The sequence below is a fragment of the Eupeodes corollae genome, chromosome 3 (genome assembly GCF_945859685.1).
Source record: "Eupeodes corollae chromosome 3, idEupCoro1.1, whole genome shotgun sequence".
NCBI lineage: Eukaryota > Metazoa > Arthropoda > Insecta > Diptera > Syrphidae > Eupeodes > Eupeodes corollae.
In genome coordinates, this window is record NC_079149.1 from 40,688,943 (window position 1) to 40,833,121 (window position 144,179).

General features: G+C 33.5%; 1 long non-coding RNA gene across 1 annotated transcript; it reads left to right on the forward strand.

Moving 5' to 3' along the window:
* Positions 1–306: 306 nt before the first annotated feature.
* Positions 307–89,522, forward strand: LOC129952253 (uncharacterized). Its single transcript, XR_008782286.1, has 3 exons — positions 307–416; positions 505–650; positions 89,388–89,522. It is a non-coding gene; the product is annotated as an uncharacterized LOC129952253 (long non-coding RNA).
* The last annotated feature ends 54,657 nt before the right edge of the window (positions 89,523–144,179 follow it).

Consider the following 144,179-nt stretch of genomic DNA (forward strand, 5'->3'; position numbering starts at 1 on the left):
AAATTTTTTTAATCTTGTTAAATACTTCGAAAACTCACTTTACATTTATTTCAAAAAATATATATATATGAACAAAGTAAAGGTCAAACTTTCTTTCAAAACTTATAAATGATCCTGTTAAATCTCTTAAAGTAAAAAGAGACTCGATATTCAAAATAAAATAAGAAGCGGTGATAAAATACATCCTTGTGGTATGCCATAGTTCAATGAAAGTGTCTTAAATGTCTAATTTCCTTTACTCCTCTACAATAATATAATTTACTTCTATATCTTTTTAGAAATAAGAAAACGCTACTGTCATCTCTAAATTACCTACGAAGACTTCAAATTACCTTTTTCTTAAATGATGATGCAAATATGAGTCCGCCAAATGACGTCTGTGAAAGTTAAAATCAAAACAAATCAGTGTCGAAAAGGTAATTTATATAACATTCTTGTGTTTCTCGTTATAAAAGATTTATAAATCAACAGTTTCTATTATTTTCAACCCTTATCTTTTTACAGCCTTATCTGTCATCAGTCTCAAGCCACGAAGCCACTTTCATTTGATCCAGTCATGCAGTGTATATTTTGTTTAAGTGCGTGGCATTTTTCTTCATCGTTCCATGATGATGACATTACTTTATTTATCCCCCTATACAATTCTTCTGGTAAGTACCTAAAATTCCATTATTTGTTTTCTCGAAAAGAGTTAGGCTAATGTCTTATATACCGTTCCGGCAAGAAGCATATCCATTTTATTTTCTATAAGCATCAGCATCACGTCCGTCGTCGTCACCTTCGTCTTTTAAAATTGTCATAAATCAGGAAATGTCTTTAGGGGACTAAGGCAATTCTTGGCCCAGAATTGGAGTTAAAGTTAGAATTAGAATATCACTCCAAAAGATATCGCACACATGAGAAATTGAGTAAATAAAAGGTAATTTGTAAGCTCACATGTGTGTGGCGTGTGGCAACCTAAATTTCTGACATAACTTTTTGTTCTTAGTGACACTTTTTTCGGTTCTTTTTTTGTTCTGTTGGTTTCTTATCAAGGTCCTGATCAATCTTACCGTAAGTACCTCTCATAAGACCAACAAAATAAAATCTTTGGAAAACCAAACGCAAAAAATGGTAACAACAAGAAAATAGTATATCGTAGAAGAAGTAAAACTTTCACATACTTGTGTAAGATTTTTGTGCAAAAATTATATAATTAAGTCACGTAGGCCAGTGCTAAACAAATAGCACATCTCGCCTCCATCTTAAACGTGCAATAAGATATACCTATAGTAGGTTACCTATTCCTCTATATGTCTTTTATACCCGGCACCATCTCGCTTCTTTAGGTGGTGGCATTGGAACAACATATCTTTGGTGCTGCTCTCGTATTCCGGGGCTCCGGTGTTAGGAATAACTTTGTTTCGGAAGGTATGTGTTTTTTTTTTGTGTGTCTTGTTTCTGCCCCCAGATATGTTCGGTTGAACTCACAGTGCACAGAAGATTTATTACCCAAAAATTTAATGTAGGTACCTAGTTCCTTGTACCTTACCAACCAACATCTCTTAAGTTGTTCATTGTGAAACTTTTGTAGTAGATTTTGGGGCAGTAATATTCTTTTTACCCAAAGTGAGGTGCTTTTTTACGGCACACAGTTCCACGACTTTTTTCTTTCTTGAGTTACAATATTGAACCTAAAAATAGCTTAAAAAACAACACGAAAAAAGCCTTACTATTATGAGTGACAGAGACTTTATTTAACTTTGGTATTTTAATAGCTTGTTCATAATACCAACGCGACAGCGGAAGTTGGAGAAACTGTCAACAATGACATTCAAAGCTAACTAAATTTAACTGTTATGTTAATTTGGAAAATAGAATGATTTAGAAGCTCCTTTTTGAATTCTATAAAAATAGAAATACCAATTTTACTTATACTTACATTTTGACATACTGATATCATATAGTAAATGAGGGAAATAAATTAAGTGAACTTAATTAGATTGATTGATGTTATGAGTAATTTTATATAAGACAAACAAAAACTGGAATGCAACCCACACTGATAACTTCCCATTTCGTCTGTCAATTTGACTTGCTTCAATTTGTACCAATATTGTGTTCTCTTCCTTGTAGGTGTTTTTTCTTGTAAAAAAAATGTCAATTAGTTTTTCTTCAAAATTGATCTGAATGTTGGCAGCAATGTTTTTTATAAGACAAAATTGGTTTAAAGCCAATATTTAAAATTTTTGAAAAGATATTTCAGTCGAAACTTAATTTTTCCAACTTTTAGTAATGTTTGTTAGGTTTTTATTTTTTAATAAAAAAACTATTGGACTTTTCTCAACATTTCACCAAATGTCAAAAACTTTATTTTTCGTTACATAAAATTAGTTTGGAGATAAAATCGTGTTTTGTTCGTAAAATATTTGAGTTGACATTTTTTTTCAGTTTTTGATTCATAAAATAACTTTTAAAATAAAGTTTGGTATCAGGTTACAATATCGAGCCCTTTCCGCCGATTTATCGTAAGCGCCAAAATAAATTTTATTTTAAACGACAAATCAAAAACTTACTGCTGGTCCTTGAAACAACTTGTACCCATAGTCGGTATTGGCAATTATTAACTTTTCTTAAGTTAAGGCATTACAATAGCCTTCAAGTCTCTATGAGTCACTAGCAAATTTTAATGATTAAGTTGTCTTTTTAATGAAAATGTTGCTTACGATAAAATGGCGGAAAGGGCTCCATATATAATATAAGATTTAATTCAAGTCGCTAGAGTTATTGGTTCTTGAAATATTTTGGGTTACACAAAAAGTTTTATTTTTTTTAAATTGCTATGGTTAAAAAAACCACCCACGCAATTTTGTTGAAAGCCCTTTCTGCAACTTTCTGCTTTATTATCTGTATAACAAAATTTATTTGAAGTAGATATCTTTACTGGTTCTTGAGGTATGAAAGACGAACAAAGCTTCCAAACGTACGACTGTACGCCACGCACGCACAGGCATCTCTCTAAAAATCTTTTATTTCGACTCTAAGGACCTTGAAACGTCGATAAATTTCAAAATCTTCAATATGACAAATCGGACCGATTACAATAACTTCCTATGTTAAAAAACTGAAATTTTATCTTCGTTTTCATAGATACATCCAGGATACATATGACGCCAATTTTATTTCATTGCGTCTTCAACTTCTGCTAACTGTGGTTATTTTGCATACTTCTTAATTAGAATGACTGGGTTTGAATCAATATTTTTTTTTAAGGAGTTGGAATCGTGTGAACATGCAAATTGGCCACATGATTGGTATTGCCGAAGAAACAGGCAACAATTTGCTTTGATTTGCTTCTTCCGCGATCAACTTTTGTTAGATTTGGCTCATCTTAGAAGACCCATACAGTCGATTGCTGTTTTTTTTCAGGCTCCTACGCATAGGTCCATGATTCGTCACCTGTGTAGATATTATACAAAGAATTTGATGCTTCTTTTTGTAGTACCTGTGGCATGATGGTTAGTGTGTTGGACTGTCATGCCAGAGGTCTAGGGTTCGATCCCTGCCTGTGCCATCTAAAGTATTTTCACTGGTACTGCCTCTTGCGAGGAATTGACAAATTCTCCAAGAGTAACTCTTGTCATGAAAAAGTGCTTTCTCAAATTAGCCGTTCGGATTCGGCATATAAACAGTAGGTCCCATCCATTCCTGACAACATTACTCGCACACAGGAATGGTTGAGAGTTGTAAGTCACTAGGCCCTAGTTCGCAAAGAACTGTTGCGCCACCCAATTTATTTTATTTGATGCTCCTTGACCGTTCTTTTTCACTATTTCCTTACACCAATCGACACGAGCCTTCTTTTGAGCTTTTGTCACATTATGTGGGGTCCAACCCGAACAAATCTTTTTCACGGCCAACTATTGATGTAATATTTCATTGATGCTAATCATACTAAAGCCTAAAGACGTCTCTATTTCACGATATGTAACATGTCTATCCAGTTTTATCAGTTCATGCACAGCACCGATATTTTGTGGCACAACTACCGATTTTGGACGACCTTCTCGGAATTCGTCCTGGAGCGAACGACGACCATGATTGAATTCGTTATACCAGTTTTTTAAAGTGCTATCTTGTCTTGATAATCCACGTCGAAAGTTATGAGAATCAATCGCACAAAAATGTTCGATTTAATAGCATTTTTGCGCGAGATGAATTTTTTAAGTGACTGTCAGTCAACAACACAAATCACACTTAAATGAAACAAGTTCTGTAGAAGGTTATGGTTAAAAATGTTGAACTTTCCGTTGAAAATGTCAGATGGAACCTGGCAACACTTACTGTTACCTAGGCTAGAGATATAAGTAGCAACCCGTAGTAGACTATAAGCTCAAACAACTAAGGAATTGCAGACAGTTTAGATATTGAACTATAGTTTATCACCAAATTTTTTGCGCCTGATCTGTAATTGGTTCCAAGACTTCCCAGTAGAAAGCAATTTATTGATATCATTTTGAGTTGGAAAAACGAGAACAGACATTGTTTTTAAATATAAGATGGAATTCCATCAGGTCCAGGGGTTACGCTGGATTTTAGTTTTGTTAGACCTTTCTGAATCAAAAAGATTTAGTGTTGAAATATTGGCATTATAGATGGAATCACTACACTCAATAGAAAAAACTGGTACCGGTGATCAGATTTCCCGGTTAATGTATCCAGAAAAAGTGTTTTTAGGTTCCTACCAGGCGTCCTGGCAAATTTTACCAAGAGATTTTTCGAAGAATTCCTGATAAAATACACCAGATATCTGATAGAATATAACGGGTGAATTTTTTTTCCTGGTAAATATTTAACCGGGAATAAACCCATTATTCTGGTAGAATATACCATTAATATTTTTTTCTGGTAAAAATGTACCAGTATTCTGGTAAAATATAACACAAATGTTTTTTCCTGCTAAAAATGTAACTCAAAATGCAGTTGAATTTTGGTAGAATATTAAGAACGCATAAAATATAGCTTATAATCCTAACGACAACATTTACATCAACATCGTCTCTAATATGTCCAAGAAAAAGGGAATAAAGATTTTTCTCTTAACTAAATTAGCGCAAGGTGTACTGTACTAAAATTTGATGGTGAAATGCTCCAGAAGACTGGTTTTATCTAAGAGGAAAAAATATACCAGAAAATAAATTTCCTTGTTCTATTTACCAGATTCCAGATAATCTTCATTTTACCAGGAAAAAAGATACTTTCTACCAGGACGCTGGTAACATTTACCAGAAAATTTTCTGTCAAAAATTTACAAGGAAACCAGATTTCTGGTAAATAAAACCAGATTTCTTTTTACCAGGAAACCTGAAGTTAATTACCACGAAATGTGGAGTATTTTACTACTTTTTTGGCTGGTATTTTTTTACAGATTTGATTAATAATTATTTGTTTATTTATTCATCAATATGAGATTTAAAATTCTACATTTTGACTACTAGATAAATTGACACAGTGGGTTACAGGTTATACTCTGTGTACATCTTCTCGAAAGAAACAACGTATCCGAAGTTGTCGCGATGAAGCATTAAAATTATGGTATGATAAAATATCACTTATAAACATCACAGATAACATTTTACGTCTATTTTCAAGTGATTGAATAGCTAAAAGTTGGCATCTAGTTTTGTATGATGGAGTTTCGATGTTTCACCGAAATTTTTGAATAGTGAATCTTGTAAATTTTTATTTGGACCATTTCAATTCTTTTAGATTGAATGTTATAAAAAGGGTTCCAAAACACACAACAGTATTCCAAGATTGGTCTTACATATGAGGTAAAAAGCTATTTGAGAGCAAAAGGGTCTTTAAAGTCTATGCTATTGCGTTTGATAAAACCGAGCATGGAATTTGCTTTGGTTACACTAAATTTAATGTGCTTAACAAAGTTAAGTTTAGGGTCAAAAACAACACCAAGATCTTTCTTCTTCCTTACTGTTTCTAGAACTTGATTTTCAATATTGTATTGAAAGATGATTTCAGAAAAGTTGCGGCAAAAAGAAAAACATTAACTTTTAGCGCTATTTAAATACAATTGGTTTTTCGTGCACCATTGGGATAGTTTCGAAATATCGTCTTGTAAGAGATGACAGTCATTAATAGATTTTATGAAACGAAGAAATTTTAAGTCATCGGCGAAAAGAAGTTGACTAGAATTAAGGAAAATACTAGGTAAGTCATTTATAAAAATTAGGAAAAGGAGGGGTCCAAGATGGCTACCTTGGGGCACACCAGATGAAACCAAAATTGGTTTGGAGAGATCTTCGTCAATGCAAACAAATTGAACTCGACCCTTAAGATAAAATTCCAACCATTTCAAAAACATAGAATGAATCCAAAGTTTTTTAATTTCTTAATCAAAATAGAGTGACTTACTTTATCAAAGGCCTTTGAAAAATCGGTATAAATTACATCAATTGGACATCAAATTTTCTTCGAGATTATTTAAAATGAAATTGAAGAAAATGGAAAGATTAGTCGTTGTTGTAACGGTGAAATGTGTTCCTTAACTAAAAATCTTAGTTTTTCATATATCAATTTCTCAAAAAGTTTTGGAATACATGACAATTTTCAAATTGGACGGTAGTTGCTGCTTGGACCCTAATTGTGAATAAGGTTTAAAAATGATTTCTTCCATGATGGAAAAAATTCGCCGTTCATTAAAGAGCTATTAAAAATTAGGAAAAGCGGTTCAGCTAGAGAAGCAGCACATTTTTTAAGAATGTCATCATTTAAACTCAAGAAACCATCTTCGGAAATATTTAAAACAACCAATATCTGTCTTACATTCAAAAGACAAATATTCGGCTGTCCATGCTGAACTTACACTCGAATTAGCGTAACTATAGATTCAAAATAGTGTGCGAAGGAATCACAAATACTTGATGCATTTGAAAATGTTGACACAAGGTAATTCATACACCTGGGAATACCAATCAATTTCTTTTACTCTTGATGTAGGACCAGAATGACTTACTATTTTTTTTGGTTAGATTCAATTGATAAAATATAATTTTGAAATAAAAATTTGTTAAGAACATCAAATTCTTGTTCCAATTGGATATAAATATTTTATAGTTCATCTTTATTTTCTGCTATCCGTAAACGTTTATAAGCCTTAATTAATTAAATCAGTATAAACAGATTCAAAAATTGAGAAACAATTTTACACGAACTTTGTGAATCATTTGAAATTTGGCCATTAACATGTTTTTGGTGAAAAATATATCCTTTCGATACTGACAAAAAACTGCATATCTCTTTCTTTGATTTAATTAAATTTCATAAAGCTTTGTTTTTACATTTTTTTAATAAAGTACCCGTTTATTAGATTCAAATGGCTTCCAAGACTAATTAAGTTGTTTATTAAATCTAGAGCTAGAAATAATTGTCATAGTTGAAAAATCTTTGACTTTAAGAGAAACCCTCATGAGATGGCTTACTATACATAAATATTTGGCATCAAATCAGTACTTACTAATAAACCTGTCAAGACTGCATAGTTACATTACAAAATTAAATGGCTATAATACTTCCTGTTTACAGGAATTTAAATTTTCTTCTAAACAACAAATACCAATACCTAAACGTCCTTCACTATTCCAACCTTCCGTCACTCGGTACATAAACTTCCAGTCGTTTCAAAAAGTTGAAGAAGACTTTAATTCTCATAAGCATTAGTCCTAAGTACCTCAATCATTATACTGATAATATTTATAGGTTATAACATTGAAACCAGCATCTCCCAAAGAACGCATTTTTTGACTTTAAACACATGCAATAGCGGAACGAAATACCAAACACTAAAATAAGTAATTAAAACGTACGTGACTTTTAAGAAATAGAGTATATTACTTTCAGCACGTACGCATTCCTAGTTTCTAGTTATTAAGTTATAAAAACTGAGTCGTCTGCGACGCTCAGATCAGATCTTAAGTTACCCCCAAAGTAAACAGACGATTTCGAATAAAGAACATCCCATTGGGATTAATCTTTTTTAAAAAGTGTTTTACTATAACAGCACTTATAATTGGCGCAGTCGGTAGGATATCAATGTATATTTCATGATATCCGCAAATAACAACCTAAAAAACGTTTTAAATAAATCGTGATTTACCCGTGAAAAGGGATTAATAAAAGTCAAATCGATTATAAACTGTTTTAAAACCGTTCGTTAAGTTCATTTATATTTAAACAAGTGAAATTATTATCGTACAAAGATCCTACAAAAAGGATACGCGAGATAATAAACTTAAAAACAATATATTCAAAGTGAACAAACACATAAGTTATTAGAACACTTACAAAATTCTAAACCACTTCAGTTAATTCTATTGACTCACCCCAATGAATATGGTAATGTCAAGAAACCTATAGAAGGAAGAATAACTGCAAAAGCCAAATGAAAAAATCAGTAAACGCTTTAAAGAAATTCACCAGAAAGAACAGCAGCAGCAAACCATATCCCAGATTTTCAGACGAAGAAGAATCATCAGAACCAGAGACAGCATCGTATATTAAGAGTGAGAATAATTCTTTAAGTAATTCTATAGAAACATTGTCTAGAATTAAGTTAGATACAGAAATGGCTAATAAATTAACCTTAACACTAGACCCTCTCAAATACATAGAGAAACTCAGTACTTTTGACGGACGACGTGAAGACTTGTATACTTTCTTCGCGAATGTAGACGGAATAATTCCGACACTAGAGAAATATGACGACGAAAGTCAACTTATGTGCATCAATATATTAAAATCCAAAATGATAGGTAGGGCCAAAAGATGCATAGAAATACATGCGCATTTAAAAAACTGGTCTCAGATTAAAAAATTATTAATAGATAACTTTGGTGGATTCGAGTCATCATTGCAATTATATGATAGATTACGTCAAACAACATACAAAGGTAGTGTTATACAATTTTATAACGATATCCAAAAGAATTTATGTGAACTTAATCAAAAATCTCTTCAAGAGAATAAAGTTAGTGATATAGAAAATAATAACTCTACAGCATTAATCATCTTCAAAGAAAAAGTTCCGGTTCATATGAGAACTGTACTTTTCGCTTTAAAACCAAAGACTTTGCAGGAAGCTCTACATGAACTCACCCAAGCAGGCTTTGTTACAGACAAATTTGAAGAACCTATTAAGAAATCACATGAACTAAATAAGCAACTACCAAGACAGACAAATTGCACTCCGCAGAGACAAAATAACCCACACATTTCTAACCAAAATCATTTTACACCCAGAAACCCTATACATATACGACCACCTTTCAGTTATAACACACCCAATCCTAACTATAAAGGAAACAACTACAATCCAAACTATAAACCTCCTTCACGGAACTATAAACCAACACCAATGGAAGTAGACCCTACATCTAGCCAACTCAGAAGAGCACAAGTGAACCACAACAAAGAAACTAGTGAGGATTTTCAGGATACAGCCTCGGAAACATACAATCAAGCAGAGGAAATTTGCCCTTTATTAAATTAGAAAAAAATAAAAATATTTTAAGGTTATTAATAGACACGGGAGCAACTAACAGTCTATTAAATTCAGAAAAAGCTCCAAAAAATTTAATTAGAAAAATACAACCTCCAGTCGAAATTAAAACAGTGGGAAACCCAATATTTATTACAGAAGAAATAGTTATACCAAAAGAGAAATTTATAATACCAGTCAATGAAGATTGTATTTTCCAATTATACAATTTCAACAGAAACTTTGATGGGATAATAGGAAATAATATATTATACCCAAATAACGCTTCAATAGATTTCAAATCTAAAATAATAAAGATAAACCAACAAGAAATTCCAATCTTTTTCTCGCGAGAAGAAGAACAAGAATACCAAAAAGAAATAAATTCTTTAGAAACTTTAGAACCTCAAGTTATTGATCACGTCGAGAATTTGGACGATAAAAGAATTGATCACTTGAATAAAGAAGAAAAAAAGGAATTAATAAAAATATTAAAACAACACAAGGAAGTATTTTATAAAAAAGGAAACGACTTAACTTTCACGAATCATGTTAAACATTGTATACCCACTACAAATGAAGAACCTATATTCACACGCATATACAGATACCCTGAAATGCATAAAAAAGAAGTGAATAAACAAATCAATGAATTACTTAAACAAAAAATAATACAACCTAGCACTTCACCATATAACGCACCTATATGGATCGTCCCAAAGAAAGAGGACAAAGACGGAAATAAAGAATGGAGAATGGTTATAGATTACAGGAAATTAAATAATTCCACAAAAGAAGACAAACATCCTATTCCTTTAATTGACGATATTTTGGATAAGTTAGGAAAAGCAAATTATTTTAGCACTCTTGATCTAACCAAAGGATTTCATCAAATAGAAGTTAATGAAAAAGACAGAGAAAAAACTGCCTTTTCGACTTTATCAGGTCATTACGAATGGCTCCGCATGCCATTTGGGCTAAAAAATGCACCTGCAACTTTTCAACGTATGATGAACGAAGTCTTAAAAGACTACGTTGGCAAAATATGTTACGTCTACTTAGACGATATAATCGTATTTTCAACATCACTCGAAGAACATGTAGATTCATTACAAAAAATATTTACCCAATTATCTAAAGTTAACCTAAAAGTTTCATTAAACAAATGTGATTTCATGAAAAAAGAAAGCGAATTCCTTGGCCATATTATTACCAAAGACGGCATTAAACCTAATCCAAATAAAATTATCGCAATTCAGAAATTTCCCATTCCCAAAACAATAAAAGAAATTCAATCATTCCTAGGTCTCACAGGTTATTACAGAAAATTTATACAAGATTATGCCAAAATAATCAAACCAATGACCCTTTGCTTAAAGAAAGATACAAAAATTGATATAACTAACAAAGAGTATAAAGAAGCTTTCGAAAAACTCAAACTAACTATGTCAGATGATCTAATGAATAGACATCCAGACTTTTCAAAAGAATTCCTACTAACCACAGACGCTTCAAACTTCGCTATAGGAGCAGTATTAAGTCAAAATCATGGTCCTTTATGCTTCGCATCAAGAACTCTAAACCGCCATGAATGTAATTATAGCACGATAGAGAAAGAACTATTAGCTATCGTTTGGGCAACCAAACAATTTCGCCATTACCTTTACGGTAGAAGATTCAAAATTCTCACAGATCATAGACCACTAGCCTGGTTACAAAATCTGAAAGAACCTAACTCAAAACTTCAGAGATGGAAAATAAAACTCGAAGAATTTGATTTTAAAATCGACTACATACAAGGAAAAGAAAATAAAGTAGCAGACGCTCTGTCTCGAATAAAAATAGACGAAGTAAACGCAATGGAATTAATCTCAACAAAACATTCTAACGAATCAGACAGTAGTAATTTAATCTATCTAACAGAAAAACCTTTAAATACCTTCCTTAGACAAATAATTATTGAACTCAGCGAGTCTGAAAAAACTGAGATAACATTCCCCTTCAATAAAAGAAGAATAAAAATAATAAAAAATAACTTTGAAGATAAAGACTTTGAACACATAATATCAGAAATCGATGTAAATCGACAAAATGCTATATATTGTAGTGACGATAAACTATTCCTTAGATTTCAAAATTATTGGAAAACTCACAATAATAATCAAGATTTACTCAGAACACATACAATACTCGAAGACGTATTTGAAAAACTAGATATAGAAGAAATAATCCAAAAAACCCATTTGGAATATAATCACGTAGGCATTGAAAAATTATACCTAGAACTCAAAAGAAAATATTATTACCCAAATATAAAGAATATAATCACACAAATAATAAACAATTGTGAAACATGTAATTTAAAAATAGAACGCAACCCCATTAAACTTCCTTTCGAAAAAACAGAGACTCCTTCTGGACCACATATCCACTATCATATCGACATATGGATACTTCCCAATCAAAACAAATATCTAACATGTATAGATAAATTCAGCAAGTTTGCTTCAATAGAAAAATTAAAAACAAAAAATCAAAAAGATATTCTTAACGCTCTTGAAAAAATATTTAGTTACACTAAAGCACCTAACAAAGTTACATTGGATAATGATCCTTCATTCCAAACATTTTCTATCAAGAATTACTTTCAAGAAAATGGAATAACAATTCACTTTTCAACTCTTTATAGGCATACTGGAAATTCAGACATAGAACGTCTTCACAGTACACTCAATGAACACATCAGACTCTTACAAAAAACAGAAAATATATTTGACCTGGTAACCAAATCATTAAATATTTATAACAAAACTATTCACCTAACTACACGAGAAAAACCTATAGACATCCATTTAGGAAAAACTGACAATGAAATAATATTCAAAAGAATCGAAGATACAAAAAATAAAATTCTGAAAAGAAAAAATATCAATCGAAAAGATCATAATATTAACCCTAATTACACAAAAATCAACAACCCAGAAAAATTTGATAAAACTAAAACAAAACATAAAAAAGTTAAAGTTATTGATATATCAAATAAAAAAATAATTATTAAACCACATCTTAGACAACAAAAACTACACAAAGATCAGTTTAGAAAAGAAAAGAAATTTGCAAAAATCGAACATGAGGTTAGCGCAAGTATTAGCAACGTTTCTCTTCATAATCACGCAAGTGACTAGTAGTAATATTAGAATTACAAAAATAAATACCGAATTTATTGCACTAGAATTAGATACAGTCCAACTTATTGAAGAATACGATATTCTTTTACACATAATTAACATAACAGAATGCAAAACACTGGTAAACAATTTAAAAGAACAATACATTTTATTAACAAATCCAGACATCACTCAAAAGGAAGAAATAGATACTTTAGAAGTTAAACTAGAAACAATTATTCCCCACCATATAATACATAAACGAGGACTAATAAACATAGTAGGGAAAGGATTAAAAATAATTTTTGGAACAATGGATGACGATGACAAAACAGATATAGAAAATAGACTACAAACATTAGAAGAAAACAGTATAAAAGTAATACAAAATAACAATAAACAAATAAATATTAACACTCAGTTTAACGATCAGTTCAAACAAATTCAAGGAACATTTAAACAAAGCTTAAAAACTCTAAATAAATACAGAACCATAGAAAACGACATAAACTCTTTGCGTATAGAATTAGAATTCAACAAGAATTTAGACAAAGTCCAAAAAATAGTAGAAAAAATAGATGACATCATCATGACCAGTAGGACGGGAATACTTACACAAGACATACTTACTCTGAGAGAGATCTTTGAATATAATATTAATATTGAAAAATTGAAAGAAATACGATTAACTCTAGCCACATATAATGATAATTTGTTAATTATATTAAACATCCCAAATTTCAGTAATCAAATTTTCAATAAAATCAATGTACAAACCTTTCCAATAAATAATAAAATTATAAAACTAAAAAATGAAGAAATATTAGAACACAATAAAAATGTTTTTGAAATAACAAAAGAAAAGAATAACTTAAAAGAAATACAAGACGAATGTATAACAAATCTATTCAAAGAAAATAAATTATTAAATTGCAAAATTCAATCCTTTAATCAAAAGAATATCATTGTAAATAAGGGACAATATATAATATTAAAAAACTTAGAAAAACAAAAAATTAACCAAACTTGTAATAATCTAGAATATACTCTTGAAGGAAATTATATAATAGAATTAGATGATTGTAACATCGAAATAAATAATAAAACATACAATAGAAAACTATATAAAAATAACTATAAATTAATACCTTTATTAAATTATAATTTTACCCCAGAGTATAATCAAGAATTAAAATTTAAAGATATTGTAAACATTGATGCTCTAGAAGTAAGAATATCAAAGAAACATTTAGTATATAGCATAACAATCATTGTAATGTTTGTAATAATAATTATACTAGGAACACTGTACTTTTGGAAAAAATCAAAAAATACCATAACAAATATAAATCTTCCAAACGTCGAGTTTCAGCCGTTAAAAGATTCTAAAGAGGGAGGGGTTATAACATTGAAACCAGCATCTCCCAAAGAACGCATTTTTTGACTTTAAACACATGCAATAGCGGAACGAAATACCAAACACTAAAATAAGTAATTAAAACGTACGTGACTTTTAAGAAATAGAGTATATTACTTTCAGCACGTACGCATTCCTAGTTTCTAGTTATTAAGTTATAAAAACTGAGTCGTCTGCGACGCTCAGATCAGATCTTAAGTTACCCCCAAAGTAAACAGACGATTTCGAATAAAGAACATCCCATTGGGATTAATCTTTTTTAAAAAGTGTTTTACTATAACAGCACTTATAATTTATATGTACGTAATATTTATTACATAACTTTCGACACATTATTCAAGTTCGGTGTAATATCGGAGTATCCACTTACACAACTGTAAATCTTTCTTAAATTAATCATTTGTTCAGTCAATTATTTTTAAATTTATGTTCGGCGTCCAAAACAAACAAAAAAATCTACTACTAGTCATTCTTTTATTTAGTCTTATGGGTAAGCACATAATTTATTCTCATTCATCTATGTTCTCATTACAAAGAAAAATAAATTTGGCCAGTGTTGGATTAGCATTGAATTTTCATCTCAGGCCTTTAAGTCTTTTGTAACTTGATCTTTGCGAATTTGAATCTACACTGCTTGATTTTTCATTTCAGTTGACAGAAAATTATAGTACTACCTTATTTCTGACGAAACACAAGGTCCTCTTCATAAGACCTGCCATTCCCCGAAATGTTACCAGTTTTAAGTTGATCAAAGTTAATTCATTATTAACTGATACAAAAAATTAAAATCGAGCTGATTTTTTTCAATACTGAAATCAGAAGTGCTCGTAAGGCTCAACACTTCACTAAACTGGCCCTGATCCAATCCATCAACTGAAACAATCGATAAACAAAACAGTGCTCCTATCACCAAGCAATCTAGACGAAGAAAAATAAAATTACTTGTTATAGTTTTACATTTCTCGATCTATACCCGAACTCCACAGTTGACCCGTGAGACCCCAGACTCGATCTAATCACCTGGTAAGAGTGACTCCACAGTTACCGCTGAGCTTTTTTTAAAAGAACACAGTCCGCCATAACATAGAAATAGCTTTTATTTCTAACTTCTAGAAAAGGTCGGCCTCTCAAACGGATGATTGAACTTATTGCGCTGCGATGACATTAATGATGGGGTACCCCAAACCCAAAGCCCAGGGGACTAACTTTTTATGTTCATCATGATGGGTGTTTCATCATCGTCTTTGGCCGTTTGGCGTCGCTGTTGCTGTCGTAGTCATCGTAGTCGTGGTCTTCGTGAAATGAAATCGGCTTCCAAATGGCCTTGCGATATTTCGTAACACTGTGATTGACCGCAATCATTCTTCATCGTTTATTATAGTTCTTCTTCTTTATTTCCTGTCGATTTTTTTTTTTTCATTTTTGTTTGTGCTGACTTTTTGTTTTTCTGTATCTTTAGATATTTTTGCTGTTGTTGTTTTTGTTATTTTTGTGTATGGGTTGATTTTTGCGTGCGTATGGTGTTATTTTCGAATGATGCATTGCCATTCATGGCGACCATGACGACGACAACGACGACGGACGGTGAACGAACTAAACGTAGAGAAGGAGTTTCCAAAATGTCATGTTGTGTTTATGGCCACCTCATCAATTTTAATGATTTCAACACAAAAAATACCTGAAAGTATATTATTTTTGTGTTCTTTTTAAGTCATCTATAGAGGTATAAGGACTTACATATATTGGGCGGAGACAAGATGGTCCATCTAAAAGTACTTAGGATGTGTCTATCAGGATTTGTTATACTGATTTTTTAAAGGCACAACAATCCGGAGGCAATCCGTTGACGTATTATTTATTTATATAGAGGTCGGGCTATGGTCATCAATTTCTTCCTTTTATTTTTTGGGATTTTGTTGGTTTTTGTTTTGTCGCTGAGTTAGCTTTAGGATATTTTTGTTTTATTTTACTTTGGCATTAGATGGACTTGTATTGGTTTCATAGATGTTTTTTTTTTCTTCTTAATCAATGGAAATAAAAGGACTATGTCCTTAAAGGTTTGCTTTGAGTTTGAACAGAGTTGATAAGAACAAAAAAAAACGTTAAGCACAAAGGTATGTTAAATAAAGCTTCTTTTGAACACATCTTGTACGCAGAAGGTTTTCAAGTGCTTTAAGCGTTGCTTACATTTCTGCATTTATTTCTTATCAGATTCATAGGGTCTTTTTATCGGATTTCATAAAAAGAGAACCTTATAACACCTGCTCTTTAAACAAATTTGTGGGTGAAATTTAAACTACGATTCTTAGATTTCGACAGATGATTGCAGCCTTATTATGTAACAATACATCTGATATGCTCTAAGGCCCCATTTATAAGGTCTTTCTTGTAGCATCAATATAGCGACTTAACTGGGGTTTAAAATAATAATTCGATTGTTATTCAAAAGCTGATGTTTTTTTCATCAAACATTTGGTCTTTTGATGTGAATGTGCAATTTAAATAGGCTCCTAATGTGAGAATAAAAACTTAAAAAGTTTGTTTTTTTAGCCACAAGTCAATTTTCTACCGATAGACAAACAAATCAATTACCGTTGGTTAGATTCGAAACAATTCAGAACTTTTTTAACTACACAAAATTATTTCATAGATTAAGTTCTCAAATAATTTTGAGAAGAAAACTGGAACAAAACATTGAATACTGTGAATAACTTTCGAAAGCAATATCTTAGATTTAAAAATCATACTTCAATGGATTGTTTCCCATTGCAAGTTATTGTAATTGGTCTGATTTCCCGAATGAAAAACTTTGAGATTTCTGGGCCTTTCAAGGTACCTAATTTCTAAATCCGATTTTATCAGAGAGACGACTCCACACGTGAACACGTATGTTCGAATGTCCGTCTAATGGGTACACCATTTTTTGTCGGCTATATTTTAAGAATCAGTAGAGATATTATGTTCAATTTAATTTTTAATAATCATCGAATATTTTACAAATAAAATTTAATTTCATTGAAGATAATTTTATTTCGAAAAAATAGGATTTTGACATCTATTAAATTATTTTTAAAAAAATCGAAAACAACTTCTAACAATTGGTAAACAATTATTTTCTCCAATACCTTGAGAAAGATTCACACTGATAACTTAACATTTGTGTCTGTCTGTCGATTTACAAAATATTAAAAACACCTTTTTGTGTTAGATAACATATTTTGAAGTCAAAACCTTTGATTTTTCTTAAGATACTTGAATGGAAAACCATTTCTATCAATTTTTAATTATTATTGTATATTTTTTAGAAAATTACAAGAAAGTTTACAACAATATCAAATATTTTAGAAAAAAAAGTTTACGTGATGGTTTTTATTCCTCATAAGAAAGAGGCTGGGGTGCGATTTGTCTTGCTTAAACTTACTTACTTATTTAAGGTGGCGCTACAGTCCTGTATGAACTAGCGCCTCACTCAACAAACTTTTCCATCTAGTTTGATCCCTAGCTAGATGTCTCCAGTTTCGCGCTCCAAGTTGGGTGAGTTCACTTTTCACGCCACCTGATCCGCGGTCTTCCTGAAATGGCTGTCCTGTGGATGTGGATTCGAAGACTTGGCTTGCTTAAAACTGTAAAAAAAATATTTCAAACAATATTTAGTATGAGATAAATAATTTGAAGTGAAATAGTTTCTTAAAAGTTCTTGTTGTTTTTTTAGATTTTAATTTTATTTTATTTTTGATTTGAAAACAACAAATATTACAGGCTTTTATTCAAGCGAACACAAAAACTACTAACATATATCTTGAAATATATATTAGTTTGATATAGTTAAGCTTATTGGTAACTTTTTAGGTTTAATCATTGATATTTAGATATATACAAAAGTGAAGAGCAGTAAAAGAGGCTTTCAATATCAACAGTGAACGGGCTTTTAGTTTAGCTAAAACAAAATTATATTAGACTGAACATTACATTAGAGGTCCACGAATGAATTTCTATACCCAACAGCTTCAGAAAAAAAACGGATAAGAAGTTTCCAACCATCGTCACCATTGAAAACTCCAAGACAGTCATCAAACGAAAGGAAGCTGTTATTGAAATAGAAACGCCGGAACTCTTGTAAGATCGGACATAACGCTAGGAAGTGGAAAACATTTTCAATTTGATTGAGGTTACATAATGTACAGTTAGAATTTATATCATTTCTGTGAGGTCTATAGTTAAGCTCAAGCATCTCCGTGCGAACTTTAAATATCAGACTTATCTCAACAAAAGTGAACTCGGTTCGAAAATAATTTGCTTCCCCCAACGATAAATTAAGTTTACTGTATAATGATCTAGATTCGGACTCCCTTGCCCGATTGAGAAATGTCTAAAAAATGTTTTCATCTATAACAGAAATACAATCGTAAAGTTCATTCCTCCACGAATCTAGATTATCCAAATCTTGATTGTAAAACCTAGATATTTGAAGTTCTTCACTACTTCTATATTGGAACCGCTCAAGTTCCAAGAACGGTCATTACGTGCACTGCGATTATGGTGTCTGAATATCATGATCTTAGGCTTCGCAGTATTTATTTGAAGGGCCCACATATCACAATATTGTTTTAACTTGTTAATTTGGAGTTGAAGCGTCACAGGATTATCAGTTTAAATAACAAGGTCATCCGTATAAAGGAGCACCTTGATAACTAGATCACCAAAAACAACACCACCTGGTATATTATCTTCAATGTCATTTATAAAGAGCTAGAAAACCAAGGGACTCAAAATGCAACCCTGTGGGACACCTGTTTCTGAACTAAATTTTACCCACAGCAGTCGTATTTGAGAGAAGTTGCTCAAAAATTTTTATAAATGTTGTTGATAAACCGATACATGAAAGTTTAAATAATAATGAGCTTCGGTGGAAGGTATCGAAGGCTGCTTTAAAATCAACGAAAAAGGCATAAAGATTTGTTTTCTTCTCTAAAAAGCGTCTAGCAACACTAGTGAGAGCAAAGATTTGGTCCACTGTGGAAAGATTAGCACGAAACCCAGCTTGGAAACAGCTTATTTTATTATTTCTTTCAGATCAACTAGCAATTTTTTAAGTAAAGAATTTGAGTGAATAGCTTCCGCAGTGAACTAAGGACAGAAATTCCCCTGTAGTTTTCAGGAAGGTTTGGGTCACCCTTTTTAAAAATTGCAGATATGGATGAAGACCTTAAAGAATTTGGAATATCTTCCTTATCAAAAATTCTGTTAAACAAAACTAAAATATGTTCAAGAAATTGTGAGCTGGCATTTTTGTAAAACTCAGCTGGGATGCCATCTAAACCCTGAGCTTTGCTGTCTTTCATTTTATTTAATGCAATAAGCACTTCATGCATGGAGAATGGAGCATCTATATCTTCAATTTGATTTGGATCCACCAGTAGAAGTGTTTCGAAATACGATGCCATTTGATCGGCACTAATGCAAATAACAGGCAACTTATTGCGCCCACTTAAAATACGCACATTAGCTCAAAACATTCTAGGATCTCTGCTCTGTACAAGATTTAATGTAGAGTTGTTGAGAAGAAGTTGTTTTTTACGGCTGAATAGATTTTTAAATGCTTTATTTGACTGCAAATACAAGGATTTGAAAGCCAAATTATTCATTTTCCTAAAAAGTTTCAAAACTTGAAAGATTTTTCTCTACTTCTCCTACATTCCTTGAAAATCAAATATTCGAACTGACATTTATTTTTTTCTCAGTTTCTTTGATTTATAAGAAATGGTTACTTCATTTTTTTTCTCCAAAAATATACATACATATTTTGTTATGACTTTACTTGAGCGACAAAGCTCATTTTTGGCTTAATGGGTACGTAAATAAGCAGAATTGTCGATATTTTAGTGAATACCCAGAAAAATTCACAGTTTGGTGCGGTTTATGAACTGGTAGCATCATTGGACCGTACTTCTTATGAGTTGATGCGAATCGTAACGTAACTGTGAATGGTGAGCGCTGAGATGCTATCCAACTTTTTTTGCCCAAAATGCAAGAGCTTGACTTACATGACACGTGGTTTAATCAAGACGGTGGCCACATAACACACCACGCACAACAATGGGCTCATTGAGAGGCAAGTTAGATGAACATCACATTCGGGACCGGTTAATTGGCCGTCTAGGTCGTGCGATTTAACGCCTTTAGACTGTTTTTCGTGGGAGTATGTTGAAGCTCATGTCTATACAGACAAGCCCGGGTCAATTGACCCATTGGAAGACAACATTGAAGCATTTATTCGTGAGATACCGGCCAAAATGTTGGAAAGAGTATACCAAACTTATTCTAAGGAAATGGACCATTTGAGGCCCTTAGTCAAGGTCAATATTTGCATGAAATAATCTTCAAACATTAAATAATATGGACCATACTATCGATTTAAATAAAAATTTCATGTTTATTTCCGAATTGTATGTGTTTTTTTTTTAAACTTTCCTAAAGCTTTTAAGAAATCATTCTTTATAATATAATATGTAATTCAAGTTGATAACCTTATTGGTCTTGAGATATTTTGGGTTGACCAAACATTTTTTAAGTGTCCTTTCTGCATCTTTTTGCATTATTAGCAGCACAACAAAATTTATTTTAAGTCGATATCTCTCTATAAATCTTTTATTAAGACTCTAAGGACCTTGAGATGTCGAAAAATACCAACATTTTCATATCGATAAATCGGACTGACTACAATAACTTCCTATGGGAAGTTTTAAAGATGATTGAATTTTTCTGAGAAAATTATGCTATTTTAACAACAATATTTCTTATGGAATAGAATAATTTTGAAGTCAATACCTTTATTTATTCTCGATGTATTTGGGTCGAAAATCAAGTCTTACAAATTTTTTGTAGCATATTTTTATTTTTTATAGAAAAGATGTCAGTTGCATTTTCATACTAAAAAAAATACATCAAATATTAAAAAAACATTGTCTTTTTAAGAAAATAAATTAGGTTGAAGCCAATACATTTATTTGTTTTCATGATATTCAAATCAAAAGTTAATATTTACGAACTTTTAGTGATAATTTCAGAGACGATTTTTTTAACTCCGAATTTTGTCAGTAAAAAAGTCAAGGAAAGAAATATTTTGTTGCAGTTTTTTGATTTAAAAAAAAACCGTCAGTTCCAAACTTATACCAGTTTTTTTATCACGTCCCAATGTGTAACCCAAAATCTAATTGCAGCTTATTTTGTATTTCATTAAATTGCTATTCTACTTTTTGATGTTATTATCTGTTAAACAAAATTTAGTTGAAGTCGATATTTCAGCAGGTTGAAGACAATCCCAAGCAATCGATTCCACATGGCGCTCATAACCTCGGCCTTTCGCATATCAGAAGTTGAAACAATTTACATTATTCCAGTGTAGTACATTTGAACAGACTTCAACTTATTCATGATCTCATAGTTAGCGGAAACGGAAATAAACAACTTCGGTGAGTTGACATAATTTCGCTCTAAAAAATCACTTTCAGTGACGAGGAGGTAAACAATATTTATCATCAATCAAAACTATTAAATATTTGACAATCAAAATTCTATCGATGTCGTCCATCAAATTTCAATGCACTCAGAGAAAGTCATAGCTTTAAGTGGATTATTTTCCTTGAAAACGATGTTAGCAAAGTCATTAACTTCATTATATTTACTTTTTTACTTTTAGGAAGTCGTTGATTTTAATACCTCCTAGAGAAAAAACTCTCCTTTCCTTTCCTATAACGTTACTTTTTTTACGAATTCATTCGACTCACTGTGACTGCATTAAAATTATGTCATTGTTTTAACTTTTTTTTTGCAACAATATAATAATTATACGTCATCGAGTCGTTCAGCATCAACATCCCTGTTCAAATGGTAGCCCATCAAAATCAAACCATTGGACCACATTAAATTTTATGAACGTAGTTTCCAATACTAATTGATTGATGAGTGGTCGCTGCCGGTTCATTTTACGATGATGACGATGTTGCACCATCATCACACAACAAACACGACCGCCGCGCCACGCCTCTATCCGCCGCTAACCCTTATGAAATCCGCGTTTGCCTCGAAAAACAATACGAGGAAGCTGATGTGTACTGCTGTAGCTGTGGTATAGGGTTAAATTGATGTCGAAGGTAGGTATAGTTCATGAATTTCATATTTTGACATAAGGCTTGCGATGCCATCGTATTGAGTACGGTTGACACATTAAAAAGCATATCCCAGAGAAAAGAGTCAGAGAAGCGGCTTAATACGATAAATATGGAGAATGGTCTGGATCGTATATAAGTACTTTTAATTTTCCAACACCCGGCCATTCAGCAGGACCAAATTATACCACCTTCACATCAACCGTGGTGTTAATGGTAACTCCTGTTTCGCTTTGTTGTATTGAAACAATGGTCAAATTCGAAAAGAGGCCCAAAATAAATGGTTGTGTGTTGGTTTAGCAAATATTAAGTCGAATAACCGCAAAAGCTCAGAATTTGATATTTAATATTGGATAAAAATGGTAAAAGAGTTATCTGTCATCATTATTTTCACCCGTGTCATCACGTTTTATTCCATCCGTTATATTTCGTTTGATTATTGTTTGTTATAGTCATTTCCAAATTCATTTGAAGCACATTGATGTTAATAAATTTAAGAATAAATTAATAACTGCTATTCAAACTTTCAACACTTTTCAGTTAAATGATTATCTAACACAAAATTGATGCTGATGTGATGGAAGAATTATAATTTTGCTATATTTTAACAACTGTGTATAATTCTTGGTAATGCTTTTGATTCGTTGGAAATACATTTATATTAAAGTGTTTTATTGGTAGTTTAATTGAGAAGATGGTCTAAATCGGACCTATGTTATGTAACAACTGTAAAGTTCATTGAGTTAGATTTTGAAAATGACACGTCATTAAAATTAATAGTAAACATAAAGATTCGCGTTTATTTTATATGGGGTAATGGCTAAAAGTCCGTGGAAAGTTATACTTAACTTATTATGGATACTTGGAAAATTAAATATCTAATATATAATAGGTGTAAAATTATGAAACAAACGTTTCGACCTACATTTTAATTTAAAAGGTTAGTTTGAAAAAAAGGTTATATTCAATAATGCAGAGAAGATAACTTTTGCATGTTTATGTTTAATGAGCTTTATACATTAAATAAAACCGTTTAAAAAATTTTTGTTTTAATACGACTTTATACTTAAAGTGGGTAAATATTGACGTATATCCAACCCATCACACATCACTCTTTAACTTTTCAAACCTACTTAGTAAAAGAGTGTATACATTTCCTAAATCCATATTTTATGTCTCTTACCCATACATAACCACATTTTCTAAAACAAAACACAGTTTAAAATTGTACGCTGTTACGAGAATCGTGTCTTTTGAATTTATTCGATTTGAAAACTACTTCATTCTATGGCGTTATTTTGGGAACATTGAGAAATTTCGGCCTGTTATCTTTGTATGCCTCGTAAAGCAAAAACTTTCATTTGAAAAATCATAATTGAAAGCTCTACACCTTTTATCCGATCTGAGTGACAGGAAAAAAGGACGTTGCTTTTGTTTGGCCAACAAACAAAAGCAACGTCCATTGTATCTTTGCTGATTGCATGCTTTCGCTTTGAATGCTACGTTGAAACACAGAATGGTCGCATTTGGTGCTTAAAAAATATAGTTGATAAGCCTGTCCAGACCCCTCTTTACCACCTGGGCCCAGGGCCCCGCAATCACCAGGGGCCCCCACATTGCTGAAACATCACTTAACCTCTATTGGTCTATTTTCAAGAAAAAAATATTTCGATACAATTTTAGATGCATAATGAATGATCAAAATTTGTACTTTCCTTGCTGAACAACAACCTTTGCTGAACAATTTAAATCACATTTAGTGCGAAATTATATTACGTATGTGGATCCGAAAAAAGGAAGAAATCTAAACAACAGAAAAAAAACTGACATCGTATTTCACTTCAATTGCAATAGAAACGTCTGCAAGTAATACTTTATTCCCTACACTTATCTACACCTTACTGAAAAGGGGGCTTACATAGTCAAAAAATGGTTTCACATTATGATTTCATGAATAAAATTCGGCATTACCAATAACCATAGAATCTATTACAATTTCCCATAGTAATTGCATATTTTAGACATATAGACTTTCCATTTAATTTTCCAGCCATAAGGTGCCGTGGATTTAACGGACTGTGGACACAAACATGAAATCTCAATTAATGCAGGTACAATGTGAAATTATAATACAAGGAACATTTTTGTTTATGATTAACAACCATCATTTTATTCGTATGTGTTCAGACTTATTGTGAGTTTCAATTTTATAGATTTCCGTCCAGAAAATACGAGTATGTCAAATTAAATATAAAATTTTTATTTTTTTCGGAAATCCAACAAAGTAAAGCTCGCAATAGGGGTTATTATTTAATTCGGAATTAGCTATTCTATTATGATTTAGGAATTTCTAATGATACACCAATTTATGATGTTAGTTTGTATGGAAATTCAGAACAGAGTTGCTCTTAATAAAACAAAGCAACGTATAGTTACGATCTTTTAATTATTACTTATTCATTGTATATTTTCAAAATCCAGTTTTAGACAGAAATTTCAATGCGCTTTGATGCCTAGTGTCCAAACTTAGCTTCATTCGTAAAAAGAAATAAAAAATGTTCAAACACACATTTTTATTTCATTAGTCAGTTTCTTTAGAAATATTTATACATTTATTTTTATTTAAAAAGAACGAGCTGCATGACAATAAGTCGTCATCTTCCCAAGTTGAAGAAATTTCGTCTGCCACATCTTCTAAAAATTCCGGAGGTGAATTAAAAAGCCAGGGACAGAACCCTAATCATGACACTGCAGCAACTCGGTTTGTTGTTGTTGTAAGGTTTTTAGTTTCGAGAGGGCTTCCATTTCGCGTGCTAATGAGATCATCGGATCTCCCAATAATGGGAATTGTTTGGGATGCATTGAGTTGCTTAGCGAGTTTGACCGGTTTTTCGCAGATCATTTAAGCAAATTTGGAAATCCAGGAAGTGGTCTTGCGTTTTTTCAGCAAATATCTGTAATGAATTTATTCATCTCATGGGAAAACAGGTTTTGAAAATTATTGTAAAAGAACTCAAAATGGCAAAACATTTTTCAATTAGCGTTAATGTTGATCAACTAACATTTATTATTCGCTACCTAAACCGAGCCTGTTGGTTTTTGGACTTTATTACAATTAACGAATCTGATCTGATCGGAAACCATACTAAAGTTTTTGGAGGATCATGACATTTTGATAACAGATTGATAACAGATTTCAGATTCCAAAGCTACGACAACGCGGCAAATATGTCAGAAAGGTTTTCTGGTCTGCAAGCAAGAATAAAGTAAAATGTAAATTTGCCACTTTTGCAGGGCACTCAATAAACTTGGTAGGAGTGCATGCGGCTGGGTATGTCTTAGAAGCAACCAAATTCTTTGACATTATTCAAAAATTGTAAAACTTATTTTCGGTATCTTCTCATCGATGGAGTGTGTTGACTGCACATTTAGGTCCAAAAAAAGTTTTAAAAAGTCTTTCTAAAACAAGATGGTCGGTGCCGAGCTGATGCACTAAAAGCCTTATATAAAGGTCATCAAGACATTGAAGAAGCTTTGATGTCTATAGCGAACGATTGAGGACAGGCTCGAGAGGCCAGAGAGGAAGCATTTAGTCTTTGCAAAAAAATGTCCAAGCTTGAATTTACCATACTTACAGAACTTTGGAACTCTGTATTGCAAAGAATTAATAAAACAAGTACCTAACTTCAAAACCAAAATATTACCTTGGATGTTGCAATAAATTAGCTGAGTGCAATAGATGAATCTATAATTGGGCTCAGGGACAATTTTGATAACTTTGATTTATTAGCTAGACAAAAAACCCAGATTCCGAATATAAGGACCTTTCTGAAAGGATGAGGTGCAGAAGCTCACGCCATCCTTTTTTTGACGGCTCTGGACCCTCAGTAATTCTGACTGGGAAAGAAAGATTCAAAATTGAAACCCTTATTCCCATTATCGACAAACTAAGCGTTCATTTGAAACAGACGAAGATAGGCCAACGTTTTGACTTTTTTTTCGATTAAAAAATCTGAATTCAGAAGACTTAAAGAGAACTGCAAATCTTTTGCTAAATTTTACACCGGAGATGTGAATATAGATGAACTACATACTGAATGCCTGTGTTTAAAAGACTACTTGAAAATTAGTAGACACGAAAATGAAAAAACTGACAACATTCTAGAGCTTTATAATTTTTTAAAAACTAATGAAATTGAATATGAATTTTCAAATGTTGAAATTACACTAAGAATTTTCTTCAGTATGATGTTGACCAATTGCAGTGTGGAACGTTCCTTCTCTAAATTAAAAAGAATCAAAAACGAACTTAGAGCTACAATGATTCAAGAAAGATTGACATGTTTGTCGCTGATATCAAGAAAGCGATATCCTCAGAGGCATAGATTTTAAAGATGTAATCAATAATTTTGCTATTCTCAAATGAAGAAAATGACCCCTTCATTAAATTTTGTATATTTTATTTTGAATTTTTATATGAAATATTTATTTTTTGTTTTTATTTTTACTTTGTGTATGTGTATGTTTTAAATTCTTCAATAACTAATTATCTTTTTAATGAATTAAAAAAAAATGTATTTATTTCAAAAACAAAAAGAATAAATATCAATTCAAAGCTATGTAATTTTGTCTGTATACCTTTATTATATACCATAACATTTTTATATAATCATAAATGGGGCCCATTTTGAAAAAGTGCCCAGGGCCCCAAAAGGGTAAAGACGGCCCTTAGCCTGTCTATCTAATCCCTTATGTGTCATTGTCATTGGGTTCGTAAGGGTCATGACCACCACCCTTGGAGAGGATTTGTTTGTATTTTTGTAGGAATTCCCTTCAATTCAAAACTAATCGTATTGTGTCAATGGATATGAACCCTGTTATATTTTAAATCATTTATTTTTTGTATATGAAAACAAAACTTTTATTTTACTTTCTACACTTTTTTTGCAAAAAGTACCACTTTTAACCAAGGGTTAGACCAAGAACATAATATGAATCTGTAATTCAGCCCTATTCCAAAAACTAAGCACGAATTCATCACATTTTGACCAATGCTTGATCCAGGAGGGGGTCATTTGAGCCATAAAGCTTATGCAGTTAAGTTGTGTAAGTAAAGATTTGTTAGTAATTTAACAACATTCACCAAAAAGTGGTCTGTTGTCAAAAACAATTAAAATTTCTGTAACTTGATTAATGTTTTAAATTATTTTCATAAAATTTATTTCCAAGAAAAAGAGCAAAGATTCAGGTTTTTAAGAGAAACCTTGAATAAGAGATCTTCAATTTTATATTAAGTTCTTTTAAATTCCTCATACAAGCCTTCAATTACATCTTATTTTTTGTATGCATATAAATATTGAACATCGAAGTGATTTTTACTTTCGACACATAGGAGATTTGTATATAGCAAGTATTGCATTAGTAAAAGATTTCGAATCAAACATGACATAACGGTGTTAGAAAAGTCATCAAATGTGGGTCCCCCATTACATCTGTCTGTCTGTCTGTACTGGCCCCTTAAACATAAACCACTGGTCCTATTGAAACTGAGCCGATTAGCTTAAGGCGTTTTTTTCATGCTTCAAAACAAAAATAACAGCAGTCCCCATACAATTTTGTTGGTGTTAATTCGAAAATTCGAAGGAACTAATATATTTTGTTAGAACTTTTTCTATTTTTTATTTATATTCGGCTTCTTTTTACAAAAAAAACATATTTTGGTATTGCTCCAGAAAGTTAACCCTCATAAAGTTGTTATTTTGTTTTCAAATTTTCTCAAGAACTTAATCAGATTTAAATAATCTTGTCTGTCAATACAAGCTCTTTTCGATGGTTAAATTTTCAAATTTATGATGATTTTTGATGTACAAAAATGTCATTATTATTTTTTTTTATGGCATTAAAATTTTTGAGAACATTTTTTTTGCAGGTATTTTTTTAAAATTGATTTTCTGTTGAACAAAGCTTTTAAGGTCGTAACAAATTAAAGAAATCTACATTTTGAAGTTAATTTTGCTTAGAAGTTCTAGAACTGAGATTTAAACATGAATTTCAAGAATATAAATGTCCCAAAAAGATCAAAAGTGACACTTTTGTTAAAGTAATGACTAATTGAAAAATACGATGCACGTTTCATATCTATTAATATAAAAGCTTCGAATCTCTTGAGAACTGAAGTGAAAAGAGATTCCGAAAGGTGTACTTTGTGACTGCCACACAAAAGTTACTTCCCAGCTTATTTGTTTACCTTAGTTTGTTTTTATTTTATATTCATGGAAATTATATACTTAAATGCACTTATTTCCTTAAATTCAAGAAGCAAAAAAGTTTCTCTCTACAATTTTAAAGTTTTTTGACTCCTTTAAGATGAAGCATGAGCTCCAATCTACGAGTAAGCAGACTGGTAGCGATAGTAATAATAGACTCCCGAAAACTGATTCCGAAAAAACTACGTCAAAAAAAAAGCAGAAAATTCTTGATATCAGATACTTTCTCATTTTCTGGGTTAAATGGCAACAGAAAAGAATATATTTTTACCTTGCTGAACAATAGCGTTCTAAAATAATTTAATAACTAAAGTTGTCACTTTAGCCCTTGAAATGTGTACATTTAAGGTTAAGATGCACATTATGTTATTTTAATTTTGTTGGACTTCTTTAAAGAACATTTTTAAGCGTTAAGTAAAAACTCGTCTATATTTTAAGTGCGAGACCACCCCTGATTAAAAATCTGGATCCGCCCTTGGGTGCTACGTTCTTCAGAACGAAATATTATTAAGTTTGCAAGCAAATTTTTGTTTTCATTTCTTTAAAAGGTAAGCCTTTGGTGAGTCCCTTTTTGATTATATTCTTGGTACTAACCTCTTAGTAAGTAATGTTGGTAATGAACCAACCTTCATAACTAAAACTCGACAAGAAGTCTTAGACATAACTCTTTTCTCAGATAGTATACACCATATGATCTTAGACTGGAAAGTATCCAAAGAACACTCGTTCTCTGATCATAGATATATCCAGTTCAATATAAATGTGGATGATAACCCGAGTCCATTGACTTTTCGAAACTATCGGAAAACTGACTGGGCTTCATACAGGAACTTATTACAGAGTTTACTGGAACCTGGACTATCTAGTCCTTCCTCTAACGCTAACGAACTTGACAACAAAGTCAATGACCTTACCTCAGCTATGAACAGATCACTAGAAATTGCTTGTCCACTTATGCACATAAGAGGAAAGAGGAAACCACAATGGTGGGCCTCAGAGCTTGACTCGCTCAGGAAGGAATGCAGGAAACTTTTCAACCGGGCCAAAGCTGCAAGACTAGCCTCTCATTGGGACTCCTACCAAGAATCCCTAAGAATCTACAAGAAGGCACTAAGGAAATCCAAGCGATCTTCTTGGCGATCCTTCTGTGGCATGATAGAGGAAACGTCTGAAGCCTCTTACGGAAAATTCTTTCAACTAATCCAGCTATGCCAAGCTTGAAAAATACAGATGGCTCCTGGACAAATTCAAGTAATGATTCGTTGAACTTACTATTGGACACTCACTTTGCTGGTAGTTCTCTTACCAAGTTCAAGTTCAAATAGAACATATCCACAAGGTCTGATCATAAAGGATAAGCTACAATGGGCTCTCAACAGCTTCAAACAATTTAAAGCTGCAGGACCAGATGGAATAATACCAGCCAAATTACAAAAAGCTTCTAATATAATTGCACCAATCCTTGAGGCAATTTTTAACAGCTGTCTTTACCTGGTCCATGTTCCCTCGGCATGAAGAGAAGTTAAAGTTGTTTTTATATCTAAAGCAGGTAAATGCTCCTAAGTCAATCCTAAAGATCTACGACCTATAAGTCTATCATCATTCCTTCTTAAGACCTTAGAAAGATTAATTGATATCCATTTAAGGGCAATTATCGATACAAGCCTTCTGTCTTTGTCTGAACATTCGGTGGAAACAGCGTTACACACTTTGGTACGCACCATCGAATATTGCCTCCATCATAAAGAGTTCACTATGGTTGCTTTCCTTGACATCGAAGGTTCCTTTAACAACGTGGACACATCTGCAATCACATCTGCACTGACATCTCTAAATGTAGAGAGTTCGCTTCGGGAGTTAATTCATTTAATGCTTACTAGCAGAATAATTAACTCAAAACTGGGCAACTCTTCTAGTAGACGATTCGTTAGTAGAGGGACACCGCAAGGTGGCGTTCTATTCCCTCTCCTCTGGAACCTAGTGGTGAATGAAATCCTCACTAGTCTGGATGCGGAGGGTTTCAGAGTGATAGCCTATGCGGACGACGTTGCTATAGCAGTTTCAGGAAAGCATCTTAATATCCTAAAAGAACTCTTACAAAATGCCTTGAACAGACTAATACTTTGGGCTGATCGGTGTGGACTGGGTGTTAACCCACACAAAACCGATCTGGTCTTATTTTCGAGGAGATACAAAATTCCATTTGTCAACCCTCCTTATATTAAAGGAATCCAATTAAAATTCTCAGACGAGGCTAAATTCCTGGGTCTTGTCTTAGACAAAGGAAACGCAACTTATAGGAAAGATTCAAAAAAGATATTGTAACTCTCTTTTCTTAGCAAAAAGCTATTATTATTAAATGGGGCTTACAACCCAGAATCACGCATTGGCTGTACACATCGGTAATCAGACAGATTTTAACGTACGGTGTGGCAGTATGGTGGACTGCTTTAGAGAAAGGTATAAACAGGGATAAGTTAAATAAAGTCCAACGTTCAGCCTGCCTATGTATAAGCGGATCGCTTCGCACGACCCCGTCTACGGCACTGGACACCTTGCTCCACCTTACACCTCTTGACATATTTAGCAAACAAATAGCTGGAAGCTCTGCTATTCGCCTCAATGCTTCGTCGCAGTGGACTAACAACAACATTGGCCACTCCGTAATTCTAAGGTACTTAGAATCAATTCCAAAGCACACAGACCAGACTACACCATCCCCCAACTACAATTCGACGGAAACTTCCAGATTTCTATACCTACCAGATCTTCTTGGAGGATGAGTCAATCGATTTTTACACAGATGGGTCAAAAACAAAAGAAGGGGTTGGTGGAGGTGTGTACTCTGAACGACTGAAATTAAGTCTCTCATTCCTCCTTCCCAATCATTGTAGCGTGTTCCAGGCGGAACTTTTGGCGATTAAAGAAGTCTTGTCTTGTCTCAAAGAAAACGTGATATCAACATCTGATATCCGTATTTTCTCTGACAGCCAGGCCGCTATCAAATCTCTGGACTCTGTCTCTACAAACTCTATAACAGTCCATAACTGTCGATCATCCCTAATGGAGATGGCGTAACAGTTTAATATTCACCTTTGCTGGGTGCCGGGCCATAAAGACATTCCAGGTAACTGTAAGGCAGATGAACTCGCCAGGAACGGTACAGTACAGCCCATTCTATGTGGTTAATGTGAACAAATTAAATATCTATTCATTGTAAACTCTTTTGATTCTTATTTTATACAAACAATCTAACACATCACCGAAGTTTTATTAGTTTTAAATCATTTTAAAACACATTACTTTAAGAAAGGCTTCTACTATTCATGGGATTTTTTTATCGTGTAGAGTTTTATCTCTCAACGCATAACATTAAAAACTTGCTTCTGGGGAAAAATCTAATTGAAGGATTTTGGGGAATCTTAGACACGCTGCCCAATCTTAATTGCCGCATTGATCCAAGTTATAAAAATTAAGGATCTAATTATTTCCATCTTTTTGTCTTTAAGCTATTATTTCTGAACTATTAATAATGTTTCAAATGTCATACTGCAAATAATGTTCGTATCCTTATGAACAAAAATCGTGATTTCTATGGCTACACCCTTTTATTCAGAGAAATCAAAAAAATTAAATAGTCCTTCATCAGTAACAAAATAAAAATAAAATAAAATACAAATTAATGGACGACAATATACTTTGAATACATATTCCTACAAATATAAAGGATATATGCATATCAACCTCAAAAGGACCATCAAGGAAACTCACTTACCCTTTAGCTCTGAACCACACACATGCATACGTATACACATCCCACATAGCTAGAATTTGAAAGTGACATTCAAATAGCTACGTTTATTATATGTAAATTTATCCTTTTTATACCTATTCTTTGTACCATCAATAGTTCCTTTGTTCCTTTTTTCGGCCGCAAACAGACTGAATTCAAATTGTAAAATGTTTTCACTCTGACTCTCAAGAAACCCCTATACTCTCTATCGTCTTCTTTGATTAGCCTTTTATATTTATTTTGGCTCCAAAATGGTTATGAGCCGGACGGAAGGGACAATTCTTATTTTTTTTTTGTCTAGGGTATACCTTACCCTATGTACTCGTATAAATATAGCCGTATGCAGATACAAACGGTTTACTCCTTTGAAAGGAAAACCATGAGAAAATTTCTTCAAACCAATTTCCGGAAAGACTTTTTGAGGCAATATTCCGATAACCTATATTCGAACTTTGTGTGTATATCTCTACAACATCAGGTCTCAAAGAGTAGACGAATATAAAAGTCCAATCTATCAGAAGTAACCATTTCAATTTGGCAATGACATTTAATAAATGTTTATATGACCGGAATGTCTAATTGTCATATCGAACCAAATTCACCATCATTTTGTGAATACAGAACCAGCTTGACGCTGATGTCATATACCTACAATTTCTATCGATATTCTATAAGGTCCTTTTTTACATTCCTTTAGATTGAATGCCATGCCCTGTATTTGCTTGAAAAATCAAAAGAAACGAAACGTTTTGGAATTTCCCATACATCCAACCTAAAAGGCAAAAGAGATTGTGATGAGTGGTGTGGTGCAATTTCCCTCCACCGCTCCGCTCCGCTCAGCTCAGCTCCAATGACGATGGATGGCAATGTTGAAGGCGATATTGATGGTGACTGTGAGAGAGGAAGTGTAAATATAGGTTAGCTGAGCTAAAACCTTTTCAAAGCCATCCCTCTCAAACTCAAATCTATTATTCTATAATAGAGGTTGATTTTACATAAATTTCGAAAAGAATTTCTCTCACGCAATCTGCATATATACTCGTATACTTATACATACTATACTCCTATACATTTATATTCATCTGATCGAAGGAAATGCAGTCAACTGGAAACAGGGACTGTTCCAAAAACCTAATTTTCTTATGACTACGAGTATTATATGTGGCGCCCAACGTGGGGTTTGAGCAATCAGGATTTCCTTCGAACTTTTGTATATAGCTCCTCTCGTAGCTTGCCCTATATATATTCGATGAACGTTTTCAAATCGTGTTAAGGCAAATAAACAGAGTAAGGTACTTTTGTGTGTACCGCCTCATCTAAGTATATAGAAACTGTAGGAAGTTTAGGCCCCAATAAACTCACCCGACCGACATCTGGATCCTGGAGAATGGGCTATCAGAGGCGATACACATGGTCTTGTATTGAACTGACCAAGTGGAAAGCTAAAGATAGAAAATGAGTTCATATTTTATTGAACCGAGTTTTAGGATAACTGTAATGGAGCAAATCATTTTATGACCGTGCACAAAGTACGATAACACAAAAACAACAACGAAAATTCCATTGAATTCTTTGAATGAAATTCCTACATATAAACATTCCATGGACCACAACACTCTTATGAGGTTTATATTTTTTTTCTTCTTTCAAAGAAGAGAAGAAAATTCAGCTTTTGATGTCAAATGTTCAATTTGGTGTTGATTTTGGAATTCTGAACGGCAGCATAGTGTTTGTTATAAACTGAAAGTGTAGCAGTTCATTTAATTTTTGCAGAGTCTAGTCAATATTGCAGTAGAAATAAATAATTTTAAAAATAATTAAGATATCATAATAGCTGAAGAATATTGGTGTGACCTGATGAAGAGAGAGGGGGGGAAGGGGTAGTCAATTTATCAACAAAAAAACTTGCTGATTAATAGAGAAACTTAAATAATCTTTAAAAACAAAGATTATTCACGTTTTGAAGAAAGTCTCCAAAATTGGAGACTTCAACAATGCTCTATAATTGAGATGTCATTCTTCTTGCATTTGCCTTTTTGAGTCTTTTTGTCGTCTTAAATCATTAATCCTTAGGATATAACTTCAGAAAACATGTATTAAAACCATCATTCGTCTTCTATATCTTATACATAAATATATCAATCCTAAAAGCTTTTCTAGAAAAACTCGAATCACCTTGGGTTTTAATATATATTACTTTTTCTCTTCTGTGTTATAAAGCTTCGTAATCCCCATGGTTGCTGTAAAACACATCAGTAAAACACAAACAGTGTTGAAATAAATTGATTCTTGTATGAACTGTGTTCCTGTGTGAATGCCAGAGATAATACCAAACTAACTTTGATGTTTTATTCTCTATTTGAATTTTGTGGATGCGCTCAACATGCGGCTGCACCACCTGATAAAAACCTTATTCAAACAATAAGTTTTACCTTCATTTGTATAGGTTAGGTATGTTCTTCCTTTTGATATCGCTTGCAAAACGAAAATTCTAAACCACAATTAAAAAAGTTTCTATTGGAGTTTTTTTTTATTTGTTCTTGTTTTTGATACTATGTCAAATTTAAATTGGAGGTTTACGCGTTTGCCATGATTTGACCAATATGAACAAAAGTAAGTGACTTTTTGCTTGAATGATTAAAAACGGCTTATTCAACAACAATAAACTATACGAGTATATTGTGAGGTTGTGTAGCGAATTGCAGTTGGTCGGTTGAGTTTCAAATTGTTTGTTCATGTTCTGTAGGTACCCACAGATTTAGATTTGGAATACCACAAAGTTTGTTCCGTGGAGTAGAGTTAAAACGATGAAGGAAAAGTTTAGTTTGGAATACTTTTAGGAGCGTTTTGAGTAGAAAAAGTGTAGGTTATATGTAGTTATTTTGTGTAGTATGAAACTATGCTTCATCAAATTTAGATGATTCAAATCGTCTATAGTCTGCGGGAATGCACGTTTCAAAGGTGATGAATTTTAATGAAAGATTGTTAAAGGTTATGTAACATGTTGGTAGTTTATGGCAACTCTGATTTATGCAATATAGTGTCTTCTGAGATACAATGTGTGTTTGATTGCAAATATATGTAATATTGTAGGTACATCTTACATCTACTAATATCTCCAGTAAAATAAGACGAAAAAGGGATCAACCCCCCTTGTAAGCTGTAAATTTGTGTATACCTTCGTTTGGGTGGAATTTCCAATCGAAATCCACCATCTATTCATTTCTTTCATAAAACAATATCTAAAGGGAAGAACCTTACAGAGAAATGTCTAGTTTAAGCATACCTATCAATGTGCAGAATAACAATGGAGAATGCACGCTGCTCCATCAGGGTCCAAAATGTCTCACCAATGTTTTTCACGTCATAAAAAGTTTTGGACAAGGTGATGCCCTGTCATGCGGCTTCTTTAACATCGGTCTGGAAATAATCATCAACGCTAGAGGCACATAAATGGAGACCTCAGCCAAATGTGTAACTCTCTTCAACAAAATGGGGAGGGGCTGGCTTAAGGATTAATGCCAGTAAGACTAAGTTAATGCACACCTGCCGAAACCAACAACAAAAGGTTATTGTGAAACAAGTGGCAGTAGAAGAGGTCACCAAGTTCAACTATTTGGGAAGCTATTTTGCACTCGGTGGTGGAACGGACCTGGATGTCACCAAGAGAATAAATAAAGCTCGTAGTGAATTCGGAATGCTTTTTAAAGTGTGGAACTGCAAGGAAATAGGGCTCCGTACCAAGTTAAAGTTTTTTGAATCCAACGTAAAATCCGTGCTGCAATATGTCTGCGAAACGTGGAAGTACTCTGCTGACATCTCGAGAAGGTTGCAAGAGGCGCAGGATTGGCCATACATTGACAACATAGCAAAGCAGTGCTTTCAATGGAATCCTCAAGGTAGAAGGCTGGCTGTAAGGCCAAGAGCAACATGGAGATCATATGTCATGAAGGAAGCTCGGTGCAAAAATTTGGTGATGTACTCCCAGCTGAGGGATCGTGCTAGGAATAGAGAGAGATGGAAGGAACTGGTTGCGCTCTATGCTCCAGGAGGAGTTAAAGTGCTGCTACTAGCAGCCGGAAACGAAGAAGAAGAAGAGGCACAAAATTACAAAGGTTTTACTAATTACTCAGAAACGCCGCCGATGATATTACCTGTGACAGAAGCGGAGAAGATGGGTTTACTATTCAAAGAGCTCAAAACCAAGTATATGATGGCATCAAAAGAGGACTTTTAACGACGACGTTTTGGACAAAATGTCACCATGAACAACTGTAGCTTTATGGTAATTAAGGAATTTTTTTACCTAGGCACCGTCAAATAACATAACCAGCGCTAAAATCAAAAGAAGAACAACTCATACAAACCGGCGCTTCTTTAGACTATGAAAACAATTTAGTAGTAAAGTCCTGTTTTGAACAACTAAAGTCACGCTCTATAAGGCACTTATCATGCGCTTCTAATTTATGGTGCTTGAACCTTGTCAAGGCAAGATGAAAACGTTTTAAAATGCTTCGGAAAAAAATTCTTCCGGTAATTCTTTGTCCCATGTCTACATAGATGTAGAGTGAAGAAACAGCTGTACAGGCTGTAAGGGTTGTGCAGCTACACCGACCTAGTCAAAAAATAAAATTCCAACAACCACCGAGGCCCGGAAAGTCTTCAAATTCAATCCCACGGAACGGTGCAGTAAGCAGAAAGACCGCTTCTCAGGTGCTGCATGCAGATGTAAGAACTTGGCCTTTGAAACTTTAAACAGCTAGATGGGGACCAAGCTAACTGGAGTCGTTGAGGCCAAGGTCTTCCCTAGACTATATCGCCTCCACTTTTGGTTTAAACTATTAACTATCACTAAACTTGCATGTTTTTCGTCTTTCGTTATCAATTGTATAGAAAGTCAAAGTCAAGTAGACGCTATCTACACGGATTGTAATAAGGCAATTGATTCTGTATGCCACAACATACTGCTTCGTAAGCTACATAACTTTGGGATTCACTCCTAATCTCCTTCTGTGGATTTCATCTTTTTTAACTAATAGAGTGCAAAAAGTAAAACTTCACAATCAAACCTGATAATTGCAAAAACATTAAGTTCAGCCAATGTCTCATATATGTTGATAATGTTGAATTATTTTTAAAAGTGAATTCCATTTGTGATTCCTTTAATCTCCAAATAGACCTCGATCATTTATCAAACTGATGTTTGGTTAACTGTCTTAAACTTAATGTTTCATTTTATAAGTTTATATTCCTCCAAAAAGTTTAGAGTCCGTTTAAAGCGAACTCTCCTTAGCATTAGATTTTGTTATCAGTTTGTCCTGCGCTGACACCAATATTTTACTTCTACGTGATTTTAACGCACCAAATATTGACTGGATTCCATCGAAAGACGAATCTTGCCTTAAAGCCTCTCTCTCTTCTTCACAATAAGAACTATCTTTCTGGATGAAATACTCTTTGGACATTTTTCTTGACTTAATAAATAACTTTACTGAACACAGTAATTTCTTTGTTTGCTTATATAATTTTGACTTCAGAAGAGATAAGTTCCAGTTGTTGTCTGAAGAGTTAACCATTTCTGGAATTACTGATACCTTAGCATTTTCTAATATTGACGTAGCAGTTTCAATTTTGTATAAGATCCTTAAACATTGTTAAGAAAAAAATCTACCCTTTAAGAAATCAAGAAATACAATCTTAAGCCACCCTTGGTACACGAAAAAATTGCGTTTACTTCGTAACAAAAAAATAAGGCATGGAAAACTTATTTCGAAACTACTCAACTTCTCTGTTTATGTTGAATTCTTTAATGAACTTCAGGCTCTTTCTAATTTTGTATACACTAGTTATGTAACTGATATGGGCAACTTTTTGACAGAGAATTCTAAAAAATTTTTGAAACTTGTAAATTTAAAGAAAAAAGAAGATATCTTTAGTTAACTTCATTTACAAGAACCTTTTGTTAGATAAAACTGTTGATATCTGTAACGCTTTAGCAACAAATTTCTGTGAGTCATTTGTTATTGGCAATCAAGAAGTTGATTAAGTATATTTTTCATAATCTTCACTCCTTTTCGCAAACTAGCTGTAGTCACATCCCTGTGCTAAAGAGTACGGTCCTTGATCTTCTATCTGCGTTGAATGATGACTGCTAAGCCGGTCCCGACGGTATTCCCCCAATAGTACTAAAAAAGTGTAGTAATGCTTTAGTTAAAACCCTTACGTTCTTATTCAAACTTTCTCTAAAAACAGGCAAATTTTCCAGTACATTCAAGAAGTCATTTCTAACACCAATTTTCATGAAAGGTATCAAGGCGGATATAACAAACTACAGGTCCATTGCAAAGCATTTACATTTCTAAAGTGTTTGAACAAGTTGTTTGTAAAAGTAAGGTTATGAAGTTGACTGTGTATACACTGACTTTTTAAAGCTTTTGACCAACTTAGCCATGGAATTATTTTATTTAAACTTAAGGCTCTTAGTTTTCCACTATTTTGCTAAGCTGGGATCAAATCATACCTTGAAAAAAGATCCTATGAGGTAGAATTTAGAAATTTTGAACCTTTTGTTGCTCAATATAGTAATCCTCAGGAAAGCCATCTTGGCCCTTTTCTATTCATCCTGTCTATAAACGACGTATCGGTCTACGCTCAAGTGAACTTCTCATTTTTGCTGACGACACATGAAGATTTTTAAAATAATAAAGTCCACCAATGTTTGTATTCTATTACAAGGCGACGTTGATAGTTTCACATTTTGGTGTGGAAAAAATAGCCTTTCACTCAACCTTTAAAATGCCGACGATAATTTTTACTAAAAAACTAATCAGTAGTGTATTTGACTATTTTATATCACAGCGATAACTCTGTCGCGTCTCCGCATTTAAAGATTTAAGTATTTATTTCTGTTCCAACTTAGAGTTTACACATCACATTAATTTTAGTGTCAATAAGGCAAGTTCTATGCTTAGTTTCATAAAACGCTGGGCAAAAAAGTTCAATGATTCCTATGTTACTCTTTCTTTGTACAATTTCCATGTTCGTCCTCATCTTGAATATGCATCGCAAGTATTGACTCCTTTGACCTAAAGGGTCTTCCTTGGGAAGATCCTTATGATCTGCCTCTCTATGAACATCGTATTCAGCTTCTTCAATTGCAATCTCTCCATCAAAGGCGTGTTAGTAATGATTTAATATTTCTTCATCAACACATTAACGAAATTGATGCACCTTATTTGCTATCTTGTGTACATTTCAATTACCGAGGTAAAACTCATCACCTACGTTCTTTTCATTTTATACATATTGACTTCCATAGAACTAACAATGCACTTATGATGAGCCTTTGATCGTAGTTTGAAGCTTGCTATAAGCTTACTACTTTCTAAAAATTCTGAAGTGTAAAAAGTTCTGAAGTGTAAATGTCAACTTATGAGTTTGTGTATTCTCTTGATAGTATTAATCTTCAGAGAACTGCTACAGTAAAGGATTTGGATGTCTCCTTTGATCCCAAGTTTACAAACATTTTCGGATAGAATTGAGAAAGTCCAGAACCGTTTCACAAAATAAGTGTTTTGTAAAATGAGCTGGAATTTTTGTCCAGATTCTTAAGCTCGACGTAATCTTCTGGGTCTGAAATCTCTCAAATTTCCAACAATTATCCATGATATCATATTTGTGCGAGATATTTTATGTTACCATATAAAGTGTCCTTACCTTCTATCGTTAATTTGTGTTTATGCCCCGATTAGACTATTGAGAGAAATATACCTCCTTTTTCAACCTAACCATAGGACAAATGATGGAATGAATGAAACAGTTTCAAGGTCAATTGGGGAATTTAACGAAGTAATTAGTCATATTGACATAGCATAGCCTAGAAACAAATTCAAAAGCGATTTGTATTACCTATTTTTAAGAAATTAATCATGAATTGTAAATTATTTATTTTTTGTACATATATACCTTTGCAATTATTCTTTTTTGCATCTGTTGAGCCTATAGCTTGTAGATTAAATGATAAAAGAAACAAATAAAATTAAAAAAAAAGTAAAAGAAGCGTTTCGAAAAATAAATGTTATTTTATTCTCAAGTGACCGAAGACATAATCAACTCTCAAATAAGCTATTTTATAGCCTTTATTTCTCCTTTCAAGCTGAAATGTCTCAAAATACGATTTTTGGACAACTTAAAAATTAAAAAATAATAACCCTCACCTTAATGTTGCTCATTTGCGCTCATGGCCCAAAAGTGCTTCATCTCCATTTTTCGTTTAATATTCTTCTTAAAATTCTCAGAAATGTGACTTATGAATTTTTTCACTATCAACGAAATCATTCCAATCCACAACTGAATACAAACTTTACAGTGCATTATCATTGTCATTATCCTTTTACATTATTTCTTGGAAATTGTGTGCTAAGGGCGGAAAAATTCTCACACACAACCCGATTCAACACAGCTTACCTCACAAAACCACAGCACTTCAGTTGCATTGGGCCCAAAAAATTAAGTCCAAGGAATTTTTGCTTTAATTTTTTTTTCTTCTTTTTACTGTTATTATCGTAAAAAGGACGATCTGAGAATTTAACCCACAAAGGAAAAAAAAGAAGCAGGAAAAAGCTTATCCCACCACACATCTGCTTATAGTTTACATAAGAATTTAAAACCAGAAAATATTTTGCCATTGTTCTTAAATTTATTTTATATAACTAAATTTATTTAGATATTTATTTCAAAAGTATGTATATATTTAAGGCTATCAGAGTTTTCACATATTGAAACCCTAGAGGAAAGTGGAATTATATGTTATGGCTTTTTAAGTAAAATAAAGAAATAAAGAATTCCCATTGAATATGGAGTACAAATTCTTTTTTTTAAATAGTTTACTTGGTTAGCTTAGAAGTAGAGCTCAAGTTTTTCAAATCATTGACGGTTTCAAATTATATTATTGGCCTAGAGTAGCTATATACAGGTCCGGCAAAAAGATCTCCCATATTTTAAAAGGCAATGACAAATAAATAAACAATTTAACAGACAAATTTTATTAAATTTTTTTAAATTAAATACTATGCCGTTTAACATTAAATTAAATAATTACTTAGTTTTAAACATTACCATTTTTCTATAAGCAGCTTGCAATATAAACGTCTAAAAATACGGGAGGTTGTTTTGCCGGACCCTGTAGAAATAACTTTCGAAATGACTTAAGACTTCGTTCTTGCGAAAATTGCTTTAAATCAAATACAGAAAAAGTTCGTATACTGCATAAATTGAAGCCTTAGATGTCAGATAATTAATTAGGCAGGAAAAATAAGTTGCACTCTACATGTAGAAAACAACCTAATAATCTATGTCTGCAGAAAAAATATTCAGAGTTATCAAAGGAAGTTATTGCTCAGGTAACCTTGTTGAAGAACACTAATATTCTCGAAAATATGACACAGCTTAAAGCGATCTCAAAAAAGAGTGGGGCATCATTAATGAAATTTTTTCAAGGAATGATTCACCCAGTATTATTAACTATATGGACCAAGAAATTAATTCTTCTTTAGATATGTCTAACATATTTAACAATTTTTTCACAAGGGTTGCCCTCGATACGCTTAAGAATGTTGGCTTTACAACCTTAACCAAAAGTTTCTGTCCAAGACATTGTTTTAATAAAGAAAATGGGTCTTAACGCAGCTATATAAAATTATCAATTCCCTGGATAGCCCAAATTCTGCAAACCAAAACAATTTCTGATCAATTTTTTGAAAAGTATCGCTTTTAATGTAGTTGATGTATTGGCTCATGTATTTAATAATTGTGTTTATAGTGAAATTTTTCAAAACAGCTTAACAATGGCTGAGGTTATACCAATTTTTAGGAATGGTGATTCTAAAAATCTTAATATTTATAGACCAATACTCTGCTTCCTGTTTTTTTCTAAACTTTTTGAAAAAGAGATGAAAGTCAGAATTGTACCGTATTTGGATTAAGTTAACTTTTTGACTAGAAATCAGTTTGGGTTCAGATCGGGCAGATCAACGGAAGACGGACTTCTTTAATTTTGCAGCCAGATCTATACCAGTCTTAACAGTAGAACAGCTGCTATCTATATTGATATAACCAAGGCATTTGAAACAGTTACGAATTGATGATCTTTTGCTAATTAAACTTGAAGAACTTGGGTTTAGAGGATTCATTATCAAATGGCTTTGTTCATATTATAAGGGTAAAAGACAAAGAGTTAAAATAAGATATTCGTTTAGTGGATCTTTAGATATAGCCATTGGCGTTCCCCAAGACCCATTTTATTCTTAATATATATAAATTCCTCTAGTAGTACCCGTGGCATGATGGTTAGTGCGTTGGACTGTCATGGGTTCAATCCCTGTCTGTGAGACCTTAATTTAAAATAAAAAAAAAATAATTTTCGCGGGTACTGCCTCTTGCGAGGAATTGACAAAACCTTCAAGAGTAATTCTTGTCGTGAAAAGTGCTTTCTCAAATTAGCCTTTCGGATTCGGCCTAATATTGTAGGTCCCTTCCATTCTTGGCAACAGTACTCGCACACAGGAATGGTTGAGAGTTGTAAGTCACTAGACTCTGGTTCACAACGCACTGTTGCGCCACCCAATTTAATATTTTATATATATAAATTCTCTCTTCTACCTCGACTTGAAGGGTTCTGTAATAAGTTTAGCTGATGACATATTGGTTGTTCATATTCGAATAATTCCATTATAGAATTAATAGCTTATATTAAGTATTATTTCGAGGTTCTTAGGCATTGGTTCGGTATGCTTAGCTAATGCTCTTTAATGAATCCAATTTTTCTCTTTCCTCCCCTAAATTCATACTCCATAGCTGGGATTGTAAGAAGTTTGGAGTTAGCAAAAATGTATGCACTTTATCCAACAGTGACCTGAGTTTCAATATAAGTTTTAACGGCTCTTCAAATGCTTTATAATCGAACATGTATCTGAGTATAAGGACCTCGGTTTATTGATTGATAATAAATTTAATTGGAATGTTCATGGTTCAAAATTGAAAAAGTATCTTTTGTCTATGACTTTTATTATGTACCATTTTAGAAAATTCGGTTTATTATAGTTTGGTTCAATCGAAGTTGCAATATGGGCTTATTTGTTGGAGAGGTTCGTTTAACTATAATATGCAACCTTTATTGGTTGTACGGAAACATATTCTTAGGATTATCTGGAACAAAAAACGACGTGAGCATAGTTTTGAACTTTTCTTAAGATCAAAGATTCTTCCACTTAAGCACCTTTATTTTTATAAAGTCTTAAGCAATTTTTTCTTTAGAACTGGTAACTTTCTTAAACAGAGCTTAACTTCTTACAGGCTTCGAAGTCAGTTAAATTTTCTTGTTCAAGCACCACCTAACAAAAATCGTTGCTTTCTAAGAATTTCTAACAAGCTTCCTTTTGAGATTCGTAGTATCCGTTCATCACTATATTGGTCTATATGGGTGAGTTTACAACAGTTAGATAAACAATATTTTTAGTTTTTCTATTTTGAGCTGGAATAAATAAACAGTTTGGTGGTACCGACTCTGGAATAGGCAACATAAAGTTGGCCACACCACAAACGTGAAGTGTTTGCCCTTGGGCCTTATTTATGAACATCGCAAATGATAAACGCAAAGATATTGTAATCTTTTGAATTCAAATATCATATCATTTGGAATCAGAGGAATTCTCGGTATCAAGCACACTTCTCCTTTTGATTTACCAGTTGAGATTGTAGCTTAAACCAAATTTGGCAATAATTTTTTCATTGCCAATCTGGTGCCACTACACAGTTTTGGTGGATTAATGTTTCGCAATAATATAATCAAAGAACCAATTTTCAGATTCAAGCAATTCGGTGATATAGCAGTCAATGAATTCAATTGGATAATTCATAGCCTCATCTTGATTCAAAACACTATCAATTGATTTATGTGTCGTGACTACTCCTGGCAGTTTCGATTGAATTCGAAAATTAATGGCATTGATATGATTGTTTTTCGGTGCTAAAATGATGCGTTCTCTCAACCAATCATGATTTCTGTAATTCTGAAGAATATTCGGAAAACACATTAAGTCAACTCATCTATAGATTGCGCAATTGTACAAAAATTGTTGGTAAAGTGCCATCACCAATTTCTAACAATTGTTTTGATAACTCATGGGCAGTTGCATCATTATGTAGTTGAATACGATTATTAATGTTCAGGCTCAATTTTCGTACATATCTCCAAAGAACTGATAACTTCAAACAGGCGTTTATTTCATCAGTAGGAAATGACCGAGGAATGACAGGCAATGTTTGACGAAAGTCCCCTGACAGCAATATCAGAGCACCAGCAAAACAGCTGTTGATTACCGCGTAAATCTTATATTGTTCGATTAAATGCTTCTATTGATTTTTTATTCGCCATTGTGCACTCATCCCAATCCCATAGAATAATTGACTTTAATCGCAGAACTTTTTCTATAGCAGAATTTCTCGAAATATTGCAAGTTGGAGTTTCAATCACCCGTACATTCAATGTCAATTTTAATGCGGAGTGTGCATTAGACCACCTTTTAATAATGTAGCAGCAATTTCCGAAGATGCAAGTGCCGATGCAATTTTCTGTTCCGCTCGATTAGTCGCTAAATCAGGATTTTTTTAAGTATAAGTACAAATTGTTTGTATATGGGAGTATAAAAAGATGTTTTTTAAATTTTCTCTACGTACAAACCTTCTCTGAACTTGAACAAATAATTCAAGACCAAAATTAGCCAAATCAGTAAAGGCATTGTTGAGTTATAACATTGCAACGAAGTGGCATTGATTTTTATATATATAGATTTGTCCTCATAGATACTTTAAGGTTATGAATTTTTAGTAAAAAAATAAAAATAAAAATGTCAACTACATCACCCCAATTGTCAATTGTGGAACATATGTATATTTTTTTAATTTGTTAATTTATATGCATGCATCCGCTACTAGTCTTCTACTAAAGGATGCATCCTTTATTTTTTCCACTAATTAATTTGTATAATCACTCTGTCAATAATGTTATACTTATTATATCTACACTTATTTTACAAATTGTGATTTACTTTTATTTATTTCATTATTTACTAGAAATGTTATATTATTTATCTTAGAAATACAAAATCAAAATCTAAACTTGTTTCGTCATTCCACAGGGGTACGGTTGCAAGTAACTACTAATAGACCTTTTTCCATTAAAATAACACGTAATTGTAAAAATACATATTGAACTTTTAAATTACAGTCTATGTCGTTTATTTTTTAATTTAAAGCCTCACACATGAAAGGACTAAGCATTTCAGAAATTGACGAAAATAATAATTAGTTATGTTTTTGTGTAATGATTACAAAAGTAATTTAAGAAGTGTAAGAATTTTGTTTGTAATTATTCATTCTCAACTCGCTCTTTTCTTATTTTACAAATAATATGATTGTTTATAATATGAAAACAAATTTTTGGAACAAAAGTTTAAAAGACCTTCCTTTTAAGGACATTAAAAAGACAAAATTAATCTAAAAACAAGTATATTGTTTGAAATTCTGCATTTAATAGCTACACCTATTTTGTTAGTCATTGGACCTCATCTTAAATAATTGGAAGAAATGCATTACAAAAAAGAAAAAGAAAAACGAAAGATATTTCTAGATTTAGATTTGATTTTTTATACTCCTACATTTGACCTTTTTGACTTTATAAGTTTTTTTTTTTTTTTCATTTTAGTAAAATCGCTAAGGATGTTCTTCCATGATACCTACACGTAACGTGTTTTAATTTATTTTCAATTTTTTCTTCTCTTGTATTTCATTTAAACGTATCAATGTTTAATTTCGTGTTCATCAGTTTCGTAGACTGTGTTCCATAAGACACAACTTTAGTCTTTAATAAATTCACTGGATTGAAATTAATTTATTGTCATTGTAGGGGCGTTGGTCGGTAGATAGGTTGGTGGGTTGGTGGAGAAAACCAAAAAATAAAACTAAGGACAACGAAGATAACTGCAACAACTGTCACTACAGAAATTCCTTACCTACCTACTTATACCATCCCCTTTTTTACTGAGTGAACACCTCACATAGAAGAGCATACATACATACATACATTTATACGATGACGACGTTAGAATTAAGAAAGAAAAATCGTGCTGTAAAAGTTATACAATTTAATGATACTTTCTGTCCTGTCTTGTCCTGGTTGTCCTGCGGCAACGACGATGGCAGCTCCCATACAACTCGCTGTAAAAAGCTGTAAAGTAATTGTGTATATGATATGCAGCATGGAAACAGGACCAGAACCAGGAGTAGCCGAAGCACTAGCGAATAGTTTACTTCCCTGTACAATGTATAGCATTAGTTGACTATGAGGTTTTACTTCTTTTTTTTCATTTCTTATTTCACAGTTTTGTCACACACCCGCACTCCCCATAATAAAACTATAACTATCATCAAAAAAAGGAAAGTCTGTGATTTGTACAATCATACAATGGCTAAATTTTTTCCAGGACATGCACTTTTCTCTCTGTATGTATGATGTAAGGTATCTACAGTTCTATAAAATATGTATATAAAATTGTACATAAATTCTCTTCTTGAGGTCATCATGAAAATTCACAACGAACGCCATAAATCGCGACGTTGTCGTCGGTGTTGGCCATGCCTTCACTGCCTTCTTTCGCTGCTAACTTTTTTTTGTATTTAATGGCAAACGCTCTATCTGGTCTTTTGACACAGGAATGCATTTAAAGTTTCTTTTCAAGGCCTCAAAAGAAAAATAGGAGGGAATTTTAAATTTCCATTTAAACTTATAAATTGAATGGGAACTGGGTAAACAGAGCAGCGTTGCCACATTTGCTTATTTAAATAATGCCATACGATCAAGGAAACACAAGCACAATGGTACATTTTCAATATTTAGGCACATTCTAGCCTTGAAACAGAAGAGCAACTAAGTTCAATCTAAAAAAAACAACAAATTGTGCACTTGGGCGTATACTTACTATTTTAATTTGATTAATTTTTAAAGTATCTTTTTTGCAATGGTCTTTTCTTTTTTTGGTGATTTTTGAAACTAAGTTTTCACACCATTTAAAAAGGCCTTCAACAATTAGTACCATATAAAATACGCCTCCGTTATTTTTAGAGCTTTACTGATGGCGTGTTGGTGGTGATGGTGAACTTAATTTTTAAGGATTCCATGCTCTTTGCTCACATATTTTCCACTCAGTATACTTAATTTTTTTTGTCAAGTCACAGTCGGATCTTCATATCCTCTTACGACTCGAGGAGTGGTGGTGGTGGTGCTTTTGCTTTTTGGTCCTTTTCCACAAATAGATTGCAGAGCTAAAGTGTTGTATATGAAAATGCACTGCAAGACTAAAAGATGGGCCAAGGAGGATTGGACGTAAATTTTGACTTGCGACATATAGGAACTATATGGCAAGTTTTGCATTCGTGCAAAATTTCGAGCTCGAGATTTTAATCAAACATGATATTACGATGGTAGACAAGTCGAAAAAAGTGGGTCCCGCGATTCCGTCCGGTCGGTTTTGTCTGTCTGTCCACGCTCCTACAGCCTAAACCATTGGGTCGATTGAGTTCAAACTTGGAAGTTAAGGTTTTGAGCAGATTCGCGTTAGGCGTTTTTTTAATTTTTTTTTTAAGATCAAAACTAACAGTTGCCACCATACAATATTTTTGGCAAAAAACGAAAATTCGAATTTTCTCAAAAACAAACCGATAGATTTTCTTTAAATTTTCTCTAAAATTTTATTTTTTAACTTGGCTTCTTTTAATAAGAAAAACAAATTTTTGTATTGCTCAGAAAAGGTACCGCTCATAGAACTGTTATTTTGTTTTTTAATTTTCTCAGTAATTTATAAACCGATTTCAATAATTTTTTTTCTGAATAAGCTCTTATATTGCTTTAACAATATTTGATTATCAAAAGTGCAATTTTTTATTGTTTGGATTTTTAAAAAAATATTGAATTTTATTTTTTCAAAATTCGATATCTGAAAAACCGGTCAACATTTTTTTACAAAATTCAAACGTATAGCGTATATTAACAATCTCTAAACAACTGCGTACCAAAAATATTTTTAGAACAAAATTGAAAAATTTTATATATAAAAAATTAATTTAAAAAAAAACCGCTCTAACGATTTTCATAAAAAAAATTTGAAAAATAAAATGTTTTTTTATTTATAAAATGGCATTTAAATTTTTGAAGACAAACTTATTTTTCGGGCGAAATTTTGAATATTAAAATAATTTTTTTTTAATATTTTAACTGTGCATGAGCCCGAAAGAGCGCATTATTTTTACAAAATTGTAATTACATTCCTAGCTTTTATCTAAATTAGTGCATTTGGTACATATGTATGTATTTATGTATTTTTATAACTGAAATTATTGTAAATACCAACAATGGCCGCCCATGTAGCGCAACTGTATCAGATTAACGAATATGATATATTTAATCAACAATCTATTTTAAAGAGTCTATTAAGAAGTAATATCTTGGTAACTTTGTATATGTGATTTTAAAATATTATTTTTTACGAATAAGGTTGTTTCACACATGATTTACTTGCCTTCGCCTATATAAAAGAATAAATATTTAGTACAAGTTAAAGAAACGGGCCAGAAAGAGTATATGTATTTTCTATTAGAATCACTTTTTCAACGTATACACATTATACCTATTTATAAAGGCATTACGTACAACTTCTACAACTACTGCTGACGTGTCACTTCATAACTAAAATCCAAAACGCACAAAAGCCTGACTGTAAACAACAAATGAATAGCAATTTCTTGTACCTGTTCGTATGCTTGTTATTTTTTTAAACTTTAACAAAATAAATAAACTGACCGTAAAAACTCCATGTTTGCGCTGAAAACTTGTAGTAAAGAAGGAATGTAGTATGTAACTTCTAGCCACCAATAACATTCCTTCATTATCATCATAAACATGTCCTTATATATCTATCTGCATAAAGCTAAGCACACCAATGAACTATTCTTTATTCGTTTTAGACATCTACCTGCTACCTAACTACACAACCAATAGGCGATCGCTTTACAATTTAAACATTCATGGTCTGCCTCTTTCTTATCTTATTTATTTTCCATCCTGATTCTTCTAATATGAAATTACAATAAAGCTCTATCTAAAGGAAAAAAGCTTTGAATCGCATCGTAGCCTTATACATACGTACATAATACAAACCATTTTTCATATACAAAGATCGTACCGAAGTAAAAGCAGGCTTATGAATGTAAATAAAACAAATATCGGTAAAAGATCCTAAAGAGCTGACGTAAGCATGCAAAAGTTTGTTTCATCCCCTTATTAGATACAATATTAAGCCATTTTGTTTTTTATATAATGTGCATTGATATAAATAAAACAAAAACAAATTCATCAACCTTCATATGGAAGCTCTTTATGTGAAAATGTATACAAGGATAGACTCAAGTAGAATGAAGGAAATTGTGTAGACTTTTTGGGTCGAAAATTAATTATCTCCCTTATTCTGCTGGCTGCTTATGGGAATGGAAATAATATTTTTCTCTCGCTCCCGCTGAATTTCTCCACTTTCGATACTAAAGCCACGCCAACGACTATGCATCTGGTCGCCCTAAAAGTTTCTGCTCACAATTGTACATAATGGCATTTATATCTTTGAAGACAAACTTAATTTACAGGTATATTTTTAAATCTTATATAAGTACCTACTTTTTTAAACATACTCTTAGCATACAGGAGCAAGTTCGTGCGACCCAGTCGTGCATTTTATTTCTATTACACTTTGGGGGTGTTACATTTTATAAGTTAAGAAATTAATTTAAACTCACTATTTTTAAAAGTCTGTGTGATTTTATTTTTCGGTTTTTTCGCTTTCATTATGAAAAAATAAGAAAATTAATTCTGAAAGGCTTGACAAAAAAATGAGATACTTAAAGAAAGGTTTTTTTATATCTAGAATGTTATCTATGTGAAATTTTAATGAGCTTGACTTCATTTCGAACCAAAAAAATATTGGAGTAATTTTGTACCCTCAAGTTGTATCTCAAGTAATCTTTAAAAACTTAAATTGTCATTTTACAAAAAGATAATAAGTCGAGGGAATTTCATTTCTGCTAGATGGATTCTCAAGTAAAATAGTGGGGGTATTTTATTTAAAGTTATTAGTCGCTTAGATTTTGTGCAGCACATATGCACTGTGCACATTGTGCACACATATTACACTTTCTGATGTACTGCATTACATAGGGTATAGTTGTAATTATTTTGCCAGCACTCTTGAGAGAAGCACCCTATAGTGTAATTGATGTTGCTTAAAGGGGGAAAGATTTTCATCTTGTGTCCTGGTGGTTTGTTCCTCTGTTACTTGTTTTGGTTTTTTGTTTTTTCTTATGTATGGAAAAGAATATTGTTTGTTGATATACAACCAACTTGTTAAATTTCAAAACCCCTGTGTGTTTGAACAGAAACAAAAAGAGGGTGAATGTAGGTACTTATGATTAACAAGGATCAGCATGGTTGAGCAAAAAAGTCACTTCATATCTGCTAAGCAGGAAATATTAAAAAGTGACAACGACCTTTTTATGGCAATCTTCAACCATTGCGGAAGTAATATCTGATGTGAGATTTACGCTGTAAGTGTTTAAGCTAGTTATTGTGGGAAAAAAGAAGTTGAATGACTTAAACACTTAAAGTTTTGAAAAAAACATTTTAAACCTTAAAGTATTTTATTTTACACTACTATAAGCTTATTAGGTGATAAAAATGATGAAGAACAGATTTAAATATTTCAAAAACGGAAAAAATTTTGTTTCCTTAGTTTTTGGCATCAAAAATAAGAATAAAAATAGGTATTAATTGTCTCAGTTTTTTTACTATAAACTAAGAAATAAATACAAATTAATCTGAAGATTAATAGGCTTTTCAACAATCATTCATGGATTTTCCGAGCCCAAAACGGGACGGTTCCAGTTATTAACGTAGTAGATTTTCATCGTTTTTCAGAGAATTATATCAATTTCAATGTTGCTGAAGTGTATCGTTCCAGTTTTTGTAATATCGTATTTTTTATACATGTGTTTTTCAAAGTAAACCCTCTTATTGGAAAACCCATCAAAGATCAAATATATAAGGATTATAATTCTTTAGCCATAAGTTTCATCAACAAAAAAGGAAGGCGAATCACTCCTTTTACTTAATCATTTCACTATCGGGCTCAACAGTTTTGCATTATCACAAAAGAGCAATTAATTACATTGTGACGTTCTGTTTTGGATAGAAGTCAACAAATGCCTTATCGGGTCCTTAATTCTATATAAAATTTTATCCTAAGCTAAATTTTTCAACACCCATAACCCGCCCCTTAAAAGTAAGGTATGTCTGTATGTAATGTATAGGTAGGGTTTGAATATAGTTTATTACATAGAAATGTAAAGTACCTCTAGCGTTTACTTCTGGGTCTGGCTGGTACATCGAGCTAAAAATAAAATTAATTACTCAAATGGAAATTAATGTTCTGGGGTTTGCGTAAATCTTCTAAAGACAAAAACAAACAAATTTTCTTCATTCTCTTCCCCGACCTCTCCCTCTCTCCTTTTTCTCTTTCTCTCTCATTGCTATTCATTTGCTTTATTTTCTTTTCTTATTTTTTTTTGTTTGTTATTTCAAAATCTCGATGCTCTAATGACGATGATGGTTCTGTGCGCAAAAAAGGACCCCATAGACCACTTCAAAGAAAAGCCGCCTTAAATTCCAATGCCAACCACTATGTCAGAAGCGAATATACAAAACAACGTGTTGTCGTTGACAACAATAGCTATTCAGTACACAACAACAACTACTATTTCTATTCTACACACATCTCTATATATACTCTCCTTACTCACCTTTAACGAGGAACTGACTTCAAGAGCCTTTTTAAGTTCTATATTGCCATTGCCATCCCATATACGACTCGACTCGACTTTATTCGAGGCTAGAATACACATAGAGTAGAAAGCTTCGCAGTCTGACTGAACTAACTTGACTCCTATAAAAGGAATAAGGACTAAGCGAAGCTTCACTCGAAATCCATTGGATGATGATGATTGTGTATGGTTGAATGCATGTGGTACAAAGGTAGGTATGTACATACATACATACTCGTCCTCGTATAGACAGAGTAGGAGTATAGAGGGCTTTTTATTTGTTTATTCAGTGTTTTTCTTTTTTATTTCTAGGCAAATTTGTTTTATAGAGCACAACCACCATTCACTTGTTAGAGGAACTGAAAACCTTGCTCTCAGGATAACAAACAGTGGGGTATTCAAGTTAAAAAATCAAAAATGAACTTTTTTACGGCTCTGACATTTTTTTTAACTCAGCAAGAGTTAAAATTTAAAGCTAGATTCAAAATTTTGGTCGAATGAAAGGTTGCATTTTGAATCACTTTTTAAACAGTCACCTTTTGACACGAAAAAATAACAAAAAAAAAATCATACACATTTCAACCACCTAAAAACTGATACACTTTCTTGAACAAACTTCTCGACCAAATGTTGAAAATTTTGTAGATGTGCGAGCAAGTTAGTGATGTGAAGAATATAAACCGTTTGCCTCTCTCAGGAACAACTGCTGCTGTAGCTGGTGATGCTGATAAGGTTTATTGATTCCCCATTGAAGTTTTTAATAATGTATTCTCATGCTACCGTAATAAGCACAGAGACTTAGGGAACACCGTTTTTTCGTTGATTATCTTCTTTTGGACTACATCAAAATGGTCCCACCTTTGATTTTCAAATCATCTCCAGTTATAAGGAACATTTGTCCTCATACTCTGCGTTGATAAGAAGGATTTTCACAATTGAGGATAGGGAAATAAGAAAATTGTGTATTAAACAATTTGTCAGCGTTGTTTTGGCTGCGTGATTGCAGCTTAATTTTTTAAAATGAGGATTTTCAACTATTAAGATGAATGCATTGACGATATCGTTTTTCATTGTTATACCAGAACAATCATTTTACTAGCCATCCAACAGAAACGTCTGCATCGTGAATTTTCAGGCTCAAGTAAACTTTTATCAATTAACATGTCCATTTTAACTGACCACCACAAAAGTAAGGGATTCAATCTCTAGATGGTCTGATGTTGATTTTGTTTCAGTATAAATTAATCCTCTTAAAATATCTGTTAACCTTGTGTGCATTCTACATACTGCCCTCACAACCTTGTGACATTCTAAATAATATAAACCGACAATCTGATCTTATATTCCCAACTGCCCCAGAGAACTCATTAATTACTCTCTGCCCCCAAATCCTTTCAGCTATTGATAATTATCACCCTCCCAAAATCATACCTAGAAATAACACCCACAGCCAATTTTCCCAAATCAACTATTATATCATTCACCGAATCCTTCGGTAAGTCCATTCTTAGCCGACTACATTCCTCCATCAGCAATTGAAAACAAATTTGGTCAACTTAGCAATAAATTCACTCCAAGCCCTGAAGGTCTTCCTGCTATTGTACTTAAGTGTACCTCTTCTTTTTAAACTCCTCTGTCTAAAATGTTTCACTTTTTCTCATTTTAAAGAACATTTTGTAAATTATCTGTTATAACTCCAACTCACAAGAAGAGACCGAAAAATGAGTTAAATATTTATCGGCCAATGCTTAAACTTTCCTAAAATCCAAACATTTATAAACACATTTTATACGAACTTCTCAACTTCAATTATAGACTACTCCAACACAGCAAGGTTACTAAAAAAATATATCGATCACCACAAAAGCTTGTAGAGTTTGCTTCATTCACGTTAAAAGCCTTAAAAAAAAATTAAATTTATATCATCTCCACTGAATTCAGCAAAGCGTTTAAAAAATGTTCTCAAAATCTTATTATCCATAAGACCAACTATGCATTAGGTTTCCTTAATAGAGTTCTAAAGAATTTTCTAACCATTTTGTGAACTGGGCGCTTTGCATGACGTTTGGCCGACTTTCACTTCATTTTGTCTCCATATCAAGAAATGCACATGTCAAGAAATCAAACCATCCAACGAAGATTTCTTTATTTTTCATTTCAAAGCCTTCCTTCGTAAAATCCTTTGATCTTACCCCCTTGTCTTTACCACCTCCATCTGTCAAACCTCAATTCATCAAGAGCGTAGAGAAATTGCTGACATACTTTTTATACTTCTGCGTTTCTCTGACTAAGTTTCTCTAAGTCGTCTACAAGTCGATTTCTTTCAACACTACCACCCGTAACCTGATAAAATTCCGCCTCTTCTATTTACCAAAACACCACATTTCCTATGAAACCTCTCACCCCTATGCTTCTGTTAGTCAATATTTAAATTATACTTAAAGCTTCAGTTTAGTGGAATAAATGAGCCCCCACTAAACATGGAGAAAATATCAATTGATTTCTCTTTACAAACTCGCTTATTAGTATTTCAAATATCTTAAAAACAGCTTAGACTCCACCTTTTTTGCATATATTTTGAACTTTTCAAAATAACAGTTTGTTTTATGAAAAATATCAGCAATTTTAAAATCAGTATTATTTCAAAATGTCAAGTAAGGGTCATATCGAAACAATTGCTAACTTTTTTTTAAATATCACTTATTATAAATTTTAAAAATTGACAATGATCATATTAGTGCCATCAATTTTGTTGTTGAAATGTCACTATTTTCCCCAATAAACATTCCCACTGTTAACCACTTTATGAGAAACAACGAAACAAGGACGTTAGCGAGGCAACGAGCTCTTCCCATTTATTTATTTATTTTTTTCAACCTTAACACTAAAATTTACTGCTAAAGCGAATGAGTCGATACACAACCAACGTGTGTAGTATGGTTACCTATATTTTTTCCATTTACATATAAATTTTTATTTTTCCTAGAAATACCATTTATCAATTGGAATTATCAGTGGATTTAGTTTAGTAAAAGACATATTAGATTGAAAGTAAATTTTGAGGTTAACTTGCATTTAGCTTTATATGGAGACCAAAAAAGAAGAAAGTGTATATGTGCGATTCATTTATTTAACCAATTCTAAATCTTTCACAAATTGATTTTGTATTTAAATAAGTGAAGGTTTTATTTTTTAAACGGATTTAACCTGAAATTTCCGTCTTAGCCGCAAGTAATTCCTACAATTCTGTACTTACTGTCTACTGATCTCCAATTTTAAGGAAGTATCTTAGAGTACTTGGGGGATTAGTAAGAACGCTAACAATTTTGAGAAAACTTAAAATATTCAGACGTAAATGGTTATTTTTGAAGTACTTTTCAAACACTTGCAAGAAGCATTGCTCTTTTATAAGACGAAGGTAATGGAACATTATTAAAGCAAACCTTCATTCTTCAAAACTCTTTGAGTGTGAATATTTCTCAAACCACAAAACAAATAAATAGCAACTTGTCAAAACAAAATTGCATGAATTTAATGTTGAATTAAATTCAAGAAAGAAATATTAATTTTAAGAAATCTAATTCAAGAAAACTAACCAAAGTCAACAATTTCTTAAAAGATTTAAACCATTTTTTGTACCATTCTTCTCTCATTAATTCTATTAAAATTTTATCAAGTCCTGGAATTTTTTTTCTTCTCTTAAGTCCTTAAATTCAGTTTTGTATTCTTCTTCTTTTCTATCTACTTACTTAAGTTTTTTTTTTTAATTAAAAAAATGCAATTCAATTTAATTTTAAAGTCTCTTCTTTTTTTTGTTCTTTACTTTCTTTGTAAATTTTGTCCATTTAATTGAAATAAGAAAATTTTCTATTAAGGAAATGTCCTTTTATTTTACACTTCCGCGACAGGACAACTTGTGCATAGCACAACCGGGCAGCCCAGAGGAGAGAGTGAGCGCCATTCAAGCCTCCAACATAAAAGTAAAACGTCAACATCAAAATACCATACTATCCGAAGAAAAACTATGTAGTGGAATAATGTGAACCATCAACAATGTTGGGCACAACAACAACAAAATAAAGAACAATGAACACACTATGTCCTTTATGTTCAATGTTCATGCAGCAAATTTACCCTCATACTTCACAACCCTCGCCTCGTTTAGTCCTTCTTTGGCGCTTGTCAAAAAAGAAGACAAAAGCAATTACAAGGAAAAAGAGTGTCGTCGTAGGCCAGCAAGCCAGACTCTCTGCACAGGACCTCTGCCCTTTGTCCCATAGCCTATGTTAAGGCTTGATGACAAACACATTATTCACTTGTGCGAAAGCTTCAAAAGTCAACAAAGGAATAAAAATGTCGCCATCTTTCCAGCACTCTTCGCTACTCATTATTTAAAAAATATTTGGACAACATTCTATTGAACAACTTAACCGAACCGAACCAAACGGTACTAAACCATACCATACCATACTATAACGACCTATGTACGTACCATCCCCAAGATGGCCATCAAAGAATAAGAGGATGATAGAATTTTCCACCCATCCGTCCGTCGTAGAGTCGTCTTTGTCTTCGTCGTCGTAGTTCTTGGTATGACCCATAGAAATTTTTGCCAAGCATTATTTGTTTGTACTTAAATTAAAAGCACTCGAAAACACTAAACAAGATAATGGAAGCGAAGTGAAAATGGGAAATAGAAAATGGAAGTTAGACAATAAACGAGCCCCAAGAAGAAAGTGCACAACAATGCACCACCTTCCTTAGCTGGCTCAATGGCTAGTTTGGTAGTGGGAACCTACCTCCCAGCATCAAAATGAAAGAACTGTACAAGTTTTTGAAAGCCTCCAGGCATCATAAGCTGCACTGTGTTTTAATGTTCCCGGTGTCCATTTACCGCGCTGCGTCGCGTCTTGTCTCGTCGCTAGCTGGCGTTGTTGGCTAAAAGAAAAGATGTCCACTAAGAACATGAAGAATATGGTCGTAAGGAATTAGTTCTTCCTTCTTCTTGTCCTGAGAGAGGAGCAATTCGCCAAATGGAAAAAGTTTCTCATTAGTGCTGGCGTCCAATTAGGGTAATTATTATTAAAACCGTATAATTTTTTCCCTAAGATAAAGCCTCGCTTTCCATAAAAGACTATGTGCTGCCTTAACCAAGTAAATGCAGCAGCAAAGTTGCCCTGCCAAATGTCCTTCGTCAGTTTATGGCACAAGTGAGCAGCAGATTCCGAAGCAGAGGCAGCGGCGAGGCGGCCGGCGTAAAAAGTGATGGTGTCGTACTTTATATATACATATACTTTTTTCTATAAAAATGACTATCCCGATCCCGAGATTCCGTTAATACATATACACGAATACAGTCAGCTGAGCTAAACTTCGAAAACTGTTGGAATAATGATGATAAGTTTCTGTGATTTGTTTCGCTAGCAATCACAAGCAGCAGAGCATTAAGGACATCATCTCATAGGAATGTAAAGTGGTACATAGTTATGTTGGACGTAGTCGTTGTTGAAGTAAAGTAGTTATTTAAATACTTCCTCACAATACTTGTGTGTCTATATGTTTTACTAGTGTAGTAGTGCACCCAGTGACACTCTTGTATACCACTCTACAGATCTATAGATACTTTTCGAAAACTGATTGTTTTGGTTAATTTTGTCAAATGGCTTTGGAATGTCTTATATACGAGACGAATAGCAAAAGTGTTTCTTTTGGCAGCCATTATTCACTTTAAAATATAAAAAATCGTTATCCTTACGATGCGATGGAACGATTAGCTATAACTTTAAATGTTCCATGCAACCGCGCAATGAAACTTTATTCACAATGGCTACCCGAACAATTCCAGAATTCACTTAATATTCTGACAAAAACAAAAGCATTCGTTGGATGATGGCCTTCAAACAATAATGTTCTGGCGGGGTATTATTTTTAAGTGTTATTGTTGGAGCAAACAGAAGGAATTTTTAAGGATATCATGAGAATTTTATGGATTTAATCGAGTTTCTTTTCAATTGTGAAAGGACAAATAAATAACTTTTCTTCAAAATGAAAAAAAAAGTTAACTACCCGCACTTTGGGTAGCAAAAAACCTTTGATGGATAAGTTAAGCATTTCCTTGAGAATGGCTCAATCGATTCATTAAGCTGTTAGGTGTGAGAGTATGAAATGAGTATAAAATTGGAAGAAAAAGGATATTGATAGGTAATGTCAAATTAGGGAACATTCTTTGAAAGTGCATTACATTTAAACTTCAAGTTTCAAAAATATTGTGCAAAACCAATAAAACCAACATATTCTAAAGATATTAGTTGAAAAGTGATGAACAAGCAAAGTGTGTTTATTTTTTTATTACGCTCATTGTAAGCTTTTAATATAAAAGGAGTCTATATTTTTTTTAAATTGTATATTTACTTTTATTATGTTTAGGCTTGGGTCCGAAGACCCACACATTAGTTTTTAATGAACAAACAACTGAAAACGATTTTTAGAGATTGTTTCTATTAGGGGAAGGACTGGTATGGAAGTCAAAGGTGGTATGCAAGTTCTTAGCTATGCGCAGCATTTTTTTGATAGGTTCGAAATGGCGAAAGAATGGATCCTGTCTGACGTTCTTTTCTAAAATTTGTACTGATACAATTTTTTGAGAGTGGGAGTTATGACGCCAAGGTATGAGTAGAGGTCTAACAAAGGTGGTGTATAGGGATTTATGGCAGAAGCACAAACATGCTTCATCTTCGGCTTCGTCTGCGTTACGATAGGCCTGCTTCCAGGTTACTTTGAATGACATTTCTAAAATAATTAATAAGAATCCCTCCAAAATCAAAGGTATTTTGTTTGTTGACTTATTTTACAGCTGTGAAGCTGTCAGACAAAGCAAATGTGCAGCAAATTTGAACTAGAGCTTCCGTTTGCAAGCCGAAGCTAACGCGTGTTTGTGTTTCAGTCATTGGTTACAAAGGGGTTCGAAAATTGCTTAGAACAACGTTTGATGACACCAAGGCTTTGGCCTTGTTAATAACATAATCAAAATACTTTCAAAAATTGAACTGAGTATCGCAAATAACTCCTTGTTGGCGAATAAAACAGACAGAATAAATGGTAATATCGTGCAGACTCTAAGTTCGCGAGGGAATGTGTGACCGCTTACGGTTGAATGTTATGATTTATGAATGTTTAGAAACATTGAGTTCCCAGAAATTTTTTTATTTGAAATAAGTCAAGATTATCTTGCAGTAAGACAGAAACAGGAAAGGTAGAAATAACTTTGGTTGTTTTTATGGCAGAGACAGTTGAATTATCGATGATATTAAACGTCGATGATAGTTAAGACAAATAACAAGGGACCAAGGTGGTTCCCTTAAGTTTGCATAATGGGATCGGAGATTTAGATTCAGAAAAAAATTCTGTATTGGCAGTTCTATAACCATTAAATAAAAAGAATGGAAACTAAGGGATTTAAGTTTATGTAAATAATAATTAAGTGACTATTATTGTCAAATGTTTTACTAAGTATGTAGTGATAACGTCCATTTGAATTGCTTTCTCTTATTTATTAACAGAGTTGGACAAAAACTCAGTAAAATTGATTGTAGTGGATTTGCCTTTTAAGAAGCTATGTTTATTATTAAACAGTACAAAATATAAAACAAATCTTTCTTCCTGTTGACTTCCTACGCTTGCTGAACAGTTAACTCCGGAAATAATTGGATACTAAACCCAAGTATTGGTGAATATGCTTATCTGTATTTCAGCAGATTATTTGAATTAAATTTGCTGTTTTGCATTACAGGGTCGAATCGGTTCTCGTCGTATTGATAATTATTCTGTGTTTCAATTCAGTGAATTTTATTTCTCATCTTTATCTGTTTTGGTTTTAGACATTTTTTTATTTGCAATGACTTCACAATTCAGAGTAGATTATTGTAATATTCGTGGACTAAGGACAAGTTTTTCATACAGGCCAGCTGTTTGGCATTAAGTGAAAACCAAGTAGGTGAGGATTCCGATCCTGCTGAATTTTTTATTCATGGGTATAGCTTGGTGTTTCTAATCTTTTCCCACCATGGCCTCGCCATATACATTAGGAATGATGTTGCTTATCAGCTCTTACCACAATATGGTCTTTGCACCAATTCCTTTTTTAATTATATGTGGTTTAAATTCTCCGTAAATAAGCAAATTCACTACTGCTTCCTTTATCGATGCCCAAATTTAGACAGAGTCTCAACTTCTCGTGAATTTGATGCTTTGTCTGATTCCATCCAAAGAATTGTTTCGTCCTATCCTCGCACTGAAATTGTTGTTACGGACGCTTCCAATGTACACAATTCTTCATGGCTTCAACATTCAGGCCAGACAACACCCGATGGAGTGTGCAAAAATCTTCGCTGAGCCCACCTGAATATCGGACGTTGAAGGTCGAGCAGAAAACACTCTTGACTCGGTCTGAATAATTAATTCAGGATCTTTAACTGGTCACTATGCTTCCTCGATAGTGGCGTTGATGCCAGCGCTGATATGATCACAAGTTTAATTCTCCTGGGAATGAGAACTTTTATACCGAACAGGTTTAAAAGTATCAGACCCAAGGAAAACGCTTTGTTTGATGCGAGCTGTAAAGAGGTTATTAGGGCCAAAGAGGTAAGTTTCCGTTGCTATAAAGCCAACCGTTTTAAGGAAAGCCGGAAAAAGTTCAAACAACCCAGGAAGGCTTGCAACTCTCAGGTCTTCCGAGCGGACGGAAACCGGCATTTGTCCAGCCTATTCCCAAAAAAGGCGAATCTTCCTCACCCTCTAACTACCGACCGATTGCACTTACGTCTCTTCTTTCCAAGGTCATGGAAACGCTGATTAATTATCAGCTCAAGAAATATCTTGAAGACCGAAAGCTTCTTAATCAAAGCAAATCTTTACATCGTTTTGGAGAAAGTAAGATTATTGCACTTGATATTTTAAAAGCATTTGATAAGGTTTGGCATCAGGCTCTCTAATATTGAATGGATTCAAGTCTGAAAACCATAAAATAAATGGTGGAGTGCCCCAGGGCTCTGTTTTATCTCCAACACTCTTTCTCATTTTTATTAATGAACTCCTGTCTGCAACATCTAATTCAATACATTATTTAGCAGACGATAGTACTCTAAGCTTTTCATATTCGTTTTCAGACTCACATCCCTCTTATTCGGATGTGGAACTGCAACGATAAAATATGATAAGCTCATTAAATTCCGACCTAAACAGCATTTTTCAATGGGGATAAAAAAACCGCTTGGAATTTAATGCTTTGAAAACCCAATATTGTCTTGTATCGTTAAAGCAAGATATACCCCTTTTGCCATTATCCATGGATGGCACTTGCATCAATGAGGCTGAACACCTCGATATCTTCGGTATGTGTGTCACCAACCACCTCTTGGAGAATGATCACAAACGCGATTTCGCCAAAAATGCCGCAAAGTGTTTGGGTTTCCTTAGGCGATGCAAGAAATATTTCACCTCTTCTGATCTGGCTGTTATCTACAAGACTTACATATATACGTCCAAAGCTTGCGTATAACTACCATCTCTGGACTGGTGCTCCTGCAACTTACTTAAGCCTCTTGAATAGTTTTAAATGTAGAGCATTTAAATTGATAGGTGATAATATCATCATAAGTTCATTTACTTCGCTTGAACATCGTCGTAAGCTGTCTTGTCTGACCCATTTTTTCCGTTATTTTATGCTCTAGTGAAATATCCAGTTGCATTTCTCCCCTTAAACAATTCAACCGTAATAATCGCGCTTCTTCGAATGCTCATCAGCAGTGGCGAGGCGTCATATTGTTCAAGTCGTGCATGAACGACTAGCTTACAGGCGACATTATTTTAATTTCTATCTAATTAACCCACACCTCATAATCATACTGTTCCTTCATTCCTTATAGTTATATCTAATGTATACGTACATATTTTCCATTTTCCAACTCGCGCGTTCCTTCTGTAAACTACCCAAATAAAAAAAACGAACTAGCTACCTGCTACTGTTTTGTTTTACTCAACCGATCTGTACAGTGTATCTACCCAAGTCGTTCATACGATTTGGCAACGAAATGAGCCCATAGAAAGCATAAAAGAAAAGAAAAAACAATTCGCTCGTTGTAGGGAGCATTTCGTGCAAATCTGTTTTGAACGAGTAGAGCTTTTTTTAATATATAGAATGATGGAAATAAGGAAAACGGATAGCTAGGGCGTAGGTAAGTAGTTTATTTATTTATTTGGGTACATATTCCAACATTTTATTTTTTTATTTTTTCGAATATGAGAAATGAGACGCGCGTCGTTCCTAGGGACGATTTCGTTCAGATCAGTTTTGAACGAGGAAAGCTTCTTTTTACTGTGGAATGAAGGAAATGAGGAAAACGGCTAGCTGGGGCATAGATGATCTGGTTTCAGTTTTCCCTGAAATATACAAATTATGTGAACTTGTACTTACATTCCCTTTAACAACCTCGTCTGTTGAATGGTCGTTTTCAACCCTTAAAAGAATAAAAACCTATTCTGCAACAACTATGGGCCAAAATAGATTATCAAATCTTTCAATGCTTACAATTGAACAGTAAACAGCTAAAAGTACTAACGTAAAATGTCTATTGTTATTAACCTTAACAAAATACTAAACATTCAAATATATTTAATCATCACATACCTATTTATTATTAACATACAAATTAAACCACATTATAATGTACTTTTATATAAAAAAAGACTTGTTTGACTTCTTGGCATCGCAAATAAGAATTTTGAAACTGAACGACTACATTTTTTAGGCACGCGTCGCCGCTGCTCATCAGTATACCCTCGAGCCCAACTTTGCCCGTACTGTCAAATACGTTCTTTAGCCGTACTAAGCGAATGTGAAATACTTTACCACACTCTGTCTTTCCTAGTCATGGCAATATTCAGGAACTCAAAAGCAATGTTCACCGACATCTACTTTTAAACCCTCTCTCCTCTTTCTAGTGCTCATACTGTGCCTCTGCATAATAAGGTCAGAAATATTCCCTTGAGTGTGTGCTTATTATAAAAAAAAACTTGTTTTCAGTAGTTAAATCAAAACATTGTATCGGTTCATTTCTACTTATTTCGATCTTAGTGTTTCTCATGTGGCTTTGATTAGTCACTTTGGAAAAGACGAGCTCCTTGAGACTCAACTTCTTCGGGTAGTTGTGATCATTTTTAAGAGTGGCACCTTAAAATTCCTGATCCTTAAATAATTCCTTAATATTTTCTTGAACAAAATTCTAGCGTATTATATATATCGTTTTTGCTTTAACTTTTGTACTGCAAAATTTGTGCGAAATTTGTTCGCTCTAATTTTTGTTTGTTTAAAAGTTTGTTTTCTCATCGTGCTAAAATATTTCATTGCATCGCCGTTGGAAGAATACTGAAGTCTGCTGAGCCTTTATTTGGTTTAGAATTATAGAAATTCTCCTGAAAACTTTTGGAAGTCATGAATATTGGAGAATATTGTAAAATTTTTACTGTAAGTAACTGAAATAAGTCCCTTAAATGGGAGACATTCTAAGTGGTTTCTTTTTAAGTCGTAGGTTATTTTGATTCTGTCAGCTGTTTTCTGTTTTCCGTTATTATACTTCTAATTACCAAAAAATGTGTCGTTTTGAGCCTAAAACAAGGTTGTAAAATAAATATTAAAAAAAATAACGTTTTTTTTCTACGAGAAGAGTCAAGTAAATGCAAAAAGCTCGTACGATAATGTGACTGCTGTAGACAAGAGTGTAAGATTCAACTCAAAGGCATCAATTTGCAAGACGCAATCCATATCAATATCTCATTATTTTGTATAGGAAGTAGCTCTTAGCCCCTTTTTTAATTTCCCCCAAAATTGTATAATAAGATATGTGTCACGTCGATTATTTTGCGAACAAAAAAAATCATATTGCCTCGAAAACAATTAAACATTTGTATGTGACATTTGTTCGCTCTAACGAAAACCTGCTTATTAAAACAACTAACAACTGATACAAAATTTGTTTCGGCTAAATCACATCCAGAACAGAGAAATATATTGATTTCAAACTTTTTCTCCCATAAAACGTTGTTATTCATATTTTGTAATTTTTTTTAGACATGTTGACAGATGGCCAAGAATGGTAGTCCCTTTTTCATATATTTTTTGAACCCATTTTTTTTTTAAACTATAAACTAAAATATTATTTAAAACACGAAAATAAATTAACCTACATAAGAACATTTGTTTGCAAGACATGTTTTCAATTTTAAAAGAAACTTCTTGGACATTTAAAACCTCTTCCATGGAACTCCCACATCTTTTTTCTATTTTTTTTGTAGGTGTTCATCCACTTTAACGAACGAATATTATACAATGATACAACAAAACCTTATCGATTTGCTCCGAAATTGGATTACCACTTTGCTATAAACCAATAATTGCCATCATCCAATGGACCATATAACCCGAAGATCTTTAGTTAACAAAAATTATAAATAAATCTTGTCCTTAAAAAGTAACTAACGCACCAACACAACATTAATATATTTATTTATGATCTTGGCATATTCCAATTCCAACACCATCACATCACATCATAGCCCCCACATATTGGTGTACCTTTTGTCCTTTTGTAGTCCAATAAATAAGGCAACCTCACATAAACAACAACAACAACTAAAAGAAGGAAAAAAATCTGAAAGTTCCAATTTTATCAGAGAATGCATTACTTTTACTTCACACCGATGGTGATGGTGATGGTGATGGCATTGCCACAGATAAAACACTCCCCTTTTAGCCTCCTTATACATATATAATATGTAAAGATAGTTAACGTTTTTAATAATTCATGAGCAAGAAAGAGAAGTAGCAAGTTACTCAAAGCCATTGAATACATGAATGTTAATATTTTTCTTGTTGTGTCGTCCTGTTGGTTGTTTTTTTTTTTTATTTTTATTTCTTTCATTTGCCTCACTTTACGTATACCCTTTTTTGTCCTTTATATCCTTCTATATTCTATACGCTTTCAGACTTAAAGGATGCAAAGTCCTTTTTGGTCCAGATATACCCAATGTAAAAAAACTGTGTACCAGGTAAGTTATGAACTTAATACCAACGGTACACATAAGATTACTTCTTTGGATGCGTTCTTTTCAGTTTAGAGAGTATCTATCCTCGTTTACCGCAACACTTATGATGATGAGGCATGAGGATGACTCTGCTCGACTCGAAGTATGATGGCGAAAGGCAAGGCATCTCTCGCCCTATCTAGAAAACTAAAAAGTTAATCCTTTGGGATGTTGTAACATAGTTGATCAGGTTAAGAGGAAAATTAAACAAGGACACCCCATCGCATCGCCTCGCCTCGCTCCGCCGGCCGGCCGCATTAGACCGACAAATAAAACAACAACAATAGAAAACCAACATAAACTACAAGCTTAATTCTAAAGGAAAAAAATATGGATCAGAGGATAGACCTAGAGATGAGGGTTGGAGGTGGTAGTGGAGCTACTCAGAACTACAGAATAAAGTTACGTGATATGAAAAGTAATGGAGCGGTCCTGCTTTTCGAAATGCTACCATTATGCAAATTAAATGCAGGACCTGTGCAATAAAACAAACATTAAACATAATTTCAAAATAGAAAACAGCTTCGTGTTGTATGTTGCCGTAAACGGGGCTTTTTCGGAAGTGTTCGCTTGCTTCTCGTACTATATACTCTTCTACTATAAACCCATACCCAACTTTTGCCCCTTTTAGAATAAATATAAGGTGTACGTATAGATTAAAACGAATAATTTGCTATTCGGGTTAATAAAATCTACATAAAGATAGAGATGCCGGATGGTGTGCTTTTCGGGTCCTAATAGGCTTTGAAATTACATTATATAGGTACCTACTACTTGTTGGCATGAATTGGAAGTTTAAACAGGTAGTTAAAAAGCATGGTATTGGCAATGGGAAGGTATTTAGGTAAATTTCGTGGATTAATTAGGACAAAATTAACACAGAGACATTGTACAACTGATGTTGGTGGTTGGTTGTAGTTTTGTACGGTATTGGAAATCCTATTATCAAGAAGTAGTATAGTAGGTATCAAATCCTTGTGAACAAATGTAAGAAATTCAGTAGATTAGTGTTATAAGCGACAAAAATTTAATTTAAACTTATAGATTATAGCTTTTATGGGTTTTTGGATGTGCACTGGAAATAGATTTAAGGGGAAAAGAGGAATAAATATACTTTTATGGGCTTTTCTTATTTTAAATGGTTTTGTGGGTCTTAAGAGTTCTTCAAAATCTTAAATTCCACTGAAATTACACAGGAATTTTGAAAAGTAAGGTGAATTTTAAGGTTTAAGTCAATAGATTTTTAGTAAAGTTAAAGAAAAATAATTTAAATTGATAACATTACCAATGAAGAAAAAATATTTTGGTCTGATATTGGACAAAATATTAAGTTGGAACCTAATATTCAGGAAGGAGTTAAAAAAGCTACAGTACAGTTTTCAACCTCATTAGCATCGCAATGGGAATTTTCTTTTGGCCTAAGTGTGTAGATTCTAAATCCACAGCCACCTTAAATTAACCTAACCTTACATCAACCGATGTGGATAAATAGAGTAGCTTAACCCATCAGGATGACAAACCTTACTTTTAAGTTTTAACATAGCTCTAAAAGCTAAAATTACAAAAATAAATTTTTTAGAGGTTTTATGACAGTTTAAGTAAGAACGAAACCTTCACATAAACTATGGTACACAACAATGTTCAAGTGGTTGCTTTATCTAGCTTTTACATAAAACATTCTGTCCCTCTGATTTTCTAAGACCTGTTTGATAGTTTCAGCATGCTGCTCAGATATTGTTTGAATGATTTTGGCCTTACCGCATTATGCTTAGAATAGTTTTCAGATTGTAGGTATATCAACTATTATAGTCAATATAGAGTTTCCCGGGAAAATTCTCATATAGATAAAAATTGAAACAGTACTGAAGAAATCGTTATTAAGAAGTAAAAAAGCTTCAAAAAATCACACGAGTGCTAAGGTTTTATATCGAAAATGTTTGTTTTTAGCCTGTAACTTTTGAAATGTTAGTTTTGCAGCTATTCTTCTGAGATGTTTTATTTTTACGAGAAAGCGTTTAGAAGTTTTTGAGGTTTCGGAAAATGTCATACGTCGAAAATATCGAATTCGGACATATTTTGCTTAAACGGTAGATTGCATATAGAAGCGTTTGAGGTAATAATCGTATTTTTATTGTTTGCCTATCAGAAAACATAATTGTTTTTCTAACATTATTATGTTTTTGTTTATAATACTGGTAAAGTTAGAAACAATTAATTTTTTCCTATCTCAAAATGAAATGCTGTTAAAAAATATTTTAAGTCATATTAGTTATAAACGATAGTTCGACTCTCTCAACTTAAGCAGCACATAACAAAGTATGTCAATTGTTTATATATACAAATCTACTTTTTTATTAAGTGACAAATCTACTTTTATTCAAAACTACTTTTTTTATTAAGTTAAACTGGTTCGAAAAATATTCAACTTTATAAAATTTGGTCCAATTCCCAAAAATGATCTCTCTTATTTTTTTCGTAAATGACAACATTTTCGACTTGAAGTTAATATGTGTTTTAAAATTCTCAATATATTATTTCTAAAACATATAGTTCTAGAGCCTCAAAATGTAAAATTTGAACTTTAAGTACTAAATATGTTAATATGTAAGAAAATAAATTCAGAAAACCTTGAATATTTTTTTGCTGGCTTGGGATGTCTGCAAACCTTTGACAGTGCCTTAGTTATGATTTTCTGAACTTTTTTACCAATATTCATATACTTAAACCTAAGTTTTAATATCAGAATTTAATTTATTTATACTACAATCAATTCTAGGTCTTAAAATTGAATGTTTAATGAGCTAAAATAAAAAAAGGAGGCATAAGTCTGAATAAACCTTATTATCTTGTTTCCTTATGCAAGTGATATAGTGACTTACAACTTTAAACCATTCCTATGTGCGAGTATTATTCTCAGGGATAGAGAGGACCTAAAGATTTAAACTGAATCTGAACTTCTTATTTAAGAAAGCCCTTTTGATGAGAGAATTTGGAGAATTTTTCGATTCCTCCCAAGAGGCAGTACCAGTGGAAAACTTTAGAGGGCATATGTAGGCATCGAACCCAAGACTTCTGGCATGACGGGTAACGTCTTTATAATATACACTGTTCGATTTTGTTGGACTTTTTTTCAATTGAGGACCTTGGACCTAAAGGGGAGTAAGTCTTTCAAATGGGGTGGCGCAACAGTCCGTTGTGAACCAGGGCCTAGTGACTTACAACCCTCAACCATTCCTGTGTGCGAGTACTGTTGTCAGGAAAGGAAGGGACCTACAATTTAACGGCTAGTTTGAGAAAGCACTTTTTCATGACAAGAATTACTCTTGAAGGATTTGTCAATTCCTCGCAAGAGGCAGTACCCGCGAAAATTAATTTTTTTAAATTAAGATGGCACAGGCAGGGATTGAACCCAAGACCCCTTGTATGACAGTCCAACGCACTTTTTTTTTTTTTTTTTTTAATTCATTTTTTATTAATTCATTCTTAAACCTATCTTAAAGCTAGACAAAAATTCATAAAACTAGCCTAATTATCCATAACTTACAACTAACTTAATGGTCCCATACGGACACTCTAAGTTAAACTATAACACTTAAAACTAATGCCTTTCGGCCCTAAGTCCAACGCACTAACCATCATGCCACGGGTACGGAGTAAGTCTTTGTCAACTTATTTTCAAAAATCAAAATAAAACTCTTCGACATATCTTCTATTTCATGAATGTTTTAAAAGTGACGCAGTCATATTTTATGAAGTATTGTTATTATTTTGATAATATACCAATTTATTTTTGTAGAGGTATTTGGTGTCTTAAAGCCTTCGTGATCGTTACCAAACAGCGGTTGAAGTGTCTCACACATTATAATCAATGAGCGCGACCAATGTGAATGCTCAAACAGTGGGGCGGCCGGCGTTTAGTGGAGAGGGGTCTGGTCGTATACCAAGACTTTTCACTGATAAGTCCAGGTTTTGTCTACATTCACTAGATGGACTTAGAAGAGTGTGGAGAAGATCTGGTGGAAGATACAATTCAACTACAGTTGCCCCGTGGGAACATTTATAGAGAGGTAAGTCATGATGTGGGCAGGAATTTCCGTACACGAAATTAATGCATCACCAACATTTTGTAAGGATATGTGGTTTCCTTCGCATCATTTATTGGTGAACATTTCTTGCTAGTGCAAGACAATGCGAGACCTTACGTTGCCAAATGCGTTACGGACTACTTAAAAGAAGTAGAAATCGTTGGATATGAATCCCATCGAACACATTTGGAATCTTTGCAGAATTTTGTGCTGCCCTTCCTTAGAGTCACTAAGTGGGCTGAGATTTGATCAGATTGAGGAGTGGGATAGTATGGACGACGTGATCGTAAAAAAAGCTTTGATACATATTAGGGTAAGCAATACGAACTACCCAGTGAATAATAACTCATTTATTTAATTTTTTATTTAAATGGTTGTCACATTTTTTATTATATACATAAATAAATAATATTACTATTAACATAAAAAAGAGGCTGGGATGCGAACCACACTGATAACTTCCCATCCCGTCTGTTGATTTGTCTTGCTTAAAAGTTTGTCTATATGTACTCGTATCAATTTTTACCAAATTTGAGTACTATTTTATGTAGATTTAATTTTTTATGAAAAAACAGACTGTTGGATTTTTATATAAAAATTACTGACTACCGAAAACAATAATTTTTGTGAAATAAATTAAGTTTGAAGCCACTATTTCTAATTTTTGTAAAGATATTTGATTCGAAAACCAATTTTTACCAACTTTTATCATTTTTTTTTAGGTTTTTATTTTTTGTAAAAAAACTGTCAATTCGATTTTTCTCAAGAATTTTCAAAATGTTAAAAACAATATTTCTTATAAGTTAAAATAAGTTTTAAGCCTAAATTTTAAGTTTTTGAAAAGAAATTTGAGTCGATAAGCAATTTTTACTAACATTGAGTAATGTTTTTTATAGAATTTTATTTTTTATAAAAAAAAAAACTGTCAATTCGATTTTTCTCAAAATTTTATGAGATGTCAAAAACATTATTTTTCGTTGCACTAAATTGTTTTGAAGATGAAATCATATTTTAGTCGTAAAATTTTGGAGGTAAAAATTTTTTTTTTTTTTCAGTTAGATGGATTTTTTTCAAAAGATGTAGTTCTTTGATATCACGTTGCATTAAAATTTAATTCAAGTCTCTAGCGTTTTTTGTTCGTAAGATATTTAGGGTTAACCAAAATGTTCACCTTTTTTTCAAACTGCTATGGTAAAAAAAACACCCACGCAATTTTCTTGAGAGCCCTTTCTGCATCTTTCTGCCTTATTATTTGTATAACAAAATTTATTTGAAGTCGGTATCTCTTCTGGTTCTTGAGCTATGGACGACTAAAACACACGCACGCACAGACATCTTTCTAAAAATCTTTTATTTCGACTCTAGGGACCTTGAAACGTCGAGAAATGTCAAAATTTTCAATTTGACAAATCGGACCCATTACAATAACTTCCTATGGGAAGTTAATATTTGAAATTATTGCAAAATTTAAAAGTGCGCCACTTTTGTAACTCAGTGTATATTAAACAAAAGGCAAAAAAATGATTCCAACCAACAATTTCCACTAAATAGACCCTCTCTATGGATGCATTGACTTCTATATAATAACGTGTGGTTTTTTCTAGTCCCAGATGCTAGTTATTAACGAAGTTGTCAAGATAGATGGGCACTTTGTCAAGCTTTTAAGTAAGAACAGCTGTCAGTATCAAAGTAACCCATGAGTTAAAAAGAAACCACAAAATGGCCTATCCTTTACTTTGTTTCACAAATGCATTAGGGCCAAACCTTCAATATTTATTTATATGATGAGTAACATCAATTACAAAAACTTTGTATTAATTTATTATTGCAAGTTAAAAGTTTTAGAGAGTTTTCAAAAGTTTACTACAAAAATAACATTAATTTGTGGCTTGCACGAATTCTTACTTAACGTTTGTATAAAATGGCGCGATTCTGTATTGTTTTGAAAAACTATTTCGAAATAACCTGCATATTCACATCACCTAAAATTATTATCCTTAACCTTAAAACTCATAACTATAGCTTGCTTTGCTTTTGTTCATAAGTTGATAAAAGATTTTAAAACAATAAACAAACATTTGCGCAAGCTGGTAATTTTTTCTTTCGTTAAGTGAATAAATTTTGATAAAAACTGTGGTGATGAACAAAGAAAATAATAACCAGCAGCCATTAATTTTGCCTTGAGTTGTTTGTATACCGATAAATATACGATTAAGCACAAGGATGTTGTTTGGTGTTATTGCAGCTGTTGCATATGTTATGATAATGGAATGGCGGTTGTTTGCATTTGCCTTTGCCTTTGCTTTTGATTTTGCCTTACGCTGCTTTTGTGAAGCCTCGGGTCAAAACTTACATTACATCGCTAAACTTTCTCCTACAGATATACAGATGCATTAACAGGCAAAGCATCATACAAACACACAAACTTGTAATATTGAGATTATATTCCACGTTCTTGTATCATGTTGACAGATTTATGAACCTTCAATGTGAAAGCAGTCAGTCTTGTCCTCCAAGCCGACCACCGTCACGCCACGCTGCTCCCCACCGAATGACCACTAAAACCAAAATTTTACGAACAGTGATCTGTTGCGAAATAATACCCCAGCCATCATAGCAATAGCGCTATTCCCTTTCCCAAAATCATGTATGCTGTATAGCAGAGTAGCAGCAGGTCCTTGCACAGTTTAGCTATAATTTAGAACATTTAACTTTTTAGATTGATGTCGGACTGGGGCTGGGGTGACGCACTTTGTCAATGCCACAAATTGAATTCAGATCCAGATGGCTGTGGGCTCGAAATTCAATGGACGGTGGCCAAATGCACGAAAGGTCGGTTACACTCAGTAGACCAAAGATGACGAGTCTTGTGATGCTATAGAAACTACCACCATATAGCGTACAATACAAAGTCCCATGTAAACTGGCCTCATTATCACGCTGGAATGCTCTCGTTCACAAATGTACGGAAGGCCGACGACGACAATGACGAACGACTGTCGACGACGACGATGTCGATGTCGACAAACGCCTAAAGGACACTACTTTTCCGACCGTACTTTTCCACCCCACTTCATATAGAATTGCGTTTCTGCCCCAAATGTGCTTGTAAATTGATTGATTATTATGTGAAACGTGGGCAAATTGTGTCCAAAGGGCCTACCGGAGTGAGAAGAAGGTGTTTTACAGCTTCCTGTGCCATTGCCGGTCGTTCGGTTGTCGGTAGGTCGGTCGGTCGCAGGGGCAGTGGGCTATAGAATTTTTCCGTGCAACCAGCATTCCAGCCCTAGAACTAATATATACGTTTACCTCTCCCTAACCTATAGCCATTCGTCTTTTTTGAATGAATTTTCTGGTCCAGTGTGTTGATGGATTTTGTTTGAATTTCGTGAATACAGCACAGGAAACAGCTGCCGGAAATCCATTAGGTACTTGTTTTCGAGTTTTCATTTTTTGGTCAAGAGAAAGAGAGAGCAAAGCCATCGCCAATGCCAGCGCCAGTGCCTGCCGACCCGTTTTGGCCGGCTATAGTCGTCCGTGCGTTCAGAATTCAGGGTTCAGGTTTCTGGATACTGAATACTGGATACTAACTAGTAACCGGGATATACCATAGCTTACTGTAAAGGATCTATACACTGTATGTATAGAAACAACAAAAAAGCATAGATGTTGGTTTTAATTTGTCGGCGGCTTCGAACTCGAACATCATGTTGTGATGTGAAGCTTCTATACACAACACACTTCTTATGAGTGTTTGTCGATTTTTGTGTTCTAATGGGTTTATGTGTGCATAACTATATACATATAAACACAAATTCAATATACCTATATATGTATCAACAGTATTTTGCCAGGATAGCTATATGTACACATATATTAAACAATTGAAGTGTACAGGACTACGAGTATACTTTGGACCAAAATTCCAGGGTAAAACCAATTACAACTTTGTTAGAGAATACACTCTTTTGGATATTGCTTCGTAATTAAGAAATATGACTGCAGGGCCGACCAAACCTATACCTTCTATTAGGTTAGGGCGATACACAGGGGCCGGGTGAGTGGAAGTTTAACTTTTCGGGGTGATATAAAACTTTTCGATTTGCTGTGTATTTTGTGTGTATATATTTGTGTGCATGTATAAAGATGATGTATGGTGTATATGTTTGTGTGTTATACTACTCGAACTTAGTTAACACCATTTTGCTGGTCATTTTGATTAAATTGTTTCCCATCATATCCTGATTCGCATCGTCATCTTGTAGCTAGATATATACGAATATAGCAGAATAAGGATATTTTAGTGGGAGCGACAGGCAGCAGACACTTTTTTAATGGAAACGTAGTGACAGCTAAATAGACTGACATAACAAGAATGATGAGAAATTTGTACAATTTGCATGCAAATTTGAATTTATGTCAATATATGTACGAGTAAACGAAAATATAGTTACCTAAAACGTAAGGCAATTTGTGTTTGATGATCAATATTTAATGAATACAAATAGACAAAGTTTTGTTTGTTATTATAGTAATGTGCTGTTATTATTACTTCCGCTCAAAATAACAACATATAATATTTGGTTAAATAAATCAAACCGTCACTATAATTGAGAGATGAGAAGAGCTAAGCTATGTTTATAGGTATTCATTACTTTGTTATGACTTTCCATAACGGAGAAAGGAAACAAGGAGAAGGTCTTTGATGAAAATTTTAAGGAAACTGCATGTCCAAATAAATTTTGATTGGTATGTTAATGCGTTGCATGGACTCGGGAACGATTCAACCGATTTGGGGGTTAGTCTTAAAACTAAACTGAGATCATTCATACATACATCCTAGGCACTCAGTGGTAAGAAGAGTTTAGTTCTTGCTTTGGAATTGAAATCCTGAGGCTTACTGTGACTGCCATTGTTAAGGGAAAAACTAAAACAATCAAGTTACATTTCTACTTTAAGAAAAGTGTATACAGAATAATAAATTGTGTCAACCTTGTGTGTTTCTTCTATTTGGGTCTATAAGCTGCTTTTTAAATCTTTTAGATTTTATACAGTTCCTCCCTTAGAAATATCATACAAATTTATAGTACATAATACATTGTTTGAAAAAAGATACAAAAATATTTAATTTTTTTTTTGTGTATATAAACGTTTAAAAAAACAAACTGTTCTTTGACTAATTTTAATGCTTTTACAATTGTAGCAATGAATTTAATAGTATTTTTGAATTGGACTTTAATTTTTGTAACGTCGGAATGAGGTGATTTTAAACGAGTTAAACTATAATGTGTGATTTTAGTTCTGTCTTAGACCAAGTTGATTTTTTCTTAACATTGTTCTAAGGTTTTGGATGTTCAAAATGTATACAATTATGGCCAATATTTAAAAAATATGCCTAATTTTTATGTTTTCCTAATTCAAAAAAAATTGTAACAATTTTTTTCAAAAATACGAAATATTTTTTCGAAATTGTTGAATTAAGAAACCAATCCAGGTTTTTTACCAAACGGATTGTACCTTGGTTGTTCATATTCAATTCAGCTACGCAAGACCTCTTAGGTGATACTAGTTCCGCCACAAGTCGTTGAAGCCACACCGTATCTCTTACAGCTTGAGATGCAGCCACATATTCAGAATCGGTGGTTGACAACGTCACGCACTTTTGTCTCTGTGATGCCCAGGAAACAGGTCCACCTCCATATATTAAAATGAAGCCAGAGGTAGATCTCCTTGTGATTGCATCACCAGCCTAATCGGCATCACTGAAACATATTAAAGATGAATTGTTAGGTTTTTCTTAAAAACTATACCCTTTTGCTTGAGTATCCTTTTGAATGCATTCACATGCATTTGAGAGGGTGCTTCTAAATACCGGGATACAACTCTACCGCTGAATACATGAGACAACCAACTGCTTCTTTATATGGATATTTTATTTCCCTTTGAGATAGATCGCTTTCACATCCAAGACTTTCAGTTGGTGTTGAAATTGGTTTGCTGTCACTTTTTAACACTGGTTCTGCATAAATTGTTTGGCTGACATGAATCTCCCCACTTGACCCCCGTAATAATTTCATACCTAAGAACCACTCAGCAATAAGCCCATCATCAATATAGATTGTCAATAAAAGAAGAATATCACAGCAAATTGTTTCCAATGAAGACACAGGGATCCATTTTAGAAACTCTTAAGTTGAATTTTTTCAGCACCTAAGTGATCTTTTAATTCCAACACCTGGAAGCTTACTTTAAGCCGTAAAGGCTTTTCCGAAGCTTACACACTCTACCAGAACTATAATGGAATCCAAGAGGTTGGTGCATGTAGATGTCTTCATTCAAATTGACATTTAAAAATGATGTCTTAACATGGAAGTGATTAAAAGATAACTTTTCGCAAGCTGCAATCCCTAAAACTGTTCGAATTAAAACAAATTTTTCCACAGGACTGAAAGTTTCAATATAGTGGACAACATATTCCTGTGTAAAACCGCGAATCACTGGCCGTGCCTTGTACTTCTTTCGCACATGCGCGTCCAGATCCTTGATCTTAAATACCCTCTTCTTATCGATGACCTTTCTATTCGTTGGTTGTGGAACTAAGTCCCAAGTGTGGTTTTTAAGAAGACTTTTCATTTCGTCTGCCATAGCTGCTTTCCAGTGACGCGCATCCTCACAAGACACTGCTTCCTTGTGACTTTCTAGGTCACCTTACACAAGAACAGCATGTTTTCCTGCAAAATTAAGCATACCTGAACTCTTCCAGTCCTTTGTGCTACGAAGTTTATTTGTATATGAAACATCAACCAGAGCAGCATCCAAATCCACTGATTCAAAAACCTCATCTTCTAGGCTTACTTCTTGGGATCCGGTTCAAATGAGCTGTTTGTACTCTTACACCGCTATCACCAGCCTCATCGTGCAAACCATTAACGTAATCATTATGAATGTTATCGTTATGCGTTTCATCTTGACTCGTATCATGCATATTATTATGCTTATAATCATGCATATCACCATCCAAATCATTATCTGAGTCTTCATTCAATCCTTTGGATTTCAGGTTAGTTTCTACAGACGTTGGAAACTCAAATTTCAAAACTTTTTCTTCAAATTCATAATTATTACATTTTTAATTATTAATTTTCATTTTATTACGGCCAAGACACTATTTTGACTTAGTCTTTCTTCCACTGTTTCATTGGACAGTCTTTTATACAAAGTGTCCCGAAAATTATGCTCCAAACTGTCATTTAATGCACAATGGAGAATTATTGTGACGAAATACAAATTTATTTAACAAAACTGATGTATTTTTATTTGGTTAAAAACCATTTCTGTGCGGGTTCTAAACAGTATAACTTTCGATTTAAGATTATCTTTTGCAATATTCATACCGTTTAAGAAAGTTTTAAATAAAGACAAAAGAAAGAAATGATATAAACAAATAATAGTAAATCGTAAAAATTTTTCTTTGCATACTACTTTAAAGATTAAAGCGCAAAATAAATTTGATCAAAATTTGTCTTACAAAATTAGGAATGTCCATCAAAGTCAAATCTACGCTTAAGTCAAAAATCCAAATCAAATCAAATGGAGTGGCGCAACAGTCCGTTGTGAACCAGGGCCTAGTGACTTACAACTCGCAACCATTCCTGTGTGCGAGTACTGTTGTCAGGAATGGAAGGGACCTACAATTTTGGGCCGAATCCGAACGGCTAGTTTGAGAAAGCACTTTTTCATGACAAGAATTACTCTTGAAGGATTTGTCAATTCCTAGCAAGAGGCAGTACCCGCGAAAATTATTTTTTTTAAATTAAGGTGGCACAGGCAGGGATTGAACCCAGACCCTTTGCATGACAGTCCAACGCACTAACCATCATGCTACGGGTACTACAAGTCAAAAATCCATATTTGCAAAAAATAGGTCCCATTTCACGAACACTGAGTAAAAATTTTGAACTTTGAGTTTTTGCAATTCATGTAATCTGATTTATACTCAATACGAGTACGTCCACAGGTTTTTATAAAAGCCCACCTCTGTCTATCAACTCCTACTCTCATCTCCCGTGGTGAACATCAAGTGCCTAGTACTTCAACTGGAAATTGGGTTCCAATCTTAGTGAACTACTTATAGGACTTCTATTACATATTTGAAGCCTAGGCCTGTAAGAAGCGCTTATGGAGATTCTCGAACTTGGAGTTAGATAAAGGTACTCTTCCTTCAGGTTGAAGATCGTGCGCCGAAGAATTATGGGAGGCCCTAGACTGCTATAAAGCAGACATCACCGCCATCCAAAAAATACGATGGGATGGGTCGGCAAATAGGGGATGAAAAACTGCGATATTTACTATGGTGACTGCTACCAAGAAAACCAACAGTGCTTATTTCGATGGTGCTCTGTCATTTGAGCTAGACTTAGGCAACAAATCTTCTTATCAACAAGCGCCTCATGACCGTTCGCATCTAGGTTTAATTGGGCAACATTAGCCTAATGCAGAAAAGAATGATGACATCACCAAATATACATATGTTCTTTGAGCTCTTAGACAAAACATATGAGCAGTGTTCTAGCTACGATATTAAAACTGTCCTGGACGATTTTAATGCCAAGCTAGGAAGGCAAGATATCTTTGGTGGAATAATCGGGAAAAACGACGCTAGACACGCTTCCAGCATCATGGATGTCGGAACTTTCCGACGAGCTTACATCGACTGGGACCACTACCTCGCTGTAGCCAAGGTAGCACTTCGGGTTTCCAGACCCAATTCAAAACAGGGAGATGCTGGTAGAAGATGCAAGGTTGAACGGCTACAATCGCAAGAGGTCGCTAAATCATTCTCCGACGGAGTTACAAGTAACCTCTATCGAAGTTCTCTGCCGCTAACACAATGTATAGAGAACTAGTGGCAACATTGCGAAAATGCAATCAGAGAAGCCACCAGTAGAGCAAAATTGTCAAGCAGCCACCAAGAAAGAATCTCTGGTTTAAGAAGTAATGTCGGCAGGCAGATAGAGCCAAACAACAGGCACGCAAAGCGTCGCTGCATAGAGAACAAGTTCGAAAGTTTTATGAGCAGGTGAAACGAAATTTACAGGTACATAAACCTCGAAGCGAAAGCTGCAAAGTCGAAAAATAAAACATCATAGTGGAACAACTTCTGCATACTGTATAACGGCTACGACGAACCGAATTCCGCTGTCAAGCAGGAGTTCTATCAACATAGACAACGAAAGCCAACAATTCCGTCCTCCCGCCTTAGTCGAAGTAAAAATTGCCATATCTAAGCTGAAGTCTAACAAAGCCGGTGGAGCTAATGGCTGGAGATAATTTAAGCCTTAAGTCGTTATGGAAAACTATTAACTGAACTTAATTTTAATTTTTTTTAACGAACTTCTATAGTAGTTTTTTGTTGTTGAAAATATTGCTAACAATTAAATTGCAGAAAGGGGTTGAGAAGGTAGGACGACTTATTAAATATCAAGGTCAAATTCATAATGCCAAATACGGCATAGGATTGTTTTTTTTTTGACTTATTTATATGTAAAACCCAAAAACCATATCATATTCTTGTAGACATTAAAAGTATATACTCCTAAAGATCATAACATTCAATAAGTTTATACAAACGACACAAGTTGTATATCAAGTTCCTTTTGGAGAAAATATTCAAACAAACTATGTGTATGTCAATTTTAGTTACTTAACTCCATAATATCTTGCTAAAATCACTTCTAATGGATGTGTGATATGCCCAAATGGGTTGAAATGATATTAATCTAGTCAACAACCGATTGTCCAAATTGCTTCAAAGATATGACCATCTTATAACGACCCCACACGTACATATCTTTCCCTCTAACTCTATCTATCTATCTGTATAATCCCCAATTTTGCCCCTTCCATAAGGAGCTCTAGCTAACTTAAATCAATGATGCATGACATCGAACCAACACACATGCATACTAACAAGGATATTCCTTTTCGTCCAGGTCACATTCAACATCACACACACGCGTCTCACATATGTATCCCTTAAATAGAAAATAATTCAATACCATTAGGATAACAACGTAAAGTTATATCGTGCTTGATATTGAAATAATTGGGTTACATTGCAACACGACTGACCCACAACTATATAGCCGTTATGTATGTTTGTAAGGAGAAGTAGTTAACGTAGTCATATTGTATCTATATATGTACCTCTAAATAAAGTCAAACATGCTACTATACTCGTATGTATTAGGAACCGTTTGTATTCTGTTGTGTAACCCCGTTCAAATCCATGCTTACGAGCAAATATGCAATGGTGCTCCTCCTGTTTGATTCAAAGCTCGAAATCTTAGCCTTTATTGTAGTCGGGTCGTGGACTTTATAAATCAAAGGAAATGACCTCCCTTCTTACGCATAATAAAATTGTTATGCACCACGTAACACTCTATGTGAAACTTATTCTTCTATACACTGATATTTGTCCTGATCTACGAGTTGTGTATGTAATAGAGGGGTTGATTATTATACCTACACACAGAACGAACGCAACGTTTTTATGGGCGGATGAGGCGGTCAATAATAATAATACTCGTCCTAGAAGAAAAAGACACTGTTCGGTCTATATAATATCGAATTGAATGGTAGCGCTGTTGCTTCTTCATTTTTGAAGCGTTTTTCTCTCTAAGCATAACAAACTAGGGTAAAATGTAAAAGTGTCAGATATGTTTTTGTATAAGCGAGTAAAATTTTGTCATCAATAAAAGAGCACAAAGTAATATTTGTCCGTAAAGTTTGTCGTTACTCCTTTGATTTTATTTTACAGGGTGTTCTTCGGATTTAAAATTTAAGTTTTATGGTTGATAGAGTCTAAGTAAATCCAATTTGGTGGAAAAAGTGGAGGCTTTGTGAATGTCTTCTATTTAATAAAGAAGATATTTTCAAGAAAGCATTCCTAAGTCTAGCTTTTATTTATCATTTTGAAAACAACTTGATTAAGTTGTAAGGATTTTTATCATGACGAAAACTATTATTTAGATCTCACTATAAAACAACAAGCTTCAATAGTAGGTTCTAAAAAAACGTTTTGAATGTTTTAAAATTCACCGCATATTTCAGTGGATTGGTCACAATATTTGAATCCGTAAGATATAGAATGGTAATCGAGGGCAACAATCTCTATTTAATCTCATCACAGTATTCAAAAACAACGAATATTTTCTAGTATCAATCAATAAAAAACTGTATCCTCGAAAACGCAATCACGGTTACGAAAGTTTTCACTGACATACTCTGCAGGTGATGAATAATAAGATCTCGTTGGTCAATTATGATCGAAAAATAAAACGATCATTAAACTTTTCTTGGAATGTTACGTTACACCGTCTTCGTGATAAAAATAATTTTGTTTACATCAATATCTTTCAATTATGGTCTTTCAAAAATATAAAAACACTGGTCAGCAAATGTACATACCTAAAAATTTAATTATGATTTTCTCAAGGTTTTTGATTTCTATTATTTTACTTCAAAATCAATCTATGACGTAAGGATCTTAAGATACATCTGAAATAATTAAAAAACTTATATAAGGCCTTTCGAAGCTACGTTAATTCATGACAAATTTTTTGTTTTCCCAATAAAATTTGTGAATGTTTTCTAAATTTACAATCACTCACTTGAATATAACGTTTAAAAATATTTAGTTTCTAATTTGTTTTTCACATAATCCCCATTAATTGGTAGTCTTCACCAACTAAACATAAAATCTAAAAGAACGCTGAAGCATAAATGCTAAAGTTCTTGACTAAAAAACGCTAAAAGATTAAATCATAGCCTTAAGTTTTAATATCCAATTTTTGAAAAGTTTAAAGCATCGTACGATATTTCGAGGTAAGATTTAAATTATTAAGGATAAGGTGATGTGTAAACATTAAAAAAAACTTAATTTTGTTTACCAGTGTTCCCCTACCCACGGAGATATTATTTTGGTAATGGGAGACCTCAATGCTAAGGTTGCCAGTAACAACAACGATGATAATGGTGAGAGGTTCATGGACTTCTGCAACGCCAATAGTGGTACAATGTTTGAATACAAACTGTGTCATAAAATAAGCTGGGTGCCGACGGATAGGCAAGCCTCTTCCAACCACATTGACAACTTCGCGATTAGTCAACGCTTTAGAAGCAGTCTCTTAAATGTCGAAAACAAAAGAGTCACTGACATGGGACTTGCCCGTAACCACCACTTAATAATAGCTTCCCTATGATTTCGTACAGCTATAGTTCGAAGATCCAAAGGAATAACACCAGCCCCCAAATTCAACATCCCCAGACTAAATGATTCCACGACTCGTCTACAACTCAAGGACCACCTGTTTTACGAAATGAGAACAGCACAGTACATGACGACATCGAACACCATTGAAATGCTGTGAAAAATGTTTTCATTTCAGGTGCTGACAGAAAGAAGGAAGCAACAACACTTGGCTTTCCGAAGAATCTTGGGCAAGGATCAACGAACGCAAACAGTTAAGGGCTCAAAAAACTACTGCACAAGGGGAAGAAAAAAATTAACTGAAGTCCTCGTACCACCTGAAAAAGAGAGAAGTTCACCGCAGTATGCGCTACCGTGACAAGCGTAACTACATCAACGCATTGGCGCAAGAAGCAGAAGATGCTGCAATCAGGTGCAACAGCAGACCGTTTAGAGAATAACCAAAGAGCTGACCGGTGCACACAGCTCAAATCAACACCTGGTGAAAGAAGTAGACGTTACTGTGCTAAGTTCGGTAGATGAGCAAGTCAGAAGGTGGAAAAAGCACTTCGCCTCGGTTTTAAACCGAGTGTTTGTAAACAAATGCAGCCGATGCCTTTTGAAGCGTCTGAACAAACTAATCCTCGAATCCGCACCTCCCGGTAAAGATGAGATTGTTACCGCTATTAAAGCACTTAAGAACAACAAAGCGGTAGGACTTCGTGGAATTCCTGCAGAGCTTTCACAAGCAGCGCCAACGTCATCAAGCGAACTGCTTCATCCCCTCATAAAAGAAGCCTGGACCACCGAAAACTTCCTCGTTGGGTGGAAGAGGGGAATTATCATCAAGCTTCCAAAAAAAAGGAGATCTAACAAAGTGCGAAAACTGGAGAGAAATTTGCGTTCTACCTGCCGTTGCCAAGATAGTAGCAAAAGTCAGAACGCAACAGAGAACACCTTAAAGCCACACTCGCTGAACTCTTCTGTATTAATCACATCAACACCCTGCGCATCACTATTGAACAGTGAGTTGAATATCGATCACCACTACACCTACCGTTCATTGACTTTGCGAAGGCCTTTAAATGGGTTAACAGGGAGTATATCTTGTTAATTTTATGGAGGAGAGGCATCCCAGGAAAAGTAATTGCTATTATTAAAGCAACATATGACGGATCCAAGTGTCACGTTCTTCACAATGGTAGCTTGTCAGATCATTTTGAAATCCAAAGCGGAGTCAGGCAGGGCTGTATTCTGTCGCCAATATTGTTTTTGTTGGTGATAAGCGATGTACTGCGCGTAGCTCTGACGAGTAGCGGAGGGATCCAATGGACTTTGACATTCTATTTAAAGCATTTAGATTATACGGACGATGTTTGCTTAGTCTCTCATAGGATCATGGATCTCCATCAAATGAAAACAAGTGTGGAGAGAGAAGCAGTTGTGGGGCTGATATAATAAATATTTCCTCGCAACCGGCTGAAAAAGTGAAGAGCTTTCAATACCTTGGAAGTATCTTCTCCATCGAAGGCGGGATCGAACAGGACGTCATCTGCCGCATTGGCAAAGTGAAAGCGGCGTTCGGTATGTTGTCGAAAAATTAGAAGAATAACTCTATCAGCTTAAGAACAAAGCTACGTCTGTTTCGCACAAATGTCATGTCGAATCTGTGCTTCTTTTTGGTGCAGCACTTGGAAGGTTTCTTCAGCCATTACAAGAAAGCTCCAAACCTTCATGAATAGATGTCTTCGTAACATCCTAAGGATTTTCTGGCCAGACCGTATATCAAATGAAGTCTTTCATAGACGGACTGGCCAGGAACCTATAGGGTCTATAATCCCAAGGCGTAAGTGGCAATGGATTGGACATACGCTTCGAAAAGGTAACGACTGCATTGTAGGCCAAGCAATGCAGTGGAATCCTCTCACACAAGAAGAAAGAAGAGCTGGACAACCGTGAAGCATATGGCGCACAACAGTCGAGGTGGAATCAGCGTCACTAAGTAAAAGTTGGAGGGAGCTGAAACACAACTCCGGAAACCGTTCACGATGGCGGGTAAGCGTAGAAGAGGCTCTATGACCCTTAAGGAGTTCCCAACGAAGTTAAAAGGTCTGAGAACTTAAGTAAGTAAGTAAGTGTAATTCGCAATTCACCGATACAGTTGTACTTGCTTCATTTTAGATAAAGAAAAGTCGAATGACATCGCCAGTCCAAAAATCGCACCAAACAGAACATCGTTCAAAATCTAGATTCTTTTCGACTTACACTTTAGAACTTTTCCGAGCCTAATACAACAACTTTTTATGCGACCAGCTGGGTCTTATCTGAGTTTTCAAAACTAAGGATCATCATCATGGTGCATCCCAAGAACCCGAATCGAAAACAATTGATTATTGATGGACTAATATGGATTAATTTTCTTCTTCAATATTTTTCTATTCTTGATATCACAAACTTGTCCCAATAGCTCAAATTCTGCTAACGTCTTATTAAACAATTCCTTTTGAAATACTGAATTTTGACCATCCAGAATTTTGTCCTACAGAATTTAAACATGCAGTATTTTAAAAACATTATTATGAACCATATTGTATTGAAACCCATTGAAAACTATATTAAAATCGATATTATGTGTCTTTTTATACTGATAGATTTTAACTCAAATTCGTTTAGTCAAGTTAAGACCAATAGAGTTCTCACTTAAAGTTTATTTTGAATGATTTAAAACAATCGAATACAGATTTAAAGTAAATAGATAAACAATTGTTAAAAAAAAACGAAGTAATTTTTAACTTTAAAACAACAAAAAAAAACTTTTTTTACACAACAGTTTATAAATGTCGTTTAGGGCGCCCTATTGTCACAAAGTTGTCAAAATAATTTATTGAAACAGTATCGAACCCCTATGTCTCCTTCGAAAAAAAGCATAGGTCTCTGAAAACCATCATATTTTACATAAGATCATAGAGACATATGGAGCCTCTGTGACCTAAAAATTGTATCGATAAGTTAACAAAAAAAAACAAAACCGTTTACTTGGATTTCGATCCTTCTAGACTATTTACGATTAAGTCCATGACCTTGTGTTGTTTCTAGTTTAAATAATTTGTGTTCGTATTTTTCTATCACATCAGCATAATACTAATCCCCACATCACCATTAATTTTATTTATCCACCCTGTATAGAGAAAACACGACATAGAGTTAAAGTCCTTGTCCTCTTCCTTTGCCTTTGCAAAAAGGAACCTTGTATTTAATTTGTGCGTACGGGTATTTCCTCAATATACGGGGCGAGCAAAATTGTACTCCAAAAGTATCTAAAAGTGTGTGTGTATGTGTGAGTGTAAATGTGTGTGTGTTAGTGCGGTTCCTTATCGACAAGTGGGTATGATAATAATTCACAAGCTCAATGTTACACGAATAATTCGCTCGTAATTCTGCCCATCGTATAAGGATGTTATCCACTTCAAATTATTATAGTATAAGAATTCCTCGTTTCTTTTGCACCAAAAATAAAAATAAAATTTATATAAAATAAGAGAACGTTGCCATCTCCTGGATTTTCACCAGTAAAATGCGACACGAAATATAAATTAAGATAACAATATACCCATAGCCCTGTTCGCCTTAAATTGCCATTACGCTGAAGGATAATAGTACTTTAAAGTGATGCCGTATGATTCACTCGGATAAGGCAATAGGAAGGAGTTCTCTCTGTTTTAGGGAGCTATGATATGGTGTAGCGGAAGGGGTGGTAGCGGCAGCGGCGCGGCGAGGCAAAGTGTAGAAGAAGAACGAGAAATGCCTAACGCATAAGCTATACGTTATATTCGGTTTGGCCGGATATCGCGCAACGGGGTGAAACTGAGGCACCTGTTTCACTTTTTTTTTTGTTAAAGGACGAACTGTCTTATCGTTAAAATTGTGGGCTACATTTTCTTTGTATGGAGTTCTGCAAAAAGAATGAACGAAAAAATTAATACAATTTATATGAGTTTGCCTTTTTATGGCAAAAGAAATGAGCCGGCAGCGTAGATGTGTATAATTTTTTTTTTCTCTCAATTCAGAATTTTCTGAAAATATCTGAATCGATAGTTCTCCTCAGAGGCAGATACCTATGTGTTTTGTACGTCGTCCTAGGTAGGCAAATTTACGTAGGTATACATTTTAAATTTAAAAATATGTACTCTGTACATTTGTATATATAGAAAAAAGAAACGAAAATAATAAATCGAAAACAGCAAAGCTCAATGAAAAACGATTTAATTTGAGTTCAAAATACCTTTTTTTATTGGCCCCTTTCAATTAAGGACTTTTTTCAAAAAGACCAATTTTCGTTAACAATATGTGAATATTGACCTACAGGTATAATTTTCCATTCATGGAACTCTATAGAGCAGGACTTTGGGTATCTATAAATGAAATAATTGCTTTCAATATTGTATATTGCCTTGTTTTGGCCAACAATCGTCTGATGATGGTTTCGTGCTATCCCAACTTCTGTTTCTTAATTGAAAACGTCATGGGGTGTTTTAACAAATACAACAAAAAAGAAATAAATAAGAAAAAATAGCAAATTCACGTGACCCCAGGAGTTATGTAGGTGGGCCTTTGGTGCACGCCAGACCAACAGTTGACTCCTACTATACTCAATGATGTAGTGGCGTTCGTTAATAAAACATCTGCTGAAGAAACTAAAGATAAACACAAAAGAAGGTTCAGGATATTTTTATCATCACGGATGGGAAAACGTAACAATAAGATGTATCAAGATTCTTCATTTTTGGACTTTGAATTTGATGGATTAAAGATAGTAGACTGAAAATAGTCATATTCAACCCTGAATGACGGCTGATTATCTGGGTGGTTCAATAGTTTAATTTCATTCAATTGAAATTTTTGGTTATTGTGAAAAACTCAGTTCCTAACTTTTTAATGAAATCAAATCAACAAATACAAAGTATCTTAACATAGTTTTTGTCTTCTTCTAAGTTTGGTTTTACATTAAGAAGTAGACAACATTTTCTCAGAAATTTGCAATAGCAAGAACCTACCAATATGGGCAGTTTTATTAGTTTCAAGTGGAACAAGTTATTTAGATTTCTGTTGATAATTTATAGTTTTGGTTAACTAACAAATGTTTTTTTAACCGCATTAACATCAATTAGGCTGTCAGCAGAGGTACGCCACGAGATGGTGTCCTATCCCCTGTCCTCTGGAACTTAGTAATACATGAATTACTGATTACTCTAGAAAGAGACAGATAGAGAGTGTTTGCTTATGCGGACGATGTTGCTATTGCAGTAACTGGTAAACATCCCAATATACAAAAGAACTCCTACAAAACGCTTTAAATAAACTCATCAGATGGGCAAATCGTTGTGGACTAGGCCTTAACCCACAAAAAACCGACTTTGTCCTCTTCACAAGAAAATATAAAGTCCCACTCATTGACCCTCCCCTCATAAACGACGTACCACTTAAATTCTCTGAAGAAGCAAAATACTTGGGTCTCATTTTGGATAAGAAATTAAGTTGGAAACCTAATATTCAAGAGAGAATAAACAAGGCCACAGTAGCCCTGTTCTCCTGTAAAAAGGCCATTGGTAATAAATGGGGCCTACAGCCCCGCATTACACAATGGCTATATATATCGGTCATAAGGCCGATCCTTACTTATGGAGTAGCGGTATGGTGGACGGCGCTAAATATAGCGCAAAAATCGCATGCCTGTGTATGGGAAGAGCACTTCGCTCTACCCCCTCCGCTTCACTTGATGTTCTGAACTATCTAATACCGCTGGACATTTCCAGCAAGCAAACGGCTGCTAATACAGCCATACGGCTTCAAGCCTCCTCTCTGTGGATCAATAATGGAATTGGCCACAGCACTATTTTGAACTCGTTCAGAACTATAAACAGTAATATTGACTACACCATACCCCATTCTCAGTTTAATAACTATAGCTTCAAAGTGACTATACCTCCCAGGTCTTCTTGAGAGACTTTTATACAGATGGATCAAAAACGGAGGATGGGGTTGGTGGAGGCTTAAACTCCTTTCATCTACACGATCTTTGTAATGTGTTCCAAGCTGGCTATAAAGGAAGTCCTATCATGGCTTAGAGAAAACTTTATATCAACTAATGATATACGCATCTTCTCGGATAGCCAAGCTGCGTTAAAGTCCCTAGACTCTGTCTCCACTAACTCACTAACAGCCCTAAATTGTCGATCATCTCTTACGAAGATGGCTACACACTTCCACATTCACCTTTTCTGGGTGCCGGGCCATATAGACATTTCAGGAAATTGCAGAGTTGACGAACTTGCAAAAAGCGAAACAACTTTACTTCTGCTGGCTCACAATACTAGCATAGGTATCCCCTTAGCTACATGTAAACTCATGCTAAAGCAACATACCATAGAGGAAACAAACTTCAGGTGGAATAACACCACCACCTGTTTAGCGACAAAATTAATTTGGCCTAATCTTAGAGCCACGTGCTCAAAACAATTAATCTCTCTGAGTAGATTGCATATTAGCTACGTTATATGTGTCCTGACTTGGCACTGTTTAATAGGAAGGCATGCTATTCGACTTGGAGCCCCTGCAAATGATTTTTGTAGGAGTTGCATGGACGAGGAGAAGGAGGAGACAATATCTCATCTTATGCGCACATGCCCTGCCTTATCACAAAGACGTAGAATCTACTACTTCAACGATACCAGCGATCTTAAAAATTCTGACATTATTTGTCTCCTACGCTTCATTTGGAGCTCCAATTGGTTCGACGAGTTAAGCTGATGAACTGATAACTTCCCATCCCGTCTGTCAATTTGTCTTGCTTAATTATTAGTGAATTTCTCTTAAAAAATTTAAAATTACCAACAATATTTGTCATATAAAGAAATAGTTTTGTTTGAAATTCTAGCTATCCGCTAAATATATTTTTAGTCGAAAACAAATTTTTACCAATTCAGTAGAATTTCTTAAATTTTTACAAATTGGATGAAAGAAATTAATTGGAGAGATATCAAGAACCGAACATCAATTTTTAAAAAATTTGCGTACTATTTCTTGTAGATTTTATTTTTTTTTATGAAAAAACGGAAGGGCGGAACAATACCTAAAAAGTTTAAGTACTGTTTTTTTAGGTTTTTTGTTGGTAAAAAAAATGTCAATTAGATTTTTCTCAAAAATGTTGACAATAATATTTTTTTATAGAAAGAAGTAGTTTAAAGCTAATATTTCAAAGTTTTAAAAATATATTTGAGTCGAAAATACATTTTTACCAACACTTATTAATTTTTGTTTAGGTTTTTATTTAATGTAAAAAAACTGTCAATGCGATTGTTCTCTGGTGTTGAAAACAATATTTCTTCTGAGTGAAAATTATTATGAAGCCATAATCTCAAAGTTTTGAAAAGATATTTGAGTCTAAAATCAATTTTTATCATTTTTGAGTAATGTTTTTTTAGGTTTTTATTTTGTATAATAAAACTGTCAGTTAGATTTTTCTCAAAATTTTACCATGTAGCCTCATCCTAGTTAATCACTTTATATACCCTATTTAAATACTTTATTTTATATTTTAGGGAAATTCCAACGATAGTTTCTAATGGACCTTTCATTATATTAATGTTTAATGGGGGAATACGTACCTATTCACTGGAAGTCAACGTTTCCAGCTAAAAAACATCCACCAGCTTTAAAAAGCGAAAATCGATTCCAAAATATGTGTCCTCATCCTAGTTGTGGCAGTGTATGTTACCAGGCAGGTAATTAAATAAATAAATGTTTGGGTAAAGTTAAATAACTATTTTTAAAATGTAAGGAGTTAAAATCTTTAATGTAGTATATAAAACTATAACTAACTTTAGTACATCAGTCTACCATTCAGCCACACATTTGTTCGTACTGTGAAGAGATTTGCTCCTTAACCGCACTAAAAGAATGTTGATGAGAACTATTGATGCATTTATCTTTATTATTATATAAAATCTTTATGTTTCTTACGAGAAAATGGTTAATTTTAAAAATACCAAGTACCCAAAAACTCTAGTACTGAATATTTTGCATGTTTCGCGAAAGAAATCATAGGCTTTAATTGTGGAATGACTCACGCTTACAGTGCATTGTTCTTCCTTTCCTTGTCTAATTTAGTTCCAATTGTTAAGAAAACATGACACTTTGAAGAATTTTATTGGAAACACTAAAATTTGTATTCTTTATTGAATGGAACAAAATACATTTTCCTAGTAACCTTTATTCCCTGTAGAAGAATATTATGCACGCACAGTTTCATTTCAATATCAAACTGAACAATAAACTGAAGTTGTTAAAAGAATTTACCGCTTTTGTGGTTTTGAAAATAATTTTTAGTGCTGATTATGAATCCGAACTTCGATTTTAACTCTCTGCTCAAATACTTAAAATACAAATTTTCATATTTTCGAAAATACTAAAAATATTTCAACCGAAAAATTAAGATAGCGATTAAATGGATTTATAAAAAAACATCGTACATTTTATTGAAGAAAAACTACTTTATGAATTTACATAGCCTTCAAAAGTCTGATACCTGTGTTTTTCTTCGAAAAATTATTAATTATTACACTAAGACAATTTCTTTGCCCGAAACAAAACTTCTCCACCATTGAATTAAAGTTGAATCTGTTTTTTTTTTAAAGTATGGCAACTGAGTTTTTTTTTTTTGATGTTATTAAATCTTGAAATGCTGACAAATGTTAACATTTTTAAATTGTCAAACCAATTACAATAACTTTCTATTAGTACCCTTGACATGATGGTTAGTGCGTTAGACTGTTATGCCAGAAGTCTTGGTTTTTTCCACCCCTGCCTGCGCCATCTTAAGTTTTTTTCAAGGGTCCTGCCTCTTGCGAGGAATTGACTAAACCTCCAAGAGAAATTCTTGTTATGAAAAGTGCTTTCTCAAATTAGCCGTTCAGATTCAGCTTGAAAAATTGTTGGTTGCCTCCATTCTTGACAACAGTACTCGCATACAGAAATGGTTGAGAGTTGTAAATTACGAGGCCCTAGTTCTCAACGGATTGTTACTCCATCTAATTTATTTTATTTATAATTACAAAAACTTGAAAAAAACATTAATAATTATATCAGTTCCACTTTAAGTAGTAAAAAATGTTTATTAAACAAAAAACTGGTGATCTCATGATTTATCTCACCGAACAGTGGAACAGATCTTTGTTACGTTTTGGAGAAAGTAAGATTACTGCACTTGATATTTTAAGGCATTTGATAGAGTTTGGCATCAAGCTCTCTTATCAAAAATGCGTGCTTTTGGTATTAATGTATCTCTTCTTCGTTGGGTTAGAAATTATCTTTGGGACCGTTCAAGGAGTTGTTGCAAATTTTTCCACCGACTCAACTTATTGAATATACAAATATACTTTAAACGCTATTGGATCTTCGAATCCAATATTCACTACACGATTTTCAACTCTTTCTGTATTAATTTGCAATATATTTAGAATAAATTAATTTGAATTGCACTTCCCGATGTGCCGCGAAAATTGATTTGACAATTTATGAGAAACGTCAGTCGGTATGTCAAGCATACTTTTTACTGGAATTTTACCAAAACCAGGAGCTGAAAAATTAGTCTTCAAACAGAGTTATGAAATAAAAGAGTGGTTTATTTTCCAGATGGGAAATTAAAATTATCTTTTATTGCCTGGAAAACCTTGGCCAAAGCCGGGATTAAAAACCAGGATCTTTTATAACAACGAAATTACAAATAGAGATTATGAGATTGACAGGTATGAAAAATATCAATGAAAATTATTAATTGTTAGAAAAATCACTCCAAGAAAATTTTCGACAAAAGACAAAAAAAAATCAAACGGTTAAACACTTCCCGTAGTATCGGGAAAACAGACTTTTAAAGCGAAGGTTAGAAGGACACCTCTAAGAAACAAAGGAAAACACTATAATTAGCTTCTTTTTCACTTTCTCCAACAGCCACCGTAGTCCTTCCTTAATAAATTTCCTCACAGCAGAACAAAATCTTCAATTTACTAAAACTTAAGAAACTATCGGACACAAATTTCGTCTTTTTCAAAAATAAAATCTTCACACAATTTTCGTTAATCTTCGCCTTTGGGCGTAATCCAAAAAGTGGCCATCATCATGGCGAGCTTGACCCTTCGCTACTTGCCCTCAGGTAATCCTCTCTGATCTTTTGAGTGGTAATCGATCTGTCTCGGTCCCGCAACTTCCTCCATCCATAAGATTGGGGTGTGCGACCGAGAAGCCAGGTATCTTTCATCGCAAGCGATCTCTTTAAAGAGGTGATGCGATCACCCCGTAGCTGTGTGAGTGAGTTCAGCTCTTCACTTTAGAACCCATTCCAGCCAAGACTTTCTGGAAAATCGTGTGGAATTCCTCGCATTACCGAGTACCTATACGCGCTAGATTTAGGTTGAGGAAAAACTACTTATGTAGCTCATTAAATTCTTATCTTTACAGAATTCATCCATGGGGATTTAATGCTTCGAAAACCCAATGCTGTCTACTGTCTCAAAAGTATAACCCTCCCACAATGCCACTATCCATCTGTGGAGGAGGAGATTGAACAACTATCAGTCCTATTTATGTGGATCACAAACCATTTGTTGTGGAGTGATCACATATTTGTTATCGCACAAAATGCTGCTAAGTATTTAATCCCTTCTAATCTGGCTATGACTTACAAAGCTTTTATTCATCCTAAACTCTAGTATAACTCTCATATTTTGGCTAGAACCCAATAACGTACTTGTTTCTTCTGGATAGAACCGAAAAAAGAGCTCTAAAAATGATAGGAGATCGTTCTCTCACCGAGACATTTGCTTCTCTTTAACACCGCCGCAAGGTCTTATGACTCTCATTGTTTTATCGTTATTTTTATAAAAAATGCTCTAGCGAAATAGCCAGTTGCATTTCTCCCCTTAAACAATTCATCCGTAATACCCTTACTGCTTAGAATGCCCTTGAGCCCAATTTTGGACGTACTGTTAAGTACAAAGATTCTTTCCTTAGCCCCACTACGTGAATGTGGATGCTATACCTGACTCAATATGTTTCACTCATTACAATGTGCAGACATTCAAAACATATGTAAATCGGTTTTTCCATTCTAATCCTTTAATCATTATAAGAGTATTCATAACCCCTTTAGTTCGCGCATAAAAAATACTCAAAACCCCACATAAATGTACTTATCCAATACCACAATTGAATGTAAGTACCAAAGCTCAACTTAACAAGGTTTCTAAAATGCTTAAAGAAATAACCCAATGTAGTTTAGAACAAAAAAAAACATATCTAATCTATTATTAAAACAACTTGAAATTATCCAACTACATAGCACTTTGAAGCTGGTTATAAAATATTTCGTTAAAACTTTTTCATCTCACTCAAGCTTAAATTTCCATTCAATAAAAATCATCAGAAAACTCAAAAAGTTATTCTCATTGCATCAAAACATCCGAATTTTCTCACTAAATCTTTAAGCTACTTGTTTGTAAATTCCCCCAAGTAGGTGAACTAAAACACAAAATAAACCATATACACAAAAACAAAAACCTCCCCCATCAATTATTTTTATATATAAAGAACGTTTGAAAAGTTTGACTGAAAATGAAGTTTCTACTCCTCTATAATACTTCAACAATTCATTGTTCATAAGTGAAACTGATGACCATGTTACCTTTTGTTTTCCCCAAAAAGCCAACAAAAAAAAAACATTAAACCATTTCATTGCTTTCAGCACCCCAAAGAGCAGCTTCTGCTGGTGCTGATGGTAAGTACACACATAGGTACCTGCTGGCATTAAAGAAATATAAACACTAAAATGCCAAGGATCTTGATTCAAGACTCTAAATCAAACCCAATTAAATGAATCAAACTAATTTTACTTTTCGCCTGAGAAATTTATTCCCATCAGTACCTTACCTACGAGTATGTATGTGTGTGTGTTAGTATACCTTACCTACATTAAGTTTGTTAAGGTCCTCGTTGATATTTTAAAACTGAACACCAAAACAAACCCCCTCTTCCTCTTATACTATCGGTCCAGAAAACTTCCTCTGGGATTTCATTTTAAAAGTTAGATGGTATTTTTGTAATTTGCCATTGGGTATGATACATATACATCAAATGGAATGTTTACAAAGTGCGAGGGGCATGATGGTGAGGGGGGGAATTTTCACTCATCGTCAACTCCAACAGTCCACCGCAAAATTTTCACAAATATCGTTATACCGTCTCTGTCTGCAAGAAAGTTCATTCCATCAGGTATTTTATAAATTGGTGATTTTGAAATTTTCTCATAGACAAAAAACAACATTTGAAGATTTTACATAAACACAAAAAGAGCGTACTTTTAAGTAATATGTACCGTACCAACATTGATAAGTATGTATACAAATAAAAACAAAACCAAAACTTACGTGCGTCTTCATCATCGTCGGAGTCGTAGTCGCAGTCGTCTCAGACTTAGAGAATTTGGTGTATTCAAAAATGTAAAGATTCATGGAACTCAAAAGTTCTGTATGTTGGCATGGAGCTTATGGTTTATGAATTTCTTCATAAATTGAAGAACTTTTTTCCTGGTTTCTTCTTCTTTGCAAATCATACTCTGATATACCTTCAAGGACCATTGAGGAGGAGCAATGCGATATTTAGTTATTTCCAATACAAGTTACTGTGGGATAGGTAATAACTTTTCTTGGCATACGATTTTAGGAATGCAGAAGTTTAAAACTTTTCGACGCTTATTTCGAACTTATTTGAAAGGATGTACATTGTAGAGTGTACAAACATATACAGTCTACTTTGTTTAACTGACATCGAAGATATGCGACATAAGACCCAGCATTATGATAAATAGGTTTTTGAATATATATGTATAGAAATTTGTAAGTCAGATTACATCGTTTCTGGATCTATGTTTGTTTATTAAACGGCCAATTATAAAAAATTAACATTACTTCTGTTTGTTGAGTTTACCCACAGGCCAGTTATATGTATGAATATCTTATTTGTGAATAATTGTTTGGTATAAGCTGTTCACAATGTAACTTTATTTAATAATTATGTTAAAGAGTACAAAAAATTTAAATTTTGTATTTTTGTAAATATACTAATCTTAGTTCAAGGTTTCCCCACAAAAACTTACATTTAGAACAGACATCTATTTGAACACTTGTAACAAGTTAGAACTCTACCGGTGCTGTGAAATAAGTCCAACTTTCAAAAATTGGCCTTGTTGCGCTTTACAAAAAGGAAGTAATTCCAATTTTCTGCAGTTGGTAATATTGCACTTTGACAAGGCCAAACTATTTTAAGAAGTAGGTAAGGCCAACTTATTATTATTTTGAATTTAAGTGCTTACTTACTTACTTAAGGTGGTAGTTTGGGGCGGGCCTCGGACTCATCCAAAATGCGTTTCCAGCCAGCTGTCTTCAGTTTCACATGCCAAGTTGGTTGAGGTCTTCACCCACCTGCGTGTGCCTTGGGGGCTGGAGCGTTGATGTCCATCCGCTCTACTTGACCTAGCCATCTCCATCCATCGTTGGACATTAATTCTGTTAACTAGGTCAGTGTCGCTGTACAGCCCGTACAGTTCGTTGTTATATCTTCTCCTCCATTCTCAATCTCTGCGTACGGGACTAAAAATCACCCAAAGAATTTTTCTCTCGAAGCATCTTAAGAACCGGGATGATGAGTGTCTTATATTAGTTCTCAATTGCCTTCTAACTCCAAAGAAACAGCGATTTGCAAGAGTTATTCTTCGTTTGATTTCAGCGCTCGTGTCGTTGTCTGTGTTTATAGCGCTGCCTAGGTAGACAAAGTCCTTAAATACCTCGAAATTATAGCTGCCCATGGTGACATTTTGTCCAAGACGTCGTTGTTCAGTGTCCTTTTTTGATGACAGCATATACTTGGTCTTGCCCTTATTGACCACTAAACCCATCTTCTTCGCTTCCGTCGCAATGCAAAAACGCTCCACTGACGTCACGCTTTGATCTTCCAATTATGTCAATATCATCTGCGTATCCCAGTAATTGGATGGAACTTTGGCAGATTGTGCCTCTAATGTTGACGGTTGATTTTTGCACAATTATTTCCAGAACGATATTAAAGAAGTCGCATGAGTGCATCGTCTTGTCTAAAACCTTTTTTGATATCAAATGCATCGGTGACATCATTTCCGTCTTGATAGAGCAGCGTGCATTCTCCATCATCATTCTGCTCAAATTTATAAGTTTGACAGGGATGGCAAAGCTAGACATTGCTCTGTAGAGCTCTTCCCTATGGATACTGTCATACACGACTTTAAAATCGATAAGGAAATGGTGGGTATCGATTTGAAGCTCCTGGGTTTTTTCCAAGATCTGCCGTAGTGTGAATATTTGGTCGATAGTGGATTTTCCTGGTCTGAAGCCACACTGATAAGGACCAATCAGGTTGTTGACTACGGTTCTACTATGATGTTCCCCTGATCGTCTTTCCAGGCTTCGGTTCGTGGCTGGTACCCTTGGGAGGTTTTTTTTACCTAGTGGTAAAATTTACTCACCTCATTCCAGTTGTGACATAAATCTATCTACTTAATCGCGCGCTTCTCATGCTCTCTTTTTTTCCATCTAAGAAGCCGATGTTTCTCTCTCCTCTTCTGCTCGTAGAGCTCGCGAGCAGCTCTGGTAATTTTGTGCAGCGCCGTTTTGTATGCCTCTTGTTTCGCTGCGTGCACTTGCCGGCATTCGTCGTCAAACCAGGGGTTTCGCTATTGTGGCCGTATGAAACCTAGCACTTCAGAGGCGGCATCTCTGATGGCTGCAAGGCAAAGTTGCCACTGGTTTTCAATGCTTAATGCAGGCAGCTTTGCACTCATTAAGAGGTTACTTGAGACTCGATCGGATGACATGGCAGTCTCTTGCGATTGTAGCCGTCTAAAGTTGAAACTTTTCACAGTACTTCCTTTTTTGGATTGGACCGGAATATCCGTAGCCATAACTTGGCTACAACGAGGTAGGGGTCCGAGTCAATGTTGGCCATCGGAGAACTCGGATATTCTGAATACTGGAGAAGTGTCGTGCGTCGATCGCAATGTGGTCAATCTTATTGATGGTTGAGTGATCAGGAGATTTCCATGTCCCCTTGTGGATATTGAGATGTGTGAACTGCGTACTAGCTACCAGAACGTCTCGCTCTGGAGCGAAATCGATCAGCCTGAATCCGTTTCGGAGGGGGTGTCGTGCAGGCTGTATCACCCGATTGTGCCACCAAAGATGTCTTCTCTTCCTAGCATGGCGTTAAAATCTCCTAAGATAATCTTAATGTCATAGCCAGTTCACTGCTCATAAGTCTTGTCCAAGAGCTCGAAGAATATGTCCTTGGTGTCTTCATTTTTCTCTTCTGTTGGAGCATGCGCGCTTATATTGCTTATGGTGGTGAATTTACCCTTGATGCGGATTGTCGTGATGCGCTCGCTAACACTGTTGAAACTCAAGACTTTTTGCCTGAGTCTAGTTCTAACACCAAATCCACACCCAAATAGACGCTGTCTTTGTTCTCGGTAGCAGTCGCAGTAGTATACATCTTTCAGTTTGCGTTTGCCCGGTCCTTCGCATCGCACTTTTTGTATTGCGGTAATATCTACCTTCCCGCAGTTTAGGGCTTCCGCTAATTGTTTTGTTGCACGTGGTCTGCTAAGGGACCTAACATTCCACGTACAGATCCGAAGTTCGTTGTCCTTATTTCGTTGGGTTGGCTTTTCAACAGTGAATCGACCCGTATCCGAGGCTTGTTGGTGCTTCGCAACTAATATATTTTTGTGCGTAGTCAGGAAGTCACCGCGACGTCACAACCACCAACCTCTAGGGCCAGATCCTTTGTATAACTCCAAGGATGGGGAGTCGGATCAACAGCTCCTTATAGGCCTGGACTCCGAATAAGTCGTAGAAGCCCTTTAAGGTGTTCACTAAGTAGTTCAACCTTACTGGAACTGTAGACGCCATTGTTGATTCCGTCTCGAGAATTCAACAGCTGCCTTCCGAATAAGAAGAGGTGCCTTAGTGGAAACACCTCTCGATGTTCACCGTGAGGAGGTGAGAGTAGGAGTTGACAAGGTTTGTTTTGACAAAAAAACCTTTTACATATAATAGAAGGCTCTTTAAGCCAAAATATTTGAAGGGTTTCACTACTTCAAATTCATGCCCGCTACCTTGATTGTTTTACCAAATGTTCTTCTCGCAGTCGACATAACCACGTAATTTGTTATTCACTCACGAATTTGACTTTTCTCAGATCTCAAAATTTCGATACCTTCTGTGTGAGACTGGTGACGATGGTCCCTCTTGTTGGCATTCTAGAGTCACAGATTTCTTTTTATAACACTAGATTAAAGAGAAAGCAAGCAAAACCATACTCTTTGGCAAGCTTCACAAGACACCAATGGGAAATTACCAACATAAGTCGCATCTCAGCCTTTTTTAAATTTTTTTGCACCAATTTTTTAAGAAAATTAAGTAAATGTCCGGAAAAAAAGACTATCTTTGAAGATATTAGAGATTATCGTACAATTTTTCATAATGATAAATCTCATCTTTAGCAATAAATAATTTGGAAGTTAAAAACATCAAGTTTTAGATATTCATTTTTTAAGTTGGTTCACTTAGGCGTATACGCACTATTATTTATATTTTTGTTTTTTTTTTGTCTCAATAATTTGCTGGTTCATTTAAAAAAACAAATTTAAAATGGTGATAAGAATATTAAATGAACTTATTTTTAATTTTACAGCACGAAATAAGTTCCTGAGTATGCACTTTTATTCACGGAAAATACATTCTAGGCTGTGCGTATATGATTATCACCTTCGCATTGTTCAAACTATGCTTTTTCTTTATTTTCCTCTGTGAACAATTAATAAATTTACTTAAATAAAATAAATTATAATCTAAAGTTTAAAATTTTCACCTATACTATACATGCATATAATCATACTCCCGGGTAAAATTATACCCACTTGACGACGCAAAAGGTGAACATTTTTTTGTAAGGAACGATTGCACGATAAAGCCGTCAATCAATTTTGAAGTTTTTTTCTTCCTCCCTCATCACCATCGCTCTCCCCCACGAAAACACTTCATACTTTTAAAAACTTCATCGAAACTTTAGCCTCAAATCTTTTAAATCCCTCGCGAACTAGCTTGCAAACAAAATCCAAACAAAAAAAAACATTAAAATGCATCTCATACAACGAAAAAGGTTGAGGGTTTTGTTAACATCACCTTGTGCTCTGGATCAATAAAAACGATGAATAAAGAAAAATCACTCTCTAAGCGGAATATAAATGCACTTCTGCCACCAGGGGTGAATGGAAATGGAATCCATTCGCTTTTTTCCTATACCCATACCCATATCTAGACTTATACACGCCTTCAATCCCATTTTCCAGTTTTATTTTCTTCGATTTTAACATGATTTTTGAATGAGATAGAAAGAAATGCAACCATGGAGTGAGTTGAGTTTGGATATAAATATATGTATATATGACGTGTACCTATATATACGTCTCTACCTTTCTACAAGAGTGTACGAAATGCAGCTGGGATTATTGAACGTCCCTGAAGTTTATACAACGATTTTATCCACCCCAAATGCTACCTCCCTCTTTCTCTCACTCTCTTAGTGATCCTCTCAGCTTTCATTCCTATCCTTCTTTTGCAATATTAATGGTAAATACACCTTTTTTGAAGAGAAAGGCAGGTATTGGAGGCTTGCATACAAACTGTGGTATATACATTTACATATCTACATCTGGAAACATACCTTTTATATGATTCTCTAAACTAAATCTGTGAGCATTGAGAAGTTATAGCAGCTAGCAGCAGCCAAAGCTGCTAACACACAAAAGTTTTAACGAAAACTTGTTGTTGGGGAAAATCCCTAACACCGCACCTGAAAATTCTGAAGTGTCTAGTCACAGAGAAAATTTGCAGCCAAAGCTGGATGTGCAATTTGAATTAACACGGCATGATTTTTCGGTTTTCGGTTTGGCATTGTGATTAGCATACAATTTGTGGTGGCTGGAGAGTAGGAGAGTGTTCTCGTCTTCGTCCTCGTTCTCGTCCTTGTCCTCAACTTAATATTATAAAACCCATTTTAGCACCATTTTCCAAAGCCCAACTTAAAATATAAAAAAGAATCCAACTCACTCAACTACTCAACTTCGTTTGTGCTCGTGCTCGTTTATGTTCGCCAGAGCATTTGCATTAGAGTTGTGTTCAAGCGAATTTTCAAGCAATTGCGGTTTGCTAACATAATCCGGGGGTGAGGTAAGTAGTTTAGGGGGTTGTTGGGTTGCGATTTGAAAAACTATAAGCATTCTATATACCTACTATCTATATATTTATTTCTCATAAGTTTTGGATATAAGGATTTTTTGTATTATTTTCAGGACACTACTTGTTTAAGCAGAGTAAAATGGAATTTGATAAAGTTTGTCTTTTCATTTTTGAAGAAGTCATTAAATCCATAAAATCCATCATGTACATAACCTGGCTATAAAATGTATCTCTATGTCTCTTTGCTTGGGTATGAAATTAACGAAAATACTATCATGTTGTTTAAAAAAAAAGGACATCGATGTGGTGTTGTTCCTTACGAAAGGAAATAAAGTTTTGAGTGCGAAAGAATATGTAAGTACTGTTTGGAGTTTTATACCGGCTAAGTGGGGGAAAATAATTCATAAATAAAGTATCTTTATGTTAAAAAATGACACCACTTTATTCACAAACTTTATAAATAAGTTTTTTAATTTATAAATCATTTTTTAAATCCTCAAAAAACAATTTGGAAATATTAATTAATTTATTGCTATACAAATGTAAATATAAAGCCAGTCAAGGAGCATGCCAAAAATATTTTGTATGTGTTATTGTAAGACAATACAAACTATACCTTAAGAAATACGTTTTTGCTGCTAAAGATAATTTCCAAAAAAAAAAGTTTTTTTTTTCAGAATTTTGAATACGATTTTAGAAATATTACCCTTATGCCTCTAAGCTTTTTTGTGTTTAACGAAACCCCAAATAAAAAAAAGGATTCGTCAAGAAATTAAAAATGTCATGTCGCCAAAAACTTTTTTTTTGGATGAAAATGACACAAAACCCAAAATCAATATTGAGCAAATCAATTTTAAATTATCATAACGCCTAAATTACTAATTCACATAATGAATAAAAGGTGTCATGTGTTTCAACACTTAGGCATTTGATAAAATTTGTGTTTATTTTGAATACTACGACATTTTGTGATTTGAAAAACACAAATACTAAACGAAACAATTGTCAGATCACCCCAAATTTATAGTGAGCCCAAGCAGGGGGATTTCCGAAACAGAAGAGGCGCTGACATGGGACTTGCCCGTGACCACCTGTCTCACGAAATGAGCACAATCAGCAGCACAGTACATGACGACATTGAATACCATTGCTGTGAAAAATATTTTCATTTCAGGTGCTGACACAATAGTTGGTCGGAAAGAAGGAAGCAACAATACTTGCCTTTCAAAAGAATCTTGGGCAAGGATCAACGAACGCAAACAGTTAAGGGCTCGAATAACTGCTACACAAGGGGAATAAATAAATGAGCTGGAGTCCTCGTACCACATGAAAAAGAGATAATTTCACCGCAGTGTGCGCCGTGACAATTGGCTTAAGAAGCAGAAGATGCTACAACCAGGTGCTACAGCAGGACCGTTTACATAATAATCAAAGAGCTGACAGGTGCACATAGCTCAAAGCAACACCCGGTTAGAGAAGTATTGGTTTGGCGGATGAGCAAGTCAGAAGGTGGAAAGAACACTTTTCCTCGGTTTTAAACCGAATGTTTACAAACAACGTGCAGCCGATGCCTTCGGAAGCATCTGAACAAACTAATCCGCATCCCCGAATCCACACCGCATCACCCAGTTAAGATGAGATCGTTCCCGCAATTAAAGCACTTAAGAACAACAAAGCGGTAGGACTTAATGGAATTCCCGCAGAGTTTTCACAAGCAGCGCCAACGTCATCAAGCTAACTGTTTCAACCGCTCATAAAAGAAGCCTGGACCATCGCAAGCTTCCCCGATGAGTGGAAAAATTGAACTATCGTCAGGCCTCCAAATAAAAGGGGATCTTACAAAGTGCGAAAACTGGAGAGAATTTGCGTTCTACCTTCCGATGCCAGACCAGTAGCAAAAGTCATACTGGAACGCATCAAAGAACACCTTGAGGCCACACTCGATGTCTTACATCAACACTCTGCAGATGATTATCAAACAGTGTGTTGAATTTCGATCACCACTACACCTGCTGTTCATCGACTTCGAGAAGGCCTTTAATACCGTTAACAGGGAGTATATCTGGATTGCTTTACGAAGGCGAGGCATCTCAGAAAAACTAATTGATATTATTAAAGCAACATATGATGGATCCAAGTGTCACGTTCTACACGATGGTAGGTTGTCAGATGATTTTGAAATCCGTAGAGGAGTCAGACAGGGCTGTATTATTTCGCCAATATTGTTTTTGCTGGTGATAAGCGATATACTGCGCGCAGCTTTGTCAGGTAGAGGAGGAATCCAATGGACTTTGGCATCCTATTTAAAGCACTTAGCTTACGTGGATGATGTCTCCTTACTCTCTCATAGGATTATGGATCTCCATCAAATGACAACAAGTTTGAAGAGAGAAGCAGAAGTTGTGGGGTTGAAAATTAATTCCGACAAAACAAAACAAAATAGAACCGCCTTGGAACCCAACCATTCTCTCAAATAAATATTTCCTCGCAACCGAAGGAAAAAATGGAGAGCTTTCAATACCTTGGAAGTATCGTCTTCATCGAGGGCGGAACAGAACCAGACGTCATCTGCGGCATCGCAAAGGAAAAGCGGTGGTCGGTATGTTGTCGAAAATTTGAAGAATTTGTGGCCAAACCGTATAGCAAATGAAGCCCTTCATAGAAGGACAGGTCAAGAACCTATAGTCTATAATACGAAGACGTAAGTGGCAATGAAATGGACATACGCTTCAAAAAGGTAACGACTGCATTGCAGGCCAAGCAATGCATTGGAATCCGCTCACACAAGAAGAAGAAGAAGAAGAAGAAGGAGAAGAAGAAGAAGAAGAGCTGGACGACGAGAACCAAATGGCGCACGACAGTCGAGGCGGTATCAGCGTCACTAGGCAAAAGTTGGAGGGAGCTGAAGCACATCAACGGAAACCATATACAATGGCTCATAGGCGTAGTACATTAAGGGGTTCCCAACGGACTTAACAGGTCTGAGGACTTAAATAAGTAAGCACGGGGTTGCAGGGGCGGCAGCAGGGCCCCCTATGTATACCTCACTCTTTATAAGCGCTTCAGTTCACGCAATCACCCAAAATGTTTACTAAATAAAAAATTTTGGGCGTTAGGACATTGTTGGTTTCGATAATATGATATTTTATTTCGCTCTTTGTAACATTTTCTTGGTGATATATTTTAAGACGTTACTCTTTCTGTGCTTTATGTCATTTTATGAGTTGTGTTATGTGTTAATAGGTCATAAAACAAAAGAAACGATAGAAATCATAACCATCGTAATGCCCAAAATAAAGGTTACAAAGCCCAACCCCTATGTCATATGACCCGAATTCAAAATTAAATAATCTTTTCATCAAAATGACAACTAACAATTTTGGACGTTTTTTGATTTAAAATTCATTTAAGCGTTTTGTATTTTTTTGAGAATTTTTCTTTTATGGCTTTATGACCAATTTAAGGCTTTAGAAATGTTGAGATTTGAGCTCTATGGTCTTGGGTGAAGAGACATGTCCCCATTTTGAATTTAGGACAGTTTAAATCCATAACAATTCCAACAAAGTTTGGATGTCAAGTAGTTTCTTTTTGAATAAAAAATTAAATAACTTCGTAATACTCTGAAGTCGTAGGAAAGACAGTTTCGTTGTCATTTTTTAGTACGGATTTTTCATTTTTGACAAAGACGCTTTTTTATTTCGCTGATAACTTAATCAAACTTCGAAAATCCCGACAACATTGTCGAGAAGCCAATGCTTCCACAATCTAACCGGTTGTGCAGTGGTAAAATCAGTATAAATCGAAAATGAGGATGAGGACAACCCTTGTTTTATCTGAGTGCAATTTAAACAAATTAGTTTTGATCGAACTGTGAATCTGGTTCATGAAAGATTCCACTACATTTCGATCATTTGCGTGGCAATTCCCACATCGTGGTATTAGTAGTGTTAGTGCTGTGAATTGGTCATCGTGAAGCTGTAATTTAAACCTTTTTGATTTTTTTTTTGTCGGAAAGAGCGAAAGACCGATGTTATACCAACGATCCAAAAAGTATTCAAGCAATCAAAGCTTATATCATCTAATATCAATCGAATGTTAATCTGTTAGCTTCAGCTTGAAACTATCAAATAGATTTGGATAATTGGAGTGAAAGAATGCGCTACTGTGAAACCATCAGCCTGGGTAGCCCTTCGAACGACGCACGCTTTGTTCTATTGATTTATGGAAGCCATTAACTAATAAGTTATAATGCTTGTAAAATAATTAGTTTAGATAGTGGACTAAATTCTGCAATCCCACAGTTGAAAAATTCTGTTAAGTCAATATTTTACAAATTTTAAAATAATGACAAATTTGGCCCAAATTCTAGATATTCGGAATTCTAGATTTTCTAGGTTTCCGTGGTTTTCTGGATTTTGAGTTGAGATATAAATGTACTGAAACCATTCGCAAATTATTGAAATAAGTTTGTGTAAATACTTTTCACTCTTGTAGTACCCGTGGCATAATGGTTAGTGCGTTTGACTGTCATGCCAGAGGCCTTGGGTTCGATCCCTGCCAATGCCCTTTAAAATTTGTTCACGGGTATTGCCTCTTGCGAGGAATTGACAAATTCTCCAAGAGTAATTCTTGTCATAAATTCTGCTTAAAGCTGTAGGTCCCCACCATCCTTGACAACAGTACTCGCACACAGGAATGGTTGAGAGTTGTAAGTCACTAGGCCCTAGTTCTCAACGGACTGTTGCACCACCAAATTTATTTATTTTTTAAATGCTTTTCACTCAAAGTGGAGTTTTTCAATATTAGGAAAGTATGGCACCACACCCTTCTGCAAAAGTTTAGTCTGTTTTTATTTCTTTTGTAAATATTAAATAATATTAAAACCTATTTCTGATGAATTAAGTTCCTCATATCAAGTCGAAAAGTCCATGTAGTTTGAGCAACGTAGTCCTGGCTTTCTTAGAAAATTACACTTTTAGTCTTTATATTTATGTAAAACTTATTGAAGAGAATTATGCAATACACAAGTTCATCAAAAATCTATCTTTTCTAGTTAAGACCCTTATACTCCTTATACTTTACTTTCTTTGTTACAAATTGAACATGTACACATACAAATACAAGTAAAATAAGTCATGAATGATGACTGGTAAATTTCACTATGCAAACCATCAATAAATCAACTTTCATGTTAAAACTTACCAAAAGTACAAACATTACATAGATAGACTAAACTTAGTACTCACTCACCTGATCCTTCAAATAAAGAAGGAACATGCAGTTGTATTCTAAATATACAAATATAATGCACACTTCAAGTCTCAAAGATAGAAGCAGGTGTTTTGAACAAGTAAAACTGTTATTGCCACCGTTGTATGTAAGACCTTTCAAAAAAGTATGTTGGACAGAATCCAAAAAAGTGGTTTAAAAATTGTAGGCGATAGAAATATAGCAGAAACAGAAGAAAAAAAAAAGTTTTGTTAAACACTGTTGTAATGTCTTTTGTTGTACTACTCCTATCCCCGTCAAATTAAGCCTTAATACTCACACTTCCCGGAATGTTCAGCAGCTTACCCTTAAGTTTGATTTCGGACTGAATGTATAGTATGGTGATTCTGTTTTAACCGCACATCAAGAATGTAGAGTTCTATAGCCAACTTCCCATTATGATATTCAAAAAAAAAATGAGTATGCAATACAGCACAGTACCCTTTAACTTAATTTTGGACGCATTGTAAAGTATAAGCATTATTTTTTCAGCCAAACATCAAGAATGTGAAAACTTTTTCTCCCAGTTTGATATTCAATGCAACACAGTAAAGCCTTTGTAAAAAAAAGCGAACTTCCCAATTGTAAGTTTTAAGAAAAATTATAGCGAAAAAATGAGGCTATATTAGAAATCAAAGCCTCGATCTATAGCCCAAAGTACAGAACTCATGCAGTCCACATAACAGTGCAAATACCCTCAGTTTTACTTGTCTTAAATACCTGTGTCTATCCTTATGACTTGAAGTGTTTATATGGTGAGAGGTAACCTTTATGGGCGCATTGGGTTCGTAAACTTGCATATGTGATTTTCAAGTGTCGAGTTGCACATTTGCATTCAATTTTCATCTTACAGTATAGTTCTCGTTTATGTAAGCACACATGTAACTATAGCTTTTCGGAAAACTTGTCTAGGGAATAGGTTATGAACTTTGTAACATTCCGAATCCGGTAAAGGTACGAGAAGGAATACACGAGTAGTATATGTACAAAATTTAAATTCCTTCTCAGTATGGAAGATTTGAAAGTTTGTTTACAGAACTTTAGGTTTATGAAAAGGTATCAATGTGGCAAAAGCAGATTACGTACATTTGTACATACCTATTCTGAGTGCATTTTATGTGGATATGACGTGTTATATTATTATGCTTAAATACGGGAATAAATTAAGTGCTATGCAATGAAGTTAACCAATTTAATGTTGATGGATAATTTCCTTAAACAATTTTGAAATTATTTTCTTACATATTTGTATATGTAGGTACATATTTTAACTGTTGGAAGGATGATTTATTTTTGTTTATTTACTAGTTTATATTATTTTTAAAAATTGTCCTCACTCGTAACTTTTATAGGGGAGATGTAAAGTTTGCAAAAATAACTGTAAGTAAGAAAAAACCATAATGAAATAACGAGTTTGCGGTTTCAAAATTATAGGGCTAGAATTTGACATCTTTCAAACTTCGTTGTTAAACCAATTTTTTGTTTTCAGTTGAAAGTCTGCGACTTACGACAATGGAAAGCTCTATTACTATTACAAAAATGGTTATTCTACCACAGCCACATATATCGTGCTTTAAGAAAAGGACATGGTTTACATAATCTTGCTCTTACGCAAGCAATTGATAAAATTGTGAAGAAATTTGAAGAGACTGGATTGGTTACAGATATTGAAAGGCATGTGCATCATCATTTGGGTGATACCACTAAAAATATCGCTGCTCTAAGTAAAAGTGTTGCCGAAGACTTGAATTCGTAGATTTCTGGTCGTTCTAAGAAATTTGGACTCTCTTACGGCACATTATGGAACTCAACCTACATCCATATAAAGTCCAGCTCGCACAATTACTGACGCCAACTGATACAACGTCAAAGATACGTCAAATGGATGCTTGAAAAACAGACGGTGGACAGCGATTTTTCGAACAAAGTTTACTTCAGCGATGAAGCACATTTTATCCTCGTTGGGAATACCCATATTTTGTTGAAAAATCTATCAATAGTATAGTAGGATTTTACATGAATAACATAAATATCCATAGTATTGATACTACCGATAAAAGTTAAAGTAGAATCTTACTACGGATGGGTTTTTGAAATTTAAACGATTCTCGAATGGATCTTATGTGATTTCGTTCTCAAATGTTGGTACGATTAATATTGCATTTGCAACAAGAGAAAAGATAATTAAGTTTTGCTATGTTTCCACTAAAGGTTTATCTCAGTTTAGATTAAATAAATCTTTTTGGTGTTTCCACCGCTCAAGAAGATTTAAAAATGATTAAGTTTGAAGGAACTTTTTATAATGCAAATAGTGTTTCGGTGTTTCTTATGAAGTGCAAGTGAGATAGTTTGATTTGTGTTAAACTATAAAGAACTGAATAGTTCAGCACCATAGAAGAATATGCTACCTACTCTATGTGCATTTTTTTATTTGATTAAAAGAAAACTATATTTTTTGTACACAAACATACAAATAAACAGACCATAATACATTATCTGTAAACCTTACTCCTCCACACAGTTTTTTCTTCGGAAATTGTGACTCCACTCCGATCCCCGACCGGAATCGACCTCATTTCAACTCAATTCAATTCAGGTATATATAGAATTGAGGCGAGCTTCAATCTCTCTTCAACAGTCACATTCAAAAATTGTTAAATGAACTTTTCTTATAGAATCTCAATTTCTAGATGTTTTCTTACCATTTTTTCTTGAAAATTATCCATGTTATTAGTTTTAGTTTATTTTGCTAAGTTAATTTTAACTTTTAATTTTGACAAAACTCTTCTCTATTTGTGTGTTTTTTATTATTTTTCTGACAGATCTTCTTTCAGTTGTACCAATTTTTGCAATTTTTCACTGTAATATATATGAAATATGAAATACCAAAAAAACGCACTTAATATTAATAAACAAAATTGTCGTATTCGGGGTTTTGAGAATCCTAAAGTAATTGCAGAGAGCACATTACATCCACAAAAAGTCACTGTTTAGTGCGCTCTTTGGTCCTGCGGTGTGATTGGACCTTACTTCTTCGAAAACAACAATGGATAGACTCTCACATCTGACATCCCACTATCTCCTCGATCGCGCGCTTCTCATGCTCTCTTTTTTCTCGTCTAAGAAGCCGGTGTTCCTCTATCCTCTTCTGCTCGTAGAGCTCGCGAGCAGGTCTAGTCCTTTTGTGCAGTGCCGTTTTGTATGCCTCTTGTTTCGCTTCGTGCGCTTGCTGTCATTCGTCGTCAAACCAGGGGTTTCTCTGTGGTGGCCGTGTGAAACCTAGCACTTCAGAGGCGGCATCTCTGATGGCTGCAAGGCAATATTGCCACTGGTTTTCAATGCTTAATGCAGGAAGCATAGGACTCCCTAAGAGGTTATTAGAGACTCGATAGGTTGGCATACTTTAAAAATGTAATTCAAAAATAAAATGCACGACTGGGTCGTACGAACTTGCTCCTGTATGCAAAGAGTCTTTAAAAAAGTACCTATACAAGATTTAAAAATATACCTGTAAAATAAGTTTGACGTCAAAGATATAAATGCCATTTGAATTGTCAAAAAACTTGAATCTCAAGACACAACTCATCCTAGTGTAACGGAAGAAGGATCTACTTCGGCTATGACTATACAAAAAAAAACTTACTTCCCAATGTCCAGTCAGAACCACAGGATTCTCTGACGTCACTAGGGTTACGAAGTAGAGTGTCCAATCGGCGGAGTACGCGCAGGCATGCTTGCGATGGCCAAAGGGCTAACTCGTCGGTGGGGTGGGATCTTGTACTCGCCACTGGACTGCCGTAACTATTGTCATGCCTATTTTAAATATACTACTAGGGCTCCTTAATCGTTAATTAATGTATAAATGCATCTCTTTTTTTCTTTTTCTTATTTTGGAAACAGGTGTTTTTGTTTCCTAAGTGTACCCTCCCACAGTTTATTCAATACTGAATAAACGCCATGGTTACCGCACCACTTAATTTGCTTGACTCGCGATAACCCCTAAATTGAGTTTGACTTACAGGCCTACTGCCCTCTCATATACCCTTCGTTGACGCTTCTTAATTCCATCACTTTCCCTTAAGAATTAAAATTTTACTCTCTCATACTGAGACACCAAATAGTTACGAAAAATAGATATGTTTTAAATTGGAATTCATTATTTATATTTTTATTGACAATAATAAAAAAAACAAAAGTTATAAAGTTAAATTTAAATAGTCTTAATTTGGAACATAATTGAGTTCGATTTAAACCAAACGTGAGAATGAGAACAGCAACAAAAAAAAAATTGACCTAATTCGAGTTCTGTTTTTATTAGAAAAACTCACTCAATTTCCTTTTACTTTCATTTGGAGGTAAACTCTCTGAGTAAGGAAATTCAACAACTTGCTATTCACTCGAATCTCATTTCTGGTTTAAGTCACTCTTATCTTATCTCTTATATAAAAAAAAATAATCTCTCACGCTCCCTATAATTTTTTAAACCATGTCAATATTTTTACTCCCGAATTTAAGTTTTCTTCGTTAAATGGTTCGAATTTCAAATTGATGAGATTTAAGATCTTACATACTATCACTCACCGATTTAAGAATGTTTGTTTATTGTTTATATTTATTTAAACTTACAGGTTTCCTTCCAACGAAGAGGTGCGCACTCCTTGGTTAGTTGGTGATTTTTATTTGTATGGTTGAGGTTGTATTTGATTTGGAGAAGCTAAAGGATTAGTGATGGTGGATTTAAAAAAAAAAATCTTTTCAATTTGAACTAAAAAAAAAACTTGTACATTTTACTTAACTGAGAGAATGAGAGACGATTTAAGGTATATAATAAAAGAAAATTTTCTTCAATGATGAGCTGGGTTTAAAGATGAGGTTTGATGTACAGGCAGGGATAAATCGTTTGCAGATCAATTGCTTGTTCTTTTGATACTTTCTTTAATTTACTATTGTAGTTAGGTATCAGGTATAGTTGATGATGTGGCGTTGTTGGATCGATCGGTAGGAGAAGCAATAATCCCAATTGTGGTTGAGACTTGGTCCAAAACGTGTGGGATGCTGAGGTGGTTTGCTGCTCGTTGTCTTTACCTTGGTTTTGGGGCTTACGCCACAGGCTGACGATCGAAAAGACCGCTCGATCGACACGGAGGTAGGTGCTCCGTGGGCCTTGTATAGTATGCGGAATTTCTCGAGCGTGATCGAAATATACAACGCCTTAAAGTATGCCAAGGTAGATTGGACAGCTAAAGCAGTGAGCGATCTCAGCACGTGGTGCGCTCGAAGATCACTCGTTCGAGCTTTTAGGTTCGGCGATCCCACTTAAGTGGTATGACTGTACCAAAAAAAAAGAATACGATGGTTTGTTACCACTCTAATTTTAACATATAGGTATAAACTGCGCTTCATTTACCTCACGTAAAGGGCTAATATGCCAAATATTCCGTGGTCCACGAAAGAAGCTGTAGAAGGTACAGTCACGCTGGCTTGAAGTAAGCACAAAAGTTAGGCTGATTTTTCTTTGGCTTATTTTAAGTTATTAAGGATGGTAGTTTGTGTTTTACAACTTTCTCACAAGGCAATAGATATAATTTTGGACTTTAGTCAACTAGAAAAACTTTTAGCAAGATGAGAAGACGAATGTTCTTACTCGGCAGTCAAATCGGAAAAGAAATGATGAAGCGCGAAGGAATGACAGGTTAGCTTCGACTTTCCGCCCGCCGTGAGAATAGAAATTTGTCATATAGAATTGACGAAAAATGAGATATCGAGTATCGAAATTAAAAACAGGGATGTAATGAAATTTACACCTTCAATTCGGATTAATTTTAAGTGAATTACACTATGCCCGTACACTAGGACAACTCATCCCGGAAATGAAAAAAACTTGTAACCATACTTAACGAAAACAATTTGTTGTGAATTCAACTAGTTCGTTCAAATCTTTTTCCTTTGGATAGTTTTATTTTAATTTCATATTGGAAGAACCAGGATTGATGGAAAATGGAACCAGGATAAAAATTATTGAAATCGGTTCAGACGTAGCTGAGAAAATTAAAAAACAAAATACGCCGTTCTATAAGCGGTACCTTTCCTGAGCAAAACAAAAATATGTTTTTCTTTTTAAAAGAAGCCAAGTTAAAAAATAAACTTTTAGAGAAAATTAAAAAAAAATCTATTGGTTTGTTTTTGAGAAAATTGGAAATATCGTTTTTTGACCAAACAAATTGTATGGGGCCACTGTTAGTTTTGATCTTTAAAAAAAAAACTCCTAACGCGAATCTGCTCAAAACCTAAACTTTCAAGTTTGAACTCAATCGACTTTAGGAGCGTGGACAGACAGACAAAACAGACTGGACGAAATCGCGGGACCCACTTTTTTCGACTTCTCTACCATCGTAATAGCATGTTTGATTAAAATCTCGAGTTCGAAATTGTTTACGAATGCAAAAACTTGCCAAATACATAGTTCGTATATGACGCAAGTAAAAAGAAGTTACTATCCAATTGTTTAATTAGGTAGACTTTTTTAAAAATACTGAGTTTTTGGTTATACCCTTGTCTTGTTTTCAAAGTCAAAATAACTGTTTCTCATATCCCACTTCAAAGCTTCTTTTATTGCTTACAACAATTGTTTAAAGTTATATTGTCATTTTATAGATTCCCATTAAAAACAGATACAAAAATAAATAAACAATAAAGTAGAAAAAGCATAAACTATAAAAACATCAATAAAAAAAATCACATGTACTTAAAAGAATAAAGCAAAAGCAGCTTTATTATCTTTTTTTGTGTCATAACCACCTTAACTTTACAAACAACATTTAAGTATTATTTTTGTTATATTATAGGATTGCCAGTTCTTCAACTATACTCAACTTGCTTTTGTATAATATCCTTTCTCTTGTTTGACATGGTTGTGATTGTGTGATGTGAATCAAGTTGTCTCAAAAAAAAAAATAAAAAACAAAAATATTCTACAATGACAAATTGAACCAAAACAAAACACAGGAGGGATAAGGATTTACCCTATCTTGAGAAAAAAAAAGAAAAAACTTTTCTCCACATACATATTCGAAAAAGGATGTTTGGAGAAAAATAACAAACACACTAAGCAATCACGCAAGGATTGTATTTTTTGTTTCTTATTTGATTTTCCTAACAACAACAAAAAATGTCTCTTCTTCCTTCGTGATATACACAAAAAGGATTTGTGGAAAGTTACTCAAATTTTGTCTGAAGAAAACAAGAAAATATCAACTAAAAAAGAAAAACTGATGCTTTGTCAAAATGGATTTTCTTTTCTATTTAACTTGCACTGGAAGAGATTTTGTTTCTTTAACTGCTTAAAAATATTTTTTTTACTTTTTCTTTTTTGAGAAAAGTCTCGTTCTTCTTCGTAACAAATGCTCGTTATCAAAAGAAAACACCTTCCCTTAAATATATATATTTTACAATATAATTAACAGAGATATCTTCTGCAAGCTCTGATTGCTTTTCAAAAGAAGGATACACAATAGAGAGGAAAACACAGTGAATAAAAGAAGGAAATAAAGCGGAAAAGCTTTTATTTATCACATTTCACATACTTAAAGAGTATTTTGTGGGATAAAATAAAAACGACGATTCCTATGAAATTTATTATATTCTTAAGCTGATGTTAAAAATTCTTTCGTTCTTATAAATAAATGTATAAATTCCAACAAAGCGCACGAATGGAGAGCGATTGTTTAAATAAATAATAGCTCCGGACAATCTTTTATTTATTGTGGACATACGAGTACGTATGTTGCTATATTGATACACAACTCATACTGATATCATTATCAGTATTGAGAGTGTTGGGCTTTAATAAATACATAAATTGATGTAGGTTTGATATGAGTTTGACCTTTTTTTAAATGATAAAATGATTATTCCACAATTTCTCTGACCTTTTTAAATGATAAAATGTTTATTTGCATAATTTTTCATGCTGAAAAATTAATGATAGTGTGTTTTCATATTACCCTCGCTCTATTTTTTTCTGAGCTGAGCTTTCATTCATTCTATGCGAAGCCTTTACACAATTAATGTTTTTTTTAAGCATCTGTAATGAATTTTATTAAACTCGAATAATTGTTACAAGAAAGAGATTCAAATACAAATACAAAACTAGAACTTTCAGATCAGGTTCAGGTTCTAAAACGAATTATTTTAAACTCTAAAGGAAGTCTAAAATAGAGATCCATCCATAAGTCATCTTATAACTAATGAGAAACTACGAAAACTTAGTGTAATTCTAAAATGATTAATACTCTAACTAGAAGACACAGATTTTAACCTTCCAATATCATCATACAGTTTACTTTTAAGAGGATATCGATACCTTCCCGTAAGAATGCATCAAGCGACATTTTTACTTGAAACACATAGGAACTATATGGCAAGTTTTGCATTCGTGCAAAATTTCGAACTCCAGATTTCAATCAAACATGATATTATGATGGTAGAGAATTCGAAAAAAGTGGGTCCCGCGATTCCGTCCGGTCGGTTTTGTCTGTCTGTCCACGCTCCTACAAGCTAAGGCATTTTGTCGATTGAGTTCAAACTTGGAAGTTAAGGTTTTGAGCAGATTCGCGTTAGGTTTTTTTTTCAATTTTTTTTAAGATCAAAACTAACTAAAAATTCGAATTTTCTCGAAAACAAACCGATAGTTTTTTTAATTTTCTCTAAAATTTTATTTTTTAACTAAGCTTCTTTTAGTAAGAAAAACATATTTTTGTATTGCTACTAAAAGATACCGCTGATAGAGCCGTTATTTTGTTTCTTAATTTTTTCAGCAACTTATGAACTGATTTCAATAATTTTTTTTCTGAATAAGCTCTTATATTGCCTTAACAAACTTTGGTTATCAAAACTGCAATTTTTTATTGTTTGGATTTTTAAAAAAATATTGAATTTTTATTTTTCAAAATTCTATATCTTAAAAACGAGTCATTATTTTTTTACGAAATTCAAATGTAAAGCGTACATTTACAACAACTGCATACCAAAAATATTTTTGGAACAAAATTAAAAATTTTTATAGATAAAAATTAATTTAAAAAAAACCGCTTTAACGATTTTCAAAAATAAATCAGAGGTTTTTTGATTTATAAAATGGCGTTTAAATTTTTGAAAACAAACTTATTTTGCGGGTAAAATTTTGAATCTTAAAATAGTATACAAAATTATATTTAACTCGTATTCTTGAATGTATCGTTCAGGAATAAACTTTCTTTTAAGCAGACTCTCTAAATCCTATCGTTTCGGACCTAATATTGACAGTTTTTAAGAATATAGAATGTCTGGTTTATTGAATTATTCAAGGCGTCAAAAATCCAGGGTATATAAAGAAGAAGGTGTTTGGAATTGCGAATATTTTATTTCAGGGGATGATTTAGAAAAAATGAAAATATTAGATTCCGTAATCTTGAAATTAGTTTGCTCCTCGGTTTTTACTCCTTTAGTTGGAAAATATTTCAGCGCTTCTTTTTTTCAATCACGGAAATCTTTGTTTGTCAACACTACCACCTCATAAGGTTTGGTATTTATCCTTGAATTCGAAACCAAAGTAACCCATTCTGATGGTGTCTAAATTGTCCTTTTTTTACCAAATCGCTCTATAGTAGCATGCACAGAGTCAACAGGTAGGTATGGTCAGGAAGTAGAAATGTTAATTTAATTTCGTTAATGTGTTGAGCTTGTTTTTGTAAAAACAAAAAAACCATTGTTGGCGATTTTTATATTGTCCTGTGACATCAATCACAGTATAAGGAAATGGACGTAACAGTTTTTCTCTCATCGACGATTTTCAAGCACTGATTGAGGATTGAACACATTTCATTTGCTCCTAGCATTCCATCAACTTCGCCCCAAACAAAAGCATACCATTATCATAAACTGTCTCGTTATAAAACGAATATAATAATAAACTCTTCGTATGTGGAACGTTTAGAACTTTATGCAGGTCAAAACTCGCACTAACAAATTAATGTACATTTTTGGCTTTTTCCAGGTCTTCCTTTAACAGTTTATGGCTCGTTTCTTTCTGTTGGGAATGTTTTAACACTTTTTTTCTCCATCTCATCCAACTCACTGTCCTTTAAGGATTCACAAAAGGTACACTTATATTTTTTGGGAACATGGATGCCAATATTGTACTTTTTTTAAATTCCGCGAAATATTTTTTCGGAGACAAAATTCAAACCTTGTTCCTCTTAGTTTTGATTTAATTTTCTGTAAAGATTAGAAACACTAAAATACTGCAATAATGGGATGGTAAGCTTTGAAATCATTGGATGTAGCATTTGACGTAGGTGCTGCAACCCTCTTGTCTGTTTCCGATTTATTTAAAACTGTTGTTTTTTCGAGGGCATATGTGACAACTCTGCTGGAAATTTTAAGAGTTTTCAGTAAAAACTGCATACATACTTCTCCAACCTTCAAAATGTATAAAAAAAAATTCCTTGTTTTTGTCTTCAACTTTCGATTTCTTTGCTTCGTCAACACGATCAACACAAGATATTAAATAATCTATTTGCTGTGTATGTGGCAGTTTCCAAAAAAAGTCAAAAACGGCTTGCCTTTGTGACTCACTTAATGTATATTCTAGAATCACATTTGTTTTGGCAGTTTGTTTCTCAACACGAACTCTTTTTTTAGTCTACCCCTAACCTCGGTTACATTTAAATACCTCAATGGCTTTGGATTTGGTTTAATTTTCGATGTTCTATTATTTCATCGGAACTTGAATTTTCTATGAAATCATAATTTCAATGCAGATAATACGAATTTCAGGAAGCAACATTGTCCCTTTGAGAAAACTTGGCAATTGTTACAATTGTATTTCTTTTTTACTTTCTTGTGTATACATGATAGGACAGCGAAACCCAGGCCAAAAATGTGGCGCTTAATTTCTAGTATAGTTCCACATTAAACAGTCATTTTCGAAAAAAGTGTTGCTTAATACATTCTTACGGGAAGGTATCGATATGTTGTGTCAAAACGTATCAAAAAACAAGTTTTTAATTGTCTCTAGAATTTGTGTAATGGTATATTTTAAATACCTAATCTGAAATTTAAATTCAAGGCATTTTAATCTTTATAAAAGTATTGTTTTGTTTGTGCACCAGACAAAAAATTTATTTTGTCGAATAGCGTTATATATTGAATGCCAAAAATCACGTTTATGTCATTGAAAAGAGAAAAACTTTAAGTTGTTAACGAGGGCAGCAGGCAAACATTTCAAAAAAGGTACGTTTATAAACTTTTTAAGGTACATTAGTTTATGTTTATTTAAAAAAATGATTAAAACATATAAGTATGCTTTTAAAAATTAAAATTATTTTAACTTATTCAAACTTAAAACAAAAATATTAGGCTTCTTAAAAATAAAAATCCTGTCCAAGCACAAAAACCCAAAGTCATTTAGTTAATAAAAAGCTTGTTCGTTTAATGTTTTATTTGTATACAAATTCTGAAATCACCACTTTGTGGAATTGATACATAGCCAGTTTTGTTATTAATATTTGTATAAGTAATTTAAAAAAGAATATTACTACGATATTTATTTTGATGCTAATGTTGAAGTTCGTAAGTGCGTGTTTTTCTGCCAACTTTTGTTAAGGGTTTCCAACTATACAATATGCTGAAAGAGAGTATGAACTATCGCTAAAAATTTGTATCAGCTTAATAAACTAATAAAAGTTTTTTTTCTTAAGTCACATGTATATTGAAAGAGATACCATTACAAGAAAGTACCATTAAAACTAAAATAGCTTTTGATAGTTTTAAAATTAAAGTAATAATCCTTCTCCTTAAGTATTTGTACATATCAAGATCCGTCTTTTGCATTATAACTTACGTTTGTTGGTACTTTGAAGCTAGATTTTGAAGAGTTTTTTTATTTTGTCTCCCATAAAATGTGACACGTTATAACTTTACCCAGCTAAGGATTAACTTTATCCTGAAAAATATTTATATGCAGTCATTGTCCAGAGAAAACCACAACCGATGCGGAAACACAATCTGACAACACAACCCAACATCCATGAAATTAAAAAAAAAATATAAGATCTACCACACTAGTGCGGGTAAAAAATGGTCCTCGCATTTCTGCAACTTATTGCCATCCATTTTTACTATATGTACCTACAGAGAAGTTGTGCTCATAACCTAGCTTTTATACAAAAACAACAACAACGACGACGGTATACAATGATGATGGCAGCAACGATGGCCATGGCGATATGGAGCAAACCACTTTGTGGCACAAAGCTCACATACACAACTTAGTCCGTCCAAAATCACATTAACCTTGAATGTCTTAACATAAAACAAACACTGCGTTTGCGTTACCATATCACCATATCACTGATGCTCTGTTCTTCAGCTATTCTGCCAGCCAGCCATTTTGATCCTGATGTGACTCTGCCTATGATGTCGCTAAAACTCCAGTCAGCATCATCAGCATCAGCAGTGGAACAGCTTGGTGTGTCGCATAGAGCATCGCATAAATAGAGTGAGAACAAAAGCGGGAGTTTATACGAGTACTGCGAAAAAATGAGGCGATTTTGGGTGCCGCTATAGCTGTTACCAGTCGCAGTCCGAACCCGAAGACAACTCGGTGTCGGTGGTAAAAAAAAAAATAAATAAAATAAAACACAAAACAGAGCTACTTCCTTTATTTACGAGAATCGAGTCAATGGAAACATGTACGACTACGAGTACGAGTATCAACAAAGAAAAGTATGTGGAACTATATGGGAGTTGGAGTTTGGAACTTGGAGAATTAAAGTCAGAGCTGGAACTATGGCTAGCAAAACCCAATGCTTCTGTTTATTTCTATATCTTGTATGATGTCTCTCTATGTCCTTCTTTTGGGTGAAATATCAACTTTATGATAGTATTTTGCATAATAGCTCAGCAGTGTGTAATCCAGTTAAATAAGGCAATTTACTATTATCCGCAGCAGCACCAGCAGATTACATACGACATCCGGTTCCCGTTCCAGTACAAAGAGTCGTCCTCATCGTTACTTGCAGCATTTAATTTTTTTTTTCTTGTCTTTTCTGTTTTTTTTAGTCCTTCTTATTTTGTTACTTAGTGTTTTTGTTGTTGTCTTTTATGTAGAAAAAAATTAAATTTTTTTTGTTGTCTTTGGGGTAAAATTTTGTGCATAAAATATTTTGTTGTTCTCAAATGACAAAACACTTTGTGGCAGAGTGTTCAAGTTTATGTTTTATATACTACCTACGTACTATGTACAATGTTGACATGTATTTTTATATATAAACCCAACCACACGTCATTGATGTTTTGTTTGTTATGCGGGGGATGCGTAAAAGCAGTAACTCAAGGATATTTACCAGCGTTATACAATTTAAAGACATTTTGAAGACATACGAGTATATTTCTAAAGTTCATACATGAGGTATGAGATAAATGCGCAAACATATTTTATCGCTTAAGTTGCAAAATTTGCATGCGAGGTGGGATGGATTGGGATTAATGGCACTCGATAGATGCGTATACGGAGGTTCTTTAGTCTTAGTCATTTCGGTATTAAATTTTCCATTAAGAAGTTCGAGATCAAAAAAAAATGTCAAAGGCGGGATTTTTAATATCTAAAGCACCTACGCATTCAATCTTCAATGATTTTATCATTCTAAAAATATTTTACTAACCCATATTTTATGTTTATTTTAATAACGAACTTTTTTTTTGTCAACGAAAATAATTAATGACATGAAATTTGAAGTCTTACTTGATTTCCTGACTAGCAGGTAGCTCTGGTCGACAAAATAAAGTTTATTTTCTGGTACACAAACAAAACATTGTTTTTACAAAGGATTTAGATGTCCTCAATCCGAATCTCACATTTAAATTTTTTACCACATTAGGTTTTTTAAAATAAAAAATCCTAAAAGAAAACCAAAAACGGTTGTTTAGGACTAAGTTGAAACACAGCATATCCCTCAACAATTGTATGATGATTTAAAAAAAGTAAAAATCTGAATCATCCAGATACAGTTAAACAATTTTTAGTAAATCATTTATTTTTTGTTATTTCTCATTAATTATGAGAAGTGTAATGAAGAAGATCCATTCTTAGATTAGATATTTATTGTAGCCAAAAATATTCCATTATGTTTATATTTTAAATATATATTGCACAATTTATAGAGATTGGTATATAATCTACCTTACTACTGCTAAGCTTTAATGAGTTTTTAACACAAGATTGAAAGATAAAGTTTGTGTTAAAGGAAAAGCAACTGAAAACATTGATGAAAGACCAAGAAAAAAAACATATAAATAAATACATACATTAATACATAGACCAGAGAGAAGGGGTGGAGTCAAAAGCTAACAATGCGAAATTTCAAACATAACTTTAACAAATCTGTACCAGTATACAAATTTAAAAAAAGTTAAAAGATAAATAAAGCATTTGCAAATGTATACACAAACAAAAATTAATTTATAAACGAATGAATAAATAAATAAATAAATATTTAAATAAATAAATAAGTATATACATAAAAAATACATACAAAAATAAATAAGTAATAAAATAAATAAGTGAATAAATAAATAAATACGTATAAAAAGAATGGAATAAATAAATAAGTTTATTAATAAATAAATACATAAATAAGTGACCAAATAAATACATAACACATGGATAAATTAATCAACAGAAAATAAATAAATTTATAAATTGACAACAGCAACAAATATAAATAAATAACAAAAATCAGTCTTTTGACTAACTATGAAGCTAAGTTTGGAATTAAAACTTTGTCAGATATTTTTCAAGAAACTTTGTATTTTTCTTTTAATTTCACAATTCTATCAGAGATATGTTCAACATTAGCTAACATGCGTAATTCGTTGGTTGAAAAATGGCAAGAAAGGTTTAACATCATTTTTAACAACTTGTTTTGAGAAGTTTGCAAGTTTCGAATACTGCTTTTTGCGCAGCTTCTCCAAGCAGGTGATCCGTATAAAATGATTGCTTGAAAAATAACTTTGATATTCTTAAGTTTATTTTCATGACTTTACTTTGATTTACGATTAATAAAGGATAGAGAATTTTAATGGTTATGTTTTCTTTTTTTATGATTTCTTGGACATGAATTCCAAAAGTTAGTTAACTGTCCAAGTGGACGCCAAGGTATTTAACATTTGATTTCCAGTTTGCTTCTACACCGTTTATTAACAGGGAATTACTTGGCAAAAAACAGTTTTTTTTTCGTGTAAAAAAGATAGCCTGAGTTTGCAAAGCATTTATCTTAATCTTCCAATCGTTAAAATATTGTTGAAATTCATTCAATGAAAATTGAAAATTTGCAAAAAACAGTTTTTTTTTCGTGTAAAAAAGATAGCCTGAGTTTGCAAAGCATTTATCTTAATCTTCCAATCGTTAAAATATTGTTGAAATTCATTCAATGAAAATTGCAAATTGGTTTCAATAACGGAACCAAGTGAATCAGAAGAAAATATGCAGGTTTCATCTGCAAAAATAGATTTATTGCAATTTATCAAGATAGGAAAATCAGCAGTAAGAACTGTATAGAGTATTGGGCGAAAAAAGGATCCTTGAGGCACTCCTGCTCTGCACTCAAACATTTCCGAAAGATTTTTGTTGACAGAAACAACTAAAGTTCTTGATGACAGAAAGGACTTCACAATTTTTATAAAATACCCGGGAAAGTTGAGCATCAAAAGCTTGTGTCATGCCAAACAGAATCGAATGCTTTTTCAACGTCAAGTAAAACCATACCAGTACTTTTACCATTGGTAAAATTTGTTTTAATTATTATTATTATTCGATCGATTTGGTGGACTGTAATCTCGAAATCCAAAAAGCTCAGGAGGAAGAATATTATTATTTGTTTGTTTTTAATTATTTTTTAAAACACTTACACACAGAACTAAGTAAACTTATAAGATGATAACTAACAGGATGGCTAACGTTTTTTTCAGGTTTCAAGATTGGAATAATTTTAGGCTTTTTCCAATCTATTGGAAAGTAGCTTGACTTGATACAAGTATTGAACAATTTTAAAAGAAATTTTATTCCTTACCTTACCTTGTATGTTCAAAGCCAGCTGACTTTCAAATTTTTAATTCACGGAGTGTGTCAATAATTTCGTTAATTATAACTTACTCGTCTTGATAATTTAAGATGCTTGAGTTGATCAAATGCAATGATTTCAGAAGTAATGATTCCACATTGCTAATTGTTGTGGAGTTGTTTGTTAGATAAGGCTATTAGCCCACTATCTAGTTTCAATGCGGATATATTTAAGTAAGGCTTCTTAATAACCTTTACAATGTTCCAGAAAGGTTTGCCACCTTTTTCTAGCCCTCTTAATTTTTGGTTCCATTCATTGTTTCTAAAGCTAGCAATACCTTCTTTAATCAAATTTGTAAGAATTTCCATTTCGGTTAATTAATAATTATTTCTAGTCCGTATCCCTCTTCTTCTGAAACTGTTTCTGATTTTAATGAGTTCAACTAAGTTAGTAGGAAGAACCGTCTTGCTATTTACCCTTATTTGTTTCAAAGGAACAGATTGTTCAACACTTTCTATAACAATTTTAGTAAATAATGAAACATTTTGATCAATTTCTGAAATGGATATACATATCGGAATAAAGATAAGGAACATTTCCTAGTTTTGAAGTCAATTGGCATTTTTGAAGTCAAAAACTTCGTTTATTCTATTATTAAGCAGTCGAAGAGTACTAATGCATATAGACACGTGATCAGAACTTAATTTGTATAGCACTACAGCTTGATTAAACAGTCCCGGCTTATATGTTAAAAAAAGTTTAAGTGTAGAGTGGTTAGCGCGGTTGTTAGAAGGGATGGGGAGGGAATAAGATATCGAAAGCAGGAGTTGAATGTAGATTTGCAAGAAAAGTACCCTCAGGTATTAGCTCTAAGGCATCCCCAATTTCTATGTTTGCAATGAAATCGGCTCCGACTAGAAAATTAGCGTTAATATTTACAAACTTTCGTAAATCATTGTTCAAGTCGAACTTTTTCTGAGGAGATGTGGGAGCCAATAGTCTCTGTAACTAAATCAAAGTCTACTTTTTGCCTGCTCAGGAGAGTAAAAAATTCAATATGCTTACATCGAATGCTTTTAGCATTCCAACAATGGGGATTCATTTGAATCTGCTTGTAGTTTTTGAAAACCTTCAATGTAATTCTTTGATGCATTTAAATACTTTGTTTTAGAGTTGATTTTAAGTTCTGATTGCGCATCCGAACTCCGATTTTAATTATAAGTTAACAATTTCATAAATACCCGTTTCCAATATTTTTTTAATAACTTTTTTTAATATATTCCAGAAAGTTCATGATATAACCTTGCGGCAAGTACGTAATAATCATAAAATAGCTTTGTAACGTTTTTCTGTTAAGAACCAATCATAAATGCTTCAGTATTCTTTCAAGGTTTATGCATCGCAAGTATAACTAATGGAAAATAAATAAGATATTGAACGGAATATTTAAATAAGGGATTGTAGATTTGGACTATCATCGCGAATGTTATTGATAAAAATAAAATACTTCTTCATAAAACTACATGACTTAAGATATTTTAAAAACTTGACGTGTTAGATTGATTTTGAAGGTGGTTTCACACTTAATCAATCAAAAACCTTAAACATAGAAATACGAGTATTTGATTGCAAGATTAGACCAGTATTACAATTATGTTTAATAAGAGTTCTTCGATTTATCCCACTTTTTCTCTAACAAATGTGCAGAAGTTGCTTAAGAAATTATTGATATGATTATCATGGAAATTTTAAATTGTTACACATTAATTGGTTTCTATTTTATGGACCTCATTCAACATGTTCATCGTAAAAGTGTTAAGTAAAAATCTTGTACTTTGTTTAAGGGGCTACCACTTTTGTAGTTGTTAACTTTCAACATTTCACAGGTAAAAACTACGGCAACTACTAAAAAATGACATCAACATCAATTGTTAAAATGTATTTCAAAAAGATAAAATTTGTTGGGTCACAGTTGACATAACTAACGCACTTTTTGAACAAGTTGGCAATTTAAACAATCGAAACCGTGTGCCGTCACTCAAGACCATCTGAGACTATTGGTACTGTAACCATAAGTGTAGACAAAAACTTAGGTTTCTATTTTCGATGTTAGGCATTCCAGCACGATAATATTGCACTGTATTTTGCTTAATGACTAATGCCTTAATGCTTCTATCGTTCAGTCTGTTGATCATCAGAAAAATCTTATCTTCGCTGATTGATTCTTTGAAGAGCTTTAAATGATTAGTATTTTCGTCAATTAATCATCTTCAGTGTCAATTTTCACTTAAGAGACGTTCATAAATAGAACTTACGAAATTAAGGGTAGTTAAATCTAAGATTAATTATTGAGAAGCCTCTCTATTCTTACAATTGGTCATAAGTGGCCAATGTGACCTTTTGATTTTTTACTTGACTGCTACTTCAAAGATATGGTATATAGCAATGCTCTATAACTGACTCAAGTAGAATACCTGAAATCATCTTGGAGATAAAATCATGAAAAAATTCATAAAAAAGAATATGGTGCTGCAACAATAGCCCTGAGCTTTTTAGTAGATGTTGTTCTTTTTGTTCTCTAAGAAATATCTTACTAGTATTCTCACATTTATCCATGCAATGTTCAACAAAATACTATATTCTTTTCTATAATTCCGAGAAATCTTCAATTCAGCAAATATCTTAAATAACATATTGCTAAATATAAATTTCAAAATTAAAAAACGTTTCCAATGTTTGAATATTTCTGAGATTTTCCATTGTCACCGTCTTTACTCTACAGCGTATTCATGTTCATTTTTACATTTTAACAAAAACAAAGCAAACCAAAAGCTTTTCCTATTCAACTATGTACATTTAACCTTTCAATATTAAAATACAATAAAGTCCTTATCCCTACACTAAAAAGAATATTAAATATAAAGTAAAAGTATGAATGTATATAGAAACCACAATATTGTGCCACTGTTGCATTATTAAATTCGATTTTCAGTTTTCTACAGTTTGTTCTTTTCTTTACAGAGCATATTATGGAAATAAGAACAAAAAGGCTGTAACACAAAGGGAAATAAAAAATGAAAACCTTTATTCTTAAAACACACAAAGTTATATTTTTTTGTACACATCAAAAAGACATTTTTCCATTAAAAATACAATTTTGTAGTTAGAGTGTTGTTAAAATCATAATAATTTGGCAAATATCTAACTTTAACAATCTCAATATTTGGTTTAATGTGATAAGAAACAATGAAAACACCTTTATTTTTAATACCATATTATTTCACACAAATGCAGTAAGGTGTTAAAAATAAATGGTCTGATGTGTCTTATCTCGTAAAGTTACATGTCATTAAATGAAAATGCCTTATTGTCTTGCCAAACTCTATACCTGTCTTTATTGACTCAATATTTGGGTTGCAGTTAACTGATGATATCGACAAGTAATATTCCCAAACTCGAAAAACTTAAAAAAAAAATAAAAATTCGAATATTATTTTAATGCGACTTTTATCCTTTTTTAGAAAAAAGATGTTAGTAGCGTACTGCTCTACTTTCTCGGAGAAAAGGATGTCCGCAGTTCCATACAATTATAGAATTTGGGAAACTTGAACAATAATTAAAGTGTAAGTCATCGAAAATGTTTAGTGTATGTAATATTTTAATACGACATCGATTTACTATGATATACCTTTTATTGGGCTGACTGATTCAAAAGAAGTGCAATGTGTCTACGGTTTAAAAGGTACACATTTGTTTGGGCCTGATAATATCCCGTCAATATTTGCTATAACTTTTAAGCCTTATATAGGGTTTTTAAATTGGCACAGGAAGATTTTGGTGCATCGTGGCTGTCATTTTGTTTTGGTGTCAAATGTCTCCCAAATCTTTTGTTTATTATTCAGATGTTTATGCCAAATCATCAATGCAAGTTACGCGATTAGGCAGCACGTTCAAATGATAAAACTGTATTATCAAAATGAGTGTTCGTTAACGTGTGGTGGCCAAATTTGAGACAACCGGCTCAGTAAACAATCACCAATACCAATGTGTTCAAGGAACGTAAATTCGCCCGTGAACGTCACCGAGTTCCGTGAATACGTACAGCAGAACCTGAGGCAGTCTATTACTCGCACAACTTTGCGAATTTTGCGTCGAGACTTGGGCCTACACCCTAACAAGATGCAACTGACGCAGCACAAAGTTAATGACCATAGACAACAATTTTTGTTGGCTGACTGGGGCTCGAATCGTTTGGAAGAGGACCCCAACTTTTTGCGAAAAAATCACCTTTAGTGACAAGGCGCATTTTTGGATCAATGACGGTTTTAACAAGATATGGGACGACATCAACCCACTCAAGGCTCACCAGGTGGTAATGCATCCTCAAAAATTTACTGTTTGGTGTGGATTTCCGGCCACGGGCGTAATTGGTCCGTACTTTTTTGAAAAGGACATTAGTAAGACGGTCACTGTCAACAGCGAGCTCTACATAACGATGCTAACTAATTTCTTATGGCCCTAATTGAACCATATGTACTTAGACGACATGTGGTTCCAGCAAAAGTCTATAACAACGAACCTTTTTTAATTATATTCCTACTACCATTTTATACCTTTACTTAAATTAGAGGATACGGGTTTCTATAGTGGTTCATAACTCATATCAAATAATAATTTTAAAAAAGAGACTGGGATGCGACCCACACTGATAACTTCAAATCCCGTCTGTCCATTTGTCTTGCTTAAAAGTTTGTCTATGGGTGTTTTTTTTTGTAGATTTTTTTTCTTGTGAAAAAGCGGAATGTTGAAAACAATATTTCTTATAAGATAACATTAGTTGAAAGCCAATATTTTAAATTTTTGAAAAGATATTTCAGACGAAAATCACTTTAACCAACTTTAATACATTTTTTTAGGTTTTTATTTTTTGTAAAAAAAAACTATCAATTCGATTTTTCTCAATATTTTTCAGAATGTTGAAAACAATATTTCTTATAAGATGAAATAAGTTTGAAGCCTAAATTTCAAGATTTTGAAAAGATATTTGAATCGATATTGATTTTTACCAACTTTGAGTAATGTTTTTTTTTAGATTTTTATTTATTATAAAAAAAACTGTCAATTCGATTTTTCTAAAAATTTCATCAGATGTCAAAAACATTATTCTTCGTTGCACAAAATTATTTTAGAGATGAAATCATATTTTAGTCGTAAAATTTTGGAGGTGACAAATATTTTTTTCAGTTGTTTTGATTTATAAAAAAAGCCGTTAAATGGATTTTTTTCAAAAAATATACTTCTTTGATATCACGTTACAATATATTATATGAAATTTAATTCAAGTCTCTAGCGTTTTTGGCTCGTAAGATATATAGGGTTAACCAAAATGTTTTTTTTTTCAAACTGCTATGGTTAAAAAAAGCACCCACTCCATTTTCTTGAGAGCCTTTTCTGCATCTTTCTGCCTAATTATCTTTATAACAAAATGTAAATATTTGAAATCGATATTTCTTCTGGTTCTTGAGCTATGGACGACGAAAAAAACGTCGCGAATGTACGGACGTACGTACACACGCACGCACAGACATCTTTCTAAAAATCTTTTATTTCGACTGTAGGGACCTTGAAACGTCGAGAAATGTCAAAATTTTCAATTTGACAAATTGGACCCATCACAAAAACTTCCTATTTGAAGTTAAAAACCCCTTTACAGTATGTTAATTTTAAAATCTGCATTTGTAAAATTATTAGTTTGTCTGGAGTTCCTCAAGGCAGTCTTATTGGTTGTTTGCTTTTTTTAGTTTTCATTAATGACAGTGCTGAAGGCCTACTTTACTCAAAAATCTTTATCGTAGGTATCAGATGACTTTAAGCTGTTTAATAGATTCTCAAAAACACGTGCTTATATTTTATTGCAGATGATATTAACGCAGCTGTTTAAATGGAATAAAGCTGAACTAGGTAGTTAGAAACAGATTGTCTCTTCGTATTTTACTGATGAATGTTTACTTGATCACTTAGACACTTAAAATGATTTAAAATTATTGTTATTCGTCCCGCATAAACACGGTCTTTCGCGTAGCCCCCCACAAAAAAAGTCCAGCAATGTCAAATTTCATGATCTTGGTCCTGTTGATATCGCCACGAACGTTGTGAATGGTCAGTTGGCTTCAGTTGTTGTGTGAGCTGGACTTTATATAAATGTAATTATAGATCCAAATGCAAAATTCGCACTAATGTTCCGTAATAAAGTCCTAATTCCTGCTACGCTCTAAACGATGATGCACAGGCCTTAAATTATCTGTAAACAATCAAGTCTCTTCAAATGTCTTAACAATTTTACCAATTACATGCATAGTTGGACGATTATGTAAACCATAATCTCCTCTTAAAGCACGACATGTGACTGTGGCAGAATCACCATTTTTGGAGAAGGTTTTAACAATTTTATGGGTTGTGCGATAGTTAAACGACCCATTTCCATAAATGTCGGACTTTCAACTAAAACATAAAACTGGTTTAACAATTTAGTTTGAAAGATGTCGAATTCTAGCCTTATACTTTTAAAACCTCAAAATGGAAAACCCGTTATTATCTTGTCCATGATTAAATTGCAATTATGATTTGTTTGAATATCTTATGCATACAATTTCTTAACAATTTAATTTATATTTTTAATTCTTTTACATTTGTATTTTTAATTTTTAATTTCCACGTAAAAGAAAATAAATAATTTTAGTAGAATGGGGCGTATACGCACTTTTTTATATTTATATTAACAAATTTGTGAATCTTAGTATAAAATGTCTGTGAACATCTTAACGACAAGAATTGTGCTATCTAATGTACCAATGAGCATTAAACATGTAAAAAAGTTTTTCATTCATTGGTTCAAGGATCTTAACCATTCCTAGATCTATACTTTTCACTTCATAAATAAAAATAAATGTTCTTAAAATTCAGTTGCAACACAACTTGAATTACTTAAAACCAACCGATGAGTTTTCAATATTTCACCCATGATACACCACCGCGCTCTGTACCCCCACCAATATATATCTGTGTAGCATTTTCATAAAATAATGGCTGTATGTAAAAGCCACAAGAATATATTGCTGGCCATGGTCATTTTGGCAAAAATATTGTTTCCCATATATGAAAATCCAAATGAAATCCCAGTGTAAGTGGAGTTTTCAATTAAGGACTTTCGGAATCATTTGCCATATAGTATTGTGTTGTACCTATGTGTATGCGAGTGTATATCTCTTCCGCATCGCGTTTTCGTCCTTCGTCCTTCATTGTTCTTTGTTTTTGTATCTGGGTGTTGTTGTATGATAGCGGGGTATAATCTTTTTTCTATAAAGTTTTGTTGTTGTTTTTACTATTTTTTTTTGTTCATCTCAATTTTGTTGTGCCATTTTGTTACTATTAGATTTTTGTTTCTGTGTGGCCATTTTTGCCACGAGTTTTAATTAAAAAACTGTTTTGGTATGAAACTGGTAAATAATAGATGCTGGCTGTAGGCCCATCATCAGGCATAAGGGCTCCCTTATTCATTCATCATCATCCAGGATTTAGTGTAGGTACTCTGGTTGGTTGGGTGATGGCTATTTGGCTTTTGTTTGAGTTCCGTTTGAGTGATGCAAATCCTGCGAGCTGGCCCAGTCAGTCGTTCAACTAGAGTAATACAATGGCCACTAGGATTTTTGCATCCATACATCCTACTGTCTATCTGTGTATGTATGTATATTCTTCCTTCAATGGTTTGTTTATTTTTATTTTTTGTTGATAGATAGTTGCGAAGAGCAGTTACAATTTCGAGGACACAACACACATATGTTCATATGTGTGAGGCGGACATATGTTTTGGTTAACATATATACATTCATATGTATGTGTAGGTATTGCCAAGATAATAGTCAAGGATTTTTATTTGTTTTCGTGGTATTTTGTTTTTTTTTTTTTTGATTTTGAGTTACAGTAAAATACAAAGAATAATATCCTTGAGATATAAAAACAATGCGCATTATTAAGGCACGCAAAGGAGATTTCATCTATCATAGCCGCAGCATAAGCCACGTGCCCTGAATGCACTACGCTGCACTCTCCTCAGGATGCAATTATTCAAATGCATCCAAACGGAAAATTCATTACAAAAGCTATATAAGAATTTTTTGGAAGGATCCTGTTAGAATATTGAGAACACTCTTCAAGTTAGCGAACGGTGTGTTCTCTATATACTAACTAATTGGAAAATTGCACGCAGCAAGTTGTTGAGTTTTTGGGTAGTGCAGCATTGATTGAATGATGATGGAAAATGCTTTGTTAAAAGTTGTTCCAGTTTCCAGTGAAAGTTTAGAAGAGTACTCTACGCTGACGCTGATGCTATTCAGATTATACATATTGAGATTTTTGTTGTTATGAAGAAAAACAATTTTTAGTTGGTATAGTCTTTTTTTTCTTTGTATTGGTAAAACCTACTTTGGAAGTTAGGTGAACTTAAAAAAAATTACAGTTGATGGCAGGTAAATATCTAGAAAAATTGTACAAAACGTTTCTTGGTAAAAACTAATCATTTCATTGAAATGTAAAAAAAAATGTTTCTTTTTTTGTTTGTTAACAACTTCCATTGTTATAGCATTGTGTCAAATAATATAATTTAAAGGGTTTTTATAGGAATTTATTAGGGTGATGACATTTTAAGAGCCGATGTTCATTTTGAATAAAACAGCAATTGTTTAAGAAATTATTGTCATTTCTTTTTATTATGATAATATGGTTCAATTATGTTAGCGACAGAATATCGGAAAAATTGACAACAAAACCTCGGATGCATATCTTCCACCTATCGTCCACATCCATATCTTTTAGTTTGAGCTATGAAAAATCCGTTATCATCTCATGATAGCGAACACCACACAGTAACCACCTTACCGGCTTCCAGCCTACTCTTGAATTATCATTCACAAAAATTTTGTTGTAAATTTTTCCACCGTAATACCGACCCGACGGACTGAATATAATTCCGATTGTTTTTAAACAATATTGGATTTCCGAATCCAATATTGTCGATGATCGAACGCGAATTAAATACCTTTTTTTTAAACGATTTAAAATTAGACAAAATCGAAATTGCACACCACCGATGTGCCGCGAGAGTTATCATGACACTTTACGAGAAACGTCAGTCGATATGACAAACAGGTGAAAGAATTCACCACAGGCAATAAAATATTGCCAGCACGGTAGCTCAGCTTAAGGGAGGGTTTCGATGAGGTGAATATTTTATTAATCAAGGTAATTAATAAAATTGAAATGAAATTGATATCAAAATGATATCGAAATACGACGAGGTGAATTTCTCCAAGTCGTATTGATTATAGTGGGCGCCAGAAAACTTTTTACTGAAAGTTCACAAAACCAGTAGCTGAAAAATTTGTCTTCAAATAAGCTCACGAAATAAAAGAATAGTTTTATTTTCCCGAAGGGAAATTTAGATTATGTTTTATTGCCTGGAAAACCTTGGCCGAAGCCGGGATTAAAAACCAGGATGTTTCATAAAAGAGAAAGATACCAATTGAATTATTGAGATTGATAGAAGGTCAATTCTCGATAAATGTTTTGCAAAAGCAAATGATGGATATAATAATAAAAACCGATAAAAGAAATCACTCGAAAAAAATTATTTCGATAAGAAAAAAAAATCAAAAAAAAACGGTAAACGCGTCTCGTAATATCAGGAAATTAATACTTCGACTTGAAGGTCAAAAGGACGAATTTGAAACAAATGAACACCAGAAAAAGCAATATTCTTAGAAACACTATACTTAGCTTCTTTTTGACTTCCTCCAACGACTATCGTAATCCTTCCTCACTTTTCTCCACGGCAGAACAAAACAAAATCTTTAACTTAATAGAAACTTAAAGAAAAAAAAACTATAGTAGGAAAATTACTTAATGTAGGTCTTTTCAAAAAATTCCTTCACACAATTTTTCTTTCGTCAAAAGGCTTTGGGTGCAATTCAAAAAGTGGCCATCATCATGGCGAGTTTGACCCTTCCGGCTACTTACCCTCAGGCAATCCTCTCGGACCTTTTGGGTGGTGATCGATCTGTCTCGGTCCCGCAACTTCCTCCATCCATAAGATTGGGGTGTGCGACCGAGAAGCCAGGTATCTTTCATCGCACGCGATCTCTTTAAAGAAGTGATGCGATCACCCCGTAGCTCTGTGAGTGAGTTCAGCTCTTCACTTTCAAACCCTTTCCAGCCAAGATTTTCTGGAAAATCGTGTGGAATTCCTCGCATTACCGAGTCCCTACACGCGCATAAAAGTTGTCAAGATATTCTTGGAGTAATTTTTTTATCGGTAATACTTTGATGGGCCCTCGGCCATACTAAGTTAATGTTGGTGTGAATTTACTACACACATTGTTGGGCATGGGTATCCGTCTTCGTGTCTTGATGATCTTGTTCAACCAATATGTGGGTCAACCGTCGTACAGGTCGTTGGTAAGGAATCCTGCTAAATTTGCTTTCCCAAAATGCTAGGAGAGCAGGTCACTAGCTGATGGTCCAGATTTCTACTAGACTGTTCTAGAATTTTGGGGCCGCAGTAAGAAATCGTCAAGGGTGGTTAGCAACAAGGGAGGTGAAACTTGTTGTGGTAAAATTTACCGCAACAATGTGTCAGTTTTGCTTAGTGAATAATCCACTGAGGTGCGAATGAGCTGTTGTCATTTATTGCCACCATTGTGACTCGTCAAAAAACTTTTGATCTTCAGTCAATTGCACCGTGTAACCGTGTAAATGAAAGTCTGTATGTCCAATGTTCTCATCAATGACAAGTGTGAGAGTTAAAATGGACTGCTGGTCCGCGACACTATCGCGAACAGCGGCAATCACTTCTGTAGTACGAGCTGCACGAACATGCAATGGTGTTTTTACATCTTGAAGAGCCCCGGTTTGAACGGTTTGTATCTTTCCATTGTTCAAATTAAATAAGTTTGAAACTTAGAACTGTCAAATAAAATACAAAACAATAATTGACGTTTAGGTGTGGTTCACATTCAACGTTTAAATTCAAAATTTTAGTGGATACTTTTTGAAGTTTGTTAAATGGAAAAATAACTTTTGCAAAATTTTAAAGGAAACTTATGGGCTGTTCCATTTGTTTCGTTATACTTATTTTCCATAAGGACTTAAGTCTAACAGATTTTAAGAATAAGTTTTCACAAAAACTCAAGCTGATTAGGTTTTTTTAAATGCTTAAAATTGATTCGGATTTTCATCTTAAAATCATCTTTAGTCATAAGGCTTATTTTTGCTTATAAGGCTTTTTACATTTATAATTCAGAAATTTTAGAATTATTATTGAAGAGCTTTCAAGTCATTGGAGACACGTTAATAATTAACAGAGTTATTTCTCATAAAGATTTCCGACGTCATTTTATAAACCACTTTTTTCCTTTGACCTTACTTCAAAGACAAGGTCTTATTTACAAAGTTATCAAAGATATACAACCGCAAATGAGCGAATTGGTACAAAATTTGTATACATTTCTTTTAAAAAATCTCATTTTTTTTCAATAAAAAAATTAAACCTCTTATTGGAAAATCTTGCCCTCAAGGAAGAATTCTATTTGTATTGATAAATAATAATAATGAAAAGTAACAATTGTTACTAATTACAAAATAAGTAAAAGGTTCTAAAAGTTCTTTCGCATCTACAAAATCAACTAATTGAATACTCCCAAAATATAAACTCAACTCAATATACGTATAAATCCTTTTGTGCTCAATTTAAATTAAAACTAATTTAATTAAATGCTATAGCCTTACAAAATATCTAAAAGATGAATTTCCGGGTTCTTGTCATTAAATATTTCATACAATAATTAAATCACGGAAGTTAAAACAAAAACACTTTTCAAAGAAAATAATTCAACTTCTGTAAGCTTAAATTCTCATCTGGTAGTTTGTTGTTTTTGTTAACTTCCGATGAAAGGAAAAAGTTAAAGAGCTTGACAAAAACATTGCAAAAAAAGCCAAAAATATAATTCCAACAATAGAGCCTTCCGTGTGTATATATAATATACAATACTTATAAACACTTAAAGTGGTCCTTCCTTTTCAGTCGCATAAAGCTGATTCTTTTTTTTTGAGTCCTTATAATGAGAGCAAAAGCGGTGTATTTTTACACCAAAAGTCCTTTATTCTATTTTTTGATTGTCTGAGGTTATTTTAATTTTTGTTTTTATAAAAGGACACTTTTTTTAAATTTAACTTTTCAAACTTTGCAACGAACACAGTTGAATGACATTTAAATTTGATATCCATGTGGTAAACAGGTGCACTTGTGCAAGTTTCACATATAATCCTCATTCTGCAGCCCGAATACGCTACAGTTACATTCATATTTCCTGATTTTACAACTTCTTACAGTTTCTGCGCCAGCAGTTAACGACGACGATGAAGACGATAAGGACGACGACGACGATGACGACGACGATGCCGACGATATGATGTCGAGATCAAAGGAATCTTCAACCTTTAATATTGCACTTAAGATGTTTGCTAAAGCGGATTGAGTGAAGGATGCAGGACGAGTGACGACCTTTTAAGCTTGGTATGAGGGCTAGCTCCATCAAACATACATATGTATGTATGTCCTTAAATGAATGCTGTGAAACAGAAAGTAAAAAAATAAAAAAAAGACCAACAAAATTAAAAGTAGAAGAAAAAAAAAAACATTCAAAAAGGCAAAACTCAAAGTGTACTGAGGAGATTAATGACAGAAAAGCTCGAGGAAGGGAATACAAAAAAGGCAAAAAATATAGGTTCACTTTTTGTATTGCTGGTGCTGCTTTTGATGATTTAAGTTGAACGTGTTATTTTCTACTCAACGAAGCTAAAAATAGTGCAGCAAAAAAAAAAATGGAAGAAATTTTCGAGAAAATTTATTTACTCATTATTTTCCTCACACAGAAGAAAAATTATAAGTAAATCTTTTTTTCTAAGAAGAAAACTGATTTAAGGAAAAATGATAGGTGATAGTTCTGTTTATATTTAGGTCGATACTATACAATTCTAAATATCAGGATAACTTTTTGAAATGATGTTGGTGAGAAGGTAAGTTTTGAAAAGTCTGAGTTAAAAAACTGTGAACTTTCTAAATTGTCCTCCCAACCACTCAAGAGTTGTCCATTAATTAAGCACACAATTAGCGATAAGATAAACTCGACCTTCCAATTCTTCCAAAGGCGTTTTTAATTCTATTACAAAAGAAAAATAAATTCAACAACTTACCCCATTGAATAAACATAAAAACATATTGTTTCAGTTTTTTTTTTTAAATAATACAAATTTATCTTTGTACAAATTGATCCGATTTCCATTCCCATTCCATAAAGATTTATTTTTTTTGCTCCACTCAAATATCTTACAAAATAAAATAAGCTCATACTCTACTATGCTATAAGAAGCTTAAAATGCTCTATGACATTTTAACAAGTATAGTAGCACTCGTACCTACATATAGATGGTTTATATTTTCATTCCATCAGAATCATCCATTTGTCATACAGTTTTCATTTATCAACACTCTCTTCACACCAATATCAATAAAATATCCCATAAGAAATAAAATAAAATATAAAAAGAATTGTAAACGGAAAAACAACGAGGATATAAAAAAGAGCACGTTCCGGAAAACAAAGAAAAGGAGCTTCGAATGGAAAATAAAATACACAACATTCACAGCGATATCATCAACTTATGTATATATTATTTCAGCTTAATCCACTACTTATATCTCAACTTTAACTTGAAATTTTCCAAAAAGAAAATTAAAAAAAAAAGAAAATAATGAGGAAAAAGTGTGTGTTTTTAATTTCAAGCCTGTACAAAAGGTGTCAAAGAATATTCGAACTTATCACCTTCTTTAAAATATAAAGAAACATTTGATAGCTGAAGCAAAGTTTGGTTGGTATCGAAATTGTAGATGAAATTAAAATCGTAATTTATCTTCTTTTCGAACTCTGGCCTTGAAGATTTTAAAATTAGTTGTTTTCAGTCCAAAATATAAAGTTTCAAATAATTATGTAAGAGTTTATAAAAACTTATTAAAAACGAATTTCAAATAAGATGTTTCATTTTGAGTTAGCCGTTGCTATTTGGGCAGATGTAACTACGAAAGTGTTGAACATTTTTTTCAAAATGAAAGTAAAAATCATTTTTTTAGGGCTATATAAATTTTAAATGGAACAAAGATGACTTTTTAAATTGACATGAGAATTATTTTATTCGAAAACATAGTATCACGGTATTGCTACCATCTATTAACTGGAACAATTTCAGCCAGTTTAAAATCCCCCTCTCTAACTAAAGTACCAACCGAGCCATAGCTAAATGAGTTTCTAAGATAAAGCACTTCATCATCAAAAATTATGAAGCACTTTCTGACGTCTCAGAATTTTGAAAATTCCTACAAAGATAGTAATGCGGTGCAGGGAAAGTAAAAAATGAAAAAAATTGTGATTTTCGATTTAGGTGATTTGACATCCACCTACAAAAATTTTCAAGGCATTAGTTAAAAATACCACTTCTAAGTTTTGTAGAATAATGAAATTTAGTAGAGGCTAAACAAATATGAGCTCATTCAGTTGACATACGCTTACTTTTTTTATTTTGTTTTGGAAAAGCAAATATGGCTTTTTCATAGTAAAAACTCTTGATGCCAAGAGTATGCATCTAATCAACTTTGTTCCAAGTGAAATAAAAGCTCAAGAAAGTGCTAGAATACAATAGACAAAGAAGACTTTACAAGCATGATTTACCCTTACTTCAATTAGAGAAAGCACGTGTCTGAAAAAAAATCTGACTGAGAATGGACAATGATATTTTTAGTTAGTAAAGGACAAGAAATACCTCTGTGTAAGGTAAAAAAAAAAGCCCGTTGAAACAAAGTCAGATTTATCAGCAAAATTGATCAACCAAAAGAAAAAATGAAAATAATTAAATTTATTAAAAGAGAGAACTCAACTCAGCTTTAGTTTTTATGAATTAAGAAATACGCCTAGTTTAACATTTTGTAAGGTTTAATTATTTATGAATTTATTTTTCGTAAGATAAAATCGAAAAAAAGTCTCAATAATTAGAAATAATTGTTTTTCAATGATTACATGCCAAACATGGACGGATTTACTTATAAAGTTTGCAGTTACTTTATTATTATTCACATTTTATAATTCTAAAATGTGGATACAGGTTTGTTAATTTTTCATCATCACTTAGTCCTAAGGCTTTTACATTTAAGCTGACCCAAAAATTTAGTGAAGTTGTAATTTCGTTGATTTAAACTAATATTTGGGGCAATTCAAGTATGATTGTTGAAAGTCTCTCCATTCTCAACGTGACATTGTTTTGTGCGGCTTTAAACGGGGAGAGTACGATAACTTTGGCGCCGAGATATAATAACGGTTTTTGGTAGAGGGGCTTAATACAAGCATTTTTTACTATGGGAGGGGGGGGTCTATCTCCCCCCGTTTAGGCGGTAGGGGCAATTTAAAAAAACATGTACTTTAAATGGAAAAAAAATAATTAAAAAATAACGGTAATACTTACAATTAAGTATTATACCTTTTTTTAAAGCCAACACTTGTGTCTAGTAGCTTGTTTTTAAATCAAGTCAAAACTATGCATAGTTTGCGAAAAACACTGTTTTAAACTCAAAATTTGGTCAAAAAAAAAGTTAAAAATATGGTTTAGAGTGTAATATTTCGAAACTTTTAGATTATCTACAATTTTTTTTTTTAGAATACATTGCCCTTATTTATTTTTTAACGAAAACTGAAAACTAGATGTTTCTATGTCTTCTAGTTTTTGAGAAAATTACCAAAACAAAATATTTCAATTAAATTACTTTTTTTATATCCAGTTTATTTAGATGCATATGAAATTTTGCATGCACTCACCGAACCTTTCACCCTCTCCACCTTGCACCCACCCTAACTCGCACCCACCCCAAATCCTATAGTGAGCCCAAGCAGGGGGGCATCTTACTGTTTGCATACAACCAAACTTGTACCTACCATTGTTACTATCAAAATAAGATTTTTGAAGCAAAAAAAAGAATTAAATTAAAATAGTAGTTGTGGTTATTTTCAATTTTCTCAAAAACTAAAAGACATAAAATCATCTAGTTTTCAGTTTTCGATCAAAAATAAATAAGGGCAATGTATTCTAAAAAAAAAATTGTAGATAATCTAAAAGTTTTGAAATATTACACTCTAAACCATATTTTTAACTTTTTTTTTACCAAATTTTGAGTTTAAAACAGTGTTTTTCGCAAACTATGCATAGTTTTGACTTGATTTAAAAACAAGCTACTAGACACAAGTGTTGGCTTTAAAAAAAGGTATAATACTTAATTGTAAGTATTACCGTTATTTTTTAATTATTTTTTTTCCATTTAAAGTACATGTTTTTTTAAATTGCCCCTACCGCCTAAACGGGGGGAGATAGACCCCCCCCTCCCATAGTAAAAAATGCTTGTATTAAGCCCCTCTACCAAAAACCGTTATTATATCTCGGCGCCAAAGTTATCGTACTCGTGCCCTTTAAACTGCTGGAGGATTTATTTGAACAATATGATAAAACTTTATTATCAAAATGAGTTTTGCATTAAGGGCGGGTAGATGTTGTTTATACATAGATGTCTTGGCGTTTGCTGTGTCCTGCTGGAGCATATGTCACCTAAGTCCATATGCTTCAATTTCAATTCAATGAGTTATCATTGTTATGTAGAGGTCGTTGTTGACGGTGACCGTCCTAATAACGGTTTTTTCAAAAAAAGTACGGACCAATCATGCCGCCGCCGGCTTAAAATCCACAACAAACGGTAACTTTTTGAGGATGGCGTTGGTGTCGTCCTATATACGGAATTTAGCTTTGTAACACAGCCATTCATCCAAAAATGCGAGTCTTCACTAGAGATGATTTTTCGACCAAAATTGGGGTCCTCTTCCAAACAATTCGAAGCTCATTTAGCGAAAAAACGGCCGCGTTCTCTCGGCCAATCTTGCGTTCCTTGAACGTATTGGTGTTGGCTGATTGGTTACTGAACCCTTTGTCTCAAATTTGGACACCAAACATTGAAGAGTCGACTGTAAAGGGCCATTTTGAATTTTGATTTTAAAAAAAAATTATTATAATTTAAACAATTTTACTGTTCGGTATCATATTACTTTATTAAAATTAGTTAAAAGCTCCTTCATAAACAGTTCATAAACCTTACTTTTTGACATTTAAAAGGCCTTGTAATCCCTTACAACTTTTAGCTGCTCACTGTTTAACAACATTGGCTTATTTGGCAACTAAGTTGTCAGAAACTTAAAATATCTTAAAGTTGCTTAGTGTTTCTGGTGAATCTCCTTTAACAAACGCTCTTACATCATCGCGATACTCAGGCCGTCCTCTTCCTTTCACTACGCCATCTATAGGACTCTGCTATCGTTACCAGTGCCATTAATTTCAACGATTAATATAAATGGACAGGGAGTTCGAAATATAACTCCTATATCTAGTGGTTTAAAAGTAGTCGAAGGTCACCTTACTTTATTCATATCAACACTCGACCCTTCAATTAATGCTCTTGACATTAATAATTATATTCAAAAAAAGTTTATTTTCTCGAAAACCATGAAAATAGAGAAATTAATCCACCGCAACTTTTCGAAATATGCATCTTTTAAGCTAAGAATGTCCGACTCTATCTTTGGACTTCTCTACTCCGTTTCTATGTGCTCCAATGGTATAATAGTCCACAAATTTAAAATTAAGCAAATCAGCACAAGAATATCATCTTCTAATCATTTTCGCAATATCCAGAAGAATATCCATCAAAGAAGCAACTTAAAAAAATTCGAATCCATTATCAAAATGTCAACGGACTCCGGGCAAAGATCAATAAAGTCTACAAAAATAAAACCATTCTACCACACGACATAATCATTTTGACTGAAACTTCGCTAAACAATGCATTCTTGAATACGGAACTCTTCGACTCTGATGAAGAAATGATTTGCATAAAAGTAAAACTGTGACAGGACTGCTATACATTATCGGCACACATATACCAACAAGATCTCCTAACAACGTTTATGAAAACTTAATTAATTGCATAAACAAAATAAACGATCAAATTGAGCCAGAAGACGAGCTACTAGTCTTAGGAGATTTCAATCTTCCAAATTTGATTTGGACTAAACAGACGCATCAGAACTATCTATCTCCTATTAACATGTCTCCTACCAACGAATTCTTGACAATTGACGGACCTTTCTCATGTGTACTAAGCAAATTTAATGGGATTGCCAACAACTTTAACAAAATATTGGACCTTATATTCTTCTCGGACACACTCAATGCTGATATTGCTGTAAATTCAGCCAATACCCTACTTGTCGAAGAAGACCGACATCACCCAGCATTAGACCTATCTCTTAGGTTAAATGTATGTAATGTTCCTGATTGCTTCAAAGAAAATCTTGAATTTAACTTTAAAACTACAGACTTAATGAACTTTTCAACCTGTTATGTAATATTACTTGAATCATTTGTTTGAGAACTGTGACATTAATGCTATGTGCTATAAAATCTACTGTGTTTTCTTTAACTTTTTTTATGAGACCTCATCATTTCGAAAACCGAGCAATATTCTAAATATCCTCCATGGTTTGACTCTTGCTAAAAAAACTTAAAAAATAACAAAAGCCGATAATGACTTGGTAATATACAACGAGCTAAGAAATATGTTTATTGACTATTCAGATATTCTTTATAATGACTTTATTTTAAATACTTAAACCCAAAAAACTTTTGGAGCTATGTTAATAGTAAGAGAAATACTGACGGGTATCCAAACTGCATGTTTTTCAACAACGAACTTAGCCACTGAAAAAATCTCAAATATGTTTTCAAATTTTTTTAAAGATGCTTTCGAAGTATCGAACTACTGTCAAACGCCTGAGTCATTGGCCCTCTCACAAAATTTCCCTCATTTTAATTCAATTATTCATTGGATCTCTAAAGATGAAAGATGGTGTACCTTCTTATATTTTGAAAAAATGCACATCCTATTTATTCTATCCTCTTCATATCCATTTTAATGAATCGCTCAAATCTTCAATTTTTCCTGAAATTTGGAAGAGCTTGTTCATAACACCGATACATAAAAAGGGTAGTAAAAATGAAATACAAAATTATCGTCCCATTCCAAAACTGTCCATCATCCCTAAGTTATTTGAGTCCATTATTTGTAAGGTCATATCGTTTAAAATTGTAAGTCTATAATTTGTGACTGTCAACATGCTTTTGTTCAAAATAAGTCAATAGTTACTTAGCTTTCAGTTCTTTTTGTTTAGATTCGTTTGAAAAACGAAAACAAGGTGCCTGTGTCTTCACAGACTCAACTTCAAAACTTAAATCCCAAGGCTTTAACGATAAATTTGTTAGTTAGGTTTGGTCGTACTTATATAATAGATCATACAGCGTAGTTTTTAGAAATATTTTTATACCAACTCTGGAGTACCACACGGTAGCCACTTAGGGCCTTTACTGTTTATTTTGTACGTTAACGACCTACCTTCTATTATAAAACACTCATCTGTTTTAATTTACGCTTATGACATTAAAATTTTCAAACGCATCGACTCACTTGACGACTGTTTACTCCTACAAGATAATCTAAATAGTTTTCGTGAATGGTGTTTTATAAATAAGCTTTAACTAAACAAAGATAAATGTAAATCAATGTGTTTCACACGCAAACAAAATGTTTTGACTTTCAATTATCAATAAGACTCTTCTTATTTGACTAAACTATCTACTTTCTCTGACCTAGGCATTATTCTTGACTCAAAATTTACTTTTACAAATCTCTCAAACAATCGGATTTATAAAACGGGTTTCATATTATTTTCGCTACCCCTTTATTCTTAACCTTCTTTATATATCATTTGTAAGACCAATATTGGAATATGGCCACATAATATGGGCTCCCTTTTATTCAGTCTATAAAAACAAAATAGAAGGAGTACAAAGAAGATTCATGCGCTTCTGCCTCCGTTTCTTCCCATGGTCCAATAGGCTCGAACTTCCACCCTACAATCATAGGCTCACACTCATAAATCTTCCATCGCTTTCTAAACACAGAGAGTACATTCAGCTGTGCGTTATTATAAAATTAATCAATTGAAGTCATATCACCATCAATTTTGGAACAATTCAACTTTATTTATAGTCGTTCAAGTATTAGAGAATAATTTCCTTTACGTCCAATATTAAGCAGATCGAACTATGCCAAAAACAGTCCCCTCAACCAATTGATTTCAGTTTACAACAAATATTACTTTTCATTGTATTCCGAAAGCGATGTTTTTAAAAGTAAAACATTAAAAGTAAATTTTTTCAGAACTTCAGTTTAGCTTCTTTTTTTTGCACATTGCTTAAAGCATTGTAAATCTATTAATCTAAGAATAAATGTAACATTAGTCTCAAATTTTAACGTTAGTTTGTTTAACGAATTCAATAAATAGAGACTTTACTTTCTGCAAAGATCCTCAGCCATCAAACAATTCTAAATTTGAAAAAATGCAACTTAAGAATTCTAAAAAAACACTCAAAGTTGCAAACGCGAACGGATGAAAAACAACTGTTCACTTTTGCAGCTTATTTCACAATTTATTAACTTGAAATTGCCTTCAATTGCAGTAAATTATGAAAAGTTAATAAAGAAAATATATTTTTATCTTTACCAACGCTTAATGTTGATGTTCACAAACATACATACTCGAATGTACCTTAATCTGTATACATATAAAAATTGAGTAACCTCATATCTCTGGTCTAAAGCTCCATACACTTTATTAAACCTCTTAGACAGTATTCAAAGAAGAGATTTTAAAATTATTGGTAACAATGCCATAATTTACTCAAATACGCCACTTGAACATTGTCGTACAATATCTTGTCTCACCCTTTTTAACCTTTATTTTAAAAGACTATCCTCTAGTTAAATATCCAGTTGCATTCCTACCCTTAAACAGTTTAACCGTTATACTCGCCATTCTAGGATTGCCCATCAGTTAACCCTCGATACCATCTTCGGCAGTACTATAAAGTGCAGAGATTTGTTCTTGAACCGTACTACGCGAATGTACGATGCCATATCTCAAGAATTCAAAACCAGTAAAAAAATGTCCCTAATCACTTTAAGTCGAGTGATCTTACAATTTCTTATTCTGAATTCTTAAAAACTGACACATATTTCTGTCGTATCAAATGAAAAACATGTGAATTTATCAGCACTTTATACTTTATTATATTTTGACCTCATAGATGACGCTTCAAGCTATGTCTGATTGAAAAAGAGAAACATAACCTGATCCACAATTCAAATAAAACATTCCTCCAGACTTCAGACATAATTGATAGCTTATGATACCGACGCAATAACAACCTAAGATATTATTGGGATCAAAAACCATTTTAGAAGATCAAGTTACCAGAGCAAGTAATTTGAAAATTTAGACAACTTTATACGTTAAATATGATGATATAAGTCACAGTCCTCTTTTTTACAATATATAAAATGCAGGTTGCTTGTGTCTCGAAGAATAAAAGTTTTTCTTATTTCAATTATTTTTAACAAATCCGTTTGGAAACCCACACATGAGACAAGACACACCATAACAGTTACGGGTATCTACCATACATATAGAGATTTTTCTATACCTTTATGTCATGATACCTCCAGGCTCTAGTAAGCGCTAGCTGCATGAGTTGTATGCGGATAATGCTCTTTAGCTCATCCCTACCACGTCATAAATTCAATTTAATGTCACCAAAATCGACCCATATTCCTCTTGCAAAGCTATTGTTGTCGTTCATATTCTAAATATACCTACATAGGAAAGGTAGGTCGGTATCGCAGTACCATAACCATATACACGGTATAAGGGTCGCTATCATAAACCTATAGAGGACGAGAGAGGATCAAGCAACATTCACAAATCCCAGGTATCACATCAAAACCCCATTCCATTGAAGACTCGAAGAAGAGTATGTAGGAGTATCTAAACCTAGAGTGTATCTATTCTCGTGGTAGACCATTGTACCTTTCTATTCTATGCTGCTATAAAGGTATACCTTACCAACCAACCAACCCCAGGAAAAAGAAAACGCTTTAAAATTATTGACAAAGGATGCCTAACGAACCAGTAAACAATCTGTTGGATGTTTTTAGATTCTTTTTTCTTTTTTGATTTTGCAAAAAAGATGACAAGTTTGTATTTTTTATATTTTGTTGGAAGCTTGGGATTGGGATACATGTCAAGCAACAGACCATGCCATATCAGGATTGCACACAATATGAGCAATATATGAGCTTATAGTAGGACACAAGTTATACCAGGGGAGCTTTATCTATGGACAAGATGATATTCAACATTACCTACCTCCTACACAGCCCCTTCTCGTCCTTTGAAGCCGCTCCTCAATAAGCCAATGTCGATCGTAAATACGGATGGGGATACAAGTTAGAGTAACCAACATTATGGGATTCATATACCGACCAAGGCAAAGGCAA